Here is a 144,179-nt window from a genome sequence, read left to right as displayed (position 1 = left end):
GTTCAAAAGTAGATACCTGCCGGTACATAGGTATAAGGTTTTTCAAGTCTCTACAGATTCTACTTTTGCTCAGAGTTAAACAAATCAAACATTATGTTATACATATTGCTACAAGTACATAAACATTTTTGGCTGAGATGCTTAACAGGAATGTATTCGCAAACTGGTTCTAGCTCCTCTTTTGTTTCAGTTACAAGAAAGCCTTTTTCAATTGAACTGGACAAAACAAAATGAGAAGGCACCCTTTCTAACCTCTGCTCGTAGAGATAAACATCACTGTGACTCAGGCTGCTTTTGACCTGTATGTAGGGTCTCTGCTGCCACCCACTGTGTGGGTTAAGGAGAAGAAGCTCAGATGTGTGGTCAGCTGGAAGTCTTTTATAGCCTTTATCCAGACAAATTGCAAAATGAATCACCAAACGATGTGATGTACTCAGTATGTAGAATTTTGCAATGGAAGAATTGTTTTTCTATAAACAAGTAAATCTTCAAATCTTTTAAAGAGCTATTTGCATTCAGAGGGGTTGCTGGATAATACAGTTTAAATCTTTTAGAAATAGAATTTGAAACTTGCTAAATGAAGCTTGAATGATGATCTCTGGAAAGACAGACTAACTGAGGCCAGCTTTTTCTTACGTTAGTCTCTGAAATAGCGTAGGCACCTTTGAAAATGTCAGCCTGTGGTAAACTGCCATCATCCGTCACTGCTCAGTAGAGAGCTGCTGTAAGTAACAGCTCTTTGCGGTGATGGGACACAGGACTTTCCAACTCTAATCGTCAAATTTAGGTAATGACTGAATATCACTAACGTCTGATAGTACTTGGACAATTACTTTAGTTACTAAATTATTAACCCAGAGGTTGTTCTCAGTCTGTTCCTCAAAACTAGCACCTCATTTATTACTAACGAGATTTTCATTGTGGCTGGAAGCAAAGAGGCAGAAGGCAGCTGTTGTCCTGGCTGGGACAGGACAGATGTGTCTCTACAGACTGTCAGCCTCGTGGCCGGGGAGCTGGTACGCCTGCACTGTGCTCATGCGGAGACTTCTCACAAACAGGTCTCTTCAGGGCTGTGCTCACAGTAACTTTCGCAAACAGTAAATTCCTATGATATAAAACAGTGCCATGCAAATTTTATTATCTTGTGCCACTAACGAAGGCCAAAACGGTGTTAGTGATGCATTTGTTAGCAAAATTCTTCCCCGTTCCTTTTAGAGCGCTATCTTCCACGTAATGTTTGGGTAAGCGGGCTCTTTAAAGGCTCCAGTGATAACTCTCGTGAACACAGACTCATGCACAGCCGTAGATACATGTGGGCAAGAGAAGGTCACTGACGTGCTGGGAAAATCTGGTGCCTCTTCACAGAGGGCAGTCCAAGAATAGTTATGCTAACTGTTCTGTATTAACTCTTTAACATACTCATCCTTTCGCTTGCATGGGTGCTTGGATTGCGTCGTTCAAGTGAGCAGACATCCTGTTTTCCCCTTGAACATCTCAGAAATGTATGGTCTGTTATCTCATGGCTTTTAGCATGCTTGGTTATGCATTGAAGTAAAACACTTGATAAAGAACCATCGCAGATGTTTCTGAGGGAAGACGAGCTCTGAAATATTCGTGCTTTGAATCTTAAACACATCTGTCACAATAAGTTGTGGTCAGAGTCCTTCAGTGCCCGGAAACGGGACAAGGAGTAGAGAGCTGAGCTGTATCCCCTTCTCCAGAAGTCCAGAAGACTCCTGAGTAAAGGCCTGGGACTTTGGGCAACTTCTCTTGTCATCCTAATGGCTTATACTTCCATAGCTTGGAGAGGAACAGCAGTACAACTGCACACTACTAAGGTTTTGCTGAGGGGTGACAACACACAACAAATATCCTGTTGAGGTTGGCACAGCTCCACAGTTTGACTGGAGTTCACCTTAGGCAAATGTGACCCTGGCATCAAGCTGAAAGGAGTTCCTCCAAGCTGTGACCTGTATCTGTGGCCAGCCTGTCCTTCCTTCCCACTGTGAAAGTATTTTCCCATCAGGGACAACTTCAGCAACATCTGCTTTTCAGGTGCTACAGTTTTGAGAAAGCAAAATCTTTTTTCCTGACTGCTGTGAGGATGCAGGAGAAATGCCCAGCTCCATTATCCATTGCACCGTTTTAGACGTGATGCCCATTGCTCTGGCTGTTTCCTCCTGTGCAAAGCTTCCTTTTGGCGGCACAATGCCACAGATCTGTGAGGGCCAAATTTACTCCTTCTGGGAGCAGATACTTTGATCTGTAGCTAACGGGAAGTAAAACCAAAGTACTTTAAGGTACACAGATTAAATGTTTCTGACATAAGTTGTGAGAAAAGTTTACTAATCATCCCAGCTGTATCCCCTTTTGCCTCTATAGTACAAAGGAGCCATAAGGACATGATCACGTATTTCTCAGTTGCTGCTAACAACAGTTTCATTAAACAACAGATACCTCTTGCAGCATAAGGCATTACTGTGTGTGCTGGACTGAGAGAATGAAGGTCATTTATGTGAAAAATGCACAGTAATGCATACTTATTGATAAGTTGCAGATGACCACACAGAAGAGTGAAAAGCTTTATGTGCTACTAGCATAAAACAGAGTTTTCAATCCAGTGACAACATTAACTCTTTCGAAACCCCTCAGGGTCAATCCTGTAAGTGTGTCCTTATATGCCCAGGATTCATGCGTCTCTCTCCATCTGGCTCTTCTCTCACAACAGTTTTATATTGTTCTAATTTATATTGCACTGACTGCAGTGCATATATCTCCCTGCTCAGATCTCCATGGGAGTAGAACTGAGTCAAGGGATTTCAAGATGAGCCCGGTAAAGTTTTGAGCGAGACCAGGCAACAGGAAAGCGTCTGACATGGAACATTTTAAAGGGACTTGGGGAAGCAAGCGGGACAAAGAGAAAAACATTAGAAAGAGCTGAACAACTGTGGTTCAGAGAAAAATAAATAGTTGTTTTGAGGATCCAGAGTTAAAGCAGTATAGAGAAAGATGGAATTACCTTTTGAAAAAATGATGTAGAGCGTGAAAGCAAGTGCTTGTGGTTTACAAGTTTGAGGTAAGGAAAGGGGAGAAGGTAAGTGATTTATCTGGGATTGCTAGTGGGGTATTAACTGTGATCATTGAAAATGGGCTGCTATTGATCAACTAAAAAGCTGGATAGGCTTTCTGGATATGTTTTAACCCAGAGACTGACTCCATGTGAGTGGCGTGGGAGTGACAGGTTGTTGATTTCTGATTCAATCCCTTCCTAGCTATGTGTGTGACATGGTCCCTCACTGCCTTTTTGCCTGTGGTACACTGGAGCTGTTTGCTCTGGATTAAAATGTGACTTAGAGCATAGAGAAGCGACCTTGTGTACGCTGCCCTGAGAGCCTCTCAGATTGCATCAGACTGCAGCTCTCTAGGAGAGAGTTTATGGAGAGTTTAAGATCTGTCATATAAAGAGCCTTCCTTTGATAGCAGAAAACGGAAAAGGGTTCATGAAACCCAGTGGGATCTGTGTTATATTGGTCTAATATGCCTGGGAAGCATTTGGATATAGCTTTGCTGTATCATGTCCCCACACAGAGATGCTGAGCTAGCAGGTTTAAAAGAAAAGGCTTTTTGTTCCAATGAGGAGGAACCCAAATTCTGCCCAGGAGCCCATTTCTGTCCTGACTGAAACTCATATTTTAGCTTTTAAGTGCTGAGTCCACAAGGCCAGATCACCAGCCATGACGTCTCTATTTTGCCGATGGATAGATTGGCCTCGCCAGGGCAAGGGTAAGTGAACCCTGAGGAGAACAGGGGATTTGGGCTTTGATGTGTTGGAGAAGGTGGCCGCCATAGCCGCTATCCTCTGAGAACCATCCTGCATGGGTCTCTTTGGAGCTGTGGGTATCCTGCGAGCAAGAGTTGTTTCTCAGCCAGCTGTGTTGTTAACAGTTGGAGGTAGGTAGCTGAGTGTGCTATTTAGCTTTCTGCTCACTTTATGTAGCTATCTGATTTTACTGAAGGGAAAAACAGAAAGTGCTTATGAGTGGGGACTTCCCCGCTGCAAACCTGACCAGCAGTTTTACATTTGAAATTTCTAAAGCCTGGAGAGTAGCTAGTTATTTGTACAGTGGATCATGTCATTCTTCTGGGAGTTTTTTTCCAGTTTTTAGAAAAGCTCTTCTAGGAAGCTGATTATTACAGACACTTTACGAAAAGGAGCATCACAGAGCTGTTCGGGACTGTTTCACACAGCCAGTCCTGAAGGTACCTTCCACCCACTCAACAGCAGAAATTCGACTCTTCTTTGAGAGTAATTTATGGGGTAATGAGTTCTCTGGGTTGGTTTGGTCTCCTAATGAAGTTATTGCACAAAAGATTTTATTGGCCTTTTAAACATGGGAGCAATGCACAGCTACAGTCCTCTATCAGCCTTCTGGTGCCTGTTTGCCCATCCCTCTCTTCCAGATGGTAAGGGCCCCTCATGACAGTTGTATTTCACTCTTCTTGGAGAATTCTCCTCTACCTCAAGGGGGAGCACATCCCTGTCCTACAAAGTCAAGGCGGTACATGGAAGATGTGCACAGGGCCATCACAGTGCCACTGAAACAGACATTCATGTTTATTTATCCTGGTGGCAATAAAAGCAAATCCTCTTTGACTTTTGTAGCAGTGGTGCTTGTGCTCTCATTGCCTCCCACTTGAGCATAGCAGTTCTCAGTCAGGAACAGCATCAGATTGCAGCGGGGTTAGCATGTGGCAGTGTGAATGATGCTGGGGGCCCTCAAGGAGGGAAAGCATTGCTCTAATTTTAAATCATTGAACTGGCAGCTTCATCTTAGATCAGCTTACCCAGTCTCAAAGGATATTGGTATGATCTATTTAACTGAAATTAACCTCTACTGATACGAGACCATTGCATTCCAAAATCAGTGGTGAACTTCTGCTAATCAGTCCCCATTTGACACTGCCCCTAGATTTAAAAGCATTACTTTCAAGCTGTGAGAACAGGTTTTTATCCCCAACTTCAGGGCTTCCTGAGTCCCAGCCAATTCGTGGGCAGCTGAGCATGTGGCGCAGTTTTTAATCAAACATATTCCGCCACTAGATGTTTTTGCAGACCATGGCTTGTCACTGAGCTCACCTGACTCCTGGGTGCTCCTTGACCTCAGGAGAGAGCAATAAAGTGAGAAACCTCCTCAGGTGTCCTCTTATTGTGTGCAATGAGATCGCTTACTTCCCTATCCTCTTCTCTGTGTAATGCCAGTGCCATGGCCTTCACAGTCCTGCTATAAAAGGCAGGAAAAGACTGAAAGGGGCTGCCACTAGGGACACCTACGTCTGGAAAAGCACTGAAACTGCCATCGGAGTAATTCATGTTCATGGGTCATGAAGGAGGACAGAAACAGGAAGCCACTTCGTTCATGTCCTCAGGAAACAATGACTTCTGCACATAGGAGAAGAAACAAGTATTGGATGGCAATAGAAGATGCCAAGATGCGGTGCTCTGCTGTCTGAATAGATGACATCCTGTGGTCATCTGGGTGGTAGATTTTTCTGGAGAAAGGAGAAGAGGAAGCAGGTCTGCTTCTCTCCCACCCCCTCACCCACAAGCCTCTGCTAAGAGACCTTCCTGAAGGATATTTGGACATGAGGACATCTTGTCACCTAAAGCCTGTGTAGGCTTGAGGAGTCAGCCAAACTTCTTGATGTTCAACTAAACCTAATTGTCTGGATGCTCCAAATTTAGGGATTCATATGGGGACACAGGTGAATCAGGACCCATGTGTTCATGTGCACAAGGTCTCCTGTTTACATAGCAATGATTTTCCAGATTGGCAGCTCTTCTGAGGATAACTTTTGAGTTCAAACTACGTCTGCCTTGACTAATGCTCATATTGGTGTGATTATTTTCCTCCTTTTAATGTTCTGTGACAATTTAGAAACTTGTAAGTTTTCTTTAAGTGTCCTTAGAGTTTGTGTGAAAGATTTCTTGTCGTATCTTGTTTTTTGATTCCCATCAGTGGTGTTTCTTCAACTGTATCTGTTCAGGGCTTAGTGCAACAAAGTGTACCACGCTTTCATGCCCTGTATGTCCATAAAGGAAGGTAAGCAGGGAAGGAGAAAAGTATTGACTGTTTAACCTTGCTAAGTGCAGCTAAATTGCTAAGCAATCTAAGCAATCTCCTTCTTGCCTCTGTGCCCATCACCTTCCTTCTCAGTGCCAGACCTCACTGGTGGTGGTGGTTGTCAGTGCTTTGCAGGGCTCTCTTTCTGCTGCTACATAACTCTTGCTCCTCTTTTATCTGAGGTTTCATAGGAAGTGAGGCAGGGAGAGCCCAGTTGTACAAAACAGGGCTGAGCAATTCTGCTCCTGCTTGTCATCGTGAGTCCAGGGCTCAAGCGTCTCCAGAAGCAGCTCAGCATTTTGCATGTCCCAGTCCATATATAGAGTAAAGCAGCTTACTGAAGTCAAGACCACTAACCAGACCTCTGTATTTCTACTGAAATAGAAATGATGTGGGAAAAGATCAGGCTTTGTTTATTCAGGGCAGAGAAAAGATCCTGTTATGGCTGAGACATAAGGCAGCAGGATATATACATCTAAATGTAATGCTACTAAGGTGCTTGTAGAAGCTCAGAGCTGCCAAGTGTCCTGATTGCACTCCAGTGCCTAAACCAAACAGAGTGGAAAAGTGCCTCTGTGCTTTAATGACCTTTTCCAGGGTCATGTTATAGTCCCATTCATTTTGGGGTTGAATCCGTTTTTTCTTTTTCCCTTCAGCAAATGTTTAAACGTTAAAGTTCATCATGAGTCTTAGCTGAATCTCTGTGCCCTTCCCAAAGCCCTCTGCAGCACTCCAACCTCTCTGCTCCTTGTCTGCTGATGCTGACCTGCTACATACCTTATTTCGTACAAACTCTCAAATAACGTCTGTTTTGGGCTGACTGCTGATGTTCAGCATATGACAGCTTGCCCAGTGCAAATTAGTCGTTTCAGAGCTTTAAAAAAAAAAAAAAAAGATGTAAGGATCACAAGAGTCTGGATAAACACAGTAGAGCTATTTCTCTTGTGGGATGGGACTCCTGTGTTCTCAGTCCAGTTTACCCACTGGATGACCTTGGAGAAAGTGGACTGGAACAGGGATTGGCTTATCAGACTAGTGACTAAGTCATCTCAGCCCTGTCCTAGTAAAAAAAAAGCTTCTGTGTTAAGGAGATACCCACCCAGGCCCTATTCAGCTCTTTTCACTGCTCGTTGGACTTGATGCTGCGTTTTCCTTGAAAAAAACAATAACATCTTTTATGGATAACAGGAACAGAGTTTGTCAGAACAGAGTAATATACCAGAGAGGCCTCCATTTGCCAAGGATTCAGTCCAACATTAATGGGAAATCTAAAAGAAGCTCCTCCAAATGTTACTGATTCACATTGTAATATTATTTGAAACTAGAGATAGCTGCATGTTCATCTTTGTGCATGTTCATAAAGAACTATCCGAAAAGCTCACAGCTCTTACTCCTGATTATAAAAGAAATATCTAGTAGCTCTTTTCCATGCTATATTTTGATAGTGAGCTTGGAGAGAGTTTGCATTGGAAAACTGCCCAGGCAGCATTTTATTGGTCACAGTCAATTTTAAAATGGTTTATATCTCCCAAACTCCCAGGTTTACAGTATTTAATATTACTAATGGGATGGTAAGATTGCCAAGCATTTATCAGCGTAGCGATATCAGAATGGAAATAGTAAAATGACACATTAATCTTTGAGCTCTCAATATGTCGCCACAGAAACACCCACTGCCCATTATCCGGCTGTTATGAAAATGCCAGCTCCTTAATAGGAGACACTTTGGAAGACAGGTAGAAGTGCTGGGGGATGGATATTACAATTGGCTCAAACCTATCATTCCTCATTCAGTTTCAGCCACAACCAGTTTGGTCTCACAGACAGTGTTGCCTGCTTCCCATAGAGATGGGTCATTGCCAGGCTGCAAGTAATGGGGGAAGAGATAGTTTGTAGTTGTTTTTTTTTAAGTAAAGGTGCACTAAGTATTCTTACACAGGGTGCCGGTCTGTAATGACAGCAGAGCTCCCACTGACTTGAGCTGGCACTAGATGAAACTCTCAGGGAACTGACATTTATTACATATACTAGTTAAAGTTTTAAGGGTGAGAAGGGACCAAGCCCCAGGCTGCCTAGTGGAAGGAGCATGATCTTGCATCTAACACCCCTTACAGGTTTGGGAGCCCTCCTCACTGCAGGTCCTGACAATACTCATAGCCTATTCTCCAGGGTATGAATGTAAAAACGGAGAAACTGTGCATTTGAAATTCCTGATGGACATCTTTATCTGATGAGCAGGGAATAAGCATCAGCAGCACTTTCACCTAGGTCTATGTAAGCTTAAATCCTCCTGTCTGCTCAAGCTGGTTTCCATAGGCTTTACTGACTAAATAGAGTTGAGTTAACTGTCCCCTCATTTTTAAAATCTGCTTCTCTTTGGATGGTAAAGGAACTGGAGCTAAGTAAGACATAGGAAGGTGCTTTTACCTTTTGCTACAAGAAAAATTAATCGGTCTCTTTCTAATAAGCCAATCCAAAGGGAAATTCTTCCCTTATGAATGGGGGGAAAAAGTTTGTCTGGTACCAAATCTTTTTGGATATATTGGGATGACAACCATTCTTATTAGAAATAAGGCCTGTCTGGTCCACTCTCTAGCGTACGAAGGAATAGGCAACGTACCATGAATAGTACAGTCGGTTTTGGCAAACCAGCCTCTAGTGAAGGAGGAGAAACAAGTGTTCCCCAGTTGGGGTCAGGTGACTGTTCTTGCTGATGGTGAGTAGGGACTGTGCTGGAAAGCATAGCACTGTGCGGGGGCCGGTGGCTCTGCATAGGACCAGCATGGGATCTATAGGTTATGGTACCAGTATTTTCTGGAGGCTCTTAAAGAACAATGGAACAGATGGTTTATAACTTGTCTTCGTGCAAGGGGTGATGATTACTTGTGGAACAGGCGACAGAGGGTAAAACAGAGATCCCTATTTTAATCCAAATATTCTCAGAGACAGAGAGCAAAGGAAGCTAGATTCTGGTTTTGTCTGCTTTAATATGCAGCCCTGCTTTTTATGAAGAACCTGCACATGCACTTTCCTTGATGAACAAGGGATTTGATGTTAACTGGTACATATAAAAGCTTACAGTTATTTGGCCTGTTTCTGTAATAGCACTGTTGGCCCGCTCTTCCAAAATCAGATTCCATATGCAAAAGTGTGTTTAAGTCAGACTTTCTCTGAGAGACACTTATTTTAAGCTCCACAGAGGCTTTGCAGGTGTGCCAGGAATAACCAGAGCTTTCATAGCTGCAGGGAAAATATAAAGCTCTGTTTATTCACTTAGTGATCTGGCTGCTTTTGTCATCCACAATGTCAGACAAAAAGTCAACACCTCTGATTAACTCATGTTTCCACTTTTCACAGACCTGATATCCTTAAATACAACTGATACCTGCTGTATATCTTATAAAGAGGCAGAAGGTATGTCTGAAAATCACAGCAGCACTTGTATAAGAGATCTAAGCATTCGTTCAATGCCTGTGTGTTAACTTTACCAATCTGGGGCTATCCTACACAAGCGTATGGGCAGATAGTAGTGATTCTTTGGGTGCATTTTAGAATGGAAAAAAACCCTACTACCAACTTGTAGATTCTTTGACATGACTTGCCCAAGGCATTTTATTCAATCAGGATAAAGCACTGCCTGGCTGAATAACTAACGGAGCATACTGCAGGGGAAATCATTAATGCCCAAACATTAGTTCTGTTGGGCACTGTGATCTAAGAATAAAAGGTCATCCATGGTGATGCATTGGCACTTTGCAAGGATTAACACATCAGTGTCTTTCTTTCTTTCTTTTTGTTTCTTTATAAAATGCCAGCTTCATGAGTGTTTCAGCACTCGTGATGATTACAGTATTGTGCATCTGTTAAAACTAATGATGCAAGGAGTTTCCAAAGTTCAAGCACTTTCCTCATTTCCTAAAGCTCAAAGCTAGAGCATTTCTGGGAATAGGATGCAAATTTCTGAATTGAATTAGGAAAAAAGTTGGATTAGGAGACAAGATTTTTTAATCTTCTAAGAAGTAAGGGTTAAATACCCTACTGCGTAGTAATACTTCAGAACTAGATAAATAAGAGGCTTGATTTATATCTATTTTCAAATGCACAAAATGAGACAGATCCTTGTCTTATCCTCACTTAAATTAATGGAGTTTTGCTGTATGTGGTATCTGTTTTTCTCTCTAATAATCCAGTCTGTACTTGGTGTGTGTGTGTATGTATATTTTATTTAATGAGCATTAAGCTTGCATTCTAAGAATACATTCCCGTCTGGAGCTGTCTCTAACCAAGGACTGGGCTGCTCTTGCCAGCTCTGTAGTTAGCCCAGTTTGTTTTCCTGACCTGCTCACCTTTTCTGACATAAGCTAACTGCTGAGGCTGACTGCTGCAAGGCAACCATTTCAGCAGAGGGCTGGTCTAGGCACGGAGGATATTGCATATTGAGGTAGGGTGTGATTTATGTAGCACTCCTGCTCTGCGTTAGCAGCTGCCCATGGAAATGTGCTCAGCGAGCAGATGGTGTGGAGAAACAACTCCCCTCTGAAGGTGCCTAACATCATCTGGTTTTGAATGTGAAGGAACTTCCTCGTGTTGGTAGCTCCAGGATTGCACTAGGGCTGATTTTTTGATGGTAAGAAAAAAGTAGCTTGTCCCCATCACACTGCCCTGAAGTGAACTGTTACCCATCCATCAGCTGGTCATCCCTCTGTGGTGTCCATTAATAGCTGGTCTGGCTGAAGATCCCAAACTCTGTAGCTGTTTGGCTGTTCTGCAAATGAAATTCTTTGTCCAGAAAATGTCCTAACCTACTCTTAGGAAAGGTTAAATTTGGGGAGGGTTTGCAGGAATGCTCCAGCTCTTAAGGGAAGGCTGTCTCCCAGAGAGCTGAGGCGCAGACCAAGCTGGGTTGTGGAGGTTCAAAGGAGCACCTTGCACACCTGCACAGAGGAAGTAACGTCAGCCACTGTAATTGCTGTAATATGATCCTCCCTGGTTAATACTATCTTACAGAGGCTCAACCGCAGCTGGATCAAAAGATATTTTGGCTAGGGATAGCATTTGAAACTTTAGGAACAGTCATTGAATAAAAGGCATCCCATAATACTTTGCTTCCCTCCAGTGAATACAGCGCAGTTTCAGTAATCATCAGAGGCAACTTCCTGATGTCTTCAACCTCTTCTCTCTGCTTTCCAGCATCACCTTCACTTTCAGCTTTCCTCCCCTCAATCACATCTCAGCCTATGGCCTGCACTAGAAAAGCTGCATGCTTCCACTGGAAAATGGTGGAACAGCAGTCTAAAGTACCTGAAGGTAAAAACAGTCCATTTTAAAAGTTAGCATAGTTTCATATTCCTTTCCCTTCCAATGCAGTCATGCAAGGTATGATATTGGGTGAATCAAGCTGGTCGAAGGAAAGAAGTTAATAACTACCTTACAGTATTCACTCCTCTGAAATACATGCCCTAATTAAAGAGAATCCTGAAAAGTTTGGCTATGGGAATATATTCTTAATAATGGGATGCACTTCAGAAATACATCCAATGGTGGCAGGCACAAAGCCCATTTATAGCAATTTTCTGGGTCATGCCCTAATGTTCTTAGTTTGGGAACATCTGGAGTGAGTGATGTGGTGAGACTGTCACAATACTCCCATGTCTCTAAGCAAATAGCTTTTCCAATTTTGATCCCTCTTGGCAAAAAGAACATCTGAAGGAATCTTAAGCCAGGGCTGTGTAGTGCCTGTGGCACAGTCTCACCTTGCTCAGTGGTGTCTCTACCACCACAGCTGTCCTGTACTACTGCCTGCCAGGGCAAAGCAATTCCAACCAATATTTTATAAAGCCCTGAGGCAGAGCAGAAAAACAAGATTTACAAGACCTAAGCAGGACCATGGATGGAGATTAGCCATGGTTCCTCTAGCCCTGCAGGTACTGCTGCAGAGAATTTGTTTGTCTGCATTTTCCAGCTTGTGACGCTCACATTTTTAGTGGTCTGGGTTGCGTTATAAACTGGATGACTGAACCAAACCCCAAACTAGCGTGTCTGACTGCATAACAAAAGACAGACATGCCCCTGTTCCAGAAGGCAAGTAGTCCCATGTTTGGATGTGACCTCCTCGTCTTTGCAGATCAGGTCGATAGCAGACCGCCACATGAGCAGAACAGGTGGTTGTGGGTGGCACCGTATCATTTACCCACTGCCACTGAGATGTAGTCACCGCACCACGCAGTGAACAGTTTCAGTTCAGTAGCAGTTGTTGGCCCAAGATTATCATCCATAGAGGCATAAGATTACAGCAGATTGCTAGTCAGAGCTACCTGAGTCCACATGCAATTACTGCTCACACATGAGCGACACCATGTTAGGAAATGGGTTGCTGGTTTTCCTTTCTCTCTCTAAAAATATTTGTATCGAGTATTCTCCAGTTAGCACAGCACAGCAGAAAACAAGCAGGTAGTGACCAAGATGCTTAAGGAAATGCTAATAACGTATTAATAAATACATGTACTCCTAAGAGGAAATAAAAGGAATTTCAAGGCCAGCGTAGATTGCTCTGCAAACAGCTTTAAGAAAACCAAGCCTGAAAATGCTTCCCATATAAAGGTCCTTAAAGATGGAGAGGAACAAATCAAATACATCTTTCCTGAGGAGGGAGCTCTGTTCCCGATACTTCAGCACAGTATAGTCTTCTATTGACCGCAGATGTAAAAGCACAAGCTGGTGGGCGGTACGTACCCAGCTCAGCAGCAGTGCTGGCCTCCAATATAGGTAGTCCTAAGAACAAGTAGAGACGGTGCTGCCTGCTAGCTCTGCAGCTCCTCAGCACGGGCGCCACCACTGAAGCTCTAGAACCATGGGACCTGGGAATTTTGTGAGGCCAAATCTTCTGTTGTTCATTCACTCAATGTTAGAGAAAATCTTGAAATAGCTAAAGCTGTTCACGTGTGAACTGATCCTGCCATCTCTTGGAGGGCTGGGGGCACTCTCTCAGTTTGAATCCTATAAATTTAACCTCTCTAGTGATGGTCACTGTTTCCCCAGTTCCCCCATTTAGCAATCAGCCTACATGTTTATGGTGAACATGAACTGAAACATTACAAATACAGGATGTTGTTAGTACCACTCTTATTTTCCTGTGCAGAGGACCAGTAATTACGTTTTTCTCCATTCTGGGTCTAATTCATTAGGAACCACTTGATAAGGCACAAACTGGTCCTTTTGAAGTTTAAAATGGAGTTTAGGAGGTGTCTGTACTCGACCCTGCTATGAATTTCATTACCCTTGAGCAGTACAGGTATATATTCCAGTTCATAGATTTAACTTTCCTGAATAATTTTCCATGCTGCCTTATGGAGAAACCATCTTGGCAGATGAATTCAGCTATTTGCCCTATTCAATTTTTATAAAGCGATCACCATTTAAAGTGTTCTTCTGAGGTGTTCAGTTGTACAAGGGACCCAGAACCTCTGGCAGTACTGTTAACTCTGTATTTTAACTATAGATTTCCAGGAAATAGACAATACCTTGCAGAACTGAGCTCAAAATGAATCTTATCAGGGAACACCGCATGTTGGCTCTGAATCTGTAATTTACGTGAATTTTTGCAACTCTCAGAGAACAGAAGGATGCTCAGGACCTTCCAGTATCAAACATTAAAAAAGAGCCTGAACAATTCTGTCAGAAGTGTGTCATTATCACAGTCTTTCTCTATCAGAGGTTAAGGATATAGAGTAAATTTCAGAATTGACCCTGAGCATGGATTTATTTCAGAATTTTAAAAGAGAACGGTGACACTTAGCAGCCTTGTTTGCTGCGAGAACGGTTTCAAGTGAACACTTATCTAAATTCATTTGTTCCTGAAGGTCAGCACAGAGAAAGGAACAATATGTCCATTAACGACATCTCTCAGATATGGTTTCTGCTGTTGACTTTTGCCTCATCTGGATACTATGCCTTGTATTAGTGGTGAACCACAGGAGAAGCACTGAGTGATATAGCAGCCTCTATTGCTGTTCTAGGACTTCTGGTGCTGGCACCGATATCTGCAAAGATCATCACAGGGTCAAATGCTACTGTTGGATAAATACTCTAAAAAACAAGACAATGATATCCAAGTGGCAGAGCCACTTGACATTCAGCAGAGCTTCCGTGTTTGAGATAAAGGATTTTAGCTCATTTACTTGTGGTAGGTAGTAGAGCTTGAAGAAAACTATAAAATCAACCCTAGCTGTCAGCAGAACACTGATATTTAAGTGCTCTGTTTGCATCTGTCTTTATATTCTGGCCCAGATGAAAAGCAGATATGCTGCTATCTCAGTATTCATGGCCTAAGAGCAGCAGAAATTCAGATAATGCCCAGAAGCCTGTTAGTGATGCCTGCTATTGCAAGAGTTCTGTGTTAATTTGGAAGGATTTGGGGATTACTAATAACTACCAAAAGTGAAGCTCTTCAAACTCCACACTGCTACTTTTAATCTCCATTTATTGTATACACAGAGGGCCAAATTCACAACTGGTTCAACTCTCTTGACTTCTTGGGATGTGGCCGAGAAAAACTCTGCCCTTTTAACTCTTGTTTTTCTTTCCAAGCTGTGTTGAAATACTTTGATCCTGTGTAGTTTTTTATTACAAGGAAAACATACTTGTTCTACACCTCTTCATGTCACCATTTTGACATACCAACCTCTTCTTCTCCCTCTAGACAGTCTCTGGAGTGCCTGGAAGAGCGTAACAGCTCATTGACTTGCAATGTGATTAATCCTGGATTAGTCAAAATATGATGCAAACAGATACTGAACCAGTGCTGGATGCTGTTCTTGCCTGTGCATGCAGTGTTAGGTACCTTACAACTGTCTCGAATTGATCAGGACATCCGGATTTTGTAACCTCATTTTATAACTGTTCCTCTCTCTCTAATTCCATCCTGTGAAGTTCTGAGGATATGTAACAAGAAGCCACCCCGTTACTATTCCTTGCAGCTATCTGCCAGTGTCACCTGCTTTTCTGGCATCATCATACAAGCATGCACTGTCACTGCCCGCTGGAATCTCAGCTTGCTGGTTGAGATTCACACCATCACTCAGCCTGACGAGAGTGCTGACTCCTGGAACCAGAGCTGTGTTTGGGAGCACATAAAAGCACCGGAGTCCCCTACGTCTTGGCAGGACTTCAAGGACTATCCCAACGAAGAGATCTTGACAGCATAGTTGTAAACTCCACAGGCCCCAAGGGCTCACACACCATGATATTAATGCTATGGCCTGGATTGCCAAGATAGTATCACTGATATGCAGACATAGGTCTCTGGGTAAGAAGTAGCATTTCTCACACCTGTTAACTGGCATTTGAAAAAACTGAGACCAACTGAAGTGGGCAATGTGGCGGAGCAAGACAATGCATGCAAAGGCTGTATCCGGTATTTCTTGTGTTCTCTATTCAAAGAGACTTCAGCTGCATGGGTACCACAAATACTTGTGAAGGCCAGTATTAACCAAAGGAATTACATACTGCATTATTGACATTCCTGATATATTTAGGACTGTATGCTTTTACAGTCCTTTCAGTCTTTATTGCAGCTTCAATCTATGCAAAAGAGGTGAAAAAAGAGAAAAGAGAAAAGAGAAAAAATTCAGATATTTTAAATTAGAAACAGATATAGGAAGCACCAAACTGTATAATAAACTACAATGAGATTACCTGGAGGCTTTCAAATTCAGCATAATCTTTCATACTCTGCTGAACTGTGTCCCAGGTGGAATTATTATATCTAAGGTAGGTATTCCATGATGTTTCACTAGACAGATCTGACTGTAGTAGTAAGTCCAGGTATCTTTGTATTAGAGGCTATTAACTACAGCATAAAAGCCAGGGAGGTGAAGCTGGACACTTTCTGGCAGGTAGTGCTTTTGGCACTTCAGTTAGTGTGAGGTAAGCACAGTTGCTGACTATTTCTTCTAAAACAGCCAGCACTGAAATTAGTTCGTGAAGTTAAGTGTTGACAGCAGATTTCATATTCAGCCTGTTGAAGCAAATAGAGCAATTAACACCTCTGATATAACTAATTTTTAAGTTCACTGTGGGGAAAAACCCTTAAGAGCTTCAGAAGACATCATTGCAGGGCTCATCTCTAATTGTCAACATTTTTCTCTGAAAGTAGCAAGGGTTATATATTAACATAACAACATTTAAACCAAAGGAGAACATGGAAGGTGTATAACCCAAATGGACCGTTCCATAAGCAGAACAATGTAACAGAATACACAAGCTCCCGCTTATAGCTTTTAAGTGTTTTTCTCTGCCTAGAGACCTGATTCTCTTTCTTCACAAACTCATTTGGATCTGGAACAATTCTGTCAATTTAAAACAAATTATAATGAAAATAAAGCCAATGTCAGTAATATGAGAATCTCGACCACGGGAAGTCAAACCCCAAACCATCTTGAAATTATTCAGTCTCACGTAAAATATCTGGAAAGTGTCCCCATCTAATAGTTCAGGGACAGTTCGGCAGACTCTTAGGAAAAATTTCTCCTAATGAATGTAAGGGAAATGAGAACAAAGGGTAATATTTCTTTACAAAGCGCTGAGTGCCTGCAAACAAACATCCTAAAACATGCACTTAATAGCTCCAAGAGGTTCAAAATAATTCTCCTGCTCCGATTTTCTCCTAGTTTTTGTCTCTCTGTCTAACGAGACCGGCGCAAACAGCATTCGAGGCTAAACTCAGACCCGTCGTCCTGCTTGTTCACCCCCCCCCCAACCCTTCTGGATGTGCTCTGCGACCTACAGCTGGTTTTGCCCGCTTTATTCGCACAAACAGACCCTCCCTAGGCACGAGAAAGTCTCCGTCAAGGGGCGGTCGGCGGACAAGCGGCATCGCGGCCCCGGTGCCCGCGCGGCGGCGGCGCTGCGCCCCCTGGCGGCGGCGCGGGGCCCGGGCGGCACGCGTGGGGCCGTCCCCCCCGTCCCGTCCCCCCGTCCCCCCCCCGCCAAACCCTGAAACGCGGCAGCGCCGTTTGGGCTGGCTCATCTGAACGATGGGACCCTTTCGATGTCCGGGGTCTCTACGTGTTACAAGCCTGCGTGGTCACAAAGTTACTTAACGCGTCTCTCCTTACTTCTTCAGTGTAATGATTTTTGGTTATCGAGCTCATTTTCTTTGCTTCTTTGTTAAGTCCAGTACTTATCCAACGTTATATAAGTGGCTTGAAAAAATTTTGGCCGCGTTAGCAGCCAAAAGCCTGACATCAGAATTTAAAGTGCAAAAACGTTTACATGATGCTAGACTACTATTTCAGCTGATGCTATTTTAAACTTACAAATCCCCATTTATTGACTGAATACCCTTGTGCCAATAGCGCACTCCTGCATACAAAGTGAGGAAGTGCTGAGAGCGCCTCTGGTAAAAGCCGTGCTTGGGGCAGCCCACGCAAAATCTGAATTCTGATCTGAACCTCTTAGGCAGCTCTTGTCTTTACAAATGGCTGCAAGTTTGGACTGAGCCAAAACTCGGGCACTGAACACTGGCTCTGTTGATCTGGATCCGAATTTTTGCTCCTCAGCCACTCTGCTGATATGTTAACTCGGGGGTTTTCAGTCTTTTCTGATTCATGGGTGCGCTCACTTACAGTTTAAATCCATCAACAACTGACTTGCTTTCCTTAGTTATCTTTCCATGAACTGTAAGCTTGAACTCCCTGTATTTGTGATTATAGTGATCATATTGTATAGGCAGGCTTTGCTGGTTATCCAAATCATAAAACACTAGGAGTTCACAAGTTTTGATACATTAGCAGTGCATCAAACCGTTTCTGTTTCTTCTAACCCTTTGTAACCGAAAAGTCTTATTTTTCATTCTTGCTAAGGCTTTATTAGGTAGAAGCGCCCTCCGCACAGTGCTCTAAGCAAGGAGCCCACTGTCGTCGTTTGAATTCATCTCAGGGTTGAACATAAAATATTAGAAGGATTCCTTTAGCAGTGCTGAAATAGCATAAGTGGGCATATCTGATGCTGACCATGCATGTGATACTCGCAGCAACTGACTGTCATGCCTTCAAAAGATCAAATTCAGCCTTCCTTGCATGGTATAAGATAAAAATCTGGCCTAGGATTTAACTGTACCTGGTAATTAAGTTTAAAGAACAATAATGCCTCACAAACCTCTCCCGGCCTACAGCAAGCACGCTGGAATCTCGGTTGCCATTTCTGCAAACTGTTTACAATTCACATACCTCTGCAAATCCAATCCTGATCTCAAATTGCTGCCCATAAACAACATAGCAGAGATTTGATGTATGAGGGCATGTTCTGAATTCTCCTTTGCTAGCAGCAGCGTGGCTAACTTCTAGCATTAAAAAAAACCTCTCTTATGTCTCTTCTCATTACAAGCAGTGCTCCGCTAACCACTCGAATACGTCGTTCAGCCAATCTGTTTGCGATTGGTGGCAAGAAGGCAGATGCAATGTGCTTTATTCTCCTCTTCTGCTAGCTGTCTGTAAATGAATACTTTTCACAACCAGAGGCAGGGCAGCCTCTGTTCACCATACCATGCCAGAATTTCTCTCTCATCAAAGCCAGATGTTGTTAACCTTCAAAGCATGATACAAAGCTGATCTTTCAGGCTAGGCTCTTGCTTTAATCTTAAGGCATCAGTATCTATTATTGAACCTCAGTAGTGCAGTGATTTAAAAAACTGTGTAAACTCTCCTGCTTCATGCATGGTATTTTTAAGGGGGGGAAAGGTTATTCGCAGGACATATTGTTCAAATAAGGAAGGAGAAAATTGCTTGCCTGCATTTACTTGTCCTAATAGTATACACAAAATAAAGGGTCCTAGCCCCAATTATTGTGTGTTTCATGAAGACGAAGCCCAATATGTTACCCTCGGGAACTCAAGGAAGCTTAGAAATTTTTCAGAAGTGAAGTTTGAGTAGTTTCTAAGAGGAATTGTGTTTGAAGAGAGCTTTGGGGCAGGAGAACTGGGGTATGCAAGCCCACAAGGAGAACGGTGTGGCATCAAGAGTGGAAGCAGAACTCCCTCGTTTTGCCTTGCTCTCAGTTATCTGTGTTTAAACTGACGTATATTCTACGAGCTCACTGAAATCAGACAGAAAGCTCCTGGGCTGAACTGGGATTGTTCCAGACAATCACTGATTTAAGGACAAGTTATTCCTAATAGACAAGGGATAGGGCAAGCACTGAAAATTATTATACAAACAAATGTAACAGGACAGAGGGGTATGTACATTCGTAGGGTATGTGCATCTTGAGTTTGGGAGGTATGTTAGCAGGACAGTATAGGAGCCAAGCAACAACGAATCAGTAAGTCTTAGTATGTCTAACTGGAAAAAATTGGTAGGCGCTATGTTAAAAAATAGGACTGATAAAGACAGACATAGGTGCCATAGTGGATAAGGATGGATATGACTTTAAAAGAAGAAAACTGTGGCTTTCCAAAAGATCTTTGACAGAGTTTCTCAGAGAAGCGTCAAAAAAATCCTAATCTATGACCGAATAAGATTAAATGTCCTTCATGGATTACTAACTAATTATAGATAGAAATAAGGAATATGAATAAATTGTCAATTCTTCCAATGCAGGGAAGGCACCACTGGAGACCTCCAGGGATCTGCCTAGGGATGGTACTCTTTGACATAGCCATAAATGATCTAAAAAAAGGGGAGTGAGAAGAAGATAACAGATTTTCTTCTGATATTAAATTGCTCAGGGCAGCAAAGACAGGGAAGAGCTATGAAGGACTACTTGCGTTGAAGGAGGATCCCATGCTGTTAATAGGCTGGAGGATATAATACCAAACAAAAATAGTGATAGATATAGCAAAACTGAAAACAAACAAACAAAAACCTTAGAATGGCAGCAACGATGATCAAAGATTTGGAAGGGCCTCTGTACAAGGATCAGTTAAATAAACTAGGATTATGCTAGAGTTGGAAACAGAAGAGAATGTCTATAAAACCGTGAGTAATACAGAGAGGGTATATAGGAAAAGTGTCCACTGTTTTTCATAATAATACCAGAACTGTACTAGATTTGAAATAAACAGGAGGAGGTTTTTCTTCACACTGATCTGCAGAGCATATTGGCATAGGCTTGTGATTGCTAAAAGTTAGCATGGAATTAAAAACGCAATTAAATATATTAATGGAAGAAAATGAAAATTTTTGCCAAGAGCTGTTTGACACAAAGGTAACATCTCCGGCCCAGAAGTTTCTGAGCCAGAATCTACTGGAGGCTGGGAAACTGTTCTGGGAAGGTCTGTACCTCTCCTGCGCGTTACTGGTGGAGGACACTGGGCTAGGCAGATCTATAGGATGACCCACTACAGCTATACCTACATTCATATCGCTAGAAGAGCTAGCACCAGCAACACAGAGGAAATGGTGAGTGCAGAGCACGGGCTGTACAAGACCCAGGTTACATGCTCAGGTTGTCAGCCCAAGTCACCGTCTGGGCTGCTGTAGCTTCACCACTACTGTTACCCACACAACTAGGGGAAGCTCACAGCTGGCACAGAGAGCACTTTTTTTTACTGCACCTGCACTTTTAGACTGCAGTGGAAGAGCAGAAAGAATTAGTGTTCTGGGAAAACACAGCCCACGTAGCAGATGATACATTTTCTCAGGGAGTAAGTGCCCTTGTGTTTTTGCTTAATGTTTATTATGTTTATAGGATTCTGTCCTGGTATTGGTGTGTGTCTCTGAGTAACTGAATATCCATGACAATAGGCCTTTTTTCCACTAGATGTCTCACAAAGCCAGTGATTGCAGTCATTCTATTCAGCCTTGACTTTTCAGATCCGAAAGATTTTATTGTCTTTAGAATATGTACTAAATATAAATGCTTTATTAATATGTGTACTGATGCTTGAGATAGTACCACACAGTAAGCTGAATAATCTAAAACACATTTCTAAATCTAGATTTGAGTGGAAATTTATTATTACTCGTTGAACTTTCTTCAAGTAACTAAGTCAGGCAAGTTATAAATGTCTAACTGGCCCATAGGGGACATCAGCGAGCCAAGCAGCTTGGAATCGGGTGCTTCTAGGCTGTAACGTAATTCTGTACAACTTACAACACAGGGCTTCTTTTCAGAGACAGTCACAATATGTTGTTTTTTAATGGTGTTTGGGGTATTTTGCTTCTTTCTATTTGGGAACTGCCTTTCCGAGGAAGACCTTTGCTTTCAAAGTTTCAACTCTTCCCTCTCTCAACGTATATAAAATCTAATTCGGAAGTCCCCACTTGCTGGCATGCAGTTCTCCAGACATACCAACAAAGATCTGGTCGTCACCTTTTCCACAAAGGGTACGGATAATTAGTTGCCTGAACATCGATATCCTTTCGTGGTCCTACATTTAACTAAGAGCTGTTGCATCTGCTTCAGGAGAGACCATAGTGCTAGATGCATGACCTAAAAGCTGTTGTGATTATTGACCCTCTGTCTACCATAGTGCTCTGCAATTCCCTTTCTGTGATACCCAAACAGCTGAATTTGGGGGCTTCTGCTCTAAAGGTCACTGAACTATTTTTACAGTAGGAATACTTCTCAAGAAATGGTTTAATAGGATATTTTTCATTTTTTATAAACAAACCCAAAGGGTCATAAGATGTACAGCTGACATGCTGTACAATACAGAACAGAGATAACGGCCCGTCCAGTTGCTAATGCGTGTATTCAGAAAGGCCTCAATCTGGCTGCGAAGGCACTAGGAAAGACAATGTTTTTACCCTAGAGCTGTTGTGTGGAGGGTTTCTTTGCCCTAAGTATTTTGTTGTAATGATTAATCATCATCACTGCCAAAAATAGAAATCTGTATTTCTTATTTGATTTTTTTTCTGATTTATAAACAGACAATTTTGCACCTCACAGGATTCTGCCTCAGTTTGGTCAGAGACAGTGGTGTAGCAATACCATGGTGTTTGGGGAGCTTGGGAGACTGACTGTGGGGTGCTTAGCTGCTCATTTAGGGCTCTGTGATCCTTTTTCAGAACAGTACACAGCTAAGCATCCACTATGTGGCTCTTTGATTTGGTCCCTATAAAATAAAATTGGCTGAACATGTAGACAAAGGAATAATTGTCTTAATTTCTAACTTAAAGATAAAAGAGCGCTCTCCATAGAACCCTCTCACAGAGTAAAACCATAAAACCTTTTCTTATACAATGGATTTAGGAGCATTCAAAGCTGTGACAAGGCAGCTTACGGTGCAGAAACGGTGATCTCTTGGGCTGTGTCCACAGGGTGCAAACACAGCATGAGAGCCACTGGCACTGACCGCTGGGGTGCAGTAGCATGTTGGGGGTCATCCTGATGATCTGCTGAACCTGGAGGAGCAAAGAACAGCGGACACTGCTTAGAGTAGGCCCATTTCAGTACCGGCTATGCTGAGGGTGCTGTTGTTACAGCAGTACAGACCATACTGAGATGGATTCAGAGATATTAAAGCTATAGAGGATCACATAAATAATCCAACTGCTTTTCTGCATGAAACCTCTTTTGTCTGAGCTATAGCATAGTTTCTAGAAAGACACCTCATGTTCAGTGAAAGTGAGCAAATAACCCAAATTCATTGTGATCATAAGTATGTTGTTTCAGTAACTAATTGTCTTCATTGTTAAAAGTGTATGTTCATCTCCAGATAAAATTTGTGAATTTGTCCAGCTTTACCCAGACGCTGGACCTCATTATGCCTTTTCACGTTAGGTTGAAAACGACCAGAGCCAGTACCAAGGCCTAGGAATGAGATGAATGCATCTAGTCTACATGACGATACATTTTAAGAACCGTCATGATATATATATGGTATGAAGTTACAGGGTGATATAGAAGAAAGACCCTGGAAACCAAACTTAAGGTAGTAGGAAGAAAGCTTATGTTCAAGAATCTTGACTTTTACTTCCGTTAAAATGGTTCTCCCTCAAAGTATCTGCTCAGCTTGATCCTGAGAAAACAATATAAAATATGTAGAATGACAAAGTTTAGAAATACCTTGTGGTGGGAGAGGAAATCTCTGACTGCACAGCTCTGCCTTGCAGTCTTTGGTAAAATTCAAATGAAGAGTGAAGGCTGTCTTCGGTGCTTACTGTTTCTCTGAAATCATAGTCTCATTTTTTTGTGGTGTGATGTCAGTATAAATCCAGGTAACCAGATAATCCAAAATAACTGCCCAAGAACTTTCATGGATATCACAGCATTAAAAAAAATAGAAAAATTGAGCTTTTCTTTCTTGGTGTTGGTAACAAGATTTTTAGTGCTTCCTTTTTTCTCAAGCCTGTCACAAAGTTGTCTTCCTTCTGGAGGAAGAAAATCCTTTCATATTTTCATGTTTTTCTCGGCAACGACTGCCAAAAATCTGGAGTTCTTTGAGTTCATACTTCTACTTGTGTCATATCTCAGGAGAGATTTCTAGCAGCTCTGGAGTCAAAGAGGCACTAGAGACTTTGTCAACAGTAACTGTGTAAAATTACTACACTAAATGCATTTTGAGGGGAGATCTGCCAAATAGTGATAAGAAATCAAATGAAGAAGTGGTTTAGATACTGACCTCCAAGTTAGAAAGGAGAAAAGTCTTGGCAAGTAGAAGGAAATGTGGGAAACTGAAGGAAGAGAAGAACTTGTGAAGACATTTGAGATCAGAAAGGAAAGAAGACTCTTGAAGTTGGGAAGGCTTTGAATGGACATGAGAGAGTTGGTTAGTTCAGAGGTTGGGGCAATGGCTGGAAGGGCTTTCTTCGGTCATTAAGTCTGGCCTCTTGTGGGAAACCATGTCACAGCTGTGTCTTGAAATAACTTTATTCTTGCCATGTTCTTGCCACTAGTCTTTTGGAGGACTTGTTTAGAACTTAACTCCTGTGCTGGTCACTCACATTCTCCCAATTTTTAGATTAAATTTGCTCTGACCCTGTTTACAACTTTTTCTCTTATGTCAACATCGCCCTTTATTTTAAATAACTTTCTGCCTCTTGTTCTCCCTCATGTTTACCATCCTTCTATATCTATAGAGAGCAATCATACTCTCTCTCAGGTTTAATTTTCCTAAAATGTTTAGCCTATAAGTTTGTCTCTATTCCCTTGATCATCTGTAGTGCTGTATGGTTAATTTTGTTTTATATTTTCCTATTTTCATTTTCAATTCTGGAATTCATCCTTTTATCAAAAATGCCTCTTCCTTGAAAAATTCTCATTTAAATCAAGTACATTCACAAATGCTTGAGAGCCGTTGTTAATTACCTGTGACACCAGCACTAAAACATTTAAGAAGAAATGAGGCTGTATTGTTGTAATTTTTTTGTAAATATCTGTAAAAATACCTATTCTAACAGACAGGCAGCAGAGTCTATTCTATGCTATTGTAAAGTAGATTTTGAAGTGGAAATATTTTGGTTTAAGGGCAGTATTTTTGTCATTTCTTTTTATCCTGTATTCTGATCTGGCCTCTATGCAGGTATTTTGTTTGTTTTTTCTGCAATAAAAGATTTTGTTATTCTCCCATTGTATCAGGAGGACTTGAAGTGCTCTATCAGTAAAAAATTTGCTTAATAAAATTACTGAGTCAATTAGTGAACTGCGTCAATTACTGCATTTTGGAAGGACTTCACTGTTTCCTTTTCTTTTTTCCTGAGAATTTTATTATACAGTTTGAAAACTCAAGAAATGACACCTCAGTAAAAAGTACTAGAAAGGCATCAAGTTTCCAGGGTTAAAAGAGTTTTTCTGTTCCTTTGGTGATTTGTTGTCATTGTTGAAAAAGGCCTTTTAGGGTTTTGTTCTTCTCATGTAGAGATCTAGATGAAAAAAAACAGATGAATGTTATTGGCTTCGTAAGTACACTGAAGCCTGAACCAATGCACAGTGAAAGCAGTGGAAAGATTTCCATTAACTTTTATGGGCCTGAATTGATGCCCTTTAAACATTAGCATATCCTCCAGCATAGCAGTTGATATACTGCTGTTGACTGTGGCCTTTGAAAATGGAGTATGCTTGGGTTTTTTTAACCACTTGCAGTGGGATTCCACCAAGTTAATCATTATGTACCAATATTCTTTTACAAAGCAGAGTAAGAGAAACATTTGCTCTGTAGTATATTAGTTATGTTTTTCCCTTGCCAGTACCTCTCTACTTTTGCTCTCCCTTTGCTATTTATTATTTATCTTTGTAATTGTAGTCTTTCAGTATGCATAACCTATTGGGATATAAGTTTGTATGAAAGGCACCACAGAAAATAAAGTTTTATAGCATAAAGAATTGTTTTTAAATGTTGGACATATTGGCCATTGATTTCATTTTTATTACACTCTGAAATCATAACCCACTTCAAGAGCAAATTCTCATATCCTTACCAGCAAATAAGCAAGGAAGAAATGAATAATACATTTTATTTATGTTGCTTCCTGCAAGTTCCATCTAAGCCCACGGGGTGAAGATTTAATTTTCATTGCACTGTGCAGCTAGCAGTCACACATCTATAAACTACCATAAAGTAAATAAGATATTTGTATTGCTGTGTTAAAAAAAGGAAAAGAGAAAAACGGCATTCTACATTGATAGCGGATTGAAAAACATGAAAGTGCACTATTTGAATAAGGCCCTTCTTTCTGGTTTTGAGTTTAATTTTTACCCAGAGATCCAGAAATGATCATCTCCATGTTCAAATAGAGATGGGTGAAGTTAAATTGTATTTAGGCATCTAATGAAATAGTTTTGTATAATCAGATGATTAATTTAGGTATCCAACTTAGCCAGCTTTGAAAATGTGAGTTGATGTGACTTTTTCTCAGATGACATGTAAGTGTTAGAACAGCCTCTTGTTTACTCCTACCGCAGTCATTGGAAGCAAGTACAACATGAGCCTTAAAAAGTCCATTTGAGAATCTTGCCAGCACTCAGATGATAACGTGCATGCTAGTAAAATGAGGTAGCATTCTCCAAAACACTCCCTTTCCAGCCCAGCCTTCTGTTCCATGGCTTGTTCCCTCCATTCTTGCTAACAAAAGGACCTAAGGATAATTTGAGCTGTCTGTTGGGTTTTTTTTTGTTTTTGTTTTTGTTTTAACTAATATGGTTTTGCCCTTAGTCCATCTAGCCTTTGCTATCTTTGCTGAAAAGAGGATGTGGGTTTTTGCTATCAAAATAGTTAGTTTAACAGGAGTAGCAAGATAGAGAAAGGACCTGGCACAGCATCAGAATAACTGAGTGAAGCACCACTTATTGCAGCTTTTCAAGCGATGGAGCCAACATGAACACCCTAAACACTTGTGCTAACACTTTCCAGTGCCTGTTTTACCTGGAGTCCAGCTATGCTAAGGATGAGGAACCCCCTGCAACACAAAACTAATGCAGAGAGGGCCTTTGCGATGTCCAGATCTGCTCCTGTGGCAGATGTGGGACAGAGTGACTGTCCGGACCTAGAAGACCCCAGGGACCTTGACTACTCTAACACTGTTCTGGTGAGTGGCCTTTGGAAAGTCACTTCTTTGTAGCTGAGTTTTCTCATCAGTGACGCAGGGATAACAGTCATGAGTCTTTTTTGTAAAATGCTTTCAGCTCCACTGATGGAAAATGCGATCTTAAGGCTGTAGATTGTCATTGTTGTAACTGAGCATAAGACTGTGTACACCACATTTTTAGTGACATTGCAGGTGGAGGCTGCAAATCAAAACAGTCCTATGAAAACAGTTGAAGACATTCACCCACAGGTTAATGCCTTAACTGATCTGAGGGAGTTTCTTGAACCTGGGAGTGCTGGTGGACAACAAGTTAAACATGAGCCAGCAGTGTGCCCTTGTGGCCAAGAAGGCCAATGGTCTCCTGGGCTGCATTAGGCAGAGTGTTGCCAGCAGGTGGAGGGAGGTGATCCTCCCCCTCTCCTCAGCCCTGGTGAGGCCTCACCTGGAGTACTGTGTCCAATTCTGGGCCACCCAGTACAAGAGAGACATGGCACTCCTGGAGAGAGTCCAGCGGAGGGCTACAAAGATGATCAGGGGACTGGAGCATCTCTCCTATGAAGAAAGACTGCGAGAGCTGGGCCTGTTCAGCCTGGAGAAGAGAAGACTGAGAGGCGATCTCATCAATGTGTACAAGTATCTGAAGAGGGGGTGTCGAGAGGATGAGGCCAGTCTCTTCTCCGTGGTGCCCAGCAACAGGACAAGAGGCAATGGGCACAAACTGAACCACAGGAAGTTCCACCTAAAGCTGAGAAAAAACTTCTTCACTGTGAGGGTGACAGAGCATTGGAACAGGTTGCCCAGAGGGGTGGTGGAGTCTCCTTCGCTGGAGATATTCAAAACCCGTCTGGATGTGATCCTGGGCAATATGCTCTAGAGGACTCTGCTTGAGCAGGGAGGCTGGACTAGATGATCTCCAGAGGTCCCTTCCAACCTCAACGATTCTTTGATTCTGTGTGATTCTGTGATTCTTCTTAAGTCAAGCAAGAGCAAGCAGAAAGGCTCTTGTAAGTACAATGCAATGCATGTAATATTTCCCTTTCTTTCAAAGGAGTGACTTTGTGTCTGTCACCTCTGGCACTGACAAGGGAGATTTGGACTCTGAGTAGTCAGTCACCCCCAGTACCCAGAGAAGTGTCCTGGCTGCTGTCTTCACACAAAAGTTTTCTTCCATGGTTGCCCATAACATGTCAAGAAAAATGATACGGACAACCTCTTCCAGGCCTATGGACCTACATCCTGGGGCTGTTCTAAACTCTTTTTGTCTTGCTGCACACCTACTTTGTTACAGGGATGATCCTACGCTTTTTCCTGCCCCACCTAGTGGGCTGAAGTAAAGGCTGTCATTGAAATACGAGGGGTAGCTCAAACGTTTCATTACTATTATTTCAGGCTATTTGTATCAGTTACCTTCGGTCATGTTTATAAGCTTTCTTTCTTACTGCAAAGGTTACAGACTTAATTCATTTTAAATGTAAGTTGAAGTGAGGGGTTAATCTCATGAGTCCAGGACATGTGGCCCTTAGAGTGGTATTGTAATGTCTATAATATGGGTTGAAGCAAATACTCTTGGAGGACAAAAGAAGATCACATGAATTAAGTTCACTTTAGGGCAAGATATTACAGTGAGTTTTATTTTTACTAGTATGGTTCCTCCATATGCGATCATTCCTTGCTAAACTTAACTACTCTTCCAAAGGTTCCTTCTTGTTCACCACAATTAGTAATGCTAAATGTCTCACTCCTGCTTTTAAATCCAGGCTAAATTTAAGACTCCAGTCTTGTTTCTCATCTACTCTGTGTTTTCACTATGCTGCTCTTCTAAACCATCAGTGACTTCCCAAGCCCATTGCTCTGGTCATCTGCTGTCTTTTTCTTATCGCTCACAGAAATTCTTACTTCTGCAGGCTTAATCAATATTGAACTGCTCCAGGCAAGTGTTTTCTCAGCACCAACATTATGTTCACAGAGGAGAATATAAAACTGACTCTGAATTCTTGTAGATCTTCCTGTGCATCTTCTTCTTGGAAGGGAATTAACTTTGGATCTTGCATAGGACTCTGCTGCTCACCAGCTTTTAAACAATCCGTGATTTATTATGGAGTTCTCTTGTTGACATACATATTTTCCTTGAATGTTGTAACAGAAGTTAAGAATACAGCTTTGCTGATCAAGTGGTGATATTGAACAACAATAGCACTATACATGATCAGCACTATTTTTCCAACCAGTAGCTCTTTGCAGTACAATGCCCCCTCTCATGAGGCGATGCCTATAGACATGCAGAATACAAAGTCAGACTGTGTGCAGGAGCTGTTTAACAGAACAACACTATGCACTTTACCAGCTATAGGGGACAGCGGAAAGGGGAGCGGGGCATGGAAATTCAGACTGAGAACAAAACTTAGTTCTTAGCTACAGAATCCAAGTGTTATAGAAGCTAAGCTCAGCATGCAAAGATCTGTTCAGTGAGAGCAGTCTCCCCATAAATGCATTACAGGAAGTGTTCTGACACAAAAAGGCTATCCTATTCACCACATGGTAAATTAGATACAGCACAGCTTTGAATCCTTCGGCAGTAGAAAAGCCCTGTGCCATAGGAGAAAGGATCATCAAGTAATGCCTATGCAGAGTTATCTGAGAAATCCACTCTATACTGATAGGGGGACACAGCTGCTCAGAAATGCCTTTCTCGGTAAAGCTGATCCATGGGTGGTGTATGCAGGGGTGTAATATAATGCCCATATTTAACAACAGGTTTCCACACACATCCCGCAGGAATTGCCTTTGCCTCTACACTGGCACTACATGAATTGTAGGAGAAAGGAGATGGGAGTCTCCCTGTTTATTCTCTGAGTTTGGACAGGAGTCTGAGACAGAAGACCTTGCAAGGACCATCCTTCACGAGAAGTGCTCCTAACTTCCTGCTGTTATTTGATGATTCACTTTCCATATTACAATCAAGCTAGGAAATCCTGTGCTCCTCCTGTTTTCCCCAAGGCTGTACTAGTTATCGAAAAGGGCCCACGGTGGGAGGAGATGCGCGGAGAAGTTGTGGTATGCTCCTTCCTGCTGACAGCTCAGGGACTCGATGCTGCCTTGGCTTTTTCCACTCAGAGAGGGTCACCCTGTGATGACGAGCTGAGAACACAATGGCAGGGCTCTATCTCCTCCACAAGTAGTAAATGAAATGAGCATCCACGTGGTGAGTTAACGTGAGATACTGTGATGCATTTACCAGGCGCTGACCTCCTAGGGCAGACAAGCCTTCTTCAAAGTGTGATTTTTAAACCAGTGCAGTGAAATGGGTGCTCAGGACTGCTTTTCTTTAAATTATATATCTGCTTTCCAAGTGAATGAAGACTCCTTTAAGTCAGCGTGGAACAAGCCTCTCCTAGACCAAAATACAAGTGTCCACAGAGCTATTTGTTTGACCTTGACTGAACCAAGTCTGCGCGTGGACAAGTCCTGACAGCAAGGGCCCCCTCGGGAGTCCCGTTGTGGTGTGGCCATGCGGTGCCTTCGCCCTGCTGCCTGGCTGTCACAGCTGGGCTCCTCCAGGCAAGAGTCACATCTCCCGTGCACCTGAAATCCCACGGGAACTCCCTGCTTTCGTTTCAGTATGCTGTGCTTTACGTTTAGGTTTTACTTGCTGCTCATCTTGACAGCACAGAAGCAGCTGCACATGAGAACAAACTGGGGCTCGCAGCATCTGTGTAAGGGAGGCCAATACCCTCCTGCGGAGAGGTGAAGCCCCAGCCTCATCCCCTGCATCTTCAGGGGAGCAGCAAGGCAAGAAGAGAACGCCGAGGTTGCGCCGAACACTAAAGCTGCTTTTCACATATATGTACCACTAGTTACGTTACCTGTTATCTTAGTTTATTTAAATGACTAGAAATTCAGAAAATATGATGATGATGCACTGGCAAAGACGCTGACCGAAGGTAGACGAGTGAACTGGAGCTAATACTTCTAACGCAGGAAAGAAGGCCCATGGTTTACTGCTATCACAGTCTCTTTTTTTCTTTTTTTTGGTTGTGTGTGGTTTTTTTAACTTAGCTTGGAGGTAGAATAAAACTCACTTCATTCCCTTAAAGAAAAATATTAACCATCTGCAATAGAAAGTATATGTTCAGCAATGGCATTCCACATCTATTTTCTTAGCTTTTTTAATTATTTATACAATTACACCACCCACCGCTTCCTGGCCCTTTGCACTCAATGAAAAAGTTTCTCTGTGGCTAGGATTCACTCTTTTGTCTCTGTCTCACCTACTATATGTGGGAATTGGATTATCTAGTATATAAAATGCGGTGCAATAACAGAAGAAATGACAATCAATGGTATGAGACAGGAGAATGCTGGAATATTCACACCCAGTGCATAATTTACCAGTTGCTTGGTAAATTATGTGATGCTCAAACACGGAGCTGAACCACTCTGGTAGGATAAAAATACAACAGCAATGAGTCTGAGGCTGCACCTTGTCCTTATTGATGCTGATAGCAAACTTCCCACTGGCTTTAATCTAAATCTGAGCTTGTTCACTAAGTTGGAGAAAAGATTATTAACTTAATGTCATGTAATGGAAATGTTGGGAGGGAAACAAGAAGCAACAAGGACACAAATTTTAACAGGAAATCTAATTATTACATATCATGGAAACATAAGCAAGCGTTCTTGAATTGCAAAATATCCTTACGTTTCACTCTAACAGTGAAATGTACCACTGAAGATTAAGAAAATATTTACATTTTTTTCTCTGGGAATTTCCTTGTTGCATTAAAGGAAAATAAGACAGATTAATAGTATCATTTAGAGTCTTGAAAGTTTTCCATCAAATTTTGGACTGTTGCTGATAAATCTGTCCTTTGAAGGGTATGCATTTCCCTATAGCTGTTACCAACCCTCCTCCAGAAATACCACTTCAGAATGAAATGTTCTGCTTTAAATTGATATTTCCGTGTACAGTGGTATTTAAATGACAGCCTGAGTTCAAATACCAATATAAAACTAAGCATTGACATTTTGAAATGAAATATTTTGGTTAGTTTCAAAATGTTGTTTTGGAAAATTGAAATATTTTCTCAAAATTGGTATTTTCCTGCGGGGGGAGGGCACCTTTACATTAGAGAATGCAGGAAACTTTTCTCCTACACCAATTCATCTGCTTGACTTAGGAATTTGAAAGCAAAACTGAGGCAGGTCTTTGAAAAAAAAGCAAACCGAATCTCTAGAAAGAAGAATAAACTCTAGTGTATCTCTCCATCAGCACAGTATTATTTTGTATTGCACATTTTCTGCATTTTGCAAAGTTTCTGAGAGCAGGAACAGAAGCAGATTAATATCTGTACAGCATTAAGCATAAACCTACTATGATTTCTGCTGCAGTGCAAACAAGAATCAAAACTATTTTGTCCGTTTGACTGTAGCTTTTAATGTCTGAACATACAGGGCTTGCACTCACGCTCTAGGGATGTAGCTTAAAACTCTCACTCTATCCTATTGTTTTTTTTCTAAATTCTTTTCAAGCAAGTGTTATGTGCTTCTGTTTCTCTATAGCATGTTCCAAGCTGCTGCAGTACTAGCTGCATTATTCATTTTTCTTAAAGCACTAATGTCTAATATGTTTCAGCTCTCCCTTCAAGTCCATCCGTTCTCAGTGCTAAGTCTGATTTTCCACAAGTTTTCTTGAGGTCAAAAGAATTCATGCTCTGGACACGCTCAGCCTCTTGTGCTGGATCCAGAGTTAACACTAAGCTTGCTGAGCTTATGAGCTCAGCTCTAACATCTGATATGGTAGATCAGTCTCACCCCACTCCAGTTCCATAAGGAAAGATCAGGAACCTAGCCTGGGATGCTAGTTTTCATCTGGAGGAGCCACTTGTTTCAGCTGGACCCTAAGGACACACCTGAGATGAGCAAGAGCAGCAAAACTAGGTTGGTAATAGATGGCAGCCAGAGCTGTGCCATGTTTGAACTGATTGTCCCAGCCTTTGTGGTGAAAGTAAGATACTGAGATTACCTTTGGAGTAAGGGGTGCTTAAGCGCTCCCTGTTTTAAGAAAATAAAATAAATAATGAGCTAACTCAGCTCTTCCCAAATGACCCTGCCTTGTGTCCCATCTCTCCCTTAGCAGAGAGACACAGGTAGCTGTGAAACTTGGCTTTCCAGCCCATCTGGTGTCCACAACACACTGCACTGGGATCTGCAGCGGCATAGCCCATGACACAAGCAATGTGTGCTCTTGCTCCTTCCTTGCCCCCCACCCCCACCCCAGGCCCATGCTTTTGGGCTTGTCCCTGCAGCCCTTTGGGAACTCCGGCTCGCTTCCCTACCCACGGCCAGGCAGCCCCCGTGCGGTGCGTGGGAACCGCGGTGCACAGGAAGGACACAGTGTGTTTTTCTCCCTTGAAAAGGGCAGTCCACACTGGAACCATGTGCTCACTGGGATGTTGGCCCTTGGAGGAGGGATTCAAAGAGGAGCCATGTGCTGGCTGGGGCCCTGGCCAGCTCACTCTGTAATATGTGGTTTGGGCTGGTTGTTTTGAACCCTGCCTGGAATTCAGAGTTTGCTGTTGAGCTGTCTATGGCTTCCATCTTTTCCACAGTTCCTAGATTATGTTCCTCCCTCACTGTTGCCCTTTTAGGCTTAGACCTCTAAATCCTTTCCCCATCCTGTATTTTAGCTCCCTGGTTCCTAAACCTAGGAAAGTACAGTGTGTCCGCACATGTTATGCTATGCTACAGCTAAGAAGCCAGTGCTGACTCTCTGGCATGTTGGAGAACCCAGACTTCCCCTGGCATGGTGTAGCTCTTCCCTTCAGGTGTTGGCTAGCAAGCTTTGATCTGTCACAACATGAAGTCCCAGGTCTGATCCTTTTTTCATTAGTAGCAGGTTGATGTTGAACCAACAAGTTCAAGTAGAAAATAAGACTGTTCTCCTGGAAGACATAGAAAAACAAATGGAATTGAGAATTGCTGCACATACTCTGAGTTAGCTTTTCACTTTTAATCTCAGGGAATGGGACAAGGTTTATTTATCAGCACTTTGCCTTGTAAGCAAAAGCAGAGCGCAGCCACAGCCCATTGTATTGCTGCCAGGCAGAGCGCGCCAGCCTTCAGGTCTCTGCCACATGAATTCACTGCAGCACTTTGACGTCCTCGTTCTTCCTTGATAATTCTTTTCCAGTGATGGTCTGATGGGACAGATACCTCCTTGTGAAACCAAAAGGCCTCCTGACTTGCTTGTAAGTTGTACTGGATAAGGGAGAAGCTATCCAGCAGGTCCCAATGCTTGTACAAACCCACACTTCCTCCTCAGGCCTCAGAGGCGCAGGGGGGAGTCCTACTGTGGTACACCCCAATTCTCAGACTGAAAAAGTAGGGTAGCCTCAGGAGTATCAGTTTGTGTGTGGAAGTTGTGTTTGAAGGGTTTTCATTTTGTTCGTCTCATGAGGAACTTCTCGCTGTTACTATGCTGAAAAGGCATTTCAAATACTGCTGGAACAAAAACTAGATCTTGCTATAGCAAGATGGGGCTGTACACATTTACAGATGCTCTGTAGTACTTGCTTCTTCAGTAAGTAATTTAGAATGAGAAAGTCTTTCACCTTCATCAGGGACACACATAAATGCTGAGGTAATGCTGGCACACGTCTATCAGAGAGTTTTTCAGGGAATCAGTGGGCAAAAGAAATAATTTTAGGACAATTTTTAAATCTAAAATTATACATTAAATTTTGGAATTATCCGTCCATAAAGATTTTTTATTTCACTTGCATTCAGAGAAAACCAGCTGTAAAATAACTAGGACAAGTAACCTGACTCTGGCCTTACAGACAGTATTCACATCAATGACTTGCTGGGGGTTTTACTTGAACAAAGATGAAGAACTTGAGGATTCGGTTGACTCTAAAATAGTTCAAGTGTTGAGATCAGCCATTTATAGTCCCCTCCAGATGGCACTACTTATGTGACTTACAAAACAGACAACCAGTGAGTGTTTTCTAATAAATATAGTGGTATGTCCTGGGAAAAAAAAAATGTAACAACTAAACATTGCTTTTGCTTTTATAGGTGCTTTTTTCCCAGTTGGCATGATGGCCCTTTAGCCCCTCTGATATTTTTAGCATTCTAGTCTAATTCCTTTAAATTTTTTTTTTCTGGTTCTGATGTAAACCACCACCATAACATGTATTTTTGTAACATCAGGTTAAACTGCCACAGCTCTTGCTGGGCTATGAAGGGGGTAAAGAGAGAACTGGAAGGGTTTCTCTTAATGCTCCTCAATCGCTCTCCTCAAAAAGTGACTGGGGAGGCAGACGGACTAGCGGAGGAAGAAGGGGAGAGGGAGGAAGGAAGGAAGGAAGGAAGGAAGGAAGATGTTATTTACTTTTGTAAATGAGTGTGAGGTGGTGAATCTGGGGAGCAACTCCTCCCATCCCAGTCTCTGACCAAAAATATTGTCCCTGTGCATAGCTGTTGTCCACTGCAAATGTTCAGAAATAATAATATTAGCCTGAAAATCAGGTAAAAATTCCTCAGAGGATCACTCTGCTGCGTTTCAATTGTCTTTTGCTGTTGGGCTTACACATAACACTTGCTCCCCCCCCCCCCAACTTAAACGACAACAAATGTGTTTTAAAAATAAATCCTTAATTCTTCACATGGCCACATAACTCCAAGAACTGGAGCTCTGGAATACTCACGAGAAAAACTGTGTGAGTTGACAAACTCAGAAGGTGTACTTCATTTAAAAAAAGTACAATCCCTTCCTCCCTCTCCAGACCAGGCAGCAGCAGAGTTAGGACTCTGGCCCTTGGACACGTTCGTCTCTGATTTTGTTCCTGGAGCAGTACAGCTTTCTGGAGCTTCTTACTGAGGGAAAAGGGGATAGGAACCCAGCAGCTCCCAAAATGCTGCACGGAGAGTGCTGTCATTAGATTGAGGCATGGGAAATGTTGGAAAAGGCTCCCACAGAAGTCTGTTGCCTCTTTACCTGAGTATTACAGGATATACTGGTATTCAGCCTTTCACTGCACCAAAACTGTCCTCTTTTCGGTGGTTAATAGCCCTCCTCTGAACACGCAGCTCTCTCTTCCCATCCTGACTCATCTCTCTTCAATGCTGGGTACCGCTGAACATACGGGCTCTCTTCAGCAAGCAGAAAAATTTGACTTCAAACAAAACCTCTCATGGGATATTAATTCACTCCACTACATGTATTCCTTTTCTTTGCTGAAATATGTCTTAATTCTGTAACTTAAATCACTTTGCTGTTCAGGCTGTAGGGTCACCCCAAACCTTTGCTTTAAATATTGAGGGATTCAGAGCCCACAGCTTTTGAAGAAAACTGTAGCTCTGAGCTGGTTGCTTCACTGTCTTCTTTGACTGCCTATCTTTCTCTAAATCTAGTTCAGAATGAGCCTTCATGTTGTCAGCACTCTCCCTAGTCTTGTGCTGTGTCCTCTGACCTTATACACCCTTCTCTCTTACAGTCTTGGCTCTCTTCTTTTCCCTCTGGAGTTTGCGCTTTCATTGGTTCTGCTCCATCTGGAGCTCTCTTCCTCTATCTATCAAGATGCTTCCTCTTTTCTAACGTGCCTTCATAGCCTTCCTGTTTGCGGTTATGCTAGACGCTTTTCAGGACTGCATCCATGTAGTTTCATCTTTGCTCTGCAAACGAGGCAGATTTCTACTCCTCCTTTTTCTGCTGTTACTTTCTTTTCTTATCTTTCATCTCTGTAGTTTCCCTGTCTGTTTATACGCAAGGCTGTACTGAACTCTCCCTTCTAACTCTCTCTGACAAGCATTTTCTTAGGATGGTAAATGCCACATAAAAGTAACTATATTGTTATGTCGTGAAAGTTAGCACTATTTTCTTGTGTGCAACCCTCAATAGTTCTTTTTTCTTCCTTCCTTCTAGTGATTCCTCTTGGTGTGCCATTACTTTGATTATGCATTGACTGTGCAAATAGTTAATTAACCATATTTGCATGCACCAATTTGACAATTGCACATATTTATCTTGCTTTGAAGTGCTGGCTCTTGCTATTTAATGGATTAGCTATTTACATTGAAGATCATGTCATTCAGTCACTAGAATGTATACATTTCACATCTCCACCAACTAGAAATACGTCGGTTTTTACCAAACAGTAGTTACTGGGCTACAGAGACTTCCAAGGCCTGAAATGGAGATCTTCATTCAGGCGAAGTAAAGGGGCATCTCATAGAGCCAGTACCCTGCAAGCAGGGCAAAATTGGCAGGAGTCCCTGACTAAGTTATGGTTCTCCCTTTTCTGGGAAAAAAGAGAGAAATGCTACTGCCGTTACTGGCTTTACTGAGGCATCCCCTCTAAACCTGTCCAGTCTCTGTCCAGCTATGTGGGAGGAAGAAGAGCAGCAGCCACCACAGTGCATAGTTTGTATCTCAGAGTTAGGGGCAATGCTCCAGGGCAGGGCTCAAGAAGGTGGACAGCACTGGCAATAGCTACCGGATGGTACCAGACCGCAAAGGAGGAGGGAACCTTTAACCTTTCCCTTTAGTTCACTTGTGGAGATAGGGGCGAGGAGATGACTTCCATCCCTTTGTTCATGAGGACTGCTCTTAAACAGCCAAAAGTCCCAACTGTCTGCAGCTACCCTTTTCTGCATCTTTCCTTTCTGTCCTAGTCATTTTCTGGGTGTATTTCCTCAGAGTTTTCCAGCCTTCTGATCCTCTTCACGTTTTTTCCATGGGAAAGCCTATCTGACCCATCAAATCTAGGAGAAGAGAGCACATTCTGGGTCTGGACTGTGAATCTCCCATCTAAGCTGAATTGGACAAGAGGTAGTGGCAGGTAGAGACCAAAGTGTAAACTATAGGTCCCGACCCCAACCTTGTTCCGGGAGCAAGTATCACTTCTCTGTGCAAAAAAAATTCTTTTTCTTTCTGAGCCATCAGTCATCTGCAGTGCCTGGCTTACACAGGAACAGGAGGAACGCCTTTTTCTGCACTCTACCTCTGCCCATTTGCTTATAAGAGGAAGCCACCACTTTCCTTCTCATGATACTGGGAGGATGAAAGTCTCTTTACTTCCTTCACCAGCTAAGTTGGGGCAGTGATGATTTAATCCTCAGCCTGCATGTCACACCAACAAATAAATAAACCAAAACAGTCGCCTTCAGCTTTCACAGACCCATACTTTGGCATGCTGACTTTTGAGGCTCCTGCTGTAGCTAATTGAAAAGGTCTGTTTACAGTTTCGTTTCTAAGTACTCTGCATGACATGTAAACTATCTTGCACACACAGGACATGGGGCAGGGAGTTTAAAAGCTTGTAACATGGCTATGTACTAATAAGTGTTTAAAGAGGAAGAGAACCCATGCCCCCAGTGCATGACGGCATTTCTCAGAGTCCCATTTTTTGTTTCAAATCATTCTTGTTCATAAGATGAGAACGAGACAATTTTTTTTTTTGCCCACTAAAATTTGCTTTTTGTTTTTCTAGAGCTCATAAACAATGGGTTTACAAATAGCAAGAAAAGCGGTTGCAGAATGTGATTATAACCAGCTGCTGAGCGTGTCTGGAAGGATTGTCCCAGCCACAGAGACATCAGTTCTATCGCACTCGAAGGCCACAGTCCTGCCAGCTGGGTTCAGATGGCCATGCTATCACAACTGCTTCAAAGTGTAGGAACCAATTGCAGAAGAGTTTACTGTCATGTAGGTGTGTCTGCATGCAAACTGTGGATTTTCTCATGTGGATTCAGGACTCTCTTTCAGTGAGTGGTGCTGTATGGGGCTATGAAACACAGCCTGAAGTTAAGGATGGTGCAAAGCCCAAGCATCCTGGGGAGATCACAGGAGGCAGGGCACTGTAGAGACACTCCCTTCCTGCTCTGTATTTTTGGTTATGCTGGACAGAGAAAATACTATTTATTTAAGAAGTAAAATCTGTATCAAGTCAGAATCAGTTTATTAGTGAGTGGAAAGGTTACAGTATTGGTTTTTGGTAGTAAATATTGATGTAATACCGCTCTAAATGAAGATGAAGTCATGTTAGGCTCTTAATTATGTGCCACATGTGCAACACCCAGTATATGTGGTTAATCCTGCTCCTGAGTAACTGACAGTCTATGGAAGAGTGAAGCTGCTTATTGGGCAGAGAGGTTAAAAGTGTAAGTCTGGAATAACTAGAATTTTATTGTGTGTAGAGAGGACATTATTAGACAGATCCAAGTGTCTCCCTCAATAGAAAATAACATGGTTTACCTCTGGGATTGGTACAGGAATAGAAATAAATCAAAGAAAAATGATTCTCAGAAAGCTACAGAGCAGTGTGCTTGGGGGGGGAAGAGAGGACCTGAATATGCCACCAGCAAAACAGGGTTCAATAAATTTTAAATTGGCTTCATCCAAGAAGCAGCATGATGTCTCACAGATGTGATACAACGGATGCAAGCCTCTATCTATTATCTCTGTTAACAAAGTGCATCTGGAAGCCTGTGAGGAACTGACAAGTTTTTATAGGCTTAAGTTTGTTCTGTACTTCTTTTTTTTTTAATTTTTTTTTTCTGAAGATGGCGTGATGGAGAACAAGCACAAATATATATTATCTGTGTGAAGTCAAAAGTCAAAATAGCTTGTAACATCAAATATAACGTTAGAAAACTTTTAACTAATAGAAATACATTGATCGTCAGTGTCTTTCATCTGGATCAGGTGAGAAAAGAAACCTTGAGGATTTTGAGGAAGGATTTGGAAAACACAAACAACACCAACACTGGAATCTTCTGTCATGAATAGGCTGTCTCTACACCCCATGCTGCTGCAGGCTAATGTGCTGGGGCCTGACCCTCAGTCACTGCAGGAGGGCGTGTTTTTCTGAAGCTGGTGCAGTCTCCAGGGACCTGTCCTGACTTAAACCCACAGAGGATCTGGACTAATATATTGTGAAGGATAATATGGTCGATGTAAAGAAGACATACGTTTATATCCTTATTGGCCATCTGTCTGTTCAGCAGCAGTGATGGTGACGTCAGGGAGGGTGGCTGTAAAACAAAGACGTCGCTAGAGTTCTTTGCTATCACGGGTCCAGATGAAGCCATGAGTTGAGAGTTATATAGCAAAAAATGACTCAGTATCTCTTCTTAGTAGGATCCTTGGATTTGCTGTACCCAGTGGTATGAGATTGACTCTTTTATGTGGAGGGTCCTTTTGCAAAAAATAAAAATGCAGTATAATACTATGACTTAGTAAGTAGAATACTGAAAAATAACCCAGTTTATTCCACTTAATCTATAGTTATTTATATGCCCTTTACCACCGCTCTGTCTAGAATCTGATTCTGAACTGAAAAATGGTAGTTTAAATCCAGAATAGCTCCACTGATATAGGTAGACATGGATAGATTACTCTGGGTATATGCTGGTGTGTTTTCATTTTTCAAACTGTGTAAAGGTCAGTATTTGCTTCCTTCTCCAAAGAAGGTCATTTATCTAATTTTTGATGGAACTAATCACTTACAAGAACATAAACGTGAAGTTGGCTGTTATCAGATATAGTTAGGGCTACCATTTGTCTAGTTTTTCTTTTTCTGTCTGGACATTTTGTCTGGGTAGAATTTAAGGACTTTTGGACATTTTCTAGGATTTCTGAGTAGCAGCCCTAATGCAGCAGCATGTCTGACGAGGCTGATTAAGTATCCACATCACATCCAGTAGACATGCTCTTTATATATGCAGAGCGGAGACTATATAGTGCACACACAGTTGTATTTCTGAAAGGAAAATCTGGACAAAAATACAGCAATACCAATGATATCATAAAGTCACAGAGCATTGCCAAACAAAATAATTTTAAAAAGATGTATCAGATTGTGAGGAAGTCTCTCAAAAATACAAAGTTCTCAATTCTTATAATATGGAATTTACAAAGGAACTTTAATCCTTTATTTTTCCATTTAATCCTTTATTTTTCAGTATTATAGCTGATTTAGGTCAACCTTAACTTTACCAACCTTGTTGCATCATCTATGCAGATGTTAAGACTGTATAGGAGATCCTACTAATATATATTGCATATGCACCTGAAGAACTAAAAAGACCAGTCTCAAAGGGCTTGAGGTCAATAGCTTCTTCTCTCTCTCTCTCTCTCTCATCTTGGTAAGCCATAGCATGATTTGTTTTTTTTGGAAAGTTTTATTGGAAAGTAAATTTGACAGGTTGTTCTTTTTGATTTGTCCAGTATCCATGTCAGATTTCTGGACTCACTAAGGTTATACACAGTTTTGCTAGTTGCTGTGTTCAGAGTGGTGAGTCCAGAGACCTTTGTATTGTTTGACAGCTGAATAGCAAGTCCTACATACGTGCTCAGATGGGAATATGGGAAGGGCAGCTTCCTGACTAAAGTAGCTTCCCTGTCTGCCTTGAGTTCTGCTGCAATCAGAGAAGAGTGGTTGAAGCTTCATATAGCCCCAGGCAGAGAGGCACTAAAAATCATGCCTAGAAGACCTCAACATCCCCTTGACAAATGCAGAGCCCCCTGAAGTCACTAGGAGTCTTTCCATTGACTTCATCAGCTTTGGATCAAGCCCAGTAATGCATTAAGATCTGCAGACTATGATGTGCTTCGAGTCACAAACAACGCATCTTACTTATATTGGATCAATAATAACAAATACTAATTCAGAGAAGAAAGGAACGCACATTCAAGCTACAAGCTGAATGCAACTTTCCATCCACTTTCTCTGACAGAGCATACATGAGCAAAACTGAGAACAAATCCGCTCACTCACAGGGACTTTACCTGGGATGCCAGGTTTTTCAGCAGTGGGTAGCAGGGAGTTTAAGGGCAAGATGACCAACTTTGAAATTGGGGTGTTAAATTTTGTGGGAAATGAGATCAGGATGCCAAGGGGTGCACTAGCCTGCTGTCCTACACCCCATCCACCCCACAACATGACGAGAACATTGATTGAAATGCACACGTCAAAACTGATCCTTGGTATTAGACAATTGTGCTGGAAAACATCTGGCCTTGTACTTCAAAGATCAAGTCAAAGAAACCTGAGACGCATTAACAGCCTGGAGCACAACATAGTGAATAGATAACTTCAGGTAGCTTTAAATACGCTAGCCTGGATATCGCATGCTATGCGTGTGTACAGCTGTCTGGTGACAAACCATTAGTCCCCTTTCAACTTCTGATTAAATTTAACAGAATTGATACCCTGATATTCTGAAACTGCACTAGGCCAACACCATTTTCCTTGTAGTGTTTTGCCACCTGCCAAAACAACAGTTGAGACCTGAAACATGAATCCACGGCATATTCACTGTGAATAAAGTAAAACTGGACAGTTTCTTTCCCTAGTTCATAAAATCTGCTGCTCTGTGACTACTCAAAGGTTTATTTAGTCTTGTGCTATTTGGAAAACAAAGAGTTTCCCAAACAATAAACAGAACAAGCTCTCCCAGCTCCCATGTATTAACAGTCTAGGCAGTTCATGTGCCAGCAGTTGCCTCCAAACAAGCATGTTTAATAACTACAAATGAACTTTTCCCTCAAGAATTTGTCAGAACCTTGATATTGCCCTATGCAGGTGGAGCAAAGGAAGGTGGCTGCATTGTGTAAAACACCTTTGGGCCCAAAGAATAGGAACTGTGGTTTTATGATAAACTGTGTTTCACTAACGTACTAGTTTCATATTTATGTAAGCAGGGGTCTTTTCTGATGAAACTAAAAGGATAAGATTATTTCAAGACAGGCTTACAAAATAAAAAATGCAACATTCTTGGGTTTTCTTGGCTGAAAAAGTTAAAGGTTTCACAATTTCTTTGCCATGTAATTCTATCTTGGTGCTGTCAGCATCTTAATGGTCTATTGATTGGATCTTGCTACCTGCTATTTTAAAAAAAATATTATTACTCTGTGGGGGCAAACATGAAAAACTACCTTTAAAGATCCTTTTAAAGTTTTATGATTTTTCAAAAAGTTCTTAGAGACTTATCAAGCTCAAAGACAGCTGGAATTAACTCTTTGCATTTCTGAGACAGTGAATTAATCTGTGGCAAGTATAGTTATCAGTGACCTTCAGGAAGAGACAGAGAAGGAACATCCGAGGTGAATCAGTGCATGAAATTAGTTGGAGAGCTCTTGTCATTTACATTTATCTGTAAAAGGGGAGACCGCACGATCTCTACGGCTGGGTGTTTCAATATCGAGTCCCAGAGGAAGCTGGTATGTGACAGTGTGTTGCATTCAGGCTGCTCTTCTGATCAAAAACTGAGACTGCAAGATCACGACTGCACTCCCACAAGGTATGCGGTACTTTTTCCGCAGTTTTCTCCTTAATCCTCTGATTTAGAAAGAACTTCCAGCTTCTTTAAGCTTCCTCCATTTCCTCCAGACTTACATTTCCCTATGGAAGGAGCAGGAAGGACTGACTGAACAAAGTAGCAGATCTTGGGATCCACTGCTTCTCCTTCAATAGCCTTCCCAGGAGTGTCATTCCTTCTGCAAAGCCAGTGGCAAGTTCCAGAACATGGAGTGGAAAACAGGGTAATTCCCTGAGGCACAGTGAACACGTATTAGGGAGTAGTTCCACAAACAAGTAAAGGAAATGAAGTTGCATACATTTATTCTGTTCCCTGTCACTTGTGTTTCAGTCGCTCCCAGCCCCCACAGGAACGTCATCAACATAAGGGGTAACCGATAAAGTGGGAGCAGTATTCTCCCCTTCGGTTTTCACTTTTCCCCAGCAGAGATTAATGAGAATCACATTCCTTCTGCATGTAGAATGGAAGCAGACAATAGAGCACTTGCCTTTAGTGTATGGGTACTCCTTCCAGAGGAATGTAAATTAACAGAAAATTTAAAATAGCAGTGAATTCTGATGCTTTTCATCCCTTGTTTCTACAGAATTCATCCTCTTTTCCCCTTATTAACTGTAAGCTATCTAAGTCCAAAGACATATGGGGGTTCAACGTAAAAGCTGGATGGGTTCTCTGCGATCAGTCTCTTTCCTCAATCTGAAATCCTGATCAGGAAACCAGAGGAAATACCTCCAGGAGATTATATCATAAGCAGGAGCTATATACCAGTCTGTGCAACTGACAGATGAGAGGATGGAAAGAGCATACATCTTACATTAAATAGAAGAACAATGAAAGTAACTCTTTGAAGTCAGATTGTATTGAGAGCAGCAGAAAGACTGAATCAGGAAAACAAATATGAGGATGATGCTCTGAAATCCCCAAAGCATTGTGGATAATTTTTTTTTAAATATCATCATCAGACACTGAAAAAAAAAAGAAGAGAAGCCTACATTGGGCAATATATAATTTCTCCAGCTCCTCCCAGACTTGCAGATACTGAATACGTAATATTTGGTCCAAGCAAGTTTTGTGAGCGTCTAAAGCAACACTTAGGTTTGTAAAAGGGCTCATTTCTTCCTTCTATAGCCTTTCATTACATCGATCATACGGTCCGAGGTCTGGCAAGAACTGACTTGCTAACAAGAAGAGAAGAACCTACTCCATTAAATCACCAGGAATATTACTGGCAAGTATTGACCTATCTCACATGTGATGGTCAGAGGCAAGAGAGATGCTTAACCATATACTTAGATTCTTAGGTGACAGATTCTTAGGATTTGGGCCTCTGTGCTTCTGTTGTTTCTTTATGAGCTGAATGGGGACAACATAAAAAACTCTGAGCCAAAATAACACATTCTCCACCTTACCAAGACCTAGCCATATGAGATAAGAAGAAGGAAAACAAAGTTACAAAAACTGGAGCCTATAAATCCACAAATAGCTCAGATGGAAAGAATAGCCCAGCGACTCTTTCACTGACCGTAAGTGTGAGGAGCTACTCTTCCTAGCCTTATTTCACATAAAGTGGCTCCTTGTGCTTATGAATCTGCCCATCCTGAGGTTAAAAGAGCAAGAGGTAAAATTTAAACAAGAATCTCTATGCAAATGCCATTAAAAAATCCTATTTGGATTGTGGTACCCTTACCAAATTTCATTTGATAGGTTCCAATCCAAATGTCTTAAACTGTGTAGTTAGGACAGATGGAAAAATAAGAAGGATAGATATGTTCCAGTCTGGAAGGAAGAGGAGAAAGCACTATGAGATAAATGTCTAGTTCACCTATGAGCAGAAAATGTATCCACCACGTCAGGGAGTGCATTGTGTTAGGGTAACCTTTGCAGCTTGAAGGATCTCCGTATAACTCGTAAAGTCCAGGAGTGGAAATACTCTGTGTGCAGGCTGAATGTTTGCTAGAGTCTCTGAGGGGCTTAGGCACTTCTTTTTAGAGAAATCTATGAAAAAAAATCTGTCAAAAATCTATAGTGGATTATGGTTGAATAGATATAATGCTACATATTCAGAATTAATCTTTTTAAAAGCTGCAAATTATTAAGGGAAAAAGAGGGATAGCAACATATTTTTTGAGGCTTTAGTTGGAGAAATAAAAATCAATACTTTGCAGTTATGTATATGTATAGATACATTATTCTTAACTTTCTTAATCGAGCCATATGCAGTCACCATAAAAACAACTAGAAAGGTGTAAAATCTCCACTTCATCATAGAGGTCTCCATTTTTGTTTATATTTCTAGCTCAAAAGACTTCTTCACTTATTTCATTTTAATCTTTTTCTGGACAAAATCTTCCCACATATGGAGTTATTCTGGAAAATGCTATAAATTCACACACTCCTTTTATCCCAAATATCTTTCAAGTGTAGACAATCCCAAAGGCAGACATGCCTTTTTCCCCCATGAATCACAATGGAAAAGCCTGCTAAACCAGGCCAGACTTCTAAATTCTCTAAATAACAGTTTGCTCACTTAACTGCCCACAGACAAAGACTTCCTCACTTTTACCAGATAGTTTTTGAGTAAACATCCTGCTTTAGATCCTTTCACAGCAAACTGCCTCCTCCATGATTTATTGTAAAAACTGCTGTTAAAGGTAATTGTAGGAATCCTTTTTTTTAATATGAATGATCTACATATCTGCTAAAACCACTTTGTTGCATCATGAGACTTTATGTCCAGACTGTTAAAGCTAACAGAAAAAGCAAAGTCATGTTACACTGGATCTTCAAAAACTGAAAGGGAAGCTATGGCCATGTCTGAACGTTTGGTGCCTTACGTTCATACTATTTTTATCTGTTGCTTCATCAAAGCAAAGGGGTGGATTCTTGATTTTAGTACTTGCAGACCACAGGTGGCATACCACTGAAACACAGTTGCCAACCTGAAGTGAGTCAACCGTTCTGAATGTAGAGCTTTTAGAGGGGATATGGGTATGTAGAAGTATGCGAGAGCGTTTCTTCTGCCTTCTCAATCGTTCCTTGCGTTCCTATTCCTTTCTGCACAGAGAGGGACCGTGCATTGCTCTCTTAGAGAAGACATATGGAGGAAAGACTCTGTGCTCTGTTTTATAGCTCATTACTTCTTATGGTGAGAAACTACGTGAATTGGACCCTAATTCCCTCCCATAACTACATTACGGGAGAAAAAATGGAATATTTGGCCTGAACACAGGCAGGATGTATCCCAATTAATACGCTAGCTTAGTCAGAGTCTTCCCTGGTGGAGTACATCTAACAGATAATGAGGGAAAACTGCTCTCTGCCACTAGACTCACCCACTTACAGACTTCCACAAGATTGTGTCTCAGTTCTTATCAACTCTTCTATACAACCACTGGGTGAACAGTGGTTGTATAGAAGAACATGTCATGCGACACATGGGGAGTAATTTGCAGATCTACATGTTCTCCACAGCCCAAAGATCATGTTACTGTCATAGAGATGGCTCAGAGGCTGGATCGATTCACAGGCCATTGACAAAGCCAAATCCAAACGAAACAGAAGTCACGGGTGAGGACAAAGAAAACCAATTTGTTGAGTATGCAACCACGGTGTGTCATTACTGACAACCATGCTCCTCCTCCACAGTGGAATCCTCCATAATAAAGGGGTTTTTTTTGTCTCTAAGAGGATGCTCTATCTCGGAAGCTTATATGAGACTGGAAAATGAATTCCCCCAAAATCTCAGGACCATCACAAGTATGTGGTACACTTGACTCGTGTTCTCTAAGATCAATGAACAGCAACATATATTTTTATCTTTTAATCTTAAAACTAGATACTGCACTAGAAATGCTGCTTCCTCAGGAGAGCAGTTGCAATAACAAATACGTGCCAAGTGTTATTCATGTTAATCAGTACATTACTGGAAGACAGCCAGGGACTATGCTGCTGAGCACAGTGTAAAAACCTTAACAGTGAGAAGCCACTGGGAATCTTGCGGTTTTTTAGAGGAAATTCAATAGACTTGTGGCAGATTACCTTTGCTGGGAGGATTTGCAAGAAGAGCACCACTCCATGAACCCAAAATTGAAGATCCCACTCCTTCCTAGCTTCCAGGTTGGATGACTGCAGAGATAATCTTCCAAAGTTGTCATTAGAATTACAAAATCTACCTGAATCTGACAGCAGCCTGAAACTCAAGAGTATGAACTTTTGTGATCCACGTAATTTGGCCTTAATATGGCCAGCCCTTAATCACAGATTACTTTTGGTAAATAGGTGTATGTGAGATAGAGGACAAACTACATTACTGTCCAGTATGAGTGCTGCCAGAAAAGAAAGTCAGAGGAAAGAAGACACTAGAGAAAGAGGAGTTAAAGAAAGAAAGAAGGATATCAAGGAAGAAGGAAAATAGAAGTATTTAGGAACTTGAAGACAGCACACTGTACAAATAATAAACAATCACTTGGACAATATATAGAGGATAGACTTAGCTTTTCTCCACCCCTTGCCATGATCTCTTTGCCGTCTTCTGCCAGCTAGTCAACAATCCCATGTGACTTGCGGGCAAATGTGGATTACTGAGTTTATTCTCTGTCTTGTGAACTGTAATTAAACAATGCACTAAAATTTCTGACCCAGCCTGGATTTCCTGCCATAGGCCCTTCACTTCTTCTGCAGCTACTGCAACTCCTCAGTCTCTGAAGAGGCAGGCTGATAAGGGTCTGAGAGAGACAGCTAGACATCAGACGTGCAGTTACAGAATTACTCCTCACCTATAATTCCTGGAGTCCTGAGCATGCTCTCTCTGCAGGGATCTCTCAGACGCTCACACTCTGCCTTCTCCAAAGGGACCAGGTCCAACTTTCGTGCCTTGCCCCTGAGGGACTCAAGTGCTAGTCTCCCTACCATCCCCTGTGAGGACTTTGATTTCCCCCCTCTAACTTCTTCCCAAGGTTCTTAAAGTGTTCTTACAGGTTATGGGCTCCAACTCCCTTCCTCTGATCTTTCGTCCGAAAGAGCTTCATCACCATGTCCTTGTCTTCACTTCTACCCCAAAGGGGTACAGCTCTCCTTATGTTCCCATCTCAGCATTGTTTCCACTGTGGGCCAAGACAGCTTTTCTTGTGAGCTCTTTTTCCCCACACATCACAAAATTAGACCATGGGACTCATTGAACACAGTATCAGTGTTAAGAATTTAATAAAATTCAAAAAGGGACTGTAGGAACATACATCATTTATATGGACATCAAAAACACTCAAAGTTATCAAAGTGAACAACGACAAAAACAAATGAAGCTCATTTCCAAAACAAAGCCCACACAAACCCTCAAGGCATAACAACCCTGGTGTTTCAGGGATTAAACTGATCTCTAACTAGCAGAGATTAGGATGAGACCTAAAGTAGAGGGCAGATAATCCCACATCTGCCTAATGCAAAGTTTCTTGCACCTTCTTCTGTCTGTTACATTTCAAAAAAAGGACACTGGGCTCAAAGGATTTGGGCTTTTGTCCCACAAATGCTATATTGCTTGAAGGGACGCTTTGGGATCGTTCTTAGCCTCGCCTTCCTTTTTTCCCAGGATCTGTGAACTCCGTTACTTCCCCTTGCCTTCCTCCCCCCCCCCCTTCCCATCCCCTCCCCTTCCCATCCCCTCTAATCTCCACAGGGGTTTCTATATTAGTCTGAGTGGCTGGATAGGTCTCAGCCTCCATCTGGGGGGATTAAACTTAATTTTATCTTCTTAACTCAGCAACAACTTCCACACTGAATCCTCTTCCTAGCTTTACTCCAGGACTTGGCTACCACTTCAGCCAGCCAGGATTCAGTCCCAGCCTCAGGGACACCAAGGGGAAAAAAAAAAAAAAAACCAAGGAAAAAGCCATTAACCCTATTTCCTCTGGGAACAGGAGGCCGCCAAATCGGGAGTCCCGAGGGACAGCAGAGGGGCTGAGGATGGCTCAGGGCGGGCAGCCGCAGGGGAGAGGACAGGGCTCGTCGGGGGCGCGGCGGGAGCGTGGGGCACTGGGCCAGGCTGCGAGGGGTCCCCGGGGTGGAGGCGGGGATGACGCAGGGGCCAAGAGCACCCCGAGCCCAGGGAAGGTCCCAAGTGTCCCCCCCCCCCGCCCCCAGGGCAGGCAGGGCCCAGGAGGGCGGCTGGCAGGAGAGGCCGCGGCAGCGGGGCCGGCCGCGGGCAGCCCCCGAGGCGGCTCCCCGAGGGCGGCGGCGGCGGTGGGGCGGCCCCGGGGCCGGCGGGGGGAGGCGCCGTGCCCCCCGCCGCGGCGGCCGCCGCCCGCCCCACGGCGTCTCTAATCCCATCAAAGGGCCGGAGCCAGCCTCCTCCCCCCTTCGCCGTCCGTGCGCGCGTAAAAGCGCGGCCGCTGCGCGCCGGCTCCAGCCCCCGCTCCCCGCCCGGCTGCCGCGCACAGGCGACGCGCGGCGGCGGCGCCCCTCGCCCCCCCCGCAGCGCCGGGCCGGGCCGGGCCGGGCCCCCCGCCCGCTCCCCTGCGGCCCCCACGTCGCCCCCAACGCCGGTGGGCGGCGGGCGGAAGCCGGCGCCCATGGAGGTGCCGGGCCGCTGCCGCCGCCTCGCCCTGCTGCTGCTGGCTGCGTGCATCGGCTGCGCGGCCGCCCCGCGGAAGAGCCTCCCCCGCCGGCAAGGTAGGGCGCAAACCCCGCTTCTGCCGCGCGTCCCGCCCCTGCGGAGGTCACGGAGCAGGAGCAGGAGCCGGGGCGAGCGGCGGCCGGCGGGCTCCTGCCCACGGGCGTCCCGCGGGGCGAGCTCCCCGCGCGCGGCCCGACGGCCGCCGCCGGCGCTCCTTACGCGCAGCGGCAAGTGCTGATGTGCGGGTGCGCGGGCTGCTGGGGCAGCGGGAACGCACCGCTGGCGCGCCGCCCTCGCCCCGAGTGCGGGCCGGAGGGGTTGAGCTGCCCTCGCCGACTGACGCCTCGCGGGCCGACGGCGGAGCTGTCAGCGCGGGGGCGCAGCCGGCCGGCGGTGTCTCCCGGCGCCCCTTCACTTCTTATTCGCCCGCCTTGCTGCCGTGGCCGGTGCGCGCGGTGGGGACGGACGGGCGGGCGGGCGGGCGCCGGGGTGCGCGCTGCGCCGCCCGAGCGCGCCCTGCCCCGCGCTGCGCGGAGCCGTCGGCGCTGCGCTCCCCTGGCAGCCGGTCCCCCGGCCTGCGCCAGGCCGCCCGGCAGCTCCTCGCAGCCGCCTGAAACATCACCCGCGCTTCTTGTTTGTAAAGCAAGCCTGGCTACTTTTGGTAGATTCCAGTGGTGGCAGCGATGGGCAAGTGGCGTATTGCCCCGGCGGTGGACAATACGTTATTTACGGTCTTAAACATATGATTGATTAACTTTGTTTTCGAGTAAATGGCTTATGTTTTCAATGCTGTTTCCTTCCTGAGTTTGGATCCGGTCTGCGTACGTACGCAGCATCCCCTCCTTCCCCCTAAAAAGGCCAGCTTTATTTTGGTTTGTTGTTGTTGTTGTTTTTATTTACGTTTGTTTTTGTTTAGAGACTATACTTAGGGAATATGCTGTTGAAAACAGTCAAGTTGCTGGATCAGTATAAGGTCCATTTTCTCTGGCGTTTTCCTTCGAATTCTGGCCGAGTCATTCAAATGCCAAATCAAGACCCAACTCCTGCTGTTGCTGAAGTTATTGTCAAAACTTTTATCATTTTTCCCAGGAGTGGACGGTAGCCCCTAATTTGTGGTGTTGCCTGAGCAGAGTTAAGAGTCAGGTGAACTTCTCCGTCAGTCAGCGGTTTCCTGGCTAAAGACTGCAGGGCTGTACTTCGGCTCTGACATTTATTTGTATGGTAGTGAATTCTGTAAGGCAGAGTAGGGCATCTGTGAAAGAAAATGGTTTGGTGAGGTGGCAATTTCATGACAAAATTATGTAGTTACTCTATACAAAGCATGACATGGGGTACTTCAGGATTTTGTTCCTCTGCGTTTCCTCTGGCCAAATGTTACCTCTGATCCACAGCAGAATTCCCACTGGTGTCAATAGGATTGTTACGTGTTGATCAAGGCTGTATATGGTCCTTAGTGGTCAAAAGGTAAAGGCCTGGACTCTGAGCAGCGTTCACAGCCCTTGCAGTCTGCATGGTATGAAGCAGTGAGATGGGACCCAGTATATGATGAGGTTTGACATTTTGCATACTTTTAAAACTGTGATCAGAAAATACTGATGACTGAAACTGTCCCAAACCCTCAGCCATATCTTGAAATCGTTAAGGCCAGCACTGATTTTTATCACTGACTTTCCATGGATCAGGGTGAATCAGATGAACTGAAAACTTAACAAGTTTAATACATTTTTCCTCAGTGGACAAAATGTTTGTAGGATCAGACCCTTTTTGCATGTATGCAGCATTGTTAAAACATTTATGTCGCTGTTTTTTATAGTCAATATTGTACATTTTCTTGCTTTTGTGGGGAAAAAAAATGTCCTTACAGTTGGAAACTTAATACTTAAGTACAACCTGAGCTTAAAGCCCTTACTGGACAGATGGCTAATTTTACTGGTCTGACCTTGCCTCTTAGGGATCTAGTCCCATGATCCTTGGTTATTATAATAGCTACCATTAAGTACATGAGGAAATTAAATAGACAGTAGTTGTGAATGAGATGATTAGTAGCTTGCATTAAAATATTAGCTAAGCAACTTTGGGGGCAGGAATGTGTAAATATTTTTAAAGATTCCTCTAACATATTGGTCTACTTGTTTACCCTAATCACAGCAGAACTGTGTATTCCTATGTGTTAAATTAGAATAGTTTACCTTGGAAACAAATTGTTTGTAGTACTGTGGAAAAGACAAATTAATACGCTAACATAGTGTATACTTTTGTTCGCTGTACATTTTACGTTAATTTTTTTCTAACTTTGTTTCAGGTTTACTGACTAATTCAGTCATTCATTTTCTTGTTCTTTTGTTGTATGAGAAGGAGTCCGTTTTATATGGGAGCAATTTTAACAAATCTGTGCAGACATTTGAAAATCCACTTGTAGCTAGATTTGGAGAAGGAAATCCCCCAGAGAGTTTGTGTGCAGCAGTGTGTAATTTAGTTCCCACCTACATGCTGCCAAAGGCTATTGGAATTGTGGGTTTCCAAGAATCCTGTGGCTGAGTCCATACTGTGAAATGTCATTTTCAAAACACTGAGATCAGGTATAGTTCTAGGCAGCACACATCTCTGCCTTGGTCCTGCAGTTTAGCCTGCGCTGGTCAGTTAAGAATGAAAGGCAACTCCCGTTTGCTCACTCATCAAAAAGCAGCGGGTGGAGAAGAGATAAGATAGAGAAAAGTGTGGGTTTTTTTTCACTTTGCCATTTTAATAGCAATAGAAGGTGGGATTTGTACAAGAACTGTATCTGAGGTGCAAGCATAAGATCACATTGAGAGAAAAGGGGTAAAACCAGTTTATCTTTAATAATGGGAGCTGACTGGGAGGTCCTGTGGGTCAAAAGAAAAAAAGGTAGTCAAATGCACCTCCATTTTTCCAAGCTTCTTCATTCAGGGCTCAGCTTACAAAGATCAATTTTGTAATCCCAAGAGAGCAGTGGAGTGAGAAATCTATTTGTGAAGTTAAAATAGATAGTAAAATCGCCACAAATACACCTTGCTAAATTAAACTTCAGGAACAAAAGCTGTCGCGCTCAAATTCAAAACATCCTGATGACTGCTAAACTCATTTGAACATTTATTTACAGTTACATGATACATTCACTGGAGACAAGGATATGGGATGACAGACACTTTGGGAAGGGCTTGAAACAAATCTTTAGACACCGTGTGGTGAATACCATAGTTGGGAACAGATTAGCCTGGGATTCGCTAAATCTTTTACTCCCAGAAGAACTGGGCACTCGTGCTTCTTCTTTCAAACTGTTTTCTTGCTTTTGCCTTCTGCAAAACCACAGATTTTTGCCACTTGTGTTTCACGTTTCAGTCAACTGATTGCTAGAAAGCCTAAACCTAGCCTTCTCTATGTAATACTACTGCTAATACAGGTATAATTATATTGAATTTTAATGGTTCTATAATTTTAGAGAATTACAGAGGAAAGAGCTGACCACTAACCTGATTCTCCATGAATGTTCATGGCACGAACTTTCTGCACTATTTTGCATTGTTACTTTTTTTTGGTAACAGAGAATAAAGCAGAAGTCCAAAGGCCTAGAAATATTAAACCTCTCAAGTTGCTCTGCACAGAGAAAATAAGATATTCGTGTCTGATGCTTTGAGATTTTTTTTTTTTATGATTGCCAATTAATATAAATAAAGAATTGAATTGAATTTCTTAGCGTGAATCAGTTTCCCAGATGTCCACAGTGGTAGAAGTCACTGACTTTGTAAATGTTAATGCTAGAAGAATTAGGCCCATTAAAGTTTGAGACAGACTTTTATGAGAGTGTAGCACTCGATATCGGGGCCAGATTTTCAAAAGAACCCCGCTCCCAGGTCAGCGCTACAGTAAATGACTTTTTTTTTCCAAAGAACTTGGCACTGGGATAGCTGAATTCTTTAGAAAATCTGGCTATAATAAGAGCTGCTGGATATGGAACACTTTGGGAAATCTAGCCCTCTTTAGATATCAAAATAGGTCAAGCTACCTTGAAAATCTTGTCTACAGACATGGAAAATGTTGCTGTCTTCGGGAGAGGAGGAGTTTATTTTAGTTCTTTAAACATTATGAATTTCAGGGAACAACATTAAAATGAGTTGTAATTCATTGTCACAGTAAATTCTCCAGGTAAAGCACGCAAGGGTAAGGGTTGATCTTCTGCTGAATTTGAAATGTGTGTGAGAAAAGAAATGAGTCCAAGGCTGAATGATTCGTAATGCAAGGGCTGCAGAACTGGAACCGAAGGTGCATATCCCCGAGCTAAAACTAATAAAAAAGATGTGAATTATTTATTTAGGGGAAGATTGGTCTCATTATTTTATTGCTTCAGACATAGCCAAAGCGTGTACTAGTGGAGTACAGTGGTCTATGTCTTGCACAGCAGTGAAATCAAACAAGCACTAATGGTGTATGTGTTTATTGTTGTTTATCACATTTGGGTGTCACTTGTGTCACAGCACTGTGTGATGTTTTTGTTTTGACTGGACTTGCAGTTGTAACTCTTGGGCCCCTATTCTGGTACTGTTACTGCCAACATTCATCAGTCTGATCACCACCTTGTGTGGGGATGTATTTCTCTGGGAGCTACGAACATTGTCCCCGTTCCCTCTAGGGCAGAAGATACCATTACGTCTATTAATTCATTGGATTATTTTACTTTAGCATGTTACTTAGTATATCGCTGTTAATCCCTCATTTCGAAGTATGTTTTCTGGTTTTATTTTGTCTTGTTTGCATCAAAATGTTTCCTCCTACCCTTTGCATCCTGAAATCACCATCTTCCTCTGTAAAAGGAAAGCTTTCAGTAAATGCTTTTCATGGACACCAGTTTGCCAATGCCCCCTCCAAAGCTGTGTATAAAAAACGTCTATTTTGTATGTGTAAGATTTTATATTGTTGCAAGAACTTAAAGGGCATTTCCAAATGTGAACTGGCAACAGGATTTCCACCACTCCAGTAAGATTAGCCAACCAAATTTTAAATATTGGCAAAGTTATATCAGTAGCAGAGGTTGGAATTCCCAAAGACGCTTTGGAGAAGAGGGGTCATTTTGGAGTCAAGGCACTGGAGTGAGACTTCGGAAATCTTTATTTCCTGAGGCTGTCACAGACTTGCTCTTTGAGAGTTTGCCAGTCCTTCCCAGGCCAGGCTTTACATCTTTAAAATGAGGTTAGAGTGGTTTTGCACTTTTATCCTTTTCCAAGCGTGCCACCTTAGATCGTAAGAGGACTTGTATATAGTACTCAGCAAAGGTGTACCCCACTTTTAGTCAAGGTTGCTAGCTAGGCGTTCCCCTGGTAATGCTACGTAGAAGAATGTCTCCATATCTTCCATGTGCCTTGCAGGAAAAAAACAAACAAAAAAACCCCTTTTATTCTCTAGAAAATAAAGTGACGCTGGACTAGCCAGGGCACGTTCTGGTGTGTGTATTTCATTAGGAGTGAAAGTATCCAATGTGCAGATTCTTGAAGTTAAACTTAATGGCAGCGATTCTGAATGTCAGTCACCCAAAAGGCACCCCGAAGAGCAGGAGAATACACTTTTGTCTGAAAAAAATTTCAGTGGATGAGGTCTCTTCAGTGCCCCACAAACTCATCAGTTAGCTGAGAGTGTACTTGGGAGTTTCCCATTCCTCAGATTGAACTTATTTTAGGGCACAACCTTATGTCTGGTTCTGCTTGTATCCCTTTTCTGTGGGCTTACTAAAAAAAAAAAAGAAAAAAAGCAACTAACACTAGCAGGGCTGCTTCAAGGTGGATCTTCAAAACAGGACAGATATGTCCTGTCCTCGTTTTTTATACCACACATTAAATTAATGGAAAGTTTTTCTCATATTAAAAATTATTAAAATATAGCAAAGATGCTAGTAATCTGAGTAAATTACCATAAACCAGTGTTTACAGATTTCATTATTACATTTTATTTTAGTAGATATATAGCTTTTATATAAGTAAGAGGCAGTATTTAATTATAAAGAACGTTCAGTTCAATGCCATGTTTGTTAGTGAGTGTGTAACATTGATCTATGATCACGTAATAAAAGACTTTTCAAACCACAGGCATGAAGGAGACTATGTTAGCTATGTGATCTTGAATGAAATTTCCTAATTTTTGTCTGTGCAAGCATATGGTCTATCTGAAAAGAAAAAAAAAAAACAGAAAAACCGGAACGGGAACCTGTTCTTCACAATTAATTCCTGTTGAAAGGGAATACTTTTGGATAAGAACATGCATGATTTGATTTCCTTTTATTTTTTACTTTTAGTAAAGATGCTTACACATGAAGAACAAATAAGTGATTTCATATAAAACAACCCCCCCAACAGTTCTTCACTGCAAACATTCAAACCGCAGCAAAAGACGAACGTTATTTTTTCAGACTTTTCAGAAAACATTTACCCCTGAGTTGAGAACAAGCACAGTAAAATTCATCTGTGAAAAACTGCTTCAGAAAGGCATAAGCCACTGAAAATTGGAGGCTTAGAGGGGAAAGCTCCATCTCAGTCAGTTAGCTAAACCAAACCCAGCTAATGATATGGTGTGTGATGATCCATAAAACTCTCCAGGTGAGAAGCGTATAGCGTAGAATACACAAAGTTTGCGTGGATTCTTCTACTGAGCGCAGTGTAACTACCCCCATGAGTAAGGGCTACTCATGAAGAAAGCTTGTCAGGATTTTGGCCTCAAATGAAAGAGAAATACGCATAATACTGACCCAGGGAACCTTTTATCCAGAGGGAACAGGATAGCTATTGGGTCATGAGAGAAACCACTTCTGTTAGGGATGCTCTGACCATGCAGATAGTCAAAAGACGCAGCCTTCGTTTTCTTGAAAAGATCTTCTCTTCAAGCATAGCCAGAAATTATCCTGGCTGACTTTTAGACCTGGGAGAGACTATGTCCAGATGCTAACATATTCTGCACCTGGCATTCTGTGATTCACACACCAAGTGGTGGTTGCATATTTTTCAATTTACCTTGTAGTTAATGAACATTTTTTAAATAGTTGTAGTTAAATAGCAGTGCAGATGACAGTCAAGTTAAGAACAGATGTCCAGAGAAGAGGACACTGAGCAGTTCTCCATTTCCCATTGTCCATATTCTCAGAGGATACTCAGCCAGTGTATGTTACACAGAGAGATCTCTAAGTTTGGAAGAATCCCAAGCCAAATTACCCTTCACACCTCTTTAGATTTTTAAAGTCATTACAAATTGCTGGCACCTGTGAAAATGATGATACAGCCAAACATCAACACCTGTGCACATTTGGAACTTGCAATTTGAATTGTCTTTCTAAAATTAGGGGGAACAAGCATGTTGAGAATGTTCAGTATGCTGCTTTCAAATACAGAAATCATTCCAATTCTTCTGATGTGTCAGAGGCATTAATCCACATATAAAATTTTAAACCAAAGCTAGCTTTGAGTTGCTGAGCTCAAAAATCTTCTGGAAAAAAACCCTGAGGGCAAAAGTTATAGATAATTTCACTCAAATTCTTGCTTACATGAAAAATTTCAACTAGAAGATCATTTTAGGAAACAACAAATGAACGGAACTCAACAAACTGCACATGACTGAAAATAAGTGTCTAGGACCAAAACTTTTGTGATTTAATTAGAGATGGCAGAAGCCAAAATTTGTCAGTTGGAACAGAAATGTTAGCTCTGTTTCATATCCTGCTTTCTAGATGATCACAGGAGAGGACAACATATTTCTAAAAATAAGCAGGCTTTTTATTAAGATAACTATTTACCAAGATGGTAGAATTGCAGCTGGTATTCCGGCCATGTACACAGAGACCAACATCTGCAGACACTTTTCCCTTCATTTGCCATGCAGGTTGCTCCTGTTTCCATCTTAACTGAACTGTCATAATGTCAGCACTATATTATGGTGAACCATAGTCTCCATATTGTAGTCATAGTTGACTATATAGTCAACAATTGCAACTTTCTCCATATATGTGCTAATGAATTTAACTTAGTCCTCTGATTTCACTTGTGGAGTAGTAAGGATTAGTGATCATAGTGAGGATGAAAGAAGGAACCTGCAGAATATTAGGAAAAGTCACTGCTGGATGAAGGATGAACCACCACCTAAAATGGGCAGAAATAGGAAAAGAAAGAGCCCTTTGAACTGGTTGCGGCTAGGAGAGGCCCCCTGAAGAAACTGAGGGAAGGGCATGGTGTGTACTGATAAGGGTCAGGGCTGAAGGGTGGACTCTGCAAGCTGCAGAAGTGATGTACCTGTGGAGCAGGGAATGCTATGAGAAGATTTGGAAGTGTCAGGATATTAGCTTTGTGGACAGCATAGCTGCTCCCAAGAGATTTGCTGTTCCCTTATGGAGTTGATCTCTACTTACATTGAGATATGTTTTGTGTCAAGATTTCTCTGGCAGCTAATTTCAGAGATTCCCCATCCTTCACAGTCATTTTCTCTGCTTTCACCTTCCGCTGCATGTTACCAGCTCTTCAGATACACAATTATGTCCTAAACTAAATCAGCGAAGTGATTCAGATTTAAAAAACACATCTTTCTCTTTCACCTAATAGATGCAAAGAACTTCTGTTGTGTTTTCTACTAATAGTGTTAACGTGTGGAGAGACTTACTGACTGCAGAAGATAGTGAAGTTGGCCTATTTCTTAGGGAGGAACTGAATCTGAGAACAATTTCCTGCTGCTTGAGAAGTTTCCAGATTTCCTCCTTGACTTGGCATTCAGTAGCCCTTAATAAAATCACAGTCGCATTTGTGCTGTTTTCTGCAGTTAGTTTAAGATGATTGGGCAGTAGCGTCTAAATAAGACTTGCTGCCAATGTACAAAAGTTTTGGCATGGGTTTCATAAAAAAATTATTAGCTTGTTAGGTTTCATTCTTGTAGAAACACCAGAATTCAAATTTCTAGTTTTAGTGTAAATCTCAAGATTTTTCAAGTCTTCCCTCAGAACAGTGGCAGAATTCTTGAAAACACAGGAGCAGCCTCATGCCTGTATCCTCAAGGTTAAGGTTTCATTCCTCAGTTTTGAAGTACCCAGCTCAAAGAGGACTGGTTTCATATTTTAAAAACAGGACACACAATCTTGTCTTTAGTTGGCCATCAGAAAAAGATATCCCAAGATTCAGTGCCCTGGTAGCAGACGAGGGGCTGGAAGCTCCATCCAGTGAAGTGCCCATGGTGGCTGAGCTTGAGCCACATGGCAGCACCAGGAGGAAGTGATGAATGATAGTAACAGGTGACTCCATGCTGCCGGAGACAGAGGTCTCTCTTTGCTGGGAGCTTGGACCTGGGATGTTGTGGAGATACTGCTGAGGCTTGTCTGGCACTTGAACTCCATTATCCCCTGCTGCTCTTCCACATGGGCACCAATGCTACTGCCAGGGGAGACCTCGAACATATCAAGTGTGCCTACATGGCTGTGGGTGTGAGGGTCAAGGGCATAGGGCCCCAGGAGGTTTTCTCCTCAATCCTGCTGGTGATGGAGAAAGGCTTGAGGAGGATCCTGTGAGTAAACAATTTGTTGCGTAGCTGATGTTTAACAGCGTTTCGGCCTTTATGACCATGAGGCCATCTTTGAGGATTGAGGACTGCTAGGAAGAGAGAGGATCTGCCTTACAAAGTGAGGCAAAAGCATCTTTGCCAACAGGGTGGCCAAACCTGGTGAGGAGAGCTTAAAACTAGGAATGATGGGGGAGAGAGACGATGACCCACAACCAAGCAAGGAAGTGGTGGACTGGGTTAGAAAGCCAAGAGTGCCTGGTGATGTGGACAGGAGAGAACTTGAAACTAGCAAAACAGGGCTGAAGGGGGCCCACCCTGAGCCTTCAGTGGCAGATCAGGGGCACAAAGACCAGGTGGAGGCCAGCCACTAACAGTGTACCCCAGGGGTTGATACTGGGGCCAGTGTTGTTTAATGTCTTCATTAATGACTCTGCGCCTGATGGGCAGAGTGCACCCTCAGAAGTCTGCAAGATGATAAAAAAATTAGGAGGAGTCATAGATACACCAGATGGTCATGCTGCCATTCAGAGGGACCTCAACAGGTTGGAGAAAAGGGCAGAGAGGAACCTCATGAAGTTCAACAAAGGCAAGTGCAAGGTCCTGCACCTGGGGAGGAATAACCCCATGCACCAGAGCAGGCTAGGAGCTGACCTAGCAGCTCTGCAGAGAAGGACCTGGGAGTCCTGGTGGACAAGCAGTTGACCATGAGCCAGCAATGTGCCCTTGTGGCCAAGAAGGCCAACAGCATCCTGGGTTGCATTAGGAAGAGGATTGCCAGCAGGTTGAGGGAGGTGATCCTTCCTGTCTGCTCAGTCTTGGTAAGGCCACACCTGGAGTACTGTGTCCAGTTCTGGGCTCCGCAGTACAAGAAAGATGTGGACTGACTGCAGTGAGTCAGTGCAGGGTCACGAAGATGATTAAGGGATTGGACCGTCTGATAGACAAGGAGAGGCTGGGAAAGCTGAGACTGTTCAACCTGGAGAAGAGAAGGCTTGGGGGGATCTTATCAGTGTGTATAAATACCTGATGGCAGGGACTACAGAAGAGCAGTGGTGCCCAGTGGCGGGATAAGAGGCAATGAGCACAACCTGAATTACAGGAAATTCCATTTAGACAGTAAAAGAAAATTCTTTATTGTGAGAGTGGTCAGACACTGGAACAGGTCAGCCAGAGAGGTTGTGGAGGCTCCATCCTTGGAGATACTCAAAACCTGACTGGACAGGGTCCTGGGCAACTTACTGTAGTTGACCCTGCTCTGAGCAGAGGGATTGGGCTAGACAATCTCCAGAGGTCCCTCCCGCCTCAACCGTTATGTGATTTTTGTGAAGTATCAAAAGTCTCTTTTGAAAATGTGTATTTCAGCACTTGCCTTTAGCCTCCTTCATGCGCTGTTCTTCATACTGTCATCGTTTGAAAACAGCCGCTATACAGTTATAACTCTGCTCCACTTTGTACAGAGAAAGTGGACATTTGCTTTTAGTTGCAATCAGTACAATGATGATCTGTGGGATGTCACTCCGGTCTGCATAGCATTCGAGGTGGTGAAGCTGTTGATGAGGCCTGTGCCTAAACCTCTGGTCTAACTAAGCTGGACATTCCTTTCTGTTATACTTTCTGGTGCATGGCCAGATCATTTGTGTCCATCAATAATGAGCTTCAAAATAATTAGTCAGGACCTGGAGGGATTGTGAGAAGCCAAGATGCTGTGTGTCCTGTCGTCAGCCTGCGCATTTGTTGCTTGTCACGTGTTCAGCTCTGTCCTCTTTATACTTTAATCTTTGTGCGTGTCTGTGCGTGTGTGCACACACGCGTGTGCTTGTGTGTACATAAAATAGCTATGATTGTAGGGGTTTTCTATCTGATGTATTACCAGTTTTCTAAAAGATATCCTTGAATTTTATTTCTTATACCAAGTTAAATGTTTCTTCAGGAGTTTAGTTTAGTATTTGGTATCAGAGGAACACTGAGAGAGAAAAAAATTGTCATTCATAGAGCAAAGAGATTAAGAGACATCAATACAAACATTTATCAAGTAGCAAGAACAATTTAGCCATGGTTCTCATTGAAGATATTAAACTTTGGATACCTAACTCCTGAAAAATATACCCCCAAGTGATATTGATAGATGGAAAAGGAATTTCAAGTTACGTGGCATTTTTATGGTTTAACTGGATTTTTATGTGTTTGTGTATCCAAATCTATATATAAATAAAGTATATCTATATCTATAGATATTGTATCTATCTATCTATAGATCCAATAAAACAAAGGTTTTATATGTGTGCACGCATGTGTGCATATGTGTGACACACAAACACACACACACACACACACACACACACACACACACACACACAAAATAAAGCTGTATTTTTTTACAATAAATACGAAGTGGTATGTTCTTTGGGTTCTTTGGATCTGTGGTTTGATCTTTGATCCTGCTTGTTTTACCTGTGTTATAAACACTCAGAAAGTGTAGGAAGCTGACTTTTTTCCTTACTTTTTGTCATTTCATTTCAGAACAGTAATAACCCACTTAATATAGTTCATTTTCACCAGCTAGGCATATGAACTTTAAGTCGTGGGTGGTCAACTTCATTCATGTTTTCAGGTTTCTTCTTATAGTAGTATGAGTGTTGTGTGCCTTAATGCAGAATTTTTCATACTACACATACCATAAACATGAAGAAAACATCTTCAGTGTTACTCAACACTTCATTGCATATTATGTTGATGATGTGTGTGTTACTATGCCATCATGACAGATACTATGAGAGTCTTATAAATAAGATATTACAAAAGGAAAAAAAACAACTGGAGGAGAAGAAAACCACTCAGTGTAGGCACTTAATTTATTCTTATACTTTAGGACTAATGAAACAGTCTTGCTAAAGCAAGTTACTAAGTTCTCTGTGTATTTAATGGTGAGTAGTGGTTGCCCTTGGAAAGGTTCACACTGCCTGTAACTTGAAGGGTTAAGGCACTCATGTTATGGCTTGAACCAAAATATCAGCTTGGAAAGGCTCCCTGTCCCATCTTCCCTCTCTGAAATCCTGGCTGTGTTGTCCTTTCACTTGCCTTGCTCTGGCTCTGGAGCTCATCTGATTCCATGTTCAGCTCCTTATGGCCTCAGCTACTTAACCCACAAGGGAAAAGAGAATAGGTTTTTTTTCTTTTCCCCTAGGGTTAGTGAGTTGAATTCTCTTACCATGCGATCAGATGAACATCTGAGTCTGTGCAAAAGGGCAGGGAGTAGTCCTGGGAGTCAGGGTAAGAAGGTGGAGGAGCATGTGCCGAGGGAAAGGGATGGGGGAGTGGGGAGGTGGCAGGGTAGGGAAGGTGCGAGACCCTTCCCTTTCCGTTACTGTTTCTGTTACAGAGCTGTTTCTTCTGCTCTGTGGCAGTATGAAACTGCGCCTTTAAGATGATGCAGATTTTCTTAGGGTTTCATTTGGAGCTGACAGGATCTACCTTCGTGGAGGCAGAATACAGCAAACCCTCTATGGTACCAATTTGCAAAGTCACTGTTATTTGCTAGCTGCTGTCCTTTAACAACAAAGTTGCTTTTAATTCATTGCAGTTGGAATTCCAATGTAGAAAATCATTGCGGGAGGCGAGGTCGGAGGGGTGCCATTGGCACATTGGTGTGTGCCATTGGCACGCTAAGTTTTATCCAGCCTGTCCTCCTATAATTAAAGTGTTAATTGTTACTGTCTGTTGCATAGACATAACACGTTATTGTTCGTTTTCAGCTACTTTCTAACGCTTATGTTAAACTTTCCAGAGACTTTTTTTTAAAGTTGTTTGAAAATGGGTGAAATATTAGCAGATGAGATGCTGAACGTCTGGGCGCAGCAAGGACCAGCTGCTCTGTAGGGGCAGCAAGCTGGGCTCCGTGGGCTCTCGACAAGGCCCCGTCCCACAGCGCCCAAACGAGACGAGCAGAGCAACTCCAGGGGCAGCAGCCAGGGTCCGTCCAACGAGCGTTGGACAAGCCTGTAGCCACGAGGCAGGTCCAAGGCCGAGTGGCGAGGGAAGGCGAGGAGCAGCAAGGCCCAGGCCAGGCGCACGGCGCCTGCGGCCTTGCTTGGGGAGGACTGAGGGCAAGGGCCTGAGCCTGCGCGCAGCCCCCGAGCCGAGGGGCAGCCCCGGACGAGGCCTCTCGCGGCCTCTCTCGTGGCCTTGAGCTGTGTCCGCAGCAGCCCAATCCCAGGTTTCCCGCTGCGCCGCGGCAGAGCCCACCCCGAGCACGGCACCCAAACCCCGAGGAGGAGCAGAGGAGATTGCAGAGCCTCTCGCTGCGCTCACAGACCTGGCACTGAGAACTAGAAGGTGTTAAAGAGTAAATGGGATTAAAAAAAATAATAATAAAGTGCTGCTTCTTGGAAAACAGGAAGCAAGGACGTGGGGAAAAAAATCTCAGCAAAAGTAGCCTGTAGGCTTGAGCACACAGATTAGACTCAGTGTAGCCAGTTCTCAAGGAATAAAGATCTGACTACCGTTCTTCTTTGCCATGCTGATATGCAGCAGATAGGGAAGCAAAGCCCCAGCACTGGGACTACGACAGTTGAAGTGCAAGTCTGTTTAGGGGCATAAACACTTGATTTTTGTCTCAGGCTTCCAGGAATACCCCTGAAGTTATACAGCCAGAGTGCCTCTATGGAGGTTTTTTTTTTTTTTTAAAGGCCTCTCCACTTACCTCTTCCCATTAGCTAGGGCAGTAGGGCACTTATATTAGGAGAACTATTTCACTAAGTGTCTAAATGCAAGTACCATTTATGTACTTGTGTTAGGCAGACCAGCGTCTAATCTATAATAATCAAAGACCCACAGGACTCTCAAAGATAGCCAAAGATTACCCCATCTGTTCCTCTTCATTAAGTCCAGGATAGGTATAAATTTAGACCTTTGCTTAGAGATAATGGTCTACCCTGTTTTTAATAACCTTTAGCATCAGGAATTCCACAAAGCATTCCAGTGCTTAACTATTCCCACTTAGAATTTTTTTTCTACATCTAACTCATTAAAAAAATTCTTTACAAAATCATTTTTTTCTCCTTCTCTTTTCAAAATCATTTCTCTCCTTTCTCACATCTAGAACAACTGGTCACTGTGCCAGTTGTTCCCTCTCTTCTTTCCAGAATCAGAGCCCTTCCCTGAATCAGAGCCCTACACAGGGAGTACAAGGAAGGGAGCCTCTTTGCCGTACTTACCTCTTCCCTTCTCTTTTGCAGTTTGCAGGGCCAAGGCAAATCAGGAAAAGCAAAGACACAGTCACTACTGCCACTGTTCATTTTTAGTGGGATTCCCTATATTCCAAGTATTGCCCTGTAGCTTAAGTTCTAAGCGATGCCGCCTTTATTCCTTTTACTTGGGCTATAAATACTCTGATGATAGTCACCTTAAACGTACCTGAGACAGAAAGCGGATGCTGTATACTGCGTCAGAAAAACATTGCTTGAGTCCAAGCCTGTTATTACTATGACTTTTCTTTTTATTGTGTTCAGTACAGTATTTTCAAAGGGCTAGCTGAGACTGGGGCCCCACAGGGCTCTGGGGAGCTATACAAACCCCAAGCACCAAACCTGCCCTGATCTGAAGAGCTTATGGTCTGAGTAGATGAGACGTAGCCAAGGCAAGAAAGATAGAGTAAGGCAAGAGAGTATAGGGAAAGTGTACAGGTGAACAACCTGATCACAGCATATGGCATATTTGTCACAGCGAGGAGTGGAGGGGTTCAGTTAGGAAAGAAAAACGCAAGGGAGCAGCAGGATGCTGAGGATGAGAAGAGGAAAGCTAAATGTGGAGTGAACTTGAGGGAAGATGACTGTTGGGGAGGGTGGTGAGAGCGCGCAGAATAAAAAGACAGTTAGCTTAGGACAGAGAAGGTTTGGTTGAAACTACAGTGAGTGGTGTTTAAAGCTGCGCCTCGTGGCTAGCGTCTGCTCGGCTCCTGCAGACAGGGGCAAAGGGCCTGATCCGGAGACAAGCCTTGCGCAGTTCTGCATCTGTGCTGGGGCTATGTAATAACTTCAGTGCAGCGATTCCTCCGGGTGGACAGATGTTACTGTGAGGTACTTTCTGTCTGCAGCGGTCTCAGAGGTATTGAATGCTCACCTACTTTCAAAAGGTTCGTGCCACACGGTCTGGAGCGCTGAAGAACCCTGGTGACTCCATAGGACCATAACAGCTAGAGTCCCTGTGGTCGTGCTGACTGTGCCAACGTGTAGGTGATCCAGGGGGATCTTCTGTTGTCTGGACCCAGTGGATTAATAGCAGCGGTGTGAGGAGCCATGCCGTACTCCTCCGTCCATGCTGTGCCGGAGGTTAGGAAAGGGAGAGAAACCAGTTCAGCCTTTTCTCCTACCTGTTTCCTCACGTGCACCCTCGGTTTCCTCATTTGCTGCTTTTTGTTATGTGACTTGCTTAGAGAAAACCATCAAGTTTTATCAGGTTTGTGATGTTTCCTGAGGCTGATGCTGCTGTTCAGTGCCCCACAAACAGGACTGGGGGAGACTGGCTGAAAATTTCTTGATGCAGTCGTCGTTTTCTGTGATTATTGTGGTTGGGAGATTCTTGCTTTCTTACATACTGCTGCTGAGCAGTGGGAGTTGGAAAAAGCTTCAAAGCGATGAAAAGATGGCACATTTTTTTCATTTAGGATTTCCTGACCTTTTTTGGTTTGTCACGCTGTCTTCATTCCACTGTGGTGTTTACATAACCTAGTTCAGTCTGTAAAAGAAGAAAAACGAAAAAAAGCCCCTATCATTGTTTATTGTTTTACAAATGAGAGTTTCACTATTATTTCAGTGAGAGAGTGAACGGGCCATAATACACTTTATTTTAACAGTAGGAGAGGACAGAGTCTTTTCTTGAAAACTGCTTTTTCATTAAAAAATTCTATTTCAATAAAGCAGATTATTTTTTCATTAATTAATGAACTGAATTAAGTAATATTTGAAACAAAAGGAATCTGAATCTTTTGGGGAAAAGTTTCTGTCCGAAAACTTAATTTTAGAATTAGTTTGAATTGTCTTTCATGAGGTTTTTTCCTCCTATTTCATCATTTCATGACATGTCATTAGTGACAGTCAGTATTTCAACAGCAAATTTCTTTTGTTTCATGGGACACAAAAAGGAGACACATCAACCTAGAAAATAAAAAATCCTTTGATCACTACCTATTAAGAGTTACCCACAGAGATTTAAAAATAAAATAATGAAGCAGCTATTTCATTTTGCTGACCCATGCCCATGGCCTGTTGAGAAATTTCCACTAAAATGGAAACATGAAAATGTGACAAGCTTTATCCAACTTCTTGGAAGTGCCTCAGATTTGAAGCTTGTGAACGTAAGAAATGTATTTGTTTTGAAGATTATTTTTAAAGGATTTTTTTTCCATAACAACTTGTCACTGTAGGAAGATTTGGGGTCATTGCATGACTGGATTGAGGAAGAAACCTGGCTAGCAATTTTCTTGTAATAACTGGAGCAAAGCATCAACCTGAAGCAGTTGCTTCTGAGCTCTTCCTCACTCTGTTATGGTTAGGCTAGGAGGTGGATTAATCTGAACTGGAGTGTTCACGTTAGAAAGCCAAGCTAATTCTGTTTAGGGTTGCTAGTGTAGACGTGCCAGTTGCATCTCAGCGAGGGAGTTAAGTAGCGCCGGGGACTGTGCCTAGGCTCTGATACCTCGTTGCCTGTATGGCAATGTTGCCTGTGGTCCCTGGCACGCTTTTCACCAGGCCAGCTAGCATTCCTGCAGTGGTTCCTCCCCCTCTTCCCAGGGTGATGGAGAAGCTGCCATGGGCCAGAGACCGTCTGCGGTAGGCAGGTTGCATGTGGCTGTCCTGATTATAGAGTACAGGACTCTAATTGTATGGACACAGTTGTATGGACACAGTACTATGGGCACAATAGTATGGCAAGGCCATTCTTTGCCAGTTGGCTTCCAGGTGAAAGAATAACGGTGCTGGGCACATTTCATTGACTGGTGCAAATGTATCCAGAGGTTGCCCTGGCCTGCTACCAATGCTCTTCAAGGGCACCCAGAGTCTTAATTCTCACACAGGGCAAGTAAGAGGGAGTGGGAGCAAACTATCCCCCTTAAATTTTCGATAATATGTTAGCTGTGACGAATAGAAAGGAGACTTCTATGGATAGGATAATTTTTCACCATTTTTGATTTGACTTGTTTTTGTGGAGCAAAGATTGAAGTAGTAGTAAAATTTACTCCAGTTAAGGGAGAGGGCTCGTGTTCTGGAGAACTTATTTGGTAACTTCTTCACTGTTTTAGCAGCTTTTGTGTATCTGTAGAAGTACAGAAGCTAAGAGATCTTTAAACAATAAAATAGATATCTGTAAGCAGAGAAGTAAATGCAAGCGTGTCACTTCAACTTTGCTTACCGGCAGGTGAGTCCTCACTTCCATCTTGTATTTGATTCGCTTTTACAATGTATAGTCAGATATGCAAAAGTGCTCTCCTTTGAGTAATGGCTTTTTTTGCCTGGGACCAAAATCATAGCTTCTGTTTCCTGTTCCATCCAAGCATTTTGGCCAATATCAAACTTTCTATGCCTGACTGGCCAGAAAGAGGAATGACTGTATTTGTACAGAAAGTGTTTCATTTTATTTTTATATAAATTTGTCCCTTGCTCTTCATTATTAGAGCTACTCTCCATGACTTCTTAGGCATTCACACAATCCAACTGTAGAGGTTATTTTCAGGGGAGATCATCACTGAGACGAATCTTTGCAGTATATACTAGATATATTGCTTTTTTCTTCCTTGCGACAACAGACTATGATCTAATTCAGGCATCAAGTCACCTGTCATTTGCAGGATTATATTTAACAAGGATTTTAGATCAAGCAACCTGCTCTGGAAATTGCTCATCACTATTTGTAGTTCCACTACAAATGTGACTGAACAGTGTAATCATGCCATCCTGCCAAGTCCTGTCTGGGAAGAGCTGCAGCTAATGAACTTCTCTGAGGGAGGGAGCCAGCAATACCTGGCAGTATTTCTGCATTTGTCAGAGCTGTGCCAGGCAGGTTGAACCCACAGTGCTATGTTATGCCAGGTACGTGGCTGATCGACAGCCTGCTACATGTGCAGATTCCTGTCCAGGAGCTCTGCAAAGAAGAGGAGGCTCAGTTGCGTTCTTACGTTGTGCATGGTGCTACCACATCGAGGGGATTTTCACGCGGAATTTTCAGAAGAGCTATTTCTGACTTGAATTGTAGGGAAAACTATAAATACCCAGAGTTTTACCCTTGAAAATTGTTTTAGCATTCAAGCATGGTGCTTATATCATAAAACTATAGATGTTAAGACCAGTTCTAATGTCCATTTTTAGCGTGCTGATACCTGATGTTCTGTAAAATCTTACAGAATACCTCAAGCACACGTTTATCTCAAAGTAATTTGTTAGTAAAGCAGCAATATATGTTACAAAAGTTGTGATGAGCTGACGAACCACTTTGATATGATGCTATAGAGCAACTGTTTAAAAACCATGACAGCTTTTGCATCTCGGTGGCATAAACATTGCATGTATCAGATATTGCAGTTATTTTGTCATAGCTATGAAGGGAATGTTCAGCCCAAAAATGGACATTCTTTGCTTTCTGTTAGGGTATGTGAAATTTGGACTCTGGGAACGCTGCTCTGAATCCCTAGAAGCCCATCAATAATTGACAAGGTCACAAGCCGTGACCACAGAGGGCTGTGGGGATGGCTGCACGGTATGAGATAGTCCTATTTGCCTTCCCCTTTAACCTTCCCTAGAAATAACTTCTGTGTGAGGGGCAGAGCTTGGTCAGGTTTTCCTTTTCCTCTGTCATGCTTTTGGTTTGGAGGCATTGTGCTTCAGCCATTTGCCTGGCACAATGAACGCAGAGAGGCGGTTGTGTCCTGAGGAGGGCAGATGTGCACACGGTGGTGGGGTGAGCTGCTGTGGCACCCGGGCCACTTCGGAGAGGGTCCCATGATCGCCCGCAGCCATCCAGCCATGGCTGCTCGCAGAGGGCTGGGAAGTGGTGCTGCTGGGCTGCCAAGCACGCCTCGTGCCTTCCTGCCATGGTCTTAGCAGCATTAAGGCAATTCTCTATTTTTTAGGGAAAATTAAACAAAGCAATTGAAAGTATAGACCTCTCTGACTCAGTTTTGCTCTCATTTTCTCTAGCGTAAATTAGGACTTACTCCACCAGGGACAGTTTATAGGCTGCTGTACCTGAGGTCGGTCTGCGTCTGTTTTATCATGCGTGAACTGGAGATAATAAAGTTTAATAGGGGTGGGTGAATAATTCATGGTGGAGCTACTTATTAAACGGATACTGCCTCTCTGTATTTGTGGATAGTCTACAGATGAATTGCATTTTTTTTCAAATTTATATTTTTTCCGAATTATTCACCAAATACATTCTCTAAACAACTTTATTAGCCTATAGTGCATTCAAAATATGAATTTGAAGTCTGCCTTAGATTAATATTTATCATAGCTGGTTAAAGTATGTTATTTCAGCAACTATGCCTCCCAGCAAACTTGTTTAGTAGAACCTCGACAGAAAGTAATACAAGGAAGGCACAAATACATTAAAGTGAAGGTTTAGGGTGTATTTTTTTCGTCTGTTACTATTGCAGCTCCAATACTTACCTACCTCACTGGCTGTTGTGAAGATAGTAAGGTATTTTATGAATATAAAGTGCTGCCTAAGTAGTGATGTTGTCTCTAAGAGAACCTAGAGATACTTCAGCCTTGGCTATTCTCACCTGTCTGTACTTTTGATGGTATATGGTCTAGGTCATGGTCCTGACTGTGTGGCAGGAGGCTAACAAGTGAGATGATAGTTACTGCTGTACTTAGAGCCCCTGAATAAAGCAGAGATCTGTGAGACTAAGTCTACACTAATAAAGAAAGTGGGCCAGGGCCCAGAGAGCAAGTGCCATGGGCTGGTATGGCTCTCACCCATCTGGTAAACTCTATGCCTTCCCAAAAGGTGTCTGTATTGACCTACAAAAATGGTCCGTGCCCTGGGCTATCCTCCAGACCATCCCAGGCACTTCCTAGGAGAGTGTTAGCCTGTGCCAGGGTCTATAAGGGCAGTTAAAACCTATGGGTGGCCTCATCTTAGAGTCCTGGGTACCGGTGCCTTCAGGTTTAAAAAAAGCCTGTGGGAAGCTTAGCCTCAACCGCATTGCTTGATGCGCTGACTGGTTATTTGGTTACTGAAATATATGTTCAAGACATATTCAGCTCTTCCTTGTCCCTTCTCTGGGAATTAAGGGAAGGGAAGCAAAGAGCATAACTTTGCCACTGTCTGTGGGGTGCTGGTGGTATCTCTAGAAAGTGACCGGAAGGAGACTTTGGCTCCCTATTTTACTGTCTGGGAAACGCAAAAGGCTTAGAGGGAACCTGAGAATCTGGCTAGTGTTTACTAACTAAAATCTATTAGTAAAACTTGCACTTCTTTTGAATGCTTCCATTGATTTTAATTAGATAATTTCAGTGCATAAGGACAATTCATATAGATTGGAGCCCTAAGTGTGTTTTCCCTATTTAATGTATAAGCACAGCACTGTCCTATTACATCTACAAGAACTTCTTGAAGAAGTTTTAATACTGCATCTGTTTTCAGAATTTCTTTCAAGTTTAGCTGATAAAGATCTTCTCTGGTGTGTCTAGGAAATATAAACCTTTAGCATACAACTGATAGTCTTGTTTTCTGAAAGTGTGTTTTTTTTTCTCCCTGTATTTCAACAAAAAGATAGGTGTTCATGAGTAGCCCATTGCATACAGTCCTTGCACAGCCTTTGCCCAGGAAGGACTCGTCCTGAAGTCCATGGGAATATTTTTTAAGTACAAATGGCTCAAGCTTCAGCTATAAGGACTGAGTGGTGAAAGAAGTTAGGCTGTTTTAAACATTATATTTACATTATAAACATTATAAACATTATGTTTATATTTATCCTTTCATCATAGCAGCTGGCACTATCCAGGATTACTTGGAATGGAGTAGAAAAATAAATGCGTAAAAGGACAACAGAGAATCATTTGTGTGTCCTGTAAGGTGTAGACCCTGCCTAGTCACACTTGGTCATTCAAATTAAAAAGCATAAAACAAAAAGTTTCCTAATAGCAGAAAAATGCAGAGTCAATCCTTAAAGGATCTGAATATCAGTTCTGCTCTTATTTTAACTTTTCAAGTATTGTTGTTGATTGATACCGTGGAGAGTTTGTAAGCTGTTCAGTTCTGTGTTTAGCTTAAAATCAAGTGTGTTGGTGGAAGTGACAAGTGTAAATCTGATGTAGACTTGCTTCACATCTTAAAATGACCTTTACAGTAGCTTGATTTCTCTTGATATTTTTTCAGAACTAGTCAAGAAAATCAGGTTTTCTTAGCTTTTGCTTACAGTTTTCATAGGTAAAGGCATGCAAAAAACTATATAGAGTAGATCTGTTGCCTTCAAAAATTGAAGTTGCTATTTAAATATTTTGATCGGTTCTTTGTTACAGTTGTTTCTGACATGGGTTAGGTTTCAAGAGCATGAATGATGGCCGTTTAGAGAATTTGTCTTGAAAATCTTGGTCCTGATCACATAATCCATACACAGTCAACCTCAAAATGATTCCCACAGCCCACAAACACTGTCTGAAAGATTGATGGTTTGGGGACAGGAGTTGTACTGAAGATTCCTAGAAAGCAGCTAAATCCTTTCAAGCAGGAAAGCAAGACTATTACTGTTTTTTCTCCAGGTAAGTACAGCTTAGTGCTTGTTGTACTCAATGTACACATGCCTTCATCGTTCATTTTGTTGCCAGATGTCAGATGCCAGCCCCCTGCTTTCATTACAGTTACAGGAGAGGCCCTGCGAGCGCTTTAGGATCCCCAAGGCTTGATTAGAAATGAGAGAGTTTCTTTTCAGAACTTTACTCAGTTTAAGGGGATGGTTGACTTGTGATCCTTATTATTTTACTAGATAAATTCCTTTGTTTTTTTAAAGCTAATGATCTCCTTCTTAGTTAATTGAAAAGTATTTTTGGCAAGACCATCAAAGAAACATTAGTCAAAAATTCAAAAATTAGGAACACCCTGAAAAATCTCTTTAAGAAGCTAAGGTAATGAAGTTTGTACTGCACCAGAAATTTACTCTAGTTACAGAAGAGACAAACTCTTCTACCTGCCTCTTTCTTCATACAGTAAATACAGTTGCTAACATGTAACTAGAGACATGGATCTCAGGGATTTTTTTTCTCCTACCCTTTTGATTTGCAGTAGTTAAATTAACTGTTGTATTGAAATGCTGACCTGTACAGTGTAAAAGGAGAGAGACAGATGCTATGAGATCAATATAGCACTATAAACATATACCCTCCTCTCTTTTCATCTGATGAGAGACTTGATTGATCTTGGCAAGACTGAAGGATCAGTTTGGGCACAGTGGCGAAGCAAGGGAGCCCGTCATTATAAACTGCATCCAGCCCTCAGCAGCAAGGAATGGGGAGGGAGGAACTGATCCCTCCATCATTCGCTTTTCATCGAGTTAAACTTTACAGGCTTACTCCTAAAATTGCCCCTCCTGTCTATAGTGATAGTGAAGGAACTGAAGTTCTGGAGGTGACCAGGAGACGGTCTGCCTCTTGGATAGCTCATAAAGGAGGTTTCTTAGCCTGTGCCAAAGCAGCGTGGGGTGAGGATGAGGCATGTTTTGGTTTCTGTTTTGTTTTCCTCGTCACTGAGGAGAAACAAAAGGTCAGTTAGGAGATGAACTTAGAAATACATTTAGACATACATAGGAACGGTTGTATAAGTGTCTTGCAGCTGGTGTCTGATGCAGGTAGTAGGCTGGAGGGGCACTCCCAGAGCCCAACAGTTTTGCTGTTGGACTTGAAGCCTGTGGGAGAGAAAACAAAAGGAGACAAACTACTAATCCCCTGCTGATTTGTCTCATTGAATTCATTTAAACATATGCTACATTAAATTAAGAAAACTGTCCTGATTTTTAAGACTCTCCCCATCTCTATTTTCCATACGCATGTGAAACAAAATTAGCATCGGGGCAGTTTCTAGGGTAGGTAACAACCAATTAGAGTATGATTTGTGTGCTATGTTTGACAGTCTTAAAAAAGAGAGCAGCACAGATCAGTTCCTCTTTAAATACATACTTGCCTGGTGACTAAAGGAGAGAGATTCCATCCTATGGCTTCTTATACAATGTCATTTTGTTTTGAGGCAGATAGGCTGGGGCCTCCTCTAGATATACTGCTGGATTCTCTGAACTGCACAGCTTTCACCGTACAATGGAGAATGCCAAAGCAGCATGCGAGCACCGTCACGGGATATACAGTAAGTAAATCTTTACACTGTTAGTAGAGAACTACAATACACTGCATGGCCTCAAGTCTATGCGTTACTCCTAAGCGAACGGCAAGCAGCAAGGCAAAGCAAGCAGGAGAGCCCACTCTCATAACAAATAATGTCATTGCCCAGAAAGCGTTCAGGGGACAGTGGACTTGAACTAATTGAATTGTAACTTTAAGAAACGAGCAGTATGTGTTTTAGAAGCAAGTTATGATGGGAATTTGGGTTGAATGCCAATGGCTTGTCGTGGGAAATAGATTGCTCTTCTGTGGCAGTTTCCATCCAAGGATCTCAAAGCTCTTTGCAGTTGATGGAACAAAAAAGTGCAGCAGAGGTCAATATTACATTGTACGGTGAAGGGAGATTCGTAGCGATTTCAGGGCCATTCAGATCTTTTGGTTCATACTTCCAGCCTGAGGATTGCATTAGCAGCAAGAGCTCTTCCAAGCTAAACTCTTACCTTCCCACATTGGCAGTAGGTGCAGGGAGAGGACTGAGTTCCATGGTGTGCTCCTCTTGATAGATACTCTACCGCATAACATTGCTGGGATCCCAGGTTTGGCCTTAAATATCAGAGAACTGTCTTTTAAACCCCCCTACCTCTGGGGTGAATTTCCCTTGAAGAAGTCTAGCAATTTCCTTGTTTCACCCAGCGATTCTGTAGGGGAGATTCTGACCCCTTTCAGTCCTTTCCACCTCCCTGCCCTCCTTCCCACCTCCAAAGTCCCTTCTGCCTGTTGGACAAAACTGAGTGGCTAGCCTAAGTTGGGCAGGATGTTTTAGTGTGCACGCAGAAAAGCAGTGAGCACCAGTCTGTCATTCATTCATCAACAAAAGCGATGTAACTGGGAGTTATTAGGTATTCCATGGCAATGAAACTCAATCCCAAAATGGAAGTTAAGCAGAGGTGATTTTGCCAGGGGTGAATTAGCACTGAAGATGTAGTATATCTACTAGGCACTGTATGTAGTTTGGTCCATTCTTCTGTGTAAAAACAGAGGTGCAGCAAATAGGACTGCACATCGCATTAGAGAGGTGCATACAGGAATATTGCTTACAGTTCTGGTATCAACTCCAAAAAAGGACATTGATTGCTTGGAAATTCTTCTAGCTTGAGTGACTTTTCCGTAGGTCATAACATTTTCAAAACAGTTATAATGCTTTGCAGTCACATGTGAAAAATATTAGTCACGGTTCATTCAGTAGATCAAATGTCTAAGCCCCAGTTTAACTCTTGAGCTTATGTATGGCATGATAATAAAACAAGTGACAAAAGTAGCATTTCTAGTGTTGCACCCAAGCCATCTTCACTTTGTGTTAGCTTTGGATAGTCTGGCATCTCAGGGTTTCTCTGTGCTTAAGAAATTAAATTCTCTGTGGTTCATTAGTTCCCTGTATTCATGAATAGATGTGAAGAGAAACAGTTATAGTACAGCAATTTGCATAATCACACAATGTCGTTATCTTCTGTATATGAGGTAAAATGCAAAGCTGTGCAGACCAGTTCCACAAATCTTGCCGTGTTCAAGCTAACTATGGCCAGATGATGCATAATTAAAGCTGTCAGTTCAAGTCTGACCTGAAAGCTAGGCTATGTTTCACATCAAATTAGCATATCGGCTCTAGGATGGTGTCATTTGGTCATGTTGACGAGTTCTAACAAATGTGAAGGGAATGTTGAAGGCTTTTCATATGTTTGGAAAGGTAGGGGATCATAAGCTTATAGGCTGTCCACAATGCGGTAACAGTGCACTTGTTTTTAAATCATTCTGAAGCATTGCATTATTATTTTAACTGGCTTGACTCTATCTTCTTCCCAAGGTCTTTTACTCAGAGGTTGAAGACGACAAAACAGCCAAACCACTTTCACATGACGTTCCCCTGAGACTGGATATGCTTAGCATGGTAAGCATTTCTTTCCATCAACAGTCAGACACTAGAATAGAGTTTGCAAGAGGGAACTTAAGCTCTGCAGTTGCTATTGCTTTGTGAATTATGCCCAGGATCCAAGCCTCAGATCTACTCTCATATTAAGCAAGAAGCAAATCATAATATTCTGTAATCTAGTCAGAAGGCTGTGATATATTTTTGCTTCTCATGGTCTGATTAATTTTTATCATAAAACTATTGGGACTTGCTCTGCAGTTTACTTGCACTGACCCCTGGCATCTACGAAAGTACAACTTCTAATTTTAAATGTGTATTTTCAATAAGGGATTCATTGCACTTCCCCCGTGCTAGGGGACTCTCTGCCATTATGCATAGTTAATAGTCTCAATATCTGTGTGTGCGTATTGCAGTGTCTGACCCAGGTAAGTGTGTGAATTAGAAGAGACGCACAGTTTTAAGCATATTTTTGTTTGCATATGTGAGACTCTGGCCTTGAGAAGTATGGATTTATAGTTTAATTGTGCTGTTCTAAGAGCATTTGTGGAGGTCTGTCTTCTTGAAGATTCTCTCAGTTTCTGATTTTTTTGTTCTTGAAAGCACAACCTTTCCTCATTGCTTCCTATTTTTCCCCTTTCCTTCAATTGTTTTTCCCTTAATCTGCCCTTTTTTCTTCACTTATTTCACTCTCCCCTTGTCTTTCCTCCATTCCCTTTCCTGCCCGATTTCACCTTCCTTCTCCATTTGCAGTTGCACATATGCCCCTTCTCTTCTACTGCTTAGCAATTAGTACCGAGATGAAAGCAATCCCTCCATGCTTCTGGATTGTGTTGAAACTGTCTGTTTTTCAAGGGTGTTCTCAAAACATGCAGGCATTTCTGCAGTGTGGAGGACCTTGCTCTTTGAGTTCAGCAAGGCAGGATCAGTGATGCTCCAGCCACTGCTCAGGCAAAGCACAAGGGCACTGCTCAAAGGAGTGTCTCAGGTTGGGTGCTGTGAGGGGAGCGCTTTCACACCATGCGCTGGGAAGAGCAGTTCGTCCTTGAAACAGTGATGTTTCCAGCACAGGAATCGAAGGTTTATGTGTGCATGCAGAGGAGCATTGCAGGCTTTTGTGATCTTTATTTTGTGATTCTTCTTCACAATTTGATTTTTTTCCCCTTTCTCTTCTACTCATCTTCATTCTCCTTTTCTTCCTCACCTTTCTTCCGTTAGCCTCCCCACTTGATGTTCAATGAAATGCATTCACTCATATTCTCTAATCTGCGTTAGGCAGTGCTCAGAAACCTGCACTGTAGGAAGTACGAACGAGAGCAATTCTCATATTTCCTGCATTTTTCAGTCACTGTAGTTCTTAATTCTGACTCCTATAGGTTTCTGGGATGATAGTGAATGAAAGAGTCTCATTGCCACGATACATTATTTCTTTATTTATGCATTACTTTCTCCCTTCTGATGTTTATCTCTGTATTCCTCATTTGTTTTTTTTCTCAAAAAAACATTCTTACTGGTAGGGCCAATAAAGATCAAACAGCACATTCTTTTTTTATCTTAATCCTGACAACAGCAATTCTTACTCCTTGGGAGAACAGATTCTGTGTTCCATTACTCACACAGATGAATAACAGCCACAAAGAATATTATATGATGCAACATTGGTCATGTTTTATTTCACTGACCCATTATTTACGTAGTTTTGCCATCACTTTTTAGCATGATACTTCATTAACAAGTCCTGTTTCACTTTTTCCCAGGGTCAACTTGAAGGACAAGCAATTTTTGTAAGTATTGCTTCGCATGAAACTCTCTAGCAGCAGTGATTTAAAATAACGCTGAACATTCTGATCCTGGCTTTCCACAGATTCACCCACAAAAATGTTTCCATATTGATCTCAAATGGTGATTCTACTTAGCGCTTACACAGGGTCTTTCATAGTGAAAACGTGACAAATAGCTTACGCTCAAAATCTAGAGATAGAGAAGCACTCTGTGAAGGCACGCTTGTATAGGTATAGTGGTTTCCATTTTAGAAATGGATGATGTTTTCTGTTAGTCATCAAAAGTATTTATGGATATGTTATTTTGCTTGAGGAGATGTGTGTAAGAATGAGATAAATTCAGGCAGTGAAAACTTACAGGGGGCAGGAACAGCCAGGTAGTCAGAAACACTGTAATGGGAAAGAAGAACGCATCCAGGAGTGTGAGAGGAGACGGAGAGGAAAATATCTGAGGCAGTCCAGAGAGACGAGAGGAGAAAGATCACTGGAAACATGGGCAGGCAAAGCGAACATGCGGGAGGAAGGAGTGGGAGGCTAACTACTATTATATAATAGGTTTAAAAGAAATACTAACCCTTTCAGTGACTTTGCAGCTGGTGAATTACTCAGAGTGATTATTTCCAATCCTGCACTCAGTCCATTCTGCTTCCTGTGAAAAGTAAATGGATCCAGCTCATTAGGAGGGAGGAAGCAAGCAGTAGGTGCTCAGTTCTGGGCAGTATGAGGGCAGTGATTTCCACATCTAATGAAATCCCTAACATGAACAATCTCTTGCAAACTTTTCTTCTGAAATCTCATCTCAAAGTGGAGAAACCACGTGAAGTCAGTGGATCTTGCGTGACTTTCACCGTCTGAAATGTGGGTAGTATGGTAGGAAGCCAAAGTCCCAATGAGACTTCAAGATACTCTTGAACCAGGACTACATGTATCGTTCTATCCCAGTTAAGCTCAGTTTGGATTATGCCATTTCAGAGTTGAAGTTCCATGCTGGGCTGCTTTTTCTATTTGGTAAAAATAATACTTCTGAGGGGTAGTTGGGGAAAAGCATGACTGACTGGGATTAATCAGATCCCAGCTGTCATTAATCCTCGGGAAGTGGTATTCTTACTGAGATGCTTTCTGTTATAATCATACCAAACTCAACAGAAATCAGCAAGCTTTGTGGTTAAGTCTGCATAATTTGTCTTTCCATCCCTAAGCTTCCTCTGCTGATATACGGTTATGACTCCACTGCCTTCTTAGAAGCTTCTCTGGGTTGTGTGAGACTTGTAATGAAAGCTGAACTGGATCACCTGTTTGTGTGCTTCTATGCATTAGTGTATTAGTGTTGCGTTAGCAACCAGATAATATGTCTGTATTGTTATCATTTTATAATATAAGCATATAAATGAGAGTAAGTGCCTAAGTGGAGAAGTGCAAATGCAGTACGATTTACTAATGCTGTTGTTCTACTGGCCTTAATATTCATGAAGTTGGGCACAAATATATATAAAAAAAGGCATGAGAGTTTAGCAGGCTTTAAAGATGGAATGTGTCAGGTCTGGTACTGAGTCGTGGAGAACAACAGTGCTCCCTATCAAATGACCAAACACACGAGTACGAAACGAGGAGTGACTGGATGAAACCAGTAGTGCAGGAAAGGAGGTGTCAAGGGATCGGGTGTCATTGCAACCAAAAGCTCAGTTTCTGCAGCTGCATTGTAATCCAGTGTAACCAAAAAAAAAAAAAAAAACACCATAGAAAACAAAACAGAAAACAGGTTTTCTTTGGAAAATAATTTGTAATCCAAATAATTTCTGTGAGCTGGCTTGCCACGCGGCCTTACAAACAGTTTTACCAGCACAGCTGAGGGAAGGACAAGCTGTGTGAGGGCCTTCTTTCCAGCTTTTGGAGGCAGATATAATTCTAATATATGACTGACTCCACCACAGAAAAGGCATCCCATTTCTTCACCTTATTCAAGAGCATGAGATTGTAATGAAAATAGCAAATGTCATTCTGCAGGGCTCTAGCAAGAGTGTCATGTTTAAGACAAGAAAGTGCACTTGGTATTAGTAAAGCTTTGTCTAGAATATCATGTCCAAGTTTTGGTCTCATGCTTTAAAATGATACAGGGCAAGCTGGAGAGAATGAAGAGGAAAGCTACAAAACTGATGGGGAGCTGACTCGTCCCCTACCGTATGTTAACCAAATTCCGTATCCATAAGGCCACTGATCCTCTTCTGGGATGTAGAACACATGGTTTTAAGACCCTTCTCCTAAATACAAGCAGCAGAAGAAATGAAATGTTTTACCCCTCAGACATTGGGGTAAAAGGGGACACGTTTCTTCTCTAGGATCAAATTCCACCCTGTCCTCGATGTGGGATGGGTTTTCCCTGAGACTGCCTGGTTAAACAGCTCCTGCAGGAAAGCATGGTACAGGGTAGTTTGACGTCCAAAATCTTTATGCATTCACTAATGTCTCAATCCTAGAAATTAAAACATACTTGATCTCAAAGAAACCCACTGTGTGCCCAGCTCCATGTTCTTGGAGAGGACATTACAAAAAGAAACAGGCAAATAGGCGCTTTAGTGTGTGTAAGGCAAGAGAGCACTTGACTGAGGTTTTGAGGATAAATGTTAAACTTTGATACCATGGTAGATATTAGCACTTTGATCTTGATCGGCTTTGCAGGCAATGAGATTCACTCAGTGTCGCTTATTGCAGACTTGAGTCTGGAGGTAATAATATCAGACAAATATATCCGTATCCCACTATCTGCTGAGCCCAGTTTCCTCAAAAGTGTAAAAGCAGTATGACATGTAATGAAAAAATTATTCCCATGAGAGTTAATGTAATAAAGAGGGATGCTGCAGGAATGAATGCATGCAAGTTAAATACAGAGGGGCAGTATATACGGCATGGAGGACTGAGTGGCAGGAGCAAGATCATCAGTATCGTCGACGAGAGGAGATAAGGGGTTTTCAGTGCCTGGCTTTTCAGATCACGTTCTGAAAGATTGCGCTCATTTTATCTGTGAGAGTGAAAGACCCGGAAAAATCTTTTGAGTGATCTTGCTGCCTCTTTCTGAACAGTTACTTTTCAGTATTGTTATCATCTTTCTCAGATGAATCCAAATCGCTCAAGCAGATCGAGGGTGAAGGAAGGATGGAAGAACAGGATAATGGTCAGGCATCCCAGGTTAATTGGAAATGAGTGCTGGGGCTTCAAAACCACGGCTAGAGAAATGACAGATGGCAGAGTGCTCCTGAACAATATTGTAGTATTACAGTATACGCCCAAAACAATAGAGAGGGAAAGTTTGTCCAAAAGACCATCAAAAGGAAACTTAGCAGAAAACAAAATTTTAGGATCATACACTATTTTGCTGCACCCAGAAGTGCAGATTTCAAGTCTATTCCAACTTGAAGATAAAGGAGCCCTCTGCATTCTCCCGTATTTATTTTCAGTATTTTTAATACTGAAGTATAAAAAAACAGGAAAAAAAAGTCTTGATAAAACAATTCTCTGTAAGTGCATTTCTTCACACCAAAATAATCTGTGCCATAGAACCTGATATTTCTGTTTGCTTTCTTGCGCTGTCAAAATTCTTAAACCTGGAGTTTGTATTTCTCTATAGACAGGCTCCAGATAAAGAATGCTGAATTTTTATATACCCGTACACATGCTCCTTTAAGGACCAGATCTAAAAGTCTGAAGCTGATCCACGCTATGAGGACCAGCCAGTGATACAAGCTCTTCTGGGAGATTTGAGCCGGCTTCTGTGAACAGTATGACGCAGAACAAGCTCTTCATGTGGAAGTTAGCATCGCCTTCCTTGTAGTAGTTGGCTTTGGGTTAATCTTTCTGCGTTTATGGCAGAAAGACAAATACCTCACTGCCCTCCCATGAAGAGAGCAGCTTGTTTCAGGTCAAGGGTAAGAAAATTGTAAAAGGCAATTGGGTTGGTCTCTGATCAATGGGAAATTAAAGATTATCGGTTCTTGCTGCTACAAGTTGCTTCATTCCCAGAAGCTTCTGCTGTCTCTGGATTAAAAAAAGATAACAAGAAGAAAATGCACCAAGCTGATTATGAATGTCAGCAATTGGCTCAAGGGAGGGAACGGTACGTGACTTTAACTTCACCAACAAACACACGAGAGCAAATGCAAACTCTCCGCAACCCTGTGAATTATGCTGAGAAATGGGTCCAGGTCAGCCCTATAGATTTCTCTGGGGTAAAGCTGCAGCTTGACAGGAAACATGTGATCTTGTTTGTTTTTATTGTTTCTGAGCTGAACTGGAATTGGTACAATCCTCCTGGGAGATTACATGGAAAATATCATGTGAGATCCCAGCGGCCCAGCACACAGCGTCTGATTCAGAGTTACATGGAATAGCTTTCACAATATTTTTGTCTCGTTTTCTTCTGACTCTGATAGGAAGTTGTTATTGGTGATTTAAAACCAGGCACCCCACATCGCGTTAGTGTTGGAGCATATGGCTGGGCAGGAAAAGGACGACCCAGCATGCCCAGAGACGTAACAACTTTATCTCAAGGTAAAAATCTGTGTACATACCTTCTTATTGCAAAGCTGGCAGGGCAGAGTCAACCCAAGACATTACACAGCTGTGGCAAGTAAATACGAACCATGTTAAAACCTCAGTTTGCTCAAAGCCAGCAGTGATCAGAGAGCAGGATGTAGCTGTAAAAGCAGAATGGTCAGAAGTATTATTCATGATTTGGAAGGATAATGGCCACCTGATGTTTGGGGTGCATTATGGACCTTTTATAAATACCTGCCAGACCTTTTGAAGAAAGTTTTCCTTTTACGCTAGCATATGTCGCACCTGTAACATAGCAGGTCAGTGACACCTAAATCTGTCATGTGCAGTTTGATAATATTTTACTATTACTCTTTCACACGCGTGAGGTTATAGAGGGGCAACAGAGGCGGCAGAAAAGCCTATAAATTTGATTCCTAAGGCTGCCGTTGTTGAGTGAGTTTTTATGTGTATTAAAGTCTGTCCGCTTCTCTAACGCTGGTTCCTTGCGATTCTTTTGGCTTAGATAAGTGCATGCCCCCTGCACCACCCTATCAGCCCCAGATCGTTGTCGTTTCTGATTCAGAAGTTGCATTGTCCTGGAAACCTGGAGTCAGCGAAGGAAGTTCTCCCATCCAGTACTATATGGTGGAATTTATCAGGCAAGTCTGGCAATAGAATCTGAATTTCGATGCTTGTATACTACAGTTTTTTCCTAAACTGTACTATTAAACTGAGGACAGGTTCTTCTCATTATTTATTTACTCATTGTATATAGTACATTTATTTTCACTCTCAGTATGTGTTGAATTACCATGAAAGTTTAAAGACAGAGCCAGAAATAATCTAAATTGATGTAAAAATCACCGATAAGTACTACCTTCTGAGCGGAGAAAAAAATCTTCTTTACTTATTCTATTCCATTTAATAAAAGCCTGGGTAAATAAAATTTTAAATCTACCCTGTAAGTCATCAAACTCTGTCAACTCATGCTGAGAAAACAGTCTGGGGCAGAGTGGTTCCACTGAGCTGATGTACCCTTAGCTGCTATTGGAATAAATACAAGGATTGCCAACTTAGTATATTGGGCAGTTTTAGCTGACAAAAGTCTTTTGAGTCTCAAGCTTACAGGATTCAAACTCATTTTCTTGACCTAATGCTACCATTTCCATGAAACGTTGGCCCTTTTTAAAATTTGCAGTATTAGAGCTGCAGTGTGAAAAGCTGCTGTTCAAGTTGCTTTTATAAGATGCATCTAAAATATCAGGAGAGGATGATTGTATTTGCATGTACAAACAAATATTCATAACCTTATGTAAGCTAATATTTGCATACAAAGCTATGTATTTTCAGGTGCTTATTCCTATGTTTATTCTTACAATGAATGCAGCATTCAGTCTTTAAAAGTTTAATTCTTTGGTGAACATTTGATGACAAGTTTTAGTTGAGGTTGCTGGATAAGAAGAGAGAATTACTTTTTTAATTACTCTAAGCTATTAAGATCAAAAAAATCTTTCTTCAGGAAAATACGTCCATTTTTCACAATGAGTTGTAGAAATAGGCAGAAAGAGCTACTGGTTCTCAGTGCTTTAAATATGATTACAGTCTAGAAAACATAGATATAATGAAAAGAACGCCCAGGCTGCAAGTCTGCTTTTGAACCAAGTGCCCCATATTAGGTGGGAAGCCATACAATGTTTTTTGACTTAGAGGCAAGACATGAAAGGTGAAGATGCCTAATGGCCGTCATGTAAATTCTGCCATAGAATTACCACATGCTTCTCCAATATGTCTTGTCCAACATAACAGTTATCTGAATCTTTTTCTCTTCTCCTCATCGCTTGGTTCTCATTCGCTCAGTGGATTGGAAAGAGATTTTGCTGAGTTCTGACTGACTGCACTTCTCCATTCTTCAGCTTGGAAAGTAAAGTTTATGTACACTTCTTCCTAAAACCACTGGTCTGTTAATGGAAGTAGAAGTGGGCATCGTAATCTCCATTTGACACATTGAAATTGCACCCTTGAATGTTTTTGTTCAGCCAGAGAGTAGAAAGTTGCCTTCTCTGTTTAAGTCAAGAGCTATGAGTAACTGAAATTTCAGTGTTTCGGGTTTTTTTAGACTTTGGGAAAGAATTTGCTAACAGCACAATGTTTTGATAACACTGTTTAGTTTGAGGTTTAAAGCTAAGCTTGAAGTGTATTTGTTAATTTTGGGATTATGCTGTCTTAGGTTTGGAAGCTTGAGTACATATATTTGGAGAAAGTTCATTGAGCCATAAACCTTAATGGCAGGTAGAGGTAAAGATTTACGTTTAAGCTTCATTGTCTTCTGAAATTGCATATTGTTTTAAGGCTAAATTGCCATGAAGTATATTAACACCAGTTAGAGACACAGACATTAAACCAATGTTTAAAAAAAAAGGTGCAAGCAAATTTGGAAATTAAGTCCACTTATGTCAAATAAATACTATTCCAATAAGATACTGTGCTTTTGCAAGATTAGTAACTTTCTTATGCCCGTCTATATTTTCTCTTGGATAGGGATGTATGAATAGCACCAACCTCTAGAAACGATGACATTGTTTCAATCATCTCAGTTCCCATAGAAGTAACTTTATTACTTTTACCCTAGAAAAACCATGATGGGAGCCTGAGATGAGGGAAAAATACTTTTCATTTGCTCAACTGTGGTATCTGGGTTTAAAACTTTATGAAAATTCAATGCATTAAGTGTTGGCACATCAGAATCTAATCAGAACCAGAGCTAGCCTGCAGTCTGTTTCTGCTCTTAGATGGGTGTAAATTCAGGCTGTTCTTTAGGCACTTCTCTGGGATCCTTTCCAGTCGCTATGGGACACCTTTCAGGTTACTATAGGCAATGGAGGGCCCCAGGCTGATTCGGGTGTAAGACAACCTGGGCTGACTCACGCTCTGGAGATGCCCGGCTCTGTTGTTGACTATAGGAGGACCCTAAGGAGACCAGGCTCCCAACTTGGTTGAATGCTTAAAATTAGGAGGGCAAATCTAGGTCTCACTGCTATCAGTTCTACAGAACGTGTAAAAGGAAGTGTTAGACCCAAAATAACTAATGGTGTCTTTGGAAGCTTGCAGTGCTAATAGTCTATTGGTTTATGCTAAGGAATATTTCCTGGTAAATGGCATTCTTATGAAAGACCTTAGACTTAAATATGCTGGTTTGTTTTTTCCCCCCCTAAAGATACTATAAAAAATTAATTTAATTTTCAAAAATGTCTTGGGTATTTTCACATGAGTATTCCGATTTCTAGTCTCTTGAATGCCTAGCCAGTCTTGTAAATTCAGACTAACTTACCAAATTTTTGTAGTCAAATAGCTTCTGCAGAACGACAAAGTATTTCAGCAGCATATCCCTTAAAAGGAGTAACGTGCTTTCTTTTCATCTCCTCACGAGCTAGACAGAGTCAGCAGCTTTAACATGAGTCTTGACATACATGGAAAATTTCTCACCATCTCAATAGTGACATGAAACTTCTGCTGCAATGACCTAGGCTGGTCCCACTGATAAAGCTAAGAAGATTTGTCCGAATATGGATGCTAGGGTGGAACAGGTTCAGCATAGTGACTTTAGCAGATTTCTTGGCTAGTTTCAAGTCTTTATTTCCTTTCCCCTCCCCTCCCAAAAACGGTTCATCCACTAAATCCATTCTGCGTTGAACAATCTGTCTCTGGTGCTGCATGAATCAGGTAGTCGTATTTGAATATCTCCTGCTTAATTTTGATCAAAGAAAAGTTTGGCTTTTTCCCAGTCAGAATGATTTCAGTATTTCAGTTTTTCATCCCAGGGTAGAACAAAACTGAACACTGGAAGAATTATATTTTCCTCTGGGAAATATGCTTCCTTTCATGTAACTCAACTGTGAACTTTCAAATCATGACATAAGCGTCAGTAGTGGTTCACTATTTGCCTTCATTTGCGAAGAACATAGAACAACAGTTCTGAAGGGTGAGACACCTTGTAGGGCCCAGCAGAAATACCCTTTAATACCGGTTTCGTGATTAATGCATGGAAAGTACACATGTATCTCAACATTTACCTCGCGGCTTGTGAGGATTGAATACCTGAAAAGATAATGAATGAAGAAAGAGTAGCTGAAGATGTACAATTAAGGAGGAAACATATTTAACAGTGTTAACAGATAGCATCAGAGTAAGACTTATCAAAAGAATCACGTTAGAAGACTGTCCCATTTTTTTCTCCAGTGTTGCCCTGGCATTTTTTTTTTTTTTGTAGAAAGTATCACAATAAAGCTAAATAATAGTAATTATTAGATGATTTAGTAGATTATTAGCAGATGCTTCACTCTGAAAAATCATTCCCAGGTCATTTTAAAAGGAAGTTCAATTGAGTATGAAATTGCAGTTGTGTGCATCAGAAAGATTTCCTTTCTTAAGTTGAATCAGTCCCTAGATTACAATGTGAAGCAATAATCCTAATGTTTTAGGGGCAGAATCCTGCTCTTAGTTTCTATCTGCCTGATCTTAATGACTTTACCCATATGTTTAATATTTTTAAAATGCACTGACTTTGTTCTTGGCCATATTCTTCCTGCACTGGAGGTGCACAGCTCCAGAAAATGCCTGTGGAAGTCTGCTCGTTTCCACATACACAGGTACGCTGTGCAGAGCGGCCCTGGGAGCTCGTGGTCACAGGCACGGAAAAAGCAGGAGGAGCGAACCCGTTCCAGGGCACGGAGCTCGGCGGAAAGATTGGGAAAGTGGGATCATTCTCTCTGAATGAGCTGTTTGATGTAAAAGTTGACATAAACCGAAAGTTCATGCAGAAAAGACAATTGAAATATTTTTCATCAAGACATTTAGAGTTTAGAAAATGAAGAAGTTGGCTCACTGTGAACGTATTAACCAGCTGAGTATATTGTGTTTCTCTCCCCATCTGTTTGCCATTTTGTCGTGTAGTACCAATTTGTTCATACAGGGAACGTTCTGGAAAAATAACCAAAGGTCAAGTGATAAATCTCGCTCTTTCTCCTTCAGCTGCAGATACTTACACATTTGCAGACATTTCCTTTATTATTCACTTCTCTAGAAGGAAGTCTTGCAAGTGACAATTAGTGAAGTCAACAGGTTAGCCTATGGTTTGTGGAGCCTGAACATTATCTCCTAAAATCTATTTGCAGTGCGCGATATCTCCTTAGGGTTCCCTCTTCCATTCTGGTGCAGACACTAGCAGTATCTGCTGTAAAGCGGCTATAAAGCAGTTTTTGAGCTAGCACGAGTCCCTTGGATTATAACCAGAGCCAAACAAAGATGTGTATAGGAACACTGAAAATGCTCGTAAGCAAGTGTGCGCAAAGAAGTGATGGTAACAGCTTTCATTTGAAAAACACTAAACATTTCCCCTTTGAACCAGGCATCGAAAGCTCAGAGAAGGGAAACAATGAAAGAGCAGCCAAAATAAATGCCCTCCTGTCTACCAGGGAATGGTGATGGAGGGTGACTTAAGATGGGCTCTTAGCTGTCATTGCATCTTGTCCATTTGTCTGATTTTATTTTTATTATTAGTGAGATAATGTAATATGCGCATCCTGTGTGCCGTGACATAGGAGCCAGGCAGTTGGGAGCTACCCTTTGTCAGTGCGTTGCACCTTGCCGGCACAAAGAAATGAAACCTCAGTGATCAATAAATCTTATATTGACCGATAAAAGAAAACATACGTTAACTTTGGCATTTCCTTCCAGCTGCAAATAAACAAATACGAAATGCCTGCCCTGTGCTATAATTTTCACTGGAAGACTGTTGGAGACATTTGCAGCTAGTCCTATGTAAACACTAGTAGATTCAGGGAGCACTTGGAGGTTATTTCCTGTAATAAATATCACAAGGACATCTTAGAAAAGGACACCAGAATAATTTTATCTGAAAGGTCATTTCTGACCCTATTTTACTTTCATAGGCTTCAATTTGAATATTTTGGGTGGCCTAGACTTACTGTTTACATTTTATATTTTGTTTACATTTATTTACTTCCTTCCCATTAACTTTTCTCTTTGATAAGAAGAGATTACTTTCGGAGGGTGTAGACATGGTGTGAAGGTATCGGAATGCTCTCTCAGAGTGTTTGAAGTAGTCCTTCCCTTTCAGATATCCTTATGCATATGAACTTCAGCATTTCTAGTTTCCCTAGATCATTGTTGAGACCAAACTGCCATGTGAATGATTTTACTGATTTTAAAAGGATTATGATGGCACACAGAGCAAGCAATTATTGGCAGCCAGCTTTCAGTATGAGTCAGGATTTAACCAGGCATTGCCCAAAGGCAGACATGGGAATTGTGTTACAAAATCCACACACATAGGCCAGGTTGCCTCTGTTATTGTTCAGTATTTTTCTCATTTTGGGGGAGAAGAATTTGGAGCCGGATTTTCCAGTGTGGGTGGATTACCTTAATTGCCTGCTAAATCAAACATTAGATTCTCACCCTGCTATTGCTTGTGTATGGTTTGAAGAGACTCACTTACATTAGGACACAAGCTCTTAGAAATAAATTAGTCTTCCCCTCAGTCGCAATGTATTCCTTTTTATAGCCCAATATGGGATTTGGAATTGCTGGTAATATACCTTTACTTGACAGTTATGAATCCCGAATCCCCAAAAAAAAAAGATTAAGAGAACTTAATTGGTCAAAGTGTCATCTCAACAGTCTTCTTGGCTTTTAACAAAATCAGAATAGTGTTTCCGTATCACTGTGTAGTGCACTGTTCCCATACCCCAGCCTTCTCAGCTTATAATGGTTGCACAGTCTGGCCCCTTAAGAGTGAAAGATTTTAGGGATGGTTTAGCAAGCTTATATCTCATTTATTTCCTGTATTTCCCTGGAAAGTTAAAAGGCAATTAATTTATACAGACAGCTTTAATTATTTATGATCTTGATTTTTTTGATCCTGAAGGCCAGACCTTGACAGCAATTGGACAGTAATAAGAGAGCGGATCCAGATGGAGTCCATGGTTCTCAAGGGACTTCTCCCAAATACCAAGTATCAGTTTGCCGTCCGAGCAACAAATTCCTATGGATCCAGCCTCCCCAGCACAGCAAGCGATGTCATCCGAACATTCGGTGAGTAGAAGCACTTTTTCATAGTTAAAGCTGTATCTTTAGGGTTGCCTTTACAGGACCACTGGTGGAAGAAGTCCCTCTCAGAGCCTGGGCACACAAGGCACCCCAGGTCCGACACCTCTCGTTCCTGTTTGCGTTGCTTACAGCATCCTGTGAAAGTTGAGCCACTGGTGAAAATTTGAAAGGCTCCAGGCAGAAGCGCTCTCATGCCGTTTCCCTGCTCTGGAGGTCATTGCCAGATATTTTTGGATCTCTGCTTACTGATTTTTGTGCTGGCTTCATGCAGAATTGATAAATGAATCTCCTGGGGAGAAATAAGTCTATTGTTCATCTTCTTCACAGTTCTTTAAAACTGAACAGTTTATATTACATGCATAATTTAAACAATTCAGAAAGACCAAAGCAAATCTGTGCTGTTTTCTGAGTAGGAAGGCTTGTAAACTATTAAGCACAACCATGAAAATAATTACAGAAACAAGTAAGCATCCCTTTTTAATCTGAAGCTACATAGTGAAAATATTAGGTGAAAGTGTATTCAGACACATCTGACTAATCATGGCTTTGTAAAAATTATATCTACATTTGTGCAGCAATGTAGGCCACGCACACTGCAACAAATGGTGGGTCCTGCACACAGCTCGTGACTGCCTTCCTCAGAGTTTAATCCTCCGTCGGTGCTAGTCTGTGGGCTGACTTTGGCATGACGTTGCTCCTCATTACCCCCAAAGTGATAGCTGCGTCTGAGAATCCCAACCAAGCTGACACAGAGCACACTGGGAATTGTACAAAGCACGTGTCTCTTACACAGCAAAAAATACAGTGTCACAAAGCAGAGTCAAGAGAGGCAGCAGGGCCAAAGCTGGTGGGGGCTACATAAGCCATATCTGTCCTGTACCAAACTTTGTGCTGGATTTAAAAGATTTCGGTACCTTTAAGTTCCAGTTTTGAAGGTGTTTGTAGGGGACAGAATACCAGGCAAGAAAACGCCTGGATATAATTTTAACAGATTAATGAACTTTTAAGAAGGGCAACAAGATTTACATTTTTTTTCTTTTTCTCACCTATGCGCTCAAAATGCAAGTCATCCTTAATTAACTGATGGAAAACGAGGAGATGATATTCAGATAGGATTGTCTGTGGTGCTCTGCAAGAACAATTTGCACGCCACAGAAATGTGAACCACATCTTTCATGATCAATTTAACCCACTAAAAGAATTGATTTCCAAACTGCCTATCTGTATATATTCTCTGTCTTGAAATCCCATGTTCTCATGACTCCTTTATGGCAGTTTTTGTCTTTTTTTTGATACCATTGTAAACTGAACCCCTTGAGCAGTTTGCACAAAGGATATGGCTGCTGAACTCTAAGTTTAATTTCTGAACCAAATGTTTGTGAAGCCGTGAAGGTGCAGCTTGCTCTTGGTTTCCTTGGCCCTTAGATACCCAAGGGTCAGCTCCCTCCGCCTCAGAGTTGTTTGTGTGTTCCTCTGTATCCTGTTTATCTTTGGACATGAGTGTCTGCATTCTTTGGTCAGAAAGGGTAAAGTGTTTAGCTCTGCTAGTAAGGATGGGCTAGTCTTCATACTGGGCTTATTACTGCAGTGCTCTAGGAGAGACAATTTGCCTTTTGCAAGTTTGAAAACTGCCTGTTCTGCAGACACCTGTCAAGATGGCTCTAAAACAACTATAGTTGTCAGTAGAGCTTGACCGTGCTTTCATGAAGGAAGAGTATAACTCTGAGTATAGCAGTTGTCACTTGGCTATATTATACGGTGCCTGGATAAGAAACTGTTGTGATGTTAACCAGATACACAAGTGCATCATTCTTTAGTAGAAAAGCTAAGCTTTTGTTGTAAAACAAGTGTTGCTGATGAAAGCGTTGCATAGCCTGATCAATTGTTTATTTTTGCCCCAAACACTCAAAAAATAGTGAAAAGTGATTTAAACTGTTGAAAAGTTCGGTATGACAGAAAACATACATACATTAAGGGCAATCAAGTAAAACTTGCTCCTCGTTCACACGGTGTATTTGCAGGTAATAAAATATCTCCATCCTTCCAGTAGCCAGGTAGCCAATAGTCACCTTCTTTGGCCCAGTTAATTGTTAGAGTCAGTTGCTCAGATATAGACATTCAGTGCATTTGAGGTCCCCTAGGGTGTAGCTGGTTTCCAGCTGTCACTGCAGGAAGCCATGTGTCTCCCATGTGTCTCCCAGATACCTGACAGCCGCCTGGGGATGTCTCAGGTACCGTAATGCCTTTCAGATAGCACCAGATGCCTCGTTCTCCCAAAGTGCCAGTAGACACTTTATAGTCACCTGCCATTGCTAAAAAGGACGTAGGAAGGTGCCAGGCAGTTGGCGTGTCTGACACTGGAACATCTTTGTTGTTCAGGGTGCACATCGTAGGAATTGTTACCATCGTTATTGCGATGTTTCCTCTTTCCACGTAAATAGTGAAGCATGCCACAAATATTTGGTGCTATTTTAACTGCCTGTGTATTCCTCAGAAATATCTGAAATATCTTGGGGAGCTGGCAAAAGTCCCTGCGATGTCAGCCTCCTTTATATTACGCTGAGTCACATAGTGCTGGTGGTAAGGTCCTTGGTATGTTTGGATTCAAAAATTTGTAACCTTTATGCTTGTATATCTTGGATTTTTTATATTTATTTTGACATCATTATTGACTTTCTGATGCTTCTTTTAACTGTAAATCCAATTCCCAACATTACCTCAACTACAGTGGATCTTCAGTGTCCCTGTTGAAGCGTGAAGCCTCTTGTAGCCCTTACGGGCAGGCTGAGTTTGTGATGAGTCCAGCAGACACTTGGGGGTTTGTCCTGCACTGACTTATGTAAGCATGGGACCTGGGGCTTGTATCTTTCCAAGGTATGATTCTCTTACTTTGGTTTCAAATGTGGCTTGATTTGCAGAACTCCTGACTGTGCACTGCTTTAGGTCGTCATAGGAAACTGTTGGCTTTGTTTGATAAAATGTTCCCCTGAAGGGCTGCTAGCTGTATCACCTAATGTGACAGACCTCCCAAGATCCTTGCGAGTAGAACATGTGGCCTTGATTACCAGCACGGTTACCCCCTTACATAATAAAAAATGCATGCTTGGTTTATGTTACATTGATCCATTTTCAGGGAGGAAAGAGAGGGCAAGGTTCCCCAAGGATTCTCATTTATTTATGACTTGGTTTCATTTTGTTATGGAAGGAAATGATGCAATACTTTCCTTAAATCAATTTTTGTGCACTTCTTAATTACAGATGCTAGTTACAGGTATTTTACTTACTTGTTTGTAAGGATTTTTGCTACATCAAATCTTTTGAGGTGTCATGGACAATTTACTTAAAAATATAAGATTTCATATATCAAGTTTAATAACAATAAAAGTAATAAATTGTCCTACAGAATCAAACAAAGAAAGCGTCCTCACCTGCATCACTTAAATACCCTGTACCTCCTGGGGAAACAGATGGGGTTTGCACTATGCCCTGAAGGTCAACAGTCTTGGGCTTTGCCCAACCAGCAGAGGAAGTGTATTCTGTTAAAAATACCCTCCTGCTTGTCTCCACAGCAAACATGACAGAAGTGGCAGCTTAATCTGTTTACATCACTTCCTCAGGGCCTAGCCATCGAAACCTGACTTCTCACAAATGGAGGCATCTATATACTCTGGCTCCTGTTGAAAAAGAAATTGGCACAGGTGCTTAAGTATTCTGCGGAGCGCTTGAATTTGTCGGCTGAGTCTCAGGCACGGGAAAACAGTAGTCCCTCAGGCTCAAACCTTGATGTAAATGATGATGATGCATCTTGAAGATAGTAAATGGAGGATGCTTTCTATGGAGCTGTTTCCCAGGGATCTCCAAATGCTTTACAAAGGCAGGGTTTGTGTTTACTGCGCCCATTATATAGACAGGGACAAAAAGCAAGAGACAGGCCAAGCAGTTTGCAATGCCACGCTGTGAGTCACTGGCAGGAACCGAATCGGATAGAAATGCCCCTGGTGTATTTTGAATTTAGATCTGTGTCTTCTGCATGAAGGTGATCAGTCTGTTAACACTTCTGTTTAATCTGTCCATTTTGCAGTACTCTGTGGTCTGCCGCCTACATATTTCGGTGACTTCTGATCAATATGCTAGTGGTATCTAATTGGCAAAACAAAAGTTTGTGTGGCTTTCCATTTGTTTTGAGAAAGATTTTTTTTGACACAACTTAATCGTTGATTATTTGGAAAGAAGCCGTCCTATGTTTGTGATCCCCCACAGGTTTTTGAATTAATTATAGAACAGGATAATATGGCCTGGTAGAGGGTCTTAAATAGGCTTCATCTCCTTGCATGCTGGAAGGCTCATTTAATGAAACAGAGCATGTCTGTAATCTCTGTATTCGTTGTTTTGATATTTGCAAAGTACCACTTGGCTTAATTATCTCTGATTTGCCACCCATTCTGAGGTCAGCTCTCCACCAAAACTATGCAGTGCTCCTAAGATGTGGCCTGGCATATGGGTTTCTCTACAGATAGAGCTCTTAGCTTCTCTACTTTCTGTTTATTTTATAGTTTTGTTACGTCACATCACATGTGGGAATCATGTCACATTGAATAAACGAGCAACAAATGTGGGGCAGAGAACAAGGTGATTGAAAATCCAGTGGGGGTATTGGATAGTCTCGTGCGCGCGTGTAGTCACCCATATACATCCAGGCACAGTTAGATGAAGGTACATCTCCATGTCTTCGTTGCTGTGCTCCCAGATGCATTATGCTTCATCTAAGCTGCTCACAAATCAGCCAGCTGAGTAATATAGCATGTGCTGGCTTAAAATGTCAGCTGGAGTCAGGGAGATAGAAAGGGGAATCTTAGGCCGTATCAGAGACCTGTGGGTATTCGGACATCTTCTGAAGTTACGCTTTTCCTGGTGATGCCAAACTTACATCCTGCAGGTCTTTGAAGAAGGGTCTCAAAGCAATCTTTTCTACCAACCACGATAAGACGTACCTTCTTTGCTCTCTGCAGGCTGCAAATGTTGTACCGGTTCAATAACGTAAGAAGAATCATTGTCTGGTTTAAAATAGTGGGTACATTTTGTTTCCCAAGGTCTTCTGTTGGAAAAGCATGGAACATTTTGATCTGCAAGATGAAAGACGGACACCTCTTGCTTTGGGAACTGCCAGTTTCTAAGTTATCGGGTCTGATTGTGTGCTGCTGTGTATTGATGTAGTTTAGTGATAACTCCACTCAAATCAGGAGGGTGACAGTTATGTAAAACTGGCATGGCATTAAAATCATGTGCATATATGAAAGTAAGTGTGCCTATCTGAGAGCAAAATTGAGACTTAACATTTTCCTATGATATGTGAAAATAGATACTGTGTTCCCTGTATTATTTCATTAGTGCTATCCTTACCAACTAAAACCCCCTAAAGCCAATAGAAAGTTTCCTTGAGAAAAGAAAAAATGTGGTAGAATTTGCACTGTAGCAGATGTTTCTTTTGTGGTTTGTGACCTCTAAGTTATAAAGGAGTATCACAGCTTGTCTGAATACAGGTTAGATTGTTTTTCTTGACGCGTGGTTGATTAGTAATGTGAGATGTAATGATCTATGGTTTTTCCTTTCTTTTTCCCAGTCCTTAGTTTTATGGCCTCTGTTACTCTAAGGATAAAGTATAGATTTGTCCATTAAAAGAACTGAGTTCTTTTTGAACAGGCATACAATATAAGCACTTGAATTATAAGGGCAAGTAGTTATATTACAGACCTGATTAAAAATAAGAGTATTCCAGTGAGCTGAAACTTGCTGCATCTGCTGGAAGCTGAGTTAGTTCTGGGCTCTGTTTCATTCAAATACTTTCCAAGCTGCAATTCACATTTATAATATGTCTGTTTGAGTTTTTGCGCAGAAATTATTTTGTAGAAACACATCTTATAAAACCACGTTTGCCAAAGAAAGAAAGATCCTGGTGCAGTGAGGGATAGAACAAAAGCAAGCAGCCTTCCTACCTGGAGTAAAATTACTTTGTGATGGTGATTAATCTTAGTGACTATTCAAGTGAATAGCAGGAGTAGCATATTTTACCTGCGCTTTGATAAATTTTTTTTCCACAATTGATGAAAGCAGGATTGGGTCCAGTTTACACCTCTGTCTAGCTCTCCAATAGTAATTCTTTGCCCATGCATTCACAGTCACTTATCAGTGATATAAATTCAGAGTCATTCCTGCCGCTTTAGCAATGTACACGATGCCACATATACACGAATTTGCACAAGGAGCCTCCACCAAAAATCATCTGGACACATTCTGTCCAGTTGGCCTCATCTCTTTACCAATCGTAAAACTGTAGGTTCCGTACTTAGCTCACTTAGTAAAACTAAGTAAAACTAGGTTTTTTGTACTGATTACTTCTGTTTAATCCGCAGTGAAACTGTACTATTTACAAATGGTTAGGTATATGAATTAAAATGGAAAGGCTCATACATCTTCTCTCCTTAACTACCACGGTGTTTTGTTTGGAAGTGTGAATGCCCCATTATATCTACTAACTGGCCTCTGATTTTTCTGTATGCCAATCATTTCAGTTAAGTTTTATTAGCTAAAAAGCATAGCCCATAGTTTAAGCAGAATTTGCTGTGCAAAGTACGGAAAAACGCAAGCATTTTGTGCACTCATCAACTTAGTGTTTAATGACAGTTCTCAGCCCAGAGCGCGCTGCAGCGCTTTCCAGTGTTCCATGGGTAGGTAGGTTATCACGTGACACTCGTGCTTATTCCTTTTTTCCAGTGGCTAAATTGCATTTAAAAAAAGCCTAAAAATTCACTTAGGATATTATTTTCAACAGTGTTGGAGTCAGTGGAAGCAGGTAAAGGCCTAAGCAGGGTGTGCCAGAGAATCCCTACTTAAATGCATTTCTTTTGCCATTCTTCATACGCGCATGCTCTTATTAATTCAGGCAAAATATTCAGTCACCGCTAAGGCAAATAGGGGACTGTGTACTTATTCAAGGGAAAAGTTTGGACTAAAAACGATATAGCTATTAAAAAGTGGCCAACACTGGGAAAAGTTCAGAGCCATTTTCCTAAAAGAATGATAGATAAAAGTCAGGTTGCAGTAGGAGAATTGAGCTTTTCCTGAATTTGTTAAGGAACCACAGTGAATGACTAAAATAGGATCTTCACTTAGTTTGTTTTAAATTGTTTAGATGTTGCTTGTGCAGCCTGTTTTCCATCTTCAACCTAATGCATCCACTGTACGAAGTGCATATCAACACCATTTCTGATTTCAGTGTCCTGAGTTAGGAGGAGGTAAGATTTGAGCTGTACGTGAAGAGAAAAAAAATCTGTGAAGTGAATATGTTGTGTCTTTCCAGGCTCTGAAGAATTAGGGAGCGGAAGCTATGGGCATCGATATATCACAGACACAGTAATTGGTGATGATGAAGGATTTGATATTGATGATTCAGACTACGACATTTACATAGAAGAGGTAAATTTCAAGGTTCAACTTTGGCATTTCTATTTTCTTTATAGTCTTAATATTTTGAAGTGTCTGAGCTAGTGAAATTTAATATCTGAACTTATATGCACAGATAAAATGGTGTGTTTGTTTAATTTTTTTCAATGAGGATGAATTTGTTAACTTCAGATCTGTATCTTAGAAGATGTTTTTTCATTTCTGTGTAGCGTTTTGGGTTATACTGGATTTATGTTTCTTTATTTCACTTTAGCTCAGACCACTTCCTGCTATTAAAGGAGGCAACAGGAAATTTCTCGTTGAGACTAAGGTCGCTCCAGGGTCTAGTTCAAGGCTCCTTTCAAGGCTCCTTACAACCACCTTAGAACCCACGACGGCCACTCTTACGACTACACAACCTGTCCCTTCAACGACGCTGAGGACTACTACGGCTAGGACAACGAGAAGGAGCAACATGTCTTTGGCAGTGCGCCTTTTTGATCTGTCCTGTGATGAGACCGTCTGTTCTACAGATAGCTTTTGTGTCAACGACTATGACCGGGGCGGCTCACGTTGTCACTGTAACTTGGGGAAAGGAGGAGACGCTTGCACAGAAGGTGGGTTACTGGGTGCTAAGCTCCTTTTCCATGAGTCTGTGGGGTTGTTTCTTCTCTGGCTTCCAGACGAAGTGTCCCTCCAAAAGTAAGCAGACTGAACATCTGTGGTCTTTGTGCAGTGACAGCATCGTTCTGGAGCGTCTGACAGCTGATCTGAGCTGTTTGTTGCAAACTGGTTGGAGGTGGATTTCTGTTCTGCTGTTAGCTTCTGCTTATCTGAGGCGAGAAGCAGCTTTGTGGTAAACCAACAAAAATGCATCTTTTGCATAGCAGGTTGGGCTTAGTGGATCCCTAAGGATAACAGCAGCTTCTGTTTCCCAATTCAGACATAAGTCACTTTGCTTCTCTTTCTTTTCTTCAACCAGGTTTTCAGAAGTGATTCTGTAATAAAGCGGGGAAAGATAAATGCAGATCCAGTGTAATGTGCATAGGGGAGGTTAATCCTCCTTCTTCCGTCTAGGCATGGGAGAATGATAGGAGCTGGGCACCTTGCTAGCACCCGGGGCCTGACAAGGTGCAGCCATGGCACTCCCAGCTTCCAGCAGAGGCCCTAGACCCCTCACTGGTCCATGTCTCTTGCTTGCAGTTGAAGTGCTGCCCCGCTCACGTTTGCAGGACAGCCCAGCAAATGATGCTGCTTCTGCAGCAGGGAAGTGAGAAAGAGCCCCCACTGTAAGTCACCCGCACAGGACGACTTCCCCGTGCTCTGCAGGCCGGGTGTGCTGGCACTGCAGCCCCAGCTCTCACATCACCCAGCCGTGTACGGGGGGAATGGAGATCTCTGAGCCGCTTCTCTGTCTCTAGTTATGAATGAAATGATTTCCTCAGTTCAGAAAGTGTGATCTCTTAACCGTGGGCTGAGGGGTCAGTGTGAGGACGTGTGCTTGTTCCAGTCAGGCCTTGCCATAGTTTCTCTCACCGTGGAGAGGCGTTTGGACTCAGCACGCGAATCTACCAGGTGGCTGAGCCAATGCAGCAGCTCACTGCCGCTGGAGGAGGCGGTCCTGCTTCTCCTTCCCTTCTTCCCTTCCTGTCCTCGCCCTTCGTGGCCCTACCCTCTCCCTTTTGCCAGTTCTGATGTCAAGCTGATCTCCCGGTGAGCCAGCTCAGTTCACTTTCCTGGCCAGAAGCAATTCACTTTTCTTTTCCAAGTTATTTTTCTGCTAGTGTGGTGACCAAAGGGTCAGAGGAATGCCAGAGCCTGTGCAAAGAAAGAGGTAAGACTGCAGCAGGGAGGAAGGACCGCTGGTAAACAAAGCGGGAAGGAAGAAAAAGGCACCTACCTGCCTTTTTGAATGGTAGCGACTGCTAAATCTGTTCAGCCCGAAAAGAGGCAACTACATGCAATGGCTGAATCGATCTGTCTGTCACTAGCACGCAAAGAGGCAACCTTTTCTCCTCTGTCACAACTTCCCAGACATCGCTTCCCCATTAAGTGTCAAACTGATGATAACAGATACTTAAAGTCACAACAAATGTTGCAATTAAAATGATGATCACAAAGAAAGAAATGAAGAAAGTGACGTACGGATAATAGCTTTCTGTCAGGACAGTGGCACGACTTAGGAGCCCCCAGGTTATCATCAGTGATGAATGCGAGCAGTGATAAGGATCCCTCCTCTTACTTGTTGTAATGCTGTCCCACCAGTTAAGAAAAAGCTAATCGTTGCCTCTTCACACTGATCTGGAATGTCAAGGCCCCTTCTGCACAGCCGAGCATCAGAGATGCACATTTCTTACGCAGACTCGTTTCAGAAATTCTTGATGCACAGGCTTGTGCATGAGAGCTACAGACACTGTGGGTAGTAGATCTTCTGCTTTTGATGCTGGAGTAAGGAGAGTTCACTCTGAAAACAATCTGTTGTGACTCAGCCACATGGAACAGCTGTAGATGTGATTTTTGGCCTTGATCAAGTACGAAAAGTCAAGGGTATTTTAACTGTGTACAGCTTGTAGAACTGGTCTATTAAAATGAGTCCAAAACCACTATTTTTCGCAAGGGAGTGTTTTATTCATTTGTAAGCAGTAGCATCATGTACCAATATTCCCTTATATGGAACTTCTCCACAGCAGCCAATATTGTTAAATAGTATATTAATCTGAATGGAAACAGATTTTTCTTTATAATCAACAACTGCATGGCTCGGTGGTCCAGTCAGTTCTGTTTGTGATCAGTACCTGAGTCAATTTCTCTTTGCTGTAGCAAAAATATATAAGATACATCTTTGCTATAGCAAAGAGAATATTGCTACAGCATTCAGGTTTATACCACTGGTTCCCTTCATCTCAGTCTAGGATATATGTTATTTGTTTGCTTGCTAGCAAAAAAGCTGAGATAACTGTATCTAGACCCAAATATGCGAGTAAAATCCACTCAAAAATCAAATAGCAGAGAGGAGTAGGGCACTTCATCCTTCCTTTCTCATTATGCTTATATCCGTTGCAAAAATAAGAAATCCAGACAAACTGAGCCTGTCCTCTGTGCTTCTCAGGCAAAGGAGCTGCAAAGGTAGCAGTAAGATATCTTTTTGTTTTTTCCAATGTTGGAGCTGGGTTGAGCTGGCTCTGACATACGATAGTGAAGGGTGAGGGTTGATACTCCAGCGGACAACAGCAATTCAAATGGCCGCTGAGGCAGCCAGGGATTCCTCGGTTGGAAAGGTGTCAGCAGGGACCTTCTCCTCCCCACCACCCCCTTTACCTTATACCCTGAGGTTACTAGGGAGAAGCAGTAGGGGCTGGTGCACTATCATGAGCCAGCTCAGGATGCTTGGGATGCTAGACGCAGCAGCTACGAAGCAGCAGTGACTAATGCGGCGTGGAATCTGGCCCCGTGTGCTTTTCCCGCATATGTTTTTATAATCCATCAAAACAGAAAATTAACTTTGGTGTCTCTGTGTTAAACGAATGCCTAGAAGAAGAGATAAATAAAAAAATAGCCAAATTCTGTCTTCTATAACAGAGACGAGAATCTGGAGTAAGTTCCTGAAGCCAGTGATTAAACTGTTGAACAGTATTTGGCCCTCAGTATCCTGTTTCTTTCCAAGTTCCCCAGAACCTTGGGAATAAAGGAATTAGTTGTGAAAGGTGGTGGGAGGACAAAGCAATAGGTTAACTGATTGTTGACTGCTGCTGACTGATAGTTGCCTCTGGAGGAACTCTGCCTTGCATTTTCACCTGATGTTATCTAGTGCTAAATGTGTATATCGATTTTTATATAGGAGAAAACTTCTAAACAGCATGCTTCTGTCTTTGCTTTTCAGATATTATTATCCAGTATCCTCAGTTCTCTGGCTACTCATATATCACCTTTGAACCACTGAAAAACTCCTATCAGAAGTTTCAAATTACCCTTGAATTCAGGGTAAGTTTAAGCAATCCCGTGTTCACATACATAGGAGCTTTTAATGTTATTTGCTTATTCCAGTGCTGTGGACCCTGGAACAATAACTTAGCTTTGTTGTAGCTTCTGATGTAATCGTGGTGAGCATGTACCTAACCGTCGTATCTACAGATCTGGCTTCACGTTCAGTGAATGTGAATGAATTTGGTGATCTGAGCTAAAATGTTTGTATCTGTTATTGATAGTCAGTGCGTGAGAGGATCCCTGGGATTAGCAATACTAGCAGCGATGTGCCTTGGCAGGACTATAGTCATGTGAATGAGCTACAGGCTGAAATGCGCCTGTACTTTTTGTAAATTACAGTTTGGAAGTGCCACGCGTTATGTTTACACATAGGAAATGGTGATCTTGCTCTCCTGAGCGAAAGACCGCCAGACTTTGTTTCTTACCCTGCGGGATATAAGTAGGTATTATTTTCCTCTCTGAAATATGGGACACCAGCCACTAGTAACTGCAAGATACTGAACTAGTTAAACCGTGGGTCTGATGTGGTGGGGTGGATCTCACGTTGCCTCCTGTTAATGCCGTCTGTGTGTTACGGACAGAGCTGGCAGTGCCTCCTGTAGGGAAGGCGGCCGGGCACATGCCGTAGGTGAGCTGTCAGATGCAGCCCTGCTGCCGCATACGGCAGACTTGCGAGCTTCGCGCTCTAGGTACGAGACTGTCGCTGGAGCAGTCGTAACCTGTTGCCTCACACGGTGGTCTAACACTTTCCTGGCAATTTGTCAGCCTAAATTGCAGGATGGCTGTGTCAGTTGCTCTGCACATATGGGTAAATTGTGCCTGCACAGGTTCTTCAGTTTGAAAAGTGCTAGACTCACTGAACATGTGAAACAGGGTGTGCGTATTCATGGGCAGTACGTCTGGCGGGTCCAGACTTACCAGGCTTGCTAGGACTTCTTGCTAGACTTTGTGCTCACAGGTCTTGCGTGGGACGTATCTGACAGGTTTTAATGATTCGCGCTTGTCTGTAGGTCTGATACTGTTGATAGGTCATACTGTAAATAGAAGAGAAGGTCTAAACCATTTAAGCACTAAGGCCATGGTTTTTTATGTTTTTAAATGTGGGATTTGAAATTGGTCAACCTCTTTCTGGTTTTGCAATTTAAAAACACCATCGGATAAATGCTGTACATTTTCTGGAGAAAAGTCCCCCACTGCTACTTGCATTGCAGTCTGTCACTTTGAGGCTTAGACTTTGATTTTTCATGTTGATGTGGTGATTGCAGGCTGAATCAGAAGATGGTTTGCTGCTATACTGTGGAGAAAATGAACACGGTCGGGGTGATTTTATGTCACTAGCAATCATCCGGCGTAACCTGCAGTTCAGGTAAAGCATTGATTTCTGCTATGTTCACCTCCACCCAAAATCTGGTGTAAAGGAAAGGGGCTTCCTGGGACTCCTTTATGTGATGAATAGCTGTCATATCTGTGACTTCTGCCCCAGGCAGTGCGCAAAATGAACAGTACGACTTCATGGAGCAGTTCTTCAGTATTTTGTTCTCTCATCCTTGTTTAGTGCGTAGACATATGCCTTGTCGAACTCACTTTACGTAGACCTTCCTGCAAAGGCAAAATGATTTTTTCTTAGGAAAAATGAGTCTTCTTAGGGGCATTATTGTGGGAATCATTGCTATGTTATCAGAAATGCCAGTTAGCCCCTGCACTTGCTCAGTTTTTGCTGTGTAGAGGTGTGTACAGTCGTTTTGTTTGCTTCACAGCAAAAGGATCTGAAGAGAATGTAGTAAAAGAGATTTAGTGTGAGCAAGAGGCCTAGAACTTCATCCCGTATCCGTCATTTAGATAGGAGTGGCAGGTCTTTTAAATGAAGACAGAGGAAGTTTCTTGCACTGCCATAGATAAGCATTTGAGAGAATATCTCAAGGGTCGTCTTATTTGGGAGGGTAATTCCTTTGGAAGTGGGGAAAGACAAAGTGAATGATGTGTCTTAGCCCTGTTTCTATTCACCTCATGTATTGAAGGGCAATCAGAGAAAATGGCATGTTTTGTGCACGTGCAGCTCCGCAGAGACTCTCGTGGAGGTATCCTTGTCAATCAGTACTGAAAGATTTGAGTTTCATATAGAATCCCGGAGTTATTAATATAGCACTGCCTTTCACCAGGGACCTAGAAAAATTCTCAAGACAAATTACTGTAATAGCAAGAACTCAGACTGTAATACCCTGCATCTTGAAACAGTTTCAGCGGTTGGCAAGCTTTGCATGCACCTGGTATTGCCAGAGGATGCAAAATCTTCTCCATGGGAAAAAGAAGGATATTAAAGAAAGCTTGAAACTTAGATCAGATGTAGACCTGCTATCTCTCTAATTTTCCTGTGGCCTTTCAATAGGGAATGTGAAACAGAAAGGTTTCCAGAAGGGAAGGGAATACTCAGAGTCTAAAAATGACCGTTGGTTATTTAAGTTAATGAAAGATTGTCACCCTGCACGCTCTGTCTCTTGCTCACAGGTTCAACTGTGGCACTGGAGTTGCAGTCATAACGAGTGAAAACAAAATCAAACTGGGGAACTGGCACAGTGTCACTTTGTTCAGAGATGGGCAGAATGGCTGGCTCAAGATGGACAATGACACTCCCGTCGCAGGAAAGTCTCAGGTAAGTAATCCTGCACCTGGAGCTCTACCTTGGGCTCTCTCAAGGTATGATGACACTTCTTCTTGCTGGCAGAAGTCTGATCAGATTTAAAAAGTACATTGTTATTCATCAGTTTTGGAGAAAGTAGTGGACTGGACAGACTACTCTTCCAGACATGTGGTCTAGAAATCACATAGATAATATCCCAGCAGTGAATGCCATCACAGTTTCCTAGTGTGCTCTTTTTTTGCTCAGCCACCCCAATCTCAGATGCAGGCTGCTGTTAGAAGTTTGCCAGGCTTTACAGCTGCTCTCCCTGATTGCTTTCTTTTTCAAGCCTCAGAGAATTCAATCTTGCTCTTTTCTGCTTCTTCACCCAGAAAAAATTGCGAACATATATGTGTGCGTGTGTGTATGTCTATCTTTCTGTCTATATCTATATCCTTCTAGCTATATAAAATATATATATATAGCTGCACAACATACATATACACGTAAGTGTAATGACGTGTGTACAATGGACATAGATTTAAGCACAGTAATATTTTGATGAGAGAGATTTAAAAGGAACTCAGGCTGATAGAAAACTTCAAGAACACAAATGCACTGCAGAGGCATCCTTGCTTCTGGAACAAACTGAAAAGCAAAACAAATAAAAAGGAAACAAAGTTAACATTAGATTATAAAGATTGCCGTGCAGTTAGAGACAGAGAACCAGATTCTGCCCTGATTTATATTAACACCAAGAATTCCATATGAGGCAGCCGGGATAAAATATAATAGAGGAAGATGTCTTGACTTGCTCTTCTGTTACCAGGCCCGAAAACAGAAGTGAAATTGAAAAAAAAAAGAAAAACAAAACTGAAAAAAAAGTCATTTGCAAATTGGTTCAGATGTCTTCTCTAAGCACTGTTAGCATGCCATACCTACCCCTGCAAAAGGTGGCTTCAGACATCATATCACTTTACGCTTTCATGTGCAGTCTCTGAAAGGAAAAAAATCTTGAGGACTTGAGTAGTAGGAACAGGATGAAGCCCAGCAGCATAAATACTGTGTGCTTGGAGTCTAACTTCTGCTGCATATGGAGAGCTCACCAGTTGAGAATGACAGAGAAGAAGGATGTTAGTGTCTATCAGATGCTTCTGTAAGGGCAAATGTGATTCTAGGGTGAATCAGGAGAGGTATTTCCAGTAGAGACTAGTGCCATTGTAAAAGGCTTCGGTGGGACAGCATCTGGCTGTGTACGGCTGTGATCACCCATATACAAGACAGATGAAGTCAAACAAGAGAAGGTGCAAAGAAGGGCCAGCGGGATGATTATGGTCTGCAGGGATTATTACAAGAAGAATTTGGCACTGGACGCATATATTTTTCTAGCTGCAGCTATACCAGAACAAGATATGATTGCTCTGGGAGTTATTTCTGCTAGGGCTTCTACTCCCTTAGTATTGCTGTTCCTGTGAGTCTTCCTCAGCCCACTCTAGTCCAAATGGTGTGTGTTAGCGTCAGCAGAATCATCATCAGCCTCTTTTCTCATCTGGTTCATTTTGGCTTGAACAGGTTAGAGAAGTGGAGCTTGACAGACTGGAGGGACGGGAGCAACAGAGGCGAGGGGTGGTGGGAAGCAATTGGGACAGGCTGGAGCATTTGCCCACTGTGTAACTCTGCAGACGTCTGAACTATCTACAGTCACCGACTTCACCTGGATTAGTTTTCCCTGCTCATGCAGATCCATTTGAGGTGTTTCTACAGTGCGCTGTGCGGTAACACCCATAGACTCAGTAACATTGGTTCTTTTAGCCTGGCAAATATAGGCTTTGGGGATATGATTTATCCTTATAAATAACATGGGGACAATAAGGCAGGGAAGGGGTGAAAACTCTAGAAACTGTTCAGGCTAAAGGCCAACCCAGACACAGGAATGCGTTGGCATAAACTGGCGATGAATAAACATGGGTAGGAATTTGGAAGATTTCTTACTAAAGAGCAGTGAAGTTTTGGAACGGCCTTTGGCTAGAAGGCAGAAGGCATATTTTGACCAATTTATGAAAGGAATTAGACTCAGTCGCTCACAATGGCGTGGGGGTTGATCCAGTGATCGAAAAGATTCACTCAGTTGTTTGTTTCTTCCTGTGTACTATAGCAGTGCTAGTACACTTTGCATGTGTAGGTTTCCACAGACAGGTTAAGGCGAAAAAAGCAAGGGGGAGTAAATATAGTGCTGGCAAAGTGAGCAGAATCCCAATGAAGTTGTTGTAGTTGTGTCAGTTTATGTCTTGGCTTTGTTTTTACCATAGTTTTTTGTCATTTTATTATTATTCTATGGTATTAGCTGAGTCCTCTCCAAAAGGCACTTTCACATTGGTCTGTGTCCCCCAGGCCTTAGAATTTAGAGGAAAGACAATTTTGGCAAAAGTAAGGGAAGAAATCACAGCAAAAGACAGATATCCACAATCCCTCCTCAGAATATAGTGATTTTTTAGTGATTGAATAGTCCAAGCTGTTTTGCAAGAACAGTGAATGCAAAAAATAACATTTAAAATGACACACTGAGAGGAGGAATGCCTAATGGGAAGGAATTACCAGTGAGCATCCTACATATCCCCTGAGACAGTTCTTCATGGAGAAAATAATTGATTATATGCAGTGTGGCTTAATTAGTTATGTTTTTATAACATAAAATATATCATGTCATGCTCTGTTTTCCCTTTAGGGCCAATATAGTAAAATTACGTTTCGGACTCCCTTCTACGTTGGCGGTGCCCCCAGCGTGTATTGGCTGGTCAGAGCAGCAGGCACAAACCGCGGGTTCCAGGGCTGTGTTCAGACCCTCAGCATCAATGGAAAAGTAGTTGATATGAGACCCTGGCCGTTGGGGAGAGCGCTAAGTGGAGCTGATGTAGGTAAGTGTGATGTTATGGGGTCCTTAATCAGTCTTAAACCAGCATTAAAGCAGATGCCTGTTGAAAAAATTGAGCAGTGGTCCAGATTTGAGAGGGAAGGTTGTGGTCTCCGGTTTTTCTGTATTTCTGTGTATCTTTGAGCATTACTTTAATCGTCTGCAGTAGCGGGGGCTTTATCGCACTGTGCGAGTGTCACTGTGGAATACCAAAAAAACCTTCCTTGTGGACACAGCTATGCAACACAACAGTAAAACCATCTGAAAAGCCACCATCTTAAAAAAAAAAGGAACTCAGTGTTGCTGATACAGTCATCCCTGCGTGAGTATTTCTGCCAGCATTTCTCAGGATGGCTCTTCGTGTTCCTGACTGACACTCGTATCATCAGAAATCAATGGTATGCATGCTGAGTTTGTATTTAACAAACAGACACATGGACAACAAACTATGGGCACAACAAAATGTGTTTTGCCCAAAGGCATCATTGCATTTGTCCAAAGGACTGCAGGGATTTTTCAGACCCGCAGCAGTACTCTTGCCTTTACAAAGAGCTCTTTCCACTGAAACCCCCATTACAGCTGAGGCAAACAGGCTTTCCCATTGACCAGCCACTGTTTTCGTTTCCAGGATCTCAGTATGATTAAAAAATACCCTGAAATAAATTCTCTCAACAGCTTTATGAAGTGGAATTGTAACATTATCTCCCCTTTGCAGATGAAAAGATGGAGAAGGAGGGAAGTTAATGAACAAGTCCTGTTGTCTATTCATATTTATTCATCTCTGTTTCATCCATGTTATGCACTTGAAAAAAAGATACGGCAACAAAATCCTTGCTTTAATAACCTCCCAGTCTAAACAATTTAAGACAAAGAGTAAACCCCAACTCAGAAAACAAGTGGTAAAGACAGGAAATAGATCCCATATCTTCTAACTCTCGGTGCCATGCTTCAGCCACAGAGTCATCTTTCTTCTCGTTTATAGCTTTGCATTTGGAATCTGAAGAAGGAAGTGGTTAATGAGAAACTTCCTAACAATTGCTCTGCATTCTCTAGAAAAAATGAGCAACCTTCCAATATAAGGGAAGGGAACAGAGTGGCCCAAGAAAGATGGTGAAAAGAATAAGACTTTGGAAACAGAGAGAGTAATTTCACGACAGAGTGAGAATCTGTGGAATTTATATCTATAGATGAAAGCCTTACTGGAGTTCTCTGAGCCCTAATCACTGTTGCCTGTTGGCTTGCAACTAGCTTTCCTTCCCATCCGTGAATGCCCCACGTACTACTGCATTAACGATCAACATCAATGAAAGTAAATGCTGGGTTTTGCCATGTGTGACTCAAAACTGAGTGATAGAGCCTTACTGTCCTTACGTGGCTGCACACATTTATATGAAGCTACCATGAGAGATTTGCAAACAATGTGGAATATAATTTAAGCCTAAAATAAATAAATTGGAAGTGAAACTTCACTGAGTTTAGGAATGTTTTCTGCTAGTCAGCCTTTTCTTTCTTTCCTCTTGGCACTGTGTGTAAATCAGTGGTGCTATGGTACGTGGACCGTAGAATGGAGAGTGAGGAAGGCAGGGATCCCTCCTGCCTTAAGCTGTTTCTGCCGGCCCCATTAGAAGTCCTTGCAGACCAGACTGTGAGGGAAGGTGATGGCAAAGGAGGCAGTGCTTGTCCTCCTGAACCGGCGTATCGGTACCTCGTATTCTTGCTGAAGCTTCCCTCGTCCTCATCTTCCACTAGGGTGGCAGTGGACGTAGACGTCAGATGTGTGATTTGTCTTTTCCGTTTAGTCACCTGTGCTGGACTGAGTGCTGAAATATTCCATGTCACTGGGACACTGTGAGAGCAGCGCGGTCCTTAAATACCAAGACCGCTGCAGTTCAAACTGCCCCTAAAACCAGTGAGCCTGCACCTTGTCCCATTATTGTTATCTTCCTTGTCCTTTTCTGATTTTCAGAGATTTTACTCAACTTTGGTCTGTTTGAAAGGACTAGTAGCATTGACTATTAGTCAGGCAGATGTAGTAAAGATAGGCATTATGTGAGTTTTCTGTTTGCATTTCAGTATATCAGCATCTGTGTTTACCCACATATCTTGGCTCAGTTTCCCTATCTGTAAAAGGGAACTGGTGCTACTCATTTCTGTTGCATCATGATAAGTGATGAGAGAGCGAGAACATGAGAGATCTCAGAGACTAGGTACTTGTTTACAATCATAGTGATCCTAGGCAGTAAGACTGAAAAGGACCTTGAGGAAAGGTACAAATTACTGTTTTAAAATGTTCTCTATTTTGTAATAAATTTTAAAATAGGATTTATATATGAAAGATGTTGTTTAAACCCCATTGAAACTGTAGTTTAAATTCTACTGAAACGGGGTACAGTTACATGGAAAACACTGTAACAAAACCCCAGTCTTGTCCTGCTTTATTTTACCGTGGCCATTAACTGCTCAGAAGAGGAAAGGATGGCTAAATTAGCACTGTGAGTACAGGAGCTCCTGCAGCTGGATATGCGGCCGCCTTTTGAAAGGGTAAATTGTCTCCTTCTATGCAGAAGGAGTGTTTGTTCTGTTCCAGGGGCCTTTTATATTTTGATTCTGATCCATGGGTTAGCCCTGGAGCCTTGCATTGTGAACAGCGTACTCAGGCCTTCCCTCTCCACAATAAAAAATGGACCTGATGGGATATTTGTAAATGTACAATACAAGACAAGTCTGTTCTGACAGGGAGTTATACCAGATGACCTAAGAGTTATTACTGTGTCTGTCTTCTGCAACTCAGTAAGAAAAGGTTATTTTCCAGCCTGGACAGCTGAGTGATCTTCTCATTTTTGTAACTGGATGAAGCGGCACGTCAGCCATCTACACAAGAGGGATTTCACTGCACTTTTTTTTCTGAATATGTGGTGGGAAACCAAACTATAATGCTGGCACTGTCCTAATGCCAGTACCTCACTGAAGTTTTGTAGAGTCCTGCTCTGGAAACTGTCTTTATAAGCAGAGCGATCGGGTCAGAGTGCTGTATTTAAACAAAAGAAAAACACATAAAGTAGCCTCTTCTTGTAGTAGATATACCAAACTTTTCTCAGTCACCTCAGATAACAAAACTATTCTCCAGTGGCTGTTTGTGATAATATTCAACAGGAGTGTCAGAATTACCTCCCTACACCTGTCTCATCTCAGAGGCGATATTTCTGAGTACTCCAAAATAAATATGATTTTTAGTTTTTCAGAAACTTTGCCCTTCCAACCGCAAATGTGTTATTTAAGCTTTCTTAATGAATAATTTTCAGTTTAGTACTATGAATGAGGGGGAATCTATCTAAGCAGAAACTATTTAAAATAAAGAAGAAAAGTAAGATTAACCAGTACTTCATAAAGTGTGCATTTGACCATGAAATACTCTAACAGTTATCATAGTTCTAAGAGGCAAATAAGTAAACTATTTATTCTATGGCAGTTTCAGCTTAATTGTAGCAAAAAAAATCATCATCTTGTTCTTAGAAGTTATAGGCCAGCAGAGTAGAAACGCTGCTTAGAAAGCCCATCTCCTGGTGATATGGGTCCCTTTTAGTGCAGGCAGAAGAGTTAACCTCATTTTAGTTAATAAGATTAGCTGATGATGATTAACACCTTCCCAGTTTACCATGGCACAAATTTACCATGAAGAAGGAAGCACTTAAGGTAATTGAACTCAAACAAATCACAATGCTTGTAAACAATGTGATGACTTTTGGAGATTTTGAAATTAACACAAGAAAATAGAGGTGGGAACAGAGACAGAAAATTAGTTACCTGGGAAATGAGTGAAATGCATGACTGTCAAGGTTTGCTGCTTAGTGATAATTTCTGCTGTTTTTAAAGTCTCTTTCCAGTCTGTTCTAAAGCCAGTGCTGACAGTGAAGCTACTTTACCTGAAAGGTGCACAGTTTGACAAATTGGGAAAGAATCTACATCGGAGAGCAAATTGTATTTGTTACTAGTAATGATCAACAGGCAAATAAATCTTCTTTGACAAACTCCTTTGATATGTTATGTTCTGGCTCTGTTCAGGTGAATGTAGCAGTGGAATTTGTGATGAAGCTTCCTGTATCAACAGTGGTACCTGTACTGCAAGCAAAGCTGATTCATATATTTGCCTTTGCCCTCTCGGATTTAAAGGTCATCATTGTGAAGAAGGTGAGAGGATGCTAGGTTGCTTATATTTCTTTGCATATGTTATCTAGTGTTCAGTGCATTTGCCCCATATTGATATCCAAGGCTGTCTTACAATATTACATTGATAGAAGACAGTCCTTGTTATTTCTTCTATTTAAAATCACATAATGAAACCTTCCCCCACCATTCATTCTGGAGCTATATCCAGCTCCTGCGTAGTCAGCTTCTCAAACTCACCTTTCAGAAGCTAAAATAATGTACCACTCCACAGTTGTACATTAACTCTAAAAAAAACCAAATGCATTTCTCCTGAAACCAATGTCAGTTGTATATTCTAAAATGTAGTCAGCATGGATTCACCAAAGGGAAATCGTGCTTGACCAATCTGATAGCCTTCTATGATGGAATGACTGCCTGGGTAGATGGGCGAAGAGCAGTGGATGTTGGACAACAGCCTGGACTTCAGCAAGGCTTTTGACACTGTCTCCCATCACATCCTCATAGACAAGCTCAGGAAGCATGGGCTGGACAAGTGGACAGTGAGGTGAATTGAGAAAGGGCTGAATGGCAGGGCTCAGAGGGTTGTGGTGAATGGCGCAGAGTCTAGCTTGGATGAAGGGAGAGAGTGCACCCTCAGCAAGTTTGCTGATGATACTAAACTGGGGGGAGTGGCTAACACACCAGAAGACTGTGCTGCCCTTCAGAGGGACCTGGACAGGCTGGAGAGCTGGGCGGAGAGGAACCTCCTGAAGCTCAACAAAGGCAAGTGCAAGGTCCTGCACCTGGGGAGGAACAACGCCATGCAGCAGAGCAGGCTGGGGGTTGACCTGCTGGAAAGTAGCTCTGCCGAGAAGGAGCTGGGAGTGCTGGTGGACAACAAGGTGACCATGAGCCAGCAATGTGCCCTTGTGGCCAAGAAGGCCACTGGTATCCTGGGGTGCGTTAGGCAGAGTGTTGCCAGCAGGTGGAGGGAGGTGATCCTGCCCCTCTCCTCAGCCCTTTTGGGAGGCCTCACCTGGAGTACTGTGTCCAATTCTGGGCGGCTCCCCAGGACAAGAGAGACATGGCACTGTTGGAGGGAGTCCAGCAGAGGGCTACAAAGATGATGAGGGGACTGGAGCATCTCTCCTATGAGGAAAGGCTGAGAGAGCTGGGCCTGTTGAGCCTGGAGAAGAGAAGACTGAGGGGGGATCTGATCACTGTGTACAAGTATCTGAAGGGAGGGTGTCAAGAGGATGAGGCCAGTCTCTTCTCCATGGTGCCCAGCGACAGGACAAGAGGCAACGGGCACAAGCTGAACCACAGGAAGTTCCATCTGACCATGAGGGCAAACTTGTTTCCTGGGAGGGTGACGGAGCACTGGAAGAGGTTGCCCAGAGAGGTAGTGGAGTCTCCTTCGCTGGAGATATTCAAAACCCGCCTGGATGCGATCCTGGGCGATGTGCTCTAGAGGACCCTGCTTGAGCAGGGGGGTTGGACTAGATGATCTCCAGAGGTCCCTTCCAACCTCAGCCATTCTGGATTCTGTGAAAATACCAGATATCATCTTTCTGTTGAAATCATGGAGATGTGAACAAATAATCACGTACGTACCACATTATTTTCTGTGCTGCAGAGCATGGGTTTCCATGAAAGCACCCATTGTGTGCATGCCTACTGCTTTGAGAAACACTGACATAATACAGAAAGGGGGCAAAGCATTTTATCGTACAAATATATCTTTGAAGAAAGAAGGGGTTAAGGAGGGAAGCAATATTTGTGGTTAGGATAAAAATATTTTTAGCTTGGATGATAAAGCTTCTAGATTTGTTTTCTTAATATTAGCTTTAAGTACCTAACAAGAGAACTGACATTGGTTAGTGGGTTAGTCAGTTCCTTACCTTTGGGCCTCAAGTGACCTGCTTGTGTATTCTGGATTTCCAGCAATCACCTTGACTGTACCTCAGTTCAACGAATCCTTGAGGTCATTTGCTAGTACACCCTGGCCCTTGGAACCACAGAATTACCTTTCCTTCATGGAGTTTGAGATGACGTTTCGTCCAGATTTAGAGAGTGGTGTCCTTTTGTACAGCTACGACACAGACAGCAAGGACTTCCTCTCCATTAACATGGTGGCTGGTTACGTGGAGTTCAGATTCGACTGCGGCTCAGGAACGGCTGTTATCAGGTAAAATGGGTTTCTTACACTTTCTTTCCAGCCGTGCCACAGCGCAGATCCAGGTGAGGAGTGGGCTGGAAAGCATAATAACCTATAATGGGATAGTTGAGCCCATCAGTCTCTAGAGGCTATTACTTCTAAGGAAGCACAGAAGCGCTGGTTGTATTTAAGTGCACAAGATTTTCTCCTACTCTTCCTACATTAATTTCCATCCCAAAGCATTGTTATGAGTGCTATAATTTTATGCCACCATCTTATTGCAGATGTTACCTTTATTCCTGTACGATCTTGCGGAAATTCCCTTGTTGCCACCATTAAACTGTGTCACAGCTAATTAGAGGTTAATGAGGAAGGGATCCGTGATTATTTTATACGTATATTCATACTTTACAGCCACAGGATGGTACAATATTGGCACTTTTCTGAGCATCTTCCCTTCTGGTCTGGAGTCCTGACAGTAAGGACTGGGCTGAAGGCATCACAAGGAGAACATATACCTCCAGGTCCCTGCTTTCCTTCCTCACAGTGCTGGGATTCAATTCACCTAATTTCCTGAGCCTAAAAGTTAGATGTCTGGCTTAAACCAGTAATCCAGGCTCTCAGAGAAAGACAGACCTTCCGAGAATGATTCATCCCGTCCTAAAATAGGTGCCTAGGATAGAAGCGAGAAGATGCCTCAGAAAGGGCTTATCTCTCTCTGTAAACCGAGTGCGCAGTCCCTGAACAGCTGCTCCTTGTGCTCTGAGAAAAAGGCAAAGGGCCAAATGGAAGTATTCAGTACCCTGGATCTGATCCAGGAGGCTGCCAGTTGGACCAGGCTGACCTAATATATAGAAATAATCTATACAAGGCTTATGCAAAATATGTACATTGCCTGTAACTTTTGCATACAGTAAGTTTCCTGTGAACTCTGGGAATTTTCACAATGCTGAGATTAGGAAGGAATATACTCTTTTTTCCCTCAATGAGGACCCAAGCAAAGAAGCCCATTCATATTGCAAAGTGAGAAATGAAATTTCAAGTCAGTGAATGCAAAATAATGCACAATCCTAACAATGCACAGTCGTGACAATACAGTTATTGTTGCCAGATAGAGATCTTGGAGTCATTAGGCATCATCCTGTGAAAGCAACTTAGAGACAAATAGAAAAAGGCAAATACAATGCAGAGAATTATTAGGAGTAGAATAAAGAACAATGCCTCTGAAAAAATTCCTGGTACATGCACCCATGTCTTGAAAACTTCCTGCAGTTCTCGTCACCCCATTTAACAAGAAATTAGTAAAGTTATGAAGCAGAGCAATGGTGATATCCAGGGAGGGAAAGAAAGAGCTTCCACAAATACAGTAGGACCTGTCAGCCTAGAAAAGAGACAGCTTGGTGGAAGAATGGTAAAGATTTTTAATTTGTGAGTGACATTGAGATAAATAAGGAATGATTATTATGTATTTTTTTCATTATCGAAGAATTAGGAATCCAGTGAAACTACAAAACAAGTAGTATAAAATAAGGAAAGTCAGACTTTTTTTTCAGACAGCACACAAATAAGTTGTGGAAGCTAATTGTCACAGCATGTTACAGATGCTGGAACTATAAATAGGTTCAAAATCACTGGATAAATTTGAAGAAAGATGCATTGAGGGAGATCAAACACAATTGTACGGATGCAGCCTCTGATGCAGGAAATTGCTGATTGACGAGTTGCCAAAAGCTGGGAGGATGTATCAAGGGAAGTATCCATACTTGCCCTGTTCTTTTCTCTTGTCCAGAGCAGCAGAAATAGCTAGTGTCAGAGACCTTTACTCCAACCCAAAATGGCCCTTCTTACAACAGCTTTCAATCTCTTTCTGATTATAGCTGTCTAATTCTTATTACAGGCAAACATATGACATTAGACAATCATTTTTTCCCCCAAAATACTGTAGTGCTGCAAAGCACAGGTAGAGAAGTTTAACCGAGATGTATTTGGCTTGTAAAATGTGGCACAAGCACAAGCATATGCCTTAGAGTGGAAAATATCCCTTTCTCCTTACAAGGAAGAGAGAACAGGAAGCCAGCTAACATTTAGGTCATGTATATTAAGGAAAATAGAGTTGGATGTGGTAGCTGAATTATGTCATGGATCTGACAGACTTAGTTGAAAGTCATCGGAATTACACAGAGATGGTGTTAAACAATAGTTTACAGGTATTTGTGTTCAATGAATATTATGTAGTTTGCACAGTCGGGCACCTGATGAGGAAATGCCAAATTTCTGATTGTCTGTTCAACGTTAGTTTTTACAGCGGTTTCATTGATTCAGTCTTTTCTAGCAAGCTAATACTGTAGGAGTATGCTGGTACACAGTTGAATCCTTTGGAGCCCATAAATCTAATCCAAAAACCACGAATCCCTGTTTCCCTTATAACCAACTGCTTATTGGCATTACATTGTGTCACTCTTTCTCCAGCTGATGACCATCTATTACCACCCTTCTGTCCCATGTTACTTGGCTAATGACTATATCCATGCACAAGGATACATTCAAGCTTCAGACAGTATAGTTACATACTTCATTCATGCATTAGCCCTATACTTTTGAATGACCTGTTGAACTGTCCTCAGCGTGCAAAATCCTTCCCATGGCTGATGTACATCAAGACTGCAGATATCCTAGTATAATTAACCCAAGCTCAGCTGCTATCCTCAGTCACCATCTCATGGACCACAGCAGCCAATCTACTACTTAGTGTGAGCAGTTATGCCCAGTTCAGCATCTTTTTCTAGATAATGTGTGCAACGTAGTCCTGACTCCCTATGTTCATAGGACCAGGCTGAGATAACAGGCTGTTAAATGTTAGAATATAATTAGAATACGATTAGAATATAATTAGGGATGAAGTAAGCTCATTTTAGTATGTCAGCAACAGGAGTACAAAAGCTGAACTTCGTGATGCTCAAGTTTTGCTTCAGCAGTCCTGGGCTGGCCTTGCTTGAGCAGGCGATGGGACCAGGTCATCTGCAGAGGTCCTTGCACTGTGCCCTGTACTGAGATGGAGAAGCACCAAGAGCAGAGAGGAGCAGGGATGCTGAAGAGAAGGCAAGATACAGAACTTAAACTATTTACCAGGATAGCCTAGAGGAAAATTAGCTGTCCCCTGGGATTTCACATGGCCAGATGTTTGCAGGATCAAGAATTTCATGATTTGGGGTGTTTCTTAAGGTTCAGTTTAGCTGGAAAAAAATAATCCTCAACCTCACAGCAAGGAAAGAACCAGAAGTGTTTAAATGCCTGCAAAAAGCATTAAAAAACTCATGATGGTTTAAAAAGGGCTGTGAATCCAAGAAATAACTTGCAGATTTCGAGTGGTAACTCTGCAAGTTTTACTCATCCCTCATTGTAATTAAATCTAGAAGAGCAGGAAGCTTGACATGATGATGGCCTAATCAGCAGAGGAGATAAAATGTATGTATTGCCACTTATTAGGTAGCCAAATCTGTCTGGTTTCATTATAAATACTGACTTATTCAAGGTGACTAAATTCTATTACCTATTGATTTGCCCGAGGTAATTAAACCCTAAATGCTACTAAACAAGAAGAAGGACAACGAGTGAATGACGACATTGCTTGGTAATATGTTTTTATGGAGGTTTTCCGAAAAAAAAAAAGTTAGTAATAGTAAAAAGTAATATTGCCAGGATCTTTTGAATAGATAAAAATGGACTTCAAGGAAATTTGGAGGAACAAAATAGGTCTGCATTTATGTTGATTGTTCAGAAAAAAAAAAATTGCTATTTTCACATTTTCAAAATTAATTACATTTTAAAATCAGGGTTTCAGTTGCTATGGAATCACTATTTCAAATCTTTTTTTTTTCAATTAAGTAAGTATTTCATTTTGAAATGTATCTTTGTTCATCTCTAAACATAAACAGCCTGAAAATACAAAGCTAGAAAGTCATAAGGTGTCCGAAACAACATTGTTTCTAATTTTTCTAGTTTGAGCAGTGAATCTTGGAGAAAAGGCTGCAAGATATTATTTGGATATAAAATGGTTTCAAATGCCATTTTGCTACATTGGTTAAGATAAAATGCAAAGTTCTATAGAACTTCATTGATGAGGGATGTATTTTTACCCACTCTACAGGCTGCCATTCATATTAGTGCTGAATTAATAAAGATTGTAAGACCAGTTTTAAATGCTTCCTTTGAGACTGGTGAAAGTTTTACACAACAACTGGGGATTATTGTTCCTAGTCAGGATCACATCATCAGGATCGTATTTTAGTTGCTTCCCCTTAATGTACAGCAGCCTGTGTGTATGTGTGTGTCTCTGAAGATTTCACTTAACAGTCTGCATAAATAGAACTGATAAGCCAACACAAAGCGCTTCTGTTTTAAAAGAAGACAAAGAGTGTGAGACTGAACTGACCATTTAGTGGGAAGCTTTATCTCCAAGCTTAAGTCTTTGTGAAAAGAGGGTGTATAGCTGAGATTAAAATTTGTCTTTGTGCATTATACATGACTTTGCAGAAAAATTAGCTCTGAGGTAGATGAAATGCATGTTGATAATTGAAATGTTTTTTAATAAATGAAAGTAGAGGACTTGTCATTTGATGTAGGAACATGATTTTATGTTTCTTTGTTGATGGAACTCAGAAATTATGTTACTTCCCTGTAAGGAAAGAAACTCAATTATTTTTTTTTTGAGTCATCCCCGCAGTACTTGACTCTTTATCTTGGCAGTGATATTTGAAAGTATCAGAAAGACGACAGTATAACATACATAAGAGTTTTCTTCCCCTTAAATCAGGAGTGAAGAACCTGTCAGTTTGGGTCAATGGCATGAATTACGAGTGTCTCGCACGGCAAAGAATGGCATCCTACAAGTGGATAAACAAAAGCCGGTGGAAGGGATGGCAGAGGTGAGAAGCATATGACATGTCTTGTCATGAATACAGCTATTAGTTTATAAAGTGATGGCACAATAAACCACACAGGCTACTCTCAAAATTCTTAAGAGCTCAAAGAGATTGTACACATCAGGACATCCTTTTCTGGAAATGTACACATGAAGGCAGCAAGAGCTCTGAGAGACAGGAATCCTGTAGCGGCAGCGGGTGTCGCAGCCTTCCCTGCTCTTGCTCTTACTGTATGGTTGGACCCCCCCCCCCCTTTTGGAGGGGATTATACATGTTCTTGAGATTCTTTTCTGGCTGTTTATTGGTGGTAGCTGAGTCTGTCGCACAGCATACCCACCATGAAATAGGTGATCTGGTGAAAGATGAAATAGAAAATCATGTGCACAAAGTCCTGTTTCTACTTCTCTCTGAATATTGTGCTGGAGAGTAGACCCAAAGAAAGTTCCTTCTTTGTCTTCTTGTGGGATTAATTTTCAGGACAGAATAAGGGCTGGAATAGTCAAACAGTCAATTGCTTGCATTTTTTTTTTCCCTCACTAAGAGGTCTTAGTGAGTCATGTTTCTAATGAGGTTAACTTTTGCTTCCAGGAATCCAAGCAGGGGTATTTTACTCTAAGCGTGTACATTCAAATGTACACACAGATTTATCCCAAGAACATGAGACTAGAACTGCTTAGAAAATGTCTTTTATGCCTTCCTAATGGAAATATTTATCTTTTCTTTACAAAATAAAAACTCCAAAACCTATCAGCAGAAGAACCTTCAGGGTTTTTTGGCAGATTAGCAAACTCTATTTAAAGCAAAGACTTTTCTTTAAAAATGCAAATCAACTGAAAATCCTGTTGTCTTTCAAGAAACAGGTTGAGTGGGGAACATTGAAGCAAATCAGTTTCTTTAGATACATATAGATATATCTTCTTTAGATAGATGATGCAAGATGAACACTCACCGTTTTTTTTTTTCCCTCAAAGTGCTGCAATACAACTGCAGAAGGCATTTGGTTGGGATTTGGCAACAAAGAAATCATAGGAACTTCTGCAAGACTGGAACTGCATAGTTGTCCTGTCCTTGGCTGTTTAAAGCCTTCCAGTTCACACTAGGAAGCTGGTTAGACCCTTCAGGTATCCCAAGTGACTGCTTCTAGCAGTCTAACGCAAATTCAATGCATCTTCCTTTTACCCCTGCATCTTGCTATGGATTTGCTTTTCACATGTTGGAAACATTGGATGAGTCTCTGTTCCATGAACATTGCTCTGATTTTAACTTTGCAGATCTTCTTCTAGTCCCACTAATATTAGTTTTGCATCAGTGTAACTCAAGTCATTGCAAATAGAGTTACTTCCTCTCAGATCAGATGTGAAAGCAGAAATCTGAATGAGAACTGACTGGTGAATAAGGAGAGAAGAAACTTCATATTGTTTCAGAACTCTCCTTTCTCTCTTCTTCGATTTTCCCAGTTTGAAATATTTGACAGTTTTCAATTGGCTCTAACTGGAACAAAGTGCAGTCAGTCAGTAGAAAGGGTCCCACAGTGGCTTTTGTGAGAGAATTGCACGAAGAATTGAGACTGGGCTGTGCACTTAGCAGAAGTAACAAGGCATTAAAGTACAGCATCTAACGTAAGCTAATCTGAAGACGCAAGCGTGGTTCCAGCTGCTCTAATAAAATGTTATTCATTTGTTTTCTACAGGGGGCTTTCACACAGATTAAGTGCAGCTCTGATATATTTATTGGTGGAGTCCCTGATTACGATACTGTGAAGAAGAACTCGGGGATCCTGAGGCCCTTCAGTGGGAGCATCCAGAAGGTATGTGACCAAAGTAATATACTGGAAGCGTTTATTTCCATCACGTCATATATCCCTTCCGGTGGGCACGTAAGGTGAAAGCCTGGCCTCCCAGCACTGTCAGTATTCAGGATAATCCAGGATTTCACCTCTGTACTTGAGTAGCCCACCACAAAGTGCTTAAACACTTATTTTACAGTGAAAAGTCCTTCTAGGTTTAGTAGCTAGTCAGGGTTGCTGCTGCCATTCTCCCTGTTAATTGCCATACTGTACAAATGAGACAAATGGATAAGCAAAAGCTGTACTGGGACAAGTTCAGAATGATGCGTAAAGCTAAGTCGACATTAGAGCCCTCAGAAAGCCCTTTAAAATCATATAAAAGTAAGTGAACAGAAGAGACGCTCAAATACTTCAGGCCGAGGCAGCTAAATGCATGATGTGTCCAGTACAATACTGAGCAAAAAGAAAGTGCAAATAAAAGTGGATCGCAGACCAGCTAATGTATTCTTATATCAAACTACAGTTGCACTCCTTCTTAGCCTCCGCTGTTGTGCTTTTATATGGGGCACACATGAATGGAGAAGCTCTTTCATTATGGGCCGACTTTAGGGATGATGTTCCAGTAGGGTCAGGTTTGCATAGGTGCAATTCTATTCTGGAAAATAAATCTGGAGACACCTGAATTCAGAAAATATTCCTAATAAGTACTCAAAAGACAGTTTGAGTTGAATTAACATGTGCTCTCTCTAGATTAGTCATACTTAAAGTAATTGAGATAAAGCTGGCTCTGAATTCTCAGTTTAAAATAAATAAATTATTGGATCAAATTTAATTAACAAATAAAAAAAAAAACCCTAGCAGTGCAGCTCATATTAACTGGTCAGGGAGAGAAACATAGTTGTATTTCGGTATAAACAGTTTCATCACTTGGTCTACCTTTTTTCAGTATCTTTATCAGTTTTCTAGCAGAAAACATGAAGTACAAGAGATCTGGTGGAGTGTGAAACAGTGATGGGAACAAGTCAGTTGCACAGACTCATCTTTGGTGGGCTTGACTGAACACAGCATTTTAATAGAAAGCAAGGTAGGGAGTTTAGAAGCAAAGGATGTGGGTTACACTTACAGGGTGAGGGACTGTATCCTAGAACACAGTGACACTGAAAAGGATTTGGACATGTTGAGCATGAGCTCTTGCTCCTGTGACCTAGTTATGAAAGTGGGTTTGCAATACTGGAGGCCTGAGTGGACTATCAGGGAAGAGTATTACCTGCCCATCGGGCTCTGTGAGATTGTTAGTTGACTCCTGTATTCACACATGGCAGGATTTTGGAGAATTGTATAGAAATAAAGCCGCGAATGTCACTAAGTATTGGAAAGCATGCCACATATCGAAAGATCTCGATCTATTTAGTTTACTCAGGTGAGGTTAAGAGGTGCCTTGATTGTGGTCTGCTAATCTCTGCATGAGAATGAGATTTCTTAGCGCAGATGTTCTTTAATGAAGCAGAAACAGTTATGACGAGAAGCAATGGCTGGAAGCTGAAGATAAGTTCAGTCCAGAAATAACACATATTCTGAGCAGTGGGGGCTAGTTAACCACTGGAACAGCTTACCTGGAAGTTAGGAAGAAGGTACAGAGATAGTGGACTCTGTTGGCCCAGCTTTAAGACAGAAGTGTGTGTTTTTCTACTGTTGATGCTGTTTAACGCTGTTTCAAACAGCATTCATGGGCTTGATGTAACAACCCTTTCCCCTCAAAACCCAGAAGTACATTGTCTGGGTTATAATAACTCTTACACTTCTTTGTGGCCTTAAAATTTATTTATTTGTTTGTGAAAAATGGACTTACTCTGATGTAGCTGAGATAAGAAGCTGTATCCACAGGCATAATCTCTCCGCTGAGTTGTCAGTTGAGATTCTGTAAGTGTTGTTTTTCTTGAAGAACATATGTTGCTGACACATTGGAAAAACCTCAACATTTAATGATTCTCTTCAGTTTATGTGCAAACAGTTTTGTGAAGTAACTAATTATGTTTTTCACCAGTTCTTAACTCCAGCTTCTTTCAGGCAAGATGAGATACTAGAAGGCAGTAGAAATTTAAAAAACAAAGTGTTCTGCTTTATATTTCTGCTGTCAACACTAGTCTCCTTGAGGGGTTTCTTGATCTCAGAAATACTTCTCCTCAGCAAGGCTCATCCAATTTTTACAGCGCTAGCTCACAGCTCAGCTACAAAGCAATGCGCTAGTGTTCAAATGTAAGACTGGTAAATCCCACACAGCTTTTATCCATATGCGGGTTGCCTACATCTGTGTCTCAAAGCACAAAAGAAGTTCATCTCCACCACATCAGGGGGACCAACAGAATATGTTGGAGCTCTGTGCCTGGACAGAAGCAGACTGTAGGCCAAGTTTCTAGATTAACCTTTCTCTAAAGTCATTTAGAGAAGTCTTCTGACTAACGGTGAAATACCAGAAGGCATTCATCCAGTCTTGGAAGTTCTTAACCTATTTTTTCCCTCTCTTTTTTCTTTGTTTTGTTTTGTTTTCTTTTGTTTTCAATACATAGATTATCTTGAATGACCGGACAATCGATGCGAAACAGGATTTCGCTTTTGGAGTCAACTTAGAAAATGCTGCTCATCCCTGCCTGAGCTCACCATGTGCAAATGGAGGCAGCTGTGTTCCCAGAAAGGACAGCTATGAATGTGATTGTCCTCTAGGCTTCGATGGGCAACATTGCCAAAAAGGTAATGATGGCTGCATTTCAGTCCACAGATCCAGAGTTCACAAAATAAGAGAGATTTAGCACCTACAACTGCTGTTGTACCCATCGCTTGAAATAGAAACCCTGGACACCAGAGTGCCTTTTGCATCCGTGCACATGCCACATACCTATGGAAGCATTCGTTTTGTTATTTAGGAACATTGTAATTGTTATCCCAGCACAGAGCAATGAGCCATAGATAGTAGCATGGTATCTGGTTGCTCATGGTAGCCAGTACAGAAGACTTCATACCACCCCCTAATTATGCACTACTATATGAAGGGGGAATTCCTGCCAGCCTCCTTCAGCCAGTGATTATTTCACATCCTGAAGCATGAAGATTGATAACCCTGGTAATTTTATCCTTCCTAGTGCTAACAACAAACTCTGTTCTCACGCACAGAAAGGTCTAATAGTTTTTTAGATTCTGACTGCTCTGTAATTTCACCGTATGCACAAATCCTATCTCAGCACAACAGTGCAGACCACCAAAGCAGAAAACCTGCCCAAATATATGTTATTCTCCTCAGAGCCGCTGCGGTATTTCAGACCTTAGACGCAGGAAAGGGCTCAGGTTGCATGAAGTGTTTAAAAAAAAAAAATGCACTTTTGATTATTCCACTAGATGGAGCTGTTTCCCTTTTGTCAGGTTTAATCTTGAAAAATTCTTAAGGGAAAGTTTTGTACCGTGACAGCAAACTAAGTTAAAAGAGCTGAGTGACATTATACTCTTCCCTCAATTTTTCATTTCTCGCAAGCACAAACTTCAATGTGGAAAAATAGTAGTTTTGGTTCATCATGAATAGAGTGGCCTTTTCATCCAAAAATGGCAAAATGTCTCAGAACAAAAGCATTTCATTAAAAACAGAAAATCCAAGGAACCCCTTTGCTTCTGTTACTTGGTCTAATAGCTGGAGCTACGTCATTTATTCTGGCTTCCTTGTGAGGAGGAGGAAGATATGTGATTTTTGCTCGCTAGGTATTTACAGGGTGCTAAGCTGCTGACCTCAAGAGGGTATATTGCAGCAATATCAAGGTCTCCAGTGGGAGTCAAGTCAAGTGAATGCCTTGCAACTTAGCCGTGTGACTGATTGCCCGCTTAATGAGTGACTGTGCGTCAGTGGAGCTGCAGTACCTCGCTGCTTGTCTGCTTCCAGCCTGCGCTAAATACCGGGTGCAACTCAGTACAGGGAGTTGTGCGCCAGCGTGCCCACCTCGCAGGCGCTGCCAGAGCGCGTGCTGCCCATTGCCACCGCTCAGCTGGCCCACCGCAACTGGGCACCCTGTGGTAAGCTCGGCGTGTGGCTAAACTTTCAGAAAAAGTCTCCCCTCAAGTCCCTTACTCCTTTGACTTAGACTGGATCCTAAGTGTTGTTTGTTTTAACTCCTTTGGTGAGTCCAACCTTAATCCATTTTTAAGGGTGTCAGAAGGCAGGAGTCATCCATCTTCTGTTTCTGGTGCTTGCGGCTGCTGTTCAGGTGCCTTTGTCCCCCTCTGCGCCCGTTCAGCTTTGGCTGCCACCAAAACCCAAGTTTCTGCCGATGGTTGCGCACAGAGTACTGAGGTCAATCCTCCTGACCCTCAGCCTAGGACAGCCCTGGTGAGCTGAGTGTAGATTTCTCAAAAAAAACCCATTACCTATGTCTCTTTGGTACAGTAAACACACGGCTAAGGCAGGACACGTGTGTGTCTGCGCTCCTACTTCAGAACAGCGTGTTGGCTAGCGCGCTCAGCTAGTATGTGAAAGACTGAAGGTACAGTTTCTGTTCAGCTTGCTGTTGGGCTGGTGTAACCCAAGGCATTGAAAAACCAAAGTACTTGTGAGGAACTGGGCCTCATTCTCCAAAGTTATATGGCCCACTTACGAAAACCCAAATGATACTAGAATGAGACATATGAAATATTCATTGATGCCTTAATGGATCCTTGGCTGAGGACTCAATAGAATTTCTGCTGGCATTGCTCTATTTTATATCTTCTGTTCAATCTGTGGCGAGCGTTAGAGGTGTTCATATTTAATTGTAAAACGGAGCAGAGCAGCTAACAGTTCCTCTCCCCTGGTTAGAATTGATCTCCAACTGAACCATAGTGAGCGCCTGGGACTTTAAAACTAGAACTAAAACTAGAACCGCCTGGGACTTTAAAACTAGAACTAAAACTAGAACCGGTTTGGTGCTGGTACTACCTGACTGCACCCTCTGTGCATTTTGAGCAGACAAAGAGAAATAATTGTGTCAAACAATAATAAAAGAGCACCTTCCTAGATGATTACGCTTGCCTATTAAATTATAAAAGGGAAGTGGGGATCACTCATTTACAAGAAGGTGGGAGGACAGTCTTTGGAGGGGAGACTTTCATGGCAATGAAAAATAAAATCAGAATGTTCTTGTTTTGTTTTGTGCTGACTCCCTGCAGAGTGTGGAAGTTACTGCCTAAACAGTAAGTACTGCAAATGATGTGAAAACTGCTCTGTCATTGTGCATCTGTGTCTGCTCTGTCAAGTTGAACGCTGGATTTACATGAAGCCTGGCAAGTTTCTGCGGATAAACCAAAACATTTTCGGGGGTTATATTCCTTAAACCTTGCCCGGTTGATATTTTAAAGTGCATCCAGAGCGCCTGCAAAGTGCCCAGCGTTAGCTGTAGAGCTGGGTTCCCCTCTTCTCAAAACAGCTGGGCCAGACAGCTAGCTGAGTGTTTCTTAGTGGGCGAAGGTGTTTAATACCAGATCTCCTTCTTTGCCGTGTTCCCTTCCAGTAGCAAAGATCCTGCATGAACCAGGGGTACTGCAAAAAATTACTCGGTTTTCTTTGGTCAGATTCTGTGTGCCAAGCGAAGAGCGTAGAGAAGAGGAAGCAGTGACAAACGCCCGTGGAGCATTGCTCTGTAGAGGAAATCAGGCTGCTACAGCAAGGGCGATGACTTTGCCTGGCCTGAGCACCTGCCCCTCCTGCAGGCAGGACTCCGATGTCAATGCAGGACGTGAAGGGGTGGAAAGGCTCCTTTCACTCTCTGCATCTCCCATCCTCAGAGACGGTCAGGTCAAGAAAGTCTCAGGCCCAACAAGGAGTGTCTGGCCTAGTGTAATACGTCTTTTGAAATCTTCTCATAATGCTGGCAGACTACAGGCTGTGGACAGCGTATGGTTTTTTCTCTAGACACATTGGGCAGTTTTCCTGGTTTCATTATGATTGAAAATGGCCATTTGTCACCATTTGAAATTCTCTGTCTTGGCACTTGCTCCTAAATTTCATATTTCTGCTCTTGGCTCCGAGACTACACGAATTGTTTCACATCCATGTTACAGGGAGCCCTCAAAGCCCAGCCAGCTTCTGTATTGCACAACAAAAGCAAGCATCCATGCCCTGAAAAGCTTAAAGTTTACGTAGATGAGATTAGCTGTGGGTTGGAGGGATTAGTTCTCAAGAAGAAAATAGGATGAAGTGAGCTATTTTAAGGAATTTATAAAACTGCCTCATATTAGTGCAGCAATCATCCGTGAGAGATCAACAGCAAACGGCAGGGTATTCCCTCAAAAGAAAATCTGTTCGGGCCGGTGATCCTACCCTACCAAAGGGTCTATATCAGAGATGCTCAGTGATTTATATCGTACATCTGAGTCATTCTGCCAAAGTTTACTCAGTGGGAAGCAGTGCATCTGCGCCAGGTCTGGCTGGCCAGGTGGCAACGCATGCTGTCTTCCTGGCAGGGAGCTGGGACCAAACACCGCAGCTGTACGAGGGGGGCTCCCCTAGAAAAATGGGAGAGGCTGCGTCTGGGACAGCAGTGAGGTCTGAGCAAAACACGCTTGTCCTCCAAGCCAGCGCTGCGCTGTGTGTTGAACGCACGCTCCGAGAGGCTTTGCGCCTCCAGCTTCTATAATACAGCCTTTCGTGGCCTAAGCCCTTAATGCAAACACGGGCCGTGTTCTCAGTTGCTTTCAGTAGTCCTAAACTGATTAACGGTAGGTAGGATGTTCCTCGTGAAGTTGGCTGCTTGCCACCAGCACCCTTCCTCGCGGCCTCCCGGGGGACGCCCTGGCCGTGTGCAAGGTCCCAGCCGGAGGGTGGGAGGAAGCAGGGTCTTGGAGAAAAAAGCTGGAAGGAGAAAACGGGGAGCTCAAAATTTGCCTGTGCTGCCTCTCCACATCATTTTTCAGGTATAAGAGATCCCAGCATGTGCTCTATGCAGGGTGCTCCACTAGGAGCATGGGAGGAGTTTTTCGGACTAGGAACAAAAGGTGGTTAAGGCATAAACTTCCGCAGAAGGACAGCTGGACTCCATGAGATCACTCGGAGCCATACGGAGAATCAGGGAATGTGAAAGCAGGGATAAAAATGAAATTTGAGACATGTTCCCAATACTTTATATTTTTCTGCTATAACTTTCATAGTGGAAGAATACATTAGGCCCGTGATATGATGGCCATAAGTGGAGAGACTGTTGGGGGAAGGCACGGTTTAAACTCTCATCTACTGTCTTTACCTATATGGGTACAAACTGACTGCCATTTTACAAACCCGTATGAGTAAATTCAGCTAGGTTTTGTGCTACTGACAGTGTACCTGTCAGTGGGGGAATAAATCAGTAAAACAGTAGTTTTTTTCCCGTATTTGCCTGTCAGCTAAGAGACTTTTTTTTTTTTTTAACTTTTTAGCCATTACAGAAGCAATTGAAATCCCACAGTTTATTGGTCGTAGTTACCTCACGTATGATAATCCAGATATCCTGAAAAGGTAATGTGAACCTAAATGATTGTGTTCTTTGTTACCATGATGGCATTAGAAGTCTCAGGTGGGAGGATTTAAGCTGTATTAAATTTAAGCTGTATTTGCCATGTTTCAAAATTTAGGGAAAAAATACATTTTCTAGGCATATACTGATGGCTCAGTTTATTGTAATATCTGAGCATCTTGCAACCTTTGAAGAACTGGTATTCACAACATAGTTCTGGCACAGAGATGAACTGATATTCTGTTCCTGAAAACAAGGAACAGAGACATACAGAGCCTATATCCTTAACGGGAATAAAGATTTTAACCCCTACTTTAGCCTCCTGAGCCTAAAATTTAGGTTTTCAAACTTCTGCTTGGCTGCTGTCTACCCCAGAAGATGCCTAAATTCCATTAAATTTTGGGTTCTTCCAAAAAATCACTGGCTGCCTGTATTTCAGTCTCTGGCTAGAGAAGCAGCTTCCCAAATGTCCTTACCATGCTGACCTGCGGCTAAGCACCTCTCACCCACCAGGACTCTCTGGTTAGCCGTTCTGGGACCAAGCCTACTAGGCCTTCTCAAAATTTGCTTCTTAGCAACTGGATTTCACAGTAGGCCTAAACAGAAAAATATTTTCTCTTCCTTGTATTGAGAAACCTAGCAGCTATTGCATTTGGTATTCTGGAGGCCCAAGTTCAATTTCCCCACTCTGAAATGCTGGAAATAGGGATGTGAACCAGAGTTCCTCATAAGGCAGCAAATAGGCGAATTGCTAGGCAGTAACCTGCAAGACTAGGGGAAAGGAAATACTTCCATCATCTTTTAGTTTTGCTTGAAAAAGGACGGTTGTAGTTCAATATTTTATTATGATTTGCTTTCTTTACATTAAACAGGGTATCAGGATCAAGAACAAATGTGTTTATGAGGTTTAAAACCACATTGAAGGAAGGTCTTTTGATGTGGAGGGGAGACAGTCCCATGCGACCTAATAGTGATTTCATTTCTTTAGGCCTGCAAGAAGGAGCATTAATATTCAGGTAAACTGTACCATCCTTACTTTTACTGCACACAATACACTTACAGCTCGAGTGAATCTCAACAACACATCTAACGTTTCTGTCCTTCACTATATTGCAGGACAATTATAACGTCAAGGTTTTGTTCACTGATAGGTCCAGTTTTGTCTGGGAGAGGCTGTGAGTTTAACAAGTAACATGTTGCCAGCTAAATGTCATTCCTGCTCCTTCCCTCCCTTGCAATTCTTAAACATCAGGTTTTTAGCCTGGTTTTCTGACCTCACCACATGAGGGGAGTAGTGCTGTCAGTAACTTCCCCCAGTACCTTTTGAAGCACTTGCCATCTCAATTACATAGAGCAGGTGCAGGGTTTACAAAGAAAACGGGTCAAGGAAAGAGCAACAGCGAGTAGCGCCCGTGCTCACTGTAGGCTCACTCTTTGTCGGACACTGGAAACGCACATGGGAGCAGGCTCCCATCTTCTTAAACCCAAGAATATCCAACCCTGTGACACAAAGCCAGCTGACACCAGGCTTTTTAACTTCCACCATCCACAGAACCACTTATTTAAGAAGCAAATAAAATGACTGTCAGTAAGCTGAAGTTGGGGAGTTTTGGGAAATGACTGAGCTCATGTGCTCTCTCCAGAATTGCTTTTTCCCTTATAGGCACTTAGACAAAGACTCCATGCAACTTTTTGCATGGTGCTTTTTGGGACTCCTGCCATTTGAAAGTCCTGTCTTTCCTCATGATCCCTCATTTCAGCTTGTGTAAGACAAATATTGAAATAGAAAACTAAAAATGTCATTATTATTATGCATTGCTGTGAAAGAGTGTTGATTAAGTGGCAAAGATTTTGTTACTCATTTAGGCAAATTTGGAGCTACCTTATTTGACTTAATCTGATTGTGGTTTGCTACCATAGGCGCATACACCAAGCTGCGTATTCGTATTTAGATTAATTTCTTTAAAAAGTCACTCCTAAAATCCTAGCTGTAAGGTGCAGCTCTGGGGCAGAGCGGGTGACTGGGGGACAGAGTGAGGACATTTGAGCAATTTGATAGGGAGGTGGTCTTTGCAAGGGAGGCAATAACATTTTGTTTTTTAAATTTTAGCTACAATTTGGGCAGTGGTGTTGCATCCATAGTGGTGAATGGCTCTTTCAGCGATGGCCGGTGGCACAGAGTCAAGGCTGTTCGGTAAGTGTTTTTTCTGGCTGGTGACACTTTATCTCAGAGGCATTTTGGCGATGCCTTGCCATAAAGGTGCTGGCTAGGCTAGACGGTGGTTGGGTGTGAATCACTGCAGCTCCACACTCTCACATCGCTTAGGAGTTGAACCGTTCGCAACTTGGCTGTTTCAGTGTGAGGTACACAAAGATCATTGTATTAGAGGTGACAGTGCCAAACAGTGCCAACTTTGCAACTCAGCGCAGCTCAAGGCAGGCTGCCAGAGTCATGCAGCGCTATTTTGAGGCTGTGACAGACATTCTCTGAAACCCATACCGTTTGGGTTAAGAGTATTTTTCTTTAATGTATGTCTGCATTTTGAAATTCCCCAGCGAGCATTTTGTGGGCTGGCACAAGCACTGGAGCACGGACAGTGTACCGACTTTTTCTAAACTACTTGAAGGAGGTGTAGACATCTTTCAGTGTATATATAACTCATATTTATGACTCATTTCCTCATAGGAGGCAAGCATGCCCAGCAGGGAAAGCGTGCATCCCTCTCATCAGGGGGGGTTGGGTCCCTGGAAGTCACAGGCTGACATTAGCGCAACTTGTCAGCGAATTCAGTGAGAATAGGAGCCCTTCAAGTGGCTCTTCTGTCAATGCATTTATTGCCTTCATGAAATGGAAATGACCAAAAAAAAATCCTTAGTAAGAAAGGGACCTTTTGAGCTTGTTGCAAGTATATACTGTGTATCCTTCAACTTATTTCTTTTCCAGTTTCGTCCTCCTCTGGAAATATATCCCCCTTTTGCAGCCTCTCTGTCACTTTACTCCCTGGAAAAGACACCCTGGCAGATCCGGATTGCCACAGCACGGCACTGTCTGTGGCTCTCCCCAGCGTCAGCCCCAAGTCTTCGCGTGAACCGCGCTGAGTGGAGCCACCCGGGTCTCTCGGCCAGGGGAAGATGCTGTCGCTGCTCCTCCTCCCATCTGACTGTAGGCTGGATGTGTGAAAGCAGTTTGTTTTTCGTTTCAGAGACGGACAGTCTGGCAAAGTAACCGTGGATGACTATGGTGCCAGAACGGGTAAATCCCCTGGAAAGATGAGGCAGTTAAACATCAATGGGGATCTCTATGTAGGTGAGTATTTTCGCTGGCCGCATACAGGGCCCAGGACACGTCTGTGTGTGTGGCGTCGGGTGTAACCGGCTGCCTCCCAACCCCATCCAGCCCCAGGGGAAGGCTTCATGCACCAGCCTGTTCCCGCACAGCCTGGTTTTGTGGGAAGGGCTGTGTCGGCGGGCCGGAGGGAGCTGTAGCGTTGCCTGAGCCCAGGCCCGGTCTGCACGAGAAGGGGCCAGGCCCAGCGTGCACTGTCGTACCCCCGGCAGGTGGATATAGACACGGTCAGCGTCAACCGCAAACCCCGCACGTTAGCGCTCGCTGCGGGAGCCGAGCCACAAGCTTGCTAAGCTCTTACTGATTGCACAAGCCATGCAATAAAGCGTTAGCCTCCTGGTTTATTCTCGCCTGCTGTCCCGTCTGTACTTTAGGGTGTCTAAAAACTGTCCTTAAAAACACAGAGGAACCTGTAAATTAAAAGTCCCTTCTGAGGTGACCTAGGAAGGATACCGCTGTCGCTGGGTGTGCAGTCTGCCAAGTGGGGATAAACGTGTGTTTTGGCGAAGAGTTTCTCATCGCTGCGTTTCTCGCAGGTGGGATGAAGGAAATAGCGCTGCACACAAAAAGACAGTACATGCGGGGCCTGGTGGGGTGCATCTCGCACTTCACACTTTCGACGGATTATCACATTTCGCTGGTGGAAGATGCTGCCGATGGGAAGAACATCAACACATGTGGGACCAAGTGACAAGAGAGGAATCGCGATGCCGAGAGCCCGTTGTGCGCTTGCGTGTGTGGCTGAAACCAAACTGGCCTCCACAGTCCTCTACGGCCAGGCTGCATTTCTCATCTGAGCCGAAGGGAAACCCTAAAAAAAGAACATTTTTCCCTCTCCTTTCCTCTGCTGACCAAAGCAAACAAAACTGAATATATTGTGTAGGAATCGTCCCTTTTACCCATTAAATGTTTAGTGAACTCTAAAGATTGTACCTCAGTGCAAATGACAAAGAACTGTGTGATGTAATGAGTAGTTTAATGGCTGTGGTGTGGTCCATAGATTATTCCCTTTAATATTAAAAGAGAACAGTCTTGAAACACTTGCGTTCATTCCAACTTAGAACGATACAATGATTGTATTGTTCAACAAATATATTATCAGACACAGCATCTATGCATTGAAATACATGTATCGGAATAAGCAGTTCTTGTTACCACTCTCTCTCTAAACTAGCTAAATTATGTTTCATCCTGTGTAAATAATCCCTACAGTGACTGGTTTCAAAATACTGTTGTTTGTTGAGGAGGACAGTTCTTAAAGTCTACTTTTTTATTACAAGCAACAAGATCAATGAACCAATTTTGTAGAAGTAATTTTATACTTGTATATTTTTTATAGCAGCAGCAGACCTGCTTACATAGTATAACTTTTAACATTCAGGTGTATTATACAGTTAGCTCTTTGCACACTTTCCTAAAAATAGCAAAGTGAACTGTGGTTTAAATTTGTTACATGGGAGGCTTAATGTCTGTATTATACAGTTTTGGTGGAGATATTTGTGAATTATAACCGGTTTTAAATTTGACTCTTTTTGTTTTGTAAATTTTGACAGTTTAAAATTGTACATGATGAAGCTTTCCTGGCTTAAAAAGATTAAAGATTAGGAAAAAAAGAGCAAACCCTTGCTACTTGTGGTATTTCAAATCACTGTTTTTTAATGCTCGACAATCAGAAAAGGGACGTGCAAGAGATCTTGGTAGGTCACAATCCTCCTAAAACAAAATATTTTCTAGGCATCGAACCAACACTTATGCAGTCTTGGTTGCCAGACTGTAATTTAAGCAGGCAAACAGAGTGCTGTCGAGACAGTAAGGAAATGATCCAGAATTTCAGCATTTGGAAATTTTCTTTTTTGTTAACTCTTTGGCTGAGGTTGAGCAGTCAGCTGTAAGGGGAGGGGACGAGAAGGACAGCAAGCGCAGACGCAGCGCGGTGCACCTCAAGGACCGCCGCGCGCCGGCCACGTGCGACCCGCGAACCTCCCTGCTGGCTGCCAGCGCTCTGCTGCAGCGACTCGCGCCGTCTCCGTCGGCTGGAAGAGAAGCGGGACCTTACCGCAGCCCTGACCTTGGCTTCATCTGAGTCCTGACAAATTAAAACAAACCGAAGTGGCAAAAGCAGGGTGCATGAGCAGGCTTCTGCTGCATCGGTACTGTGCCCGCAATGCTCCCTGTTCCCTTGGAATCAAAACACGTAACTGAGACTGGTCCCATCTAAAGCTGGCTGCAAACAGCTGCAGTATCAAGGGAAAAAAATAATAGCTGTTACTTGATATTAACACATGCAAAATATTTCTCAAGAGGAACCCAGCCCTCTCTTTTGCACGCTGAAAGGGAAACTAATTACTCAGGTAAAATATCTTGGACTCATTGTAGATATGTCTGTAGCGGTCAAAAACAAACACTGGGACTTACTAGAGGAACAGAGAAAAAAAAAAAAAGAAAAATGTATCATGCCAGCATACAGCAGCATATGCACCTGTACACCAGCCCCTGTTCAAATCACACCTCAGCAAAACGTCTTTAGAAGGAATAGGCGAGAGACAGAGCAACTGGAGACAACCGGGGAGACAGAAAGGGGGTGGAGGAAGGGCTTTATTCACGGAGAAGCTAAGTTTTGTTTAGCTGGGGCGAGACCCGGGAGGAAAGGTAACCCTGTGTATGGTAGGGAAAAAGAATGACAACGCAGGAACTAAGTGTCTGCAAAGTGAGCGATCAGGCAGCAGCTCTAACGTGAAGAACGTAAATGGAACTTGATGCGCTGGGATGTAAAGGGGAGCAGGGCAAATAGGAAGGGACAAGACCAGGATTTGTGCAGGCTGAGGCTCTTGCTGGCTGCTAACTGCAGTGGACCTGCCAGAGGCGGTGGAGATGCAGCCTCCTCTCAGGTTGTCTCTCAGCTGTTGGCTGTTAGAGAGGAAAGAGGTCAGGTTTTATATACTCTGGGATTTTTTCCCTAAACAGTAGCTACCCGTGTGGACCTGACACAGCGTAGCAAGATCTGCTGGCCCACTGTAACCGTGGTCCTTTAGACCTGCCGTACTATTCATGAAGAGTGACAACATTGTTCCAGAAACGGCATAATTCATTGCTTTGTCAAAAATGCCTTTCCTTTTTCCATCTGGTTGTTTAAAATACCCTTTCATTTCTGTCACAGAGTTTGGGGCTCAGTTCCAAGGCAAACATCTGGCAGGAGAGGTCTCTATTTTAAGAGTATTTACTGAAGAATAACAGGCACTTTGGTGCAAGGTGATACTTCAGAATGAAAGCTGCTCTTGGAAATGGGGGGGGGATCGGGTAGGAAATACCTCTGTTGTTACCGTGGAAAAAGGAAAAGAAACAAACTCCAACTCCCAAGATGCCTGCTTCCAACTGCATGCATCACCGCGAGGGAATTCTGCGCTGGCCTCGTCACCCCTGCAGCTTCCCAACTCAGACGCAAGTAACACAGCTGGATGGCAAGGCGTTGGGGCGAGGAGGCCGGGGACGGGGGGACTGGAATGATGCTGTGGGTTTTGATTCCTTAAACAAAGAAAAATCCTTTCTGGATCCTTTTAAAGATGGTCTCAAAAGCTTCCAACGAATGGAGCTGAGGAGCTGAAGCTGCTGTCTCCGCTGCGCTGGCAGCGTCCCAGCACTAACATTTCCGGCGGCTTGGTGGCGTTCGTGGTGCCGCAGCTGTGCACGGTGGCCACTTGCTCCATGCGAATCCCAGCAGTGGATCCATGCTGGGTTTAAAAGCAGAAGTTGTATTAGCAAGAAAAAGGTACCAGAAATGCAGAAATATCTGACTCTAACTGGACGTTCGGTCACCCTCTAATCCTGGGTCAGGGAAGGGAAAGGAAGGAGGAGGACCGGCACTGACAAAGCCATTACTCATTTTTACAGGAACTTGACTGGGATGTGCTGCTTGCTGCTTTCGTGCCTGCTTGTTGATGACGGCATTTGTTGGCTGGGCGTATCTGCCGCTGGGCGCAACCACGGCGCTGCTGCGAGAGAGGAGCTCGTGCCCTGTGGATGGGCCCTGTCCTCTTGCTGGAGGAAGGCATCTGTGTGAACCGCCTGGTCAGGCCCTGTAGCTGGTTTCTTTAGCACGAGCAGGCTGGGCAGTGCGACCTGCTTTCCCTTAGGCCACAGTCGGTAACTAATGAGTCACCAGGGCCAGCGCTCAAGATGAACAGGATGTCTTTTCTTGCTTGAAGATAAAGAGCAGCGCTAGTGTTTACAGCACCAGGCTTCACCAGCACTGGAAAATATACAGCAGCACTTTACTGTGTCTCTTGGATTCACTAGAGTTTGGGATTAAAAAAAAAGAAAAGCCACGCTTCTGAATTTGGCATGTGTTACGTGATCTCTTCAGCTGTCGTGAGAGTACAGGACTTCCTGAGGACCCCGGTTCTGGTTTGCAGCTCTCTTGTACAGGGCTTGTGAATATTGGCTCCTACGTTGAGTTCAGGTCAGTGCTTCTACCGTAGTCCCATGTGGGCTGGCAGGTCGGGAAGAGAAGAAGGAACAACTGCAGTTAACATAAAGTTGGCATTGCCAGTCCAGAAAACCGGGGGTCTGGTTGCTTTCTGCAAGCAATGATGGGAAGAAGTCCAGGGAAGGGCTGCTGAGGCATCCAGCTGCTTACCCCAGCGAGGGCTTGGCGAGGGCAGGGGAAAAGGCAGGCAAGCAGCAAATTCGCAAATATTTGTTCGCTGGCTTTGCTAGCCCTTTCCTACCAAAATATTTCCTACTAAAGCTGGTAAAGGCGAGGAACTGAGCTTTCTCAGCGTGTTTCTGAGCAGGTAGGAGGACAGCAGGCAGTGAAAAAACAGAAAGTGCTAGAAAATGGCCATGAAAATGAACCGAGAAGCCCTACGTCCTCCTACCTCTTCTGCAAAACAAATCTCAAGTCTTATAATTTGCCTGTTTTTCTGCCTTTACCCTAAAAGACCTTCTGAGGTTGAACACTTTCCCCTCGGCTCAGCCCTGAAGCAGCCAAGTCCGGCTCTCTGCCGGGCAGCAGCAGAGCAGCGAAGCAGTTTCACTCGTGGGATTTTGGCCAGGAGGGGGTGAAAAGGGCCTGTGAGCTCCTGGGAGAAGAGAGGCTGGTGAGCGCAGGGAGCCGCGCAGAGCTCATTTCTTTGGGAACGGCTACTTACCTCCCGCCTCGCCCTGCCAAAGGCACATCGTCCATCACTGGGAGCTATCGCTGAGTCATTTCCCTGGGGATGAGCCGCTTGGGACGCAGCAGTTAGTTTTTAGTCAGGTCATCCTAAAGCAAAATGAGGCAAAAATAAAGCGTGGGGGGGGGTGGAGGGGGGGGCGGGGGGAGGCAAGGAAAATGTTGATAAGGCGAAACTACAGCCAGAAGATGCTCCTTATGGTGGGCCAATTGCAGCTGCACTGAGGTGTCCTGGATGCCGAAGGCGAGGGGCTGGTGGCTCTTGCCCGCACCAGGCCCCCAGCTGCCGGGGGAGCAGCCGCTGCGCCCCGTGCGCCAGGCTGCCACGGATGCCTGTTAGAGTTGGTATTTAATCAGCTGGGGTTTCTCTTGGGAAAACATTCTCATTCTCTTGTTAAAGCAAAATAAGCCAGATGGCAAACGCGATGACCCCGCGTGCTTCCAGCACTGCCGCAGCAGCTCCCTGCGCAGCGGTACCTGCGAGCGGGATGGTTTTAGGAAACAGCCTGAGGGATCGTCCTTCAGGGGGCAAATCTCCTCACGTTAAAGGACTATAGATAAAACGCAGCCATGTTTTCTTCAGGGAGAGCAGCAGCCATATGTGGTCAGTCAGACGCTTCTTTTCATCAGCACTTTATTTCTTGGAGAAGGTGGTGGAGTGGGGGAGGCTCAGTGGGGTTTTTTTTTTCCCCTCTCTAGAGTGAAATCTTGCCCTGGTTTTATGAGTCAGGGCATTGCCTGCTCCACTGAGCACAGCCCTCCCGCTCGCTGTTTTTCCTATGGTTTGAGTCATCATATTTCTAAATACCGGGCATTGTGGCGAGGCCCCCGGCCGCTTCGCGCTGTGGCGTCAGGGCCATTATGCGGCTCTCGCCCCTACGCGCAGGAATGTCACAAATGACTAGCTAACAGCCCCGTCCCGGCACCTGTGGTCGGTGCAGCTCCACAAAAGCCGGGCTTTTCCATTAAGCTCAGCACTAGGAGCTGGTGTTAGAAAGCCAGCGGCTGGGAGGAGCCGCTGTCATTGTTTTCTGCTGGCAGGCTGGGGACAGACTTTGCGCCTCCCCGGCCCGCTGCGGTGGCGGTGAGCAGCCGGGAGCTGCCCGGCTCGGGGAGCAGCGCCCGCAGGGGTCGGGGCTGCCCACGGGACAGCAGGCTAACACAGATTGGCAAGCAAAAATATTAAACTGTCAGCTCAATTTTTTTTTTTTTTAATTATTATTTCTTTCTAGGAGGCAGCAGCAGGGATATGGGACGAGAATGAGGCGGGGTAGCGGACAAGGCAATGAAATAGCTCCTAGCAGCTGAGAGCCTCCTGTGACCCCGGTTCGGTTCAGGAGGTGGCAGTCCCAACCCCAAGCAGGTGCTTCCCTGGGGGTCTGCACCCCAGGGACAAACATCAGGCTGTGGGCAAGGTGCCCACGTGACCCTCGTATCTCAGACCACCACCGCGGGCTTTAGCCTCCGAAGATGCTGACCGAGGAAAAGCAAATATCCAGGTCGAGAGAGAGCAGGGAAAAGCAATTTTTAGCCTATACCAGAGGGGGAAATCACTGGGAACAGCAAATCCAGCCTGGCACAAACGGGCAGCCCCTGGAGTCCCAGCCGACACCGAGTCGGCCGCAGCGAGCGCGTCGGGGTCGCGGTGCATCTGCAGATGAGCCGGCGGCGCGGGCTGCGCCGGGGGAGCAATGCCAGTCACGGCCACATGCCCGGCGGGTGATGCCGACCTTCGGCCATGCGCGGGGCCCGGCTGCTTCCCTCCCGCGCGCGGCCACAGCAGCCTGCTGAGGCCAGCGAGGAGCACAGTCGCCGTCAGTCCCTTTTCCCACCCCTGTGCAAGCTCAGCTCTACCTGTATCACTGCTGACAAATGTTTGACTAACCTTTGCCTAAAAAGCTCTTGTCTCAGAGATTGCCTGGGAGCATTAGGGCCTAGTTGTCCTCATGTCTCTTGAATTTTCTTTGTTTCGCTGCTGAACCATTATTCTTTGTTTATTGTGCAAAGGACAAAGAGGACTTTGTCTCTGTCCTCCCTCCTTTTTTTTTTTTTTTGTTAAACTTTCCTCAGTCTTCCTTTCTAAGAAAAAACAACACCAATTCTTTTGATGCCTTCCTCACAGGTCATGTTTTCCAGCCCTGTATGTTACAGTGAGTCATCAGAAGTACGAAAGAGAGCTCCTCCAAATCACTGTATAGGGCAGGAGGCCGCAGAGCCGGACATATGGGAAAAGAGGGGGAGAAATGGGACCATGGATCATGGACACCCAAAATTCAGGCTTTTTCACAAATGAATGGCTTTCCAACCTTCTTACGTATTTTGTAGCGGCAATAGTGGCGGCTTACATGGTCACTTTTTGTGGCCACCTTAGAATTTTCATCCATTTTCTTAGGAAGACACCAGAGATGCAAAAGTTCCTCTACAATTTCTTTTGCTTCCATTTTTCCACACTATGGCTTTTAATCTTGATGTCAACAAAGCAGAATTCATAAGTGAGATCACTATATTTAGGCAGTTTTCATTTGAACTTTTCGATTTCTTACCAAAAGAAAGGCTTTTAAGCTCTAATGCCTCATACATAGGGGTCCTATATCCTTTACTTACCTGTTGAAAATAACTCTTTCCAGCAATAAATGCTAGATGCTAACGCTACAGCCAGTGACAGGTTAGAAGCAGATAGCACTGACAGTGCAGAGAAAATATAGTTAAGCAGAACATAAAGATACCTTCTGGCTAACTCCCCCTGGCCACCCTCATCCTCATCATGAAAAACTGGGTAGCTCCAAATGATCTTTCACTATCCTGCCTTCAAACTCAGAATACTTTTGTTGTACAACTTACATTTTTTGAAAGGATATCGCGCTACATGAAACCCAGACTCCCATCAGCTCTGCGATTATCTTTAATTTCTTTGTAAAAATGCCTGTATTGATAGTTCCCAGGTACCTGATAAAATGAGGCTAGATTGTGAAACACGTTCAAAATTAAAGGTTGCAGCTCACAACTGGCTTAACGTACTTTATCTATAGCAGCCATATTTTGGAAATGCAGCATGGTAGCATATCTGCAATAACCAGTTTTTGCACTGGCTTAGAAAAAAAAGTAGCCCCAGGGTAAATCTTCACAGAAGCGAGGATAAGTATTCATGTAATCAACAAGCACACCATATACCTGATAAGAAACAACAGTTGGGCTATTTGCCATTACCTGTTTCCTGTGAGAGAGCAAAGAGGCGGTGCTTGTCTGTGAAGGGGTGAGAGAGCCACCTCGCGCTTCTGATGGCAGAGCTCTCAGCTACTACTGATAATTAGCTATGTAACAGTAGAGCTCAACCAAGTCTAACCAGTCTGCATCCCTCATGCACTTGCCTCAGCCCTGCCCCACAAAGAAGCCCGTGACATGTATGTTCCTCTAACGCTGCAGCCACATGACTACGTCAGTACCAATGGATAGCAACATCCAGCTAGCCATGAGGTGCATTGAACACCCAGTGCAATGATCTTTACCTAGTTTTTCCAAGGTTTGAGTGAGCTATAGCTCACAAACGGAGTTTACAAACTGCTGAACTTTTCCTCTCCAGAAGATATTGCAAACTCACCACCCTTTAACTCCTTTTGCATCCTGAGCCAAGCTGATGGCACGAGCCCTGTCTGGCACACACACCTGCTATTCCTCAAGCAGCCAGAGCAGTTGTGAGGGAGCAGCTTGGAGTTTTCACTTTGGAGCAGTCAAAGACTTTCCTCACTCTCCCAGCTCCAGGTGTTGCCATCTTTGTATTCCAGGACCCTTCTGGGACTTGGCCCCCTTGATGCCTCACCTGCTCTGCGTTCGGTGAGGATTACACAGCCTAGCTAACTGGTATTGTATCAATAAGCTGTAGCAGTCTTCTACTGCATGAGAAGGAATCAACTCTCCTCCTTTTGAGACTGCCTCCAAGGGGGTGGACAGAAGGCAGTGCTTGGTGCAACGAGGGCGTTACGGGGCATCTGTCTGTTTGTGCACTGCTCAGTGAGGGGGTCGCTCTCCCTGCCTAGTTCTGACGGCACAGTTAGATGAGCCACAAAACTCCTTGGCTGTCACTGCTACAGCAAGTGTTGTGGACATAGCTGGCCAGACTGATAGTCCCTGCAGGGTACAGTGTATCTAGGGTCTCAACTACAGGGTACGTGTTTAGCCACTGTAGAAGCTGATCCTCTCTCTCTTGCTAAAACACATTGAGGAAGTGTCCGGCGTCACCCAAATCAACCCCACAGGGTGCAGCTTGGACCCCTTTCCTCTTACTGCTACGTACTTCACCCTGTAATAGGGGAGACCAGGGCACCACAGCAAGCCTCCTCCTGCTCATCTCGGAGAGCTTCAGCCCAAGCCTGCAGGGAACCCGCATCGCGAAACCACGGCACCACGCTCAACAGGATCCAGGTACAACTGGCCTTCACCAACCAGATGGGCTCCAACGAATCACATGTTCACTATGAAATGATGAGCTGAGGAGCAGCTGTTCACAGATTATTTGAGTTACTACCACTTCTGCAGAGCAAGAAGCCAAGGCTGTACAGGCCAGATTCTGTGGTTATTTACTCTGGCCCAAAGATAAAATAACTCAGTTATTGGAGCATGAGCACAATTTAACTCTTACTTAAAACCAAACATGCAAGCAAGGAATATCCAAACAAATACGAGTGTAAGAAAATATATTTATTAAATTCCATAGCAATACTATGGCAAAATTGTTAAATACATGCGTATTTTTAGACACACATAAGCAATACATCAGGAGTTACAACAGCCAAGCAAACTAGGTTTAGAAAGTATGCAAAGTTGGCATCTTATTGTTAGTTTAGTGTTAAATGTCACTTGCCATACTGGAATATTATTTCCCAAACATGATTCCACACTTCCTTTTTTCAAGCATGCATTTGTCTAATTGCTTAGCTAATAAATTTGCTTGCTGATACATTTCGTTGAATCAGTATTTTACTTGGTATGCTACAACTTCATTAAAGTGCCTTGTGATCCGTTTTGCTTAAATTGTGAAAGAAATGTCTTTTTCAACAGCTTTGGAAGCTGGACAACTTCAGTATTTTTCAGCCAGAGATGTATGATAAATGACTGATTAGTTTTAGTGTGTTAAGATGACTATTTTGTCAGTTTGATTTATTGTTTATTCTCAGAACTAATTTGTATAGATGACCATTGCAAACTGGCAAACAATACTTTCACTTAGTATTGAACAAAAATCCATTAAAATGTTTGTAAAAACAGAACATAAAAACATCTCTAAACAAATCATTTACGCTGTAAAAAAATATGGTATAAAGAGCGAGAGCTAAAAAAAACATTGAACCTGTTCACAGTATATATTTTACAAGTTACAGCATTTCAGTACAATGTACTTTTTCCCAGGTGACCTGTATGACTCCTTCAGCTCCACTGCTTTGTGCACCACAACAGGATCACAGTTCAAATTACTATTATGTTTGGGTGGGATTTCAGACAAGGGCCAGTTATCTTCTTTTTTGCTATCCCCTGTTTTACAAGCTTTTCTGACACACTATGAAGCATAAAATGTTGTTCAACTTAAGTCACTCTTAAATCACATTAAGGAGAAACTGTCAAGGTGACGTTCAAAAATGCTTTTTTTATTGTATTACTACTTAAAAGCGTGAGATCTCACCAGTTTCTGTTTTACTTTGCCCTGTTTGAGCTATTTATTTTTTCAGTTTTTCCTCAGCCCAAATAACCAAAGAAAGAACATTTCACTTCTTTTTACTTTCTGGCTAAGTTTTACTCTCTGGCTCCTATATTTTGCACCGTGCAGGACCAGCTGCGTTGCAACGGCACTGAAACTCATGCCAGTCAGTGAGTTTGTGTAAGTTGTGCCTGTATTTCCGTAGCAGCCTGCTTTCATGCAACAATAATCAAAGTGCAGATTTGGGACCTTCCAAAAACCTACCTAGAGATACTGCTAGGCAACACACGAACACAACAAGGATGCCAGCACACCGTTTAGGCGTAACGCAGGATGGGAGCCCCCCCCGTGGCTTGGCCGGTTCACGAAGGATGACATCCACCCCGTTTCCCTCAGGCGAGCACGGCTGCTTGCCTGGCCCTGCCTGAGCTGGTTCGGAGGTGCTCGCCCCTGGCGCCAGCTCGCTTTCCGCAGCAGCTCTCTGCCTGGCTCGCTGCACAGTCAGGCAGCGCTGGCACAAGGAAGGGGAGAGAGATTAACCCCATCCTCAGACGCAGCACCCAGCCGTCAGACCAGCTCACTTCTCTTGGGAAGCGGAGCTGGCCCTCTGCAGCACGAAAGCCCTCTGCAGACTTTTTCTTGCTGTAAAAGTGAAAGAAGTTATTAGACATTTTTGTGGGGGAAAAGTATTGTTATGCGTCCTGGGACAACTTGTAAAGTTACAGAAAACTCTGCCAACATCGTCTGAGGTTTGTTTGCATAACACGCAAAAAGGAAACACACACTGGCTATCTTGGGGGAAATCCAGAGTTACATAAACTGGGGAGGAGGGAAATAAAATTGTTATGGAAGAAACTGTTTTCCAGCTTTTAGGAAGATACTTAAAAATGTACGACTGGCCTGAGCATGAGGAAATGAGTCTTTTAAATACGCCAACATTTCTGAATCTGTGCCTGGCATTTTGGGGTCTGGGATTGTGTTTCCACGTTTGCTAAGGAAAAGTCAAAGAAAAAGCCAACATCAAAAGCCAACGGCATCTCTGAACATTAATCACACAGGTCACCGTTTAATGCACAACGGCACGAACCTCGGTGCAACACGTTGGGAGGAGTGCAGGCGATAGCCTTTTCCTCAAGACGAAACTGCACCTCAGAAGGCATACACTCAAGTACAGGGATCTGACAAAAATGCTCTGAGAATTGCAAGCCAGTGCAAGTGTTCTTCTGCAACACGCGCCTAGGCACATACGGATGTAAGCACATATTTGCATAAGGAGTTAGGACCTTTCTTGGCATTAAAAATATTAGTGCCATTTGAAGAGAAGACTTCAAAGCGTGTGGTGGAATATGGGATGTTATTTACACGGGAAGCTCTTGACAGGTTTATGGTACGCAGAGCCTTCTTAGCAATTTGATTCATGAAATATTACTCACATTTTTTCTAAGTATTTCAAATTCTTTTACTATATTTCCATCTACTTATAGGTACAAATATTCTATTTACAATGAAATAAACTCTAAAAATAGAGCACACAATTTCTCATTTCCTCGTAACAGTGATCTCCAAATACCTTATCCCTCCAATGCATCCAATTGCCTTCATTTTTGCTACTATTCTCGGTAAGCAATTTCCTGTTCAACTGAGCGTCACGTAGAAGGATAACATCACAGGGAACCCCACAGCCCTAAGCTCCAGCTTCGCCCAGTTGAACTCACGCATACACACACACAAAAGGCTTGAGGGTGCCTCTTCAGAGCAGCCTAAAACTCTAGTTCAGCAGGAAGAGCCTGCTTCCATGTTCCCAGCAAAGGAAAGCTCTGGGGCCCCACACAAAGCAAAGAAGAAATATGCTGCGTTTGCCAATTGTGCCTTGGTGGACACCACAGCTACTGGTTCCCTTTGGACACGGTTCACCTATGAAAGTAGCAACTACGAATAATAAGGACAGCTACCACAGGAAATGTCAGTCATTAGGTCCTAAGTCTGCAGATGCAGCCATCACACAGCAGGGGAGATAATTCACTGCCTGCCTGTAATATTAGCTTACTCTTTTTGACGATATATTAGCTAGTAGTTCTGTGAGGTATATATCACATTCATATCTACAACCCCAATATTTAACACACAAATCAAGATCCCAGATCCCCCCACCTGTCAGTCAGTACAACAAAAATAATGAAGACGCTGAATAAGAGAGTGCACGCTGTTACATCAAACGTGACTGATGTTCCATGCATAAAGTGAACAGTATAAAAATCCATTACAAAAACCAAATCCAATTGTCACATATGACAGTCATGGCTCAAAAATAAAAAGCAGCAGCACCGATGATATGCTTCAGAAAGTAAATGCTTGATATTAACACCCTACATGTCTGAACACTGATCAAACACCGAGTTAAGAGTAACAGTGGTTTTGGACAGAATCCCTTCTGTTTGTATCCCTTCTAGAAGTATTTTTTTTTTTTTTTAAATCAGAACTTTCCACTCTTTAGAAAAAAGCAAAAGGACAAAAGAACTAAAACACCAGCCAAAAACTATATTTAATAAAGAACTAAGATCTTTCAAAAAAAATGATGATTAGGAAACATAATACTTTTAGTTACTAAGATGTTTTTCGGAAATGAGGGGAAGGAGATCTGCCTACATCTAATTTGATGGAAGAGGCTCACTGGGAACTCTGAAGGCACCAGTTCAAGGAGTCTGATCCCTTCTGAAGCCCAAAGCTTTAGTCTTACACTTGTTATCAATACACTGGGAAATTAAACAGCACCATTCTTTGAAAGTAAATTTGGTATGGAAGACAAGTTGCTTCTCAGTCTACCCATTCTTTCAGATGGTTCACTTGTTTAACGCGTCACCGCGGCTCAAAAAGCAAGTCTTCCCTGACCGTCCCTGTCACGCAACTCTTACTCTTCCAGGCACCGAGAGGTGTCTTCGCATGGTCACTGAGTTAGCACACATGCTCTGGATAGTCCCACTACCCAGCTCGTATTTGCACTCGCTGCTGAAGATTTAAGATAGGCATTTGAATGATAGGCTCCCCACCTGGAGCACTGAACAGGCTCCAAGGAAACCACACAGCCGAAGCGACCGAGCTTTCAGTTGCTCGAATGAAAACTGCTTGCCGGTTCACAACCACTGAGCAGCGGTACACAGTGCTGCATACGCTGCACAAGCTTGTGCCTCTCCCCCTTTTGCCCTACCCTAGTGCTACGGATAAAACCTTACGGGTATGGTACGCCATTACTATTAAAAGGACTCATGTTCTATGTTTTTGAAGTCAGTCAGTTAAAACAGATAAACTTAAGGGAAAAAAAAGTGATGGATAATTAGATGGGAGCGCTTTGATAACATTGTGGCAGACCCTAAATTTGGGGAACTTTCCCCTAGCTTATCAACTAAGAAATCAACCAATTTAAAAAGCTGTTGCCTTTGCTGAAAAGGAGGGGCAGCACAGAGGAAAACCAGAGCGCACAGTGCTTGTAATTAAATGATCCTCCACGGAAGCATTGCGAAGGGTGTCTGGCTACTCTGTATGCACTCGGTATGTGCTCTGCAGTTGCCCAGGCTTCCAGTCTGCTGAGTTAAAAACCACTAGCACACTCAAACTTCAGTTTGATCTCACTTCTTGCAATACACAGCCGTAAGAAAGCACAGTTATTCCTCAAGATCCGCTGTCCCAATGCAAAGGGTTTTTTGGCTGTTTGGATCATCATACAAAAATGATTGCTCTCCTGTACTGGAAAACTGCTCCGTAAGAAAAAAACAAAACAGAAC

At 42.7% G+C, this 144,179-nt stretch overlaps 1 protein-coding gene across 2 annotated transcripts; it reads left to right on the top strand.

Annotated features, from left to right (window-relative positions):
• The first annotated feature begins 49,396 nt into the window (after nucleotides 1-49,396).
• LOC104147792 (pikachurin) lies at nucleotides 49,397-131,166 on the top strand. 2 transcript variants are annotated; one of them, XM_068925698.1, is made up of 24 exons: nucleotides 49,424-49,570; nucleotides 73,288-73,397; nucleotides 75,234-75,317; nucleotides 77,054-77,080; nucleotides 81,502-81,619; nucleotides 82,131-82,266; nucleotides 88,551-88,717; nucleotides 96,090-96,205; nucleotides 96,447-96,789; nucleotides 100,053-100,153; nucleotides 101,422-101,522; nucleotides 102,662-102,806; nucleotides 105,499-105,688; nucleotides 109,747-109,872; nucleotides 111,775-112,018; nucleotides 116,802-116,913; nucleotides 118,601-118,717; nucleotides 121,264-121,444; nucleotides 123,878-123,901; nucleotides 126,119-126,197; nucleotides 127,068-127,211; nucleotides 128,306-128,389; nucleotides 129,399-129,502; nucleotides 130,078-131,147. In XM_068925698.1, exons 1-24 carry the CDS (start codon nucleotides 49,471-49,473, stop codon nucleotides 130,230-130,232), a joined length of 3,108 nt encoding a protein of 1,035 aa, XP_068781799.1. In that variant the 5' UTR covers nucleotides 49,424-49,470; the 3' UTR covers nucleotides 130,233-131,147. The 2 variants fall into 2 exon arrangements, with proteins under 2 accessions (XP_068781800.1, XP_068781799.1); XM_068925699.1 differs by lacking the exon at nucleotides 123,878-123,901 and having other exon boundaries at nucleotides 49,397-49,570; nucleotides 130,078-131,166.
• Nucleotides 131,167-144,179: the final 13,013 nt, after the last annotated feature.

The sequence above is a fragment of the Struthio camelus genome, chromosome W (assembly GCF_040807025.1).
Source record: "Struthio camelus isolate bStrCam1 chromosome W, bStrCam1.hap1, whole genome shotgun sequence".
NCBI classification, from domain to species: domain Eukaryota; kingdom Metazoa; phylum Chordata; class Aves; order Struthioniformes; family Struthionidae; genus Struthio; species Struthio camelus.
This window is presented reverse-complemented; position numbering and strand designations above follow the sequence as displayed.

What these genes read in the sequence shown, in the direction of transcription:
- LOC104147792 (XM_068925698.1), top strand. Translation starts at nt 49,471, where the DNA reads ATGGAGGTGCCGGGCCGCTGCCGCCGCCTCGCCCTGCTGCTGCTGGCT. An exon ending in CGATGTCATCCGAACATTCG is followed by an intron (nt 88,718 to 96,089) that starts GTGAGTAGAAGC and finishes GTGTCTTTCCAG; the next exon opens with GCTCTGAAGAATTAGGGAGC. An exon ending in TGGAAGTTACTGCCTAAACA is followed by an intron (nt 123,902 to 126,118) that starts GTAAGTACTGCA and finishes TTAACTTTTTAG; the next exon opens with CCATTACAGAAGCAATTGAA.